Source organism: Camelina sativa, chromosome 11 (genome assembly GCF_030686135.1).
Source record: "Camelina sativa cultivar CO46 ecotype springtype chromosome 11, ASM3068613v1".
In the NCBI taxonomy this organism is placed as follows: Eukaryota; Viridiplantae; Streptophyta; class Magnoliopsida; order Brassicales; family Brassicaceae; genus Camelina; species Camelina sativa.
Window position 1 is genome coordinate 39,725,323 of NC_141890.1, and position 116,837 is coordinate 39,842,159.

At 35.0% G+C, this 116,837-nt stretch overlaps 9 protein-coding genes, 4 long non-coding RNA genes, 1 other non-coding gene and 5 pseudogenes across 17 annotated transcripts; 8 read left to right on the forward strand and 11 right to left on the reverse strand.

Moving 5' to 3' along the window:
- The first annotated feature begins 2,831 nt into the window (after window positions 1-2,831).
- LOC104725449 (uncharacterized) lies at window positions 2,832-6,790 on the forward strand. 2 transcript variants are annotated; one of them, XM_010444118.3, is made up of 14 exons: window positions 2,832-3,013; window positions 3,221-3,651; window positions 3,746-3,814; window positions 3,901-4,002; window positions 4,090-4,158; window positions 4,247-4,369; window positions 4,581-4,628; window positions 4,725-4,831; window positions 4,937-5,008; window positions 5,164-5,215; window positions 5,357-5,982; window positions 6,070-6,279; window positions 6,361-6,481; window positions 6,564-6,790. In XM_010444118.3, exons 2-14 carry the CDS (start codon window positions 3,241-3,243, stop codon window positions 6,621-6,623), a joined length of 2,070 nt encoding a protein of 689 aa, XP_010442420.2. In that variant the 5' UTR covers window positions 2,832-3,013; window positions 3,221-3,240; the 3' UTR covers window positions 6,624-6,790. The 2 variants fall into 2 exon arrangements, with proteins under 2 accessions (XP_010442420.2, XP_087328018.1); XM_087471892.1 differs by having other exon boundaries at window positions 3,008-3,098.
- A 300-nt stretch (window positions 6,791-7,090) lies between these two features.
- Window positions 7,091-8,776, reverse strand: LOC104725450 (uncharacterized). The gene is made up of 5 exons (XM_010444119.3): window positions 8,563-8,776; window positions 8,067-8,180; window positions 7,775-7,970; window positions 7,619-7,638; window positions 7,091-7,351 (listed from the first exon to the last, which is right to left on the reverse strand). The coding sequence occupies exons 2-5, from the start codon at window positions 8,162-8,164 to the stop codon at window positions 7,321-7,323; spliced, it is 345 nt and encodes a 114-aa protein (XP_010442421.1). The 5' UTR covers window positions 8,165-8,180; window positions 8,563-8,776; the 3' UTR covers window positions 7,091-7,320.
- A 907-nt stretch (window positions 8,777-9,683) lies between these two features.
- On the reverse strand, window positions 9,684-10,368 carry LOC104725451 (biogenesis of lysosome-related organelles complex 1 subunit 2-like). The gene is made up of 2 exons (XM_010444120.2): window positions 10,188-10,368; window positions 9,684-10,092 (listed from the first exon to the last, which is right to left on the reverse strand). Exons 1-2 carry the CDS (start codon window positions 10,353-10,355, stop codon window positions 9,796-9,798), a joined length of 465 nt encoding a protein of 154 aa, XP_010442422.2. The 5' UTR covers window positions 10,356-10,368; the 3' UTR covers window positions 9,684-9,795.
- Window positions 10,369-11,550: 1,182 nt separating this feature from the next.
- LOC147935180 (uncharacterized) lies at window positions 11,551-13,067 on the forward strand. Its single transcript, XM_087472895.1, has 3 exons — window positions 11,551-12,376; window positions 12,571-12,695; window positions 12,912-13,067. Exons 1-3 carry the CDS (start codon window positions 11,551-11,553, stop codon window positions 13,065-13,067), a joined length of 1,107 nt encoding a protein of 368 aa, XP_087329021.1.
- A 743-nt stretch (window positions 13,068-13,810) lies between these two features.
- LOC104725452 (uncharacterized) lies at window positions 13,811-15,054 on the reverse strand. Its single transcript, XR_757912.3, has 2 exons — window positions 14,845-15,054; window positions 13,811-14,175 (listed from the first exon to the last, which is right to left on the reverse strand). It is a non-coding gene; the product is annotated as an uncharacterized LOC104725452 (long non-coding RNA).
- On the forward strand, window positions 14,663-15,376 carry LOC147935181 (uncharacterized). Its single transcript, XR_015571109.1, has 2 exons — window positions 14,663-14,821; window positions 14,942-15,376. It is a non-coding gene; the product is annotated as an uncharacterized LOC147935181 (long non-coding RNA).
- A 4,755-nt stretch (window positions 15,377-20,131) lies between these two features.
- LOC147935182 (uncharacterized) lies at window positions 20,132-21,167 on the reverse strand (annotated as a pseudogene).
- A 20,142-nt stretch (window positions 21,168-41,309) lies between these two features.
- Window positions 41,310-45,159, reverse strand: LOC104725453 (uncharacterized). 2 transcript variants are annotated; one of them, XM_010444122.3, is made up of 10 exons: window positions 44,710-45,159; window positions 43,627-44,425; window positions 43,427-43,556; window positions 42,939-43,339; window positions 42,761-42,841; window positions 42,584-42,682; window positions 42,268-42,429; window positions 42,052-42,138; window positions 41,853-41,924; window positions 41,310-41,750 (listed from the first exon to the last, which is right to left on the reverse strand). In XM_010444122.3, the coding sequence occupies exons 2-10, from the start codon at window positions 44,359-44,361 to the stop codon at window positions 41,463-41,465; spliced, it is 2,055 nt and encodes a 684-aa protein (XP_010442424.2). In that variant the 5' UTR covers window positions 44,362-44,425; window positions 44,710-45,159; the 3' UTR covers window positions 41,310-41,462. The 2 variants fall into 2 exon arrangements, with proteins under 2 accessions (XP_010442424.2, XP_010442423.2); XM_010444121.3 differs by having other exon boundaries at window positions 43,627-44,428.
- Window positions 45,160-47,370: 2,211 nt separating this feature from the next.
- LOC104725454 (uncharacterized) lies at window positions 47,371-48,076 on the forward strand (annotated as a pseudogene).
- A 358-nt stretch (window positions 48,077-48,434) lies between these two features.
- Window positions 48,435-49,913, reverse strand: LOC104725457 (F-box protein At5g49610 pseudogene; annotated as a pseudogene). The gene has a single exon (XR_015571157.1). The product of XR_015571157.1 is annotated as an F-box protein At5g49610 pseudogene (transcript).
- Window positions 49,914-51,581: 1,668 nt separating this feature from the next.
- LOC104725458 (uncharacterized) lies at window positions 51,582-52,286 on the forward strand. The gene is made up of 2 exons (XR_757913.2): window positions 51,582-51,783; window positions 51,881-52,286. It is a non-coding gene; the product is annotated as an uncharacterized LOC104725458 (long non-coding RNA).
- Window positions 52,287-54,456: 2,170 nt separating this feature from the next.
- Window positions 54,457-55,211, reverse strand: LOC147935183 (uncharacterized). Its single transcript, XR_015570489.1, has 2 exons — window positions 55,010-55,211; window positions 54,457-54,702 (listed from the first exon to the last, which is right to left on the reverse strand). It is a non-coding gene; the product is annotated as an uncharacterized LOC147935183 (long non-coding RNA).
- Window positions 55,212-63,600: 8,389 nt separating this feature from the next.
- On the forward strand, window positions 63,601-63,972 carry LOC147935184 (uncharacterized). Its single transcript, XM_087472896.1, has one exon. The coding sequence runs from the start codon at window positions 63,601-63,603 to the stop codon at window positions 63,970-63,972; it is 372 nt and encodes a 123-aa protein (XP_087329022.1).
- Window positions 63,973-64,011: 39 nt separating this feature from the next.
- On the forward strand, window positions 64,012-65,103 carry LOC109127418 (uncharacterized; annotated as a pseudogene).
- Window positions 65,104-79,620: 14,517 nt separating this feature from the next.
- On the forward strand, window positions 79,621-79,727 carry LOC147935185 (small nucleolar RNA R71). Its single transcript, XR_015573387.1, has one exon. It is a non-coding gene; the product is annotated as a small nucleolar RNA R71 (small nucleolar RNA).
- Window positions 79,728-81,686: 1,959 nt separating this feature from the next.
- Window positions 81,687-82,350, reverse strand: LOC147935186 (uncharacterized). Its single transcript, XM_087472897.1, has 3 exons — window positions 82,150-82,350; window positions 81,888-82,094; window positions 81,687-81,806 (listed from the first exon to the last, which is right to left on the reverse strand). The coding sequence occupies exons 1-3, from the start codon at window positions 82,348-82,350 to the stop codon at window positions 81,687-81,689; spliced, it is 528 nt and encodes a 175-aa protein (XP_087329023.1).
- A 9,471-nt stretch (window positions 82,351-91,821) lies between these two features.
- Window positions 91,822-93,909, reverse strand: LOC104725459 (transcription factor MYB78-like). Its single transcript, XM_010444124.3, has 3 exons — window positions 93,626-93,909; window positions 92,790-92,919; window positions 91,822-92,581 (listed from the first exon to the last, which is right to left on the reverse strand). The coding sequence occupies exons 1-3, from the start codon at window positions 93,798-93,800 to the stop codon at window positions 92,032-92,034; spliced, it is 855 nt and encodes a 284-aa protein (XP_010442426.1). The 5' UTR covers window positions 93,801-93,909; the 3' UTR covers window positions 91,822-92,031.
- A 3,631-nt stretch (window positions 93,910-97,540) lies between these two features.
- LOC104725460 (amino acid permease 6) lies at window positions 97,541-102,374 on the reverse strand. The gene is made up of 6 exons (XM_010444126.3): window positions 101,924-102,374; window positions 101,263-101,496; window positions 100,348-100,441; window positions 99,861-100,075; window positions 99,618-99,763; window positions 97,541-98,359 (listed from the first exon to the last, which is right to left on the reverse strand). Exons 1-6 carry the CDS (start codon window positions 102,024-102,026, stop codon window positions 97,706-97,708), a joined length of 1,446 nt encoding a protein of 481 aa, XP_010442428.1. The 5' UTR covers window positions 102,027-102,374; the 3' UTR covers window positions 97,541-97,705.
- A 3,122-nt stretch (window positions 102,375-105,496) lies between these two features.
- LOC147935187 (WD repeat-containing protein 26 homolog pseudogene) overlaps window positions 105,497-116,837 on the reverse strand; it is a 15,080-nt pseudogene continuing 3,739 nt past the window's right edge.

A 116,837-nucleotide genomic window follows, 5' to 3' on the forward strand; every position in this document is an offset into this window, starting at 1 on the left:
TTCAAAACAATTAATTAAGATAATAACTGATATGCTCAAATTTAACCCTGAGATACTCTCTCAAATTAAGAGATCAATTGTAGTACTTAAGGATTGTATCCACAAGGACTCTAGATCACACAATAGATTTAATAATCTTTTAATTATGCTAAATCAAAATATTAATTTAAAAACAATGCAAAAACAGAATTAAAAAATATTGTAAATTCAAGAATTAAAAACGCCAGGCCTAGGGAAATTCTCAGGAATTTATGAAATATTAAATCAATCAATAAATTAGGATTCAAGTAATTAAGATCAGATCTAGAACTCTAAACTCTTTTGTAAAATAAATTAGTTCTCACTGCAAATATTATCTAAATTTAAAACCAGAAAATCCAAATCTCTTTGCAAAATTCTAGGTAATAAATCAGCTTCAAAAACAAGTTTAGATTGTTCACAAAATTATTAAATCAAATCTTTTGGTAGGAAATAATTTTGCTCATCAAAAGGTTTTATCAGGAAAATCAATTATATTCTCATAGGTGATCAATCAAGAATTAATATAAATAACAACCTAAGATGAAGATCTAGAAAGATTAAGAATCCTAAAATTAACAGATCTAATAAATCATAAAAACCCTATGAAAAACCCTGAACCTAACAAGAGATCTACTCATACATGATTAATGAAACAAAAACCATGGATAAAATAGATATCATTAAATTCAAAAGAGAAGAACAAAAGAGTTTAGAAAAGCTTCTCTCAACAGGGCTGAGTTCTTGTCTCTCAAAAGGTGGCAGAAAATAAAACTTGAAAAATAACTTAAGTCTAAACAATGACCCAAAAATACTATTTATATTCCTAAAAACATTCAGGGACTAATGATGCAAATATGGAAGACTTTGGGGCAACTTTGTAAAGCTTCAAAACTTGTGCGAAAAACTTCCGATTCTTCTGTTGGATGATGCATCGATTGACACCATCACTTGCATCGACCGATGCAAGTCTCTGAACTTGTCTCCCAACTTCACAGCTTAGCCTCAATGCTTGATTAAGCTCCAAATCTTCCTATTTAGCTCCATTAAGTTCCCATCCATGCTAAATCCTATAAAGACTCAAAAGACTCTGAAAATACCAAAAAGACTCTATAAATAAGACTTATATAATGGCTAAAAACATCTAAAAACCATGATATATCAATAACATTAGATTTACATAAAATTTACATCTTTATATCTAAAAAAAAATTCCTAAATCAAAAAGGAAAATTGACAAAACTAGTATATTTTCCATTGTAAGCTAATTATATTATATGTGTTTTCTCAATTAGATTTTGATATGTATAAACAAAAAAATAATTCATTAAGCATGTATATTATTACTCCATGAAATAGTGAATACCAAATCTAAAAAATATAACATATGTTATGTCAAAATAATTATTATTTTTGAAACGTAATAAGAACAACTAATTAAGAAAATAACATTATATCTACATAAAATTTACATGTTTATATCAAAAGCTTTAATCTTTGATTTTTTTTTCTGATATAATTTTGCCGATCTATTTTGGGTCTTTTATTTGTGCGAGTTCTTCAATGAAAGCTATCAGATGCAATGAAATGGAATCAAAATATATAAAGTCTGCTAAATTAATCGAGGATGGAGACATTGATGAAGGTCCAAAAGTAATTCTACAGTTAGTAGCGTTATAAGTTTCGAAGATTAGTCGGTGGTTGATGTATTTGGTCAAAATCTAGAGTTTTCTCTTCTGGATAATGTCAATGATTCTGGTACTGAAACAAGAGCTGCTTGACTGAGTAATTGAGAAGCGATTTTTTAATTTGGGAAGTTGGAACGGTAAACCGTTTTAAAATTGGTTTCAAACCTGATTTATGTGGGGTTCGAATTTGGTTCTTAAACCATTTAAATCCAGGTATATAAAGAAATATATGAGAACTTTTGATTTGGGTAGAAATAAGTTGAGAACTTACGATTCAAGAATATTTGAGATGAGTTCATAGTTCTAAGACTTTATATATACAATCATGATTATAATATTCAATTTTTTTTTAGTATGTTATAGTATTAACTTTCTTTCAATTTCTCAACTTTGATTGGGTTGGTCATAAAATCATTGTAATAGAGTAGATAATTTTCACCAGTTGTTTATCCAAAAAATCTTTGGAGTAAAAAAAATTCATGGTTAAAGAAATTATGTCACAAAACAATTTTAGTAATTATAAGAACTATAATTATGCCAAGCAACATAAAATTTATTTTTGATTTGTTTAAAAGACATTTTATAAGTGGTGATACAGAGCATACTTTAACAATAAAATAATTTAGAGTTTAAGAGCATATTTTTAATGGAGAAATATACAATAAAATTGTACGTGGTTACTATATAATATAATGCTTTGATGAATTCTTTGCATCTAAATATGTTGTAATAACTTGTGAAACGTTTTTGAAATTTGACAATAATAATATTTTTAATGATGAGTATTTGGCAAAAGTTTTGGTGGGATATAATTTAGCTTTAGATTATTATAATAATTTTTTATAATATATTAGAAATATAAAAATATAAATATGTGTATGAAGGTAAATAAAAATATGATTTTTTCTCTAACTAAAACTATTTATATATTTACTTCAAGAAATAAATTTTCTTTTTATATTTTTATAAAATTGTTTAGGGTTTAGGATTTATTCTCATCAACGAGTTTAATAGCCGCACATCGTGCGGGCCCTTATCTAGCTAAGTTATAATATTACAATTCAATCAATACCCCCGATTAGTCGAATAACCAATAAATATAATAGTTTACATAAAAACCCTGAAAGGTCTACTAGCTCTGTTGGAGGCTTCGCCTCATATTATATAGAGTTTTTGTTTTCACATCTCCGGTTCGAACCTTAAAGGTTTCAATTTTTTTTTTTTTCAGTCTTTCACTTTCTTCGCCGACGTTTCTCTTTTGCCCGGAGGAGTGTGACTATATCTTCTCTTCTGTTGTTGATTTACAGGTTTTGCCCTCTTTCTTTCTTCTGCACACTTCCCGATTCTATCAGTTCGTAACAGTTCAAGATTTATCGATTAAGATTTCTGAAAGTATTGGTTTTGGAAATAGTGTGTTTTAGACAAAGTTTGAATCTTTGTTATGATTACGTATTGGGTTTGATCGGTATTTATTTCGTTTGATGAATAAAAACCCTAAATTGCAATTGTCACAGGAAGCGAAAAGCTAAAAAATATGGACTTTGATGATGAACCCAAGCCAAAGGAGGTTGCTAAAACCCGTAGATTCGCACCTGGCCGTGCCGGGAAGACTAAACCGAAACCTAAACCGGAACCTTCTGCAGCTAAACCGGAGCAGCCGGCGTCGTCACAAACTGAGTCTGTGAGCAAGAGTGAGCATGACGTTGATGCCAAGTCCACTGGTGCTGCTAAGGTTGAACCACCCGAGGTCTATAATGGTGCTGTGAAAATGGAGATTGATCCAAAAGTTGATAAAGAGCCGGAGATCATGGAAACTGAGTTGATTGTGGAAGATCAGCTTCCATTACAGGAGGAGAAAATGGAAGAAGATGATGAAGAAGAAGAAGATGTTGTTGTTCGTGAAATCGATGTTTTCTTCAAACCGTCTATTGATGCTAATACTCAGGTCTGTATTGGATTAGATTCTTCAAACGACATTTTTGGTTTTGCTAATTGTTTATGGAGTTTTGATTAATGTGTGTGTTTCTTAAATGTGACAGCTTTATGTTCTACAATACCCTCTAAGACCGTCTTGGCGTCCATATGAAATGGATGAAAGATGCCAAGAAGTGAGTGTTCTACTTTGTGTATTGCTATTACTTGATCTGCGTTTTTGTTTTGGTTCTAATCTTTTCGTTTATTTATGTGTTTTAAGGTTAGAGTGAATCCTTCTACATCGCAAGTGGAAATTGATTTGTCTATGGATGTTCATTCGAAGAACTATGACTCCACGTTTGGAGTAAATATGACTACGCAGGTAGGGTTTTTTAATTTACAACCTTGATTTAAGTTTGATCTTTGTGATGCAACTTCATTTCTCTGGTTTATTTGTTCATTTTGGTAGACCTTGAAAACAACTTGGAAGCAGCCTCCTACGTTGGATTATGCTGTTGGGGTTCTTTCAGGTGATAAGGTATTGTTTTCCTCGTTTCGAAAACTTGATAACATTGTTGTGGAATGTGGACTGGATACCTTATTAAATTGGACTTGTTGACTTGCAGTTACACTTGAACCCTGTTCATGCTGTTGCTCAGCTTCGACCGTCTATGCAGTATCTTTCATCTGACGGCAAAAAGAAACAAGCAGAATCCACTGAAGAATCTGTCGGAACATCCAAAAAACAGGTATAGATCATGATCCAAAATTTGCAAAAGAGTTGAGGTGTATTGATTTTGGTTCAATTTTTAAAGCGCTGAAGATTTAGCATTATTGCTCAGTCTTATTTCTATTTCATTTCTTCTTTCTGTGTCAAAGATTTGCCTGAGTAGTTTGGCTACGCTTATGCCACCGTTTACGTGAGTCTAGTCTTGAGTCTATATATTCTATTTGTGGCAGAACAAAGGAGTGCAGGCTTCGACGGATCAGAAACCAAATAATGAAGATGTATGACTTTTATTTAGCTTTTATGTGATCTTTTCTTTGATTTGTTGGTGGATATGGCTTAGTAAACTTATGCTGCTATCTTTCTTCTTCCTTTAGAATTGGGTTGCACTCACGTATCATGGACTTCAGTCCGAAAGTTGCTCCAAATATCTTAACGGGATGATGTCGAATGGGAACTCTTCATTAGATTTCAACATGAGCCCGTATGATGTCTTCCTTTTCACTTAGTTCGCCTTAGAGATTTTGGGGTTTTCCTGCTTACCTTAAACTTTTTCTTTTTCTTAATATCCTCTTGTATTTCCTTGAAGGGGCGTTTATATCAATGAACTGTGCCGTGGAGGAAGCAACAAAAACTCTGAATCGAAAGAAACATCGAAAAGGTATAATATATCAGGGTCATCTAGTTAACATTTGTCATCTATATCATCAAAAAGAAAATTCACTGTCGCTTTACCAATGTCTGGTCTCATGTGTCATCTAGTCAACGTTTGCACCCTTTTATTATGTTCTTTAAGGTGTAGTCTTCTGCCTACAGGGTCTTGCTCTCCTTACAACTTAAAGAACGTGTGCAAAAGTTGCTCTGCGAGGTTGGTAGCTATTGTAGTCAGCATTATGTATCACAATTTCCTGTTCTTTTCTGTTTTTCAAGATGAAAAATTATATGGTTTGTGCTCTTTTAGTTTTAAGTAAAATATAAGCCATTTGTCTAACTCGTTCTATCATAACAGGGACCACCGCTGCTTCGATACAGAGTTCTTAAGCATTATGCCTCTGAGTTCTCAGACGAGGATTTCTTAGAGGCCCTCCAAGAATATGGCTGGTTAGTTCAAGGTTTATGGACTCCCAAAACTAGTCTACTAAAACTAGACGGGCCTGTAGGAGCTTCCAGGGATTATCTCCTGTGTCTGTTCAGCAAGAAGACAACTATAAAGTACTCCGAGGTTGAAGCGATGGGTGGCCTTAAGGATAAGGCGAAAACTATGTTGACTGCATTTGCCAAAGAAAGGCCTCTGCTAAACGATTGGAAGTTCAAAGAGCCCACTGATGTCTCATTCATAAAATCCTACCCAGCGATTGTTATGGAGCAAGATAATTTTCTTGCGGAAAAGAAAGAGAAGCTAGAGTCAGTAATGAGTACCCAAGGAGGAAAAAGTAGAGCTAATAGCAGGAGGAATGTTGTTGGAAAAAATGCATCAGTTACAGTTAAACCGGAGGTTCCAACAACCCTCTCTGACAAAGGAGGAAGTTCAAGAAATACGATACCTCGTGCTGACGGACAAAAAATGCCACCGGAACTTCAAAGGGCGTTACCAAAGGCCTTAAAGAAGGTGTTTCAAACTCACAAAGTTTGCAGGTGAGATTCGTTAGAATTATACTTTTCAATTATCTGAAATTTGAAATATTTCAGATTATTGGATATGAAACGGATTTTTTTGTGCAGCTACGAGACAATCTGCCAAGGACTTAGGGATCTTGCAGTTTCGACATCGAATAATCCAAAAGCTGATTCGGGCATGGCAGTGAATGTGGCGTTAGCTGTAGATGCTTACCAAGACAATCTCCGAGAAGTTATAAGTGATGTGGCTGTTGACATTTACGGCTCTTTTGTCTCTAAGTCGTCTCCAGACCACCCAGAATATGATGCTTTGAGGTTACTTGTTTGTTGGAGCATACTCACATTGGTTCTTTGTGTTTCTGTGGAAACTCTAATGACTGTGTTCGTTATCATCAGGGACGTGGTGATTGAGCTCTTACGTGATAATCCACCTGGAACAAGGCTTATGAAGGCTCAAGTATTTACAGTAGGCAGGACCAAGCTTGCACGTGAAATCACCAACAACGAATACATAAAGGTCTTCACTTGAGTTCTCTTCTACTTTCTGTGTTTTGACCAAAAGTGTTCTTGTTTTAGTCTCTGACTCTGTGTTGCCGCAGGTGATGCACGACATTTGTGAAACCAACTCTTCAGGATGGGTTTTACAGAAAGCTCGATGATGAGTTCTTTAGGATCATCACTCACAAATCATTATGACTAGAGATTGAAAATTAGAGAATAGGTTTTTTAAGGACCTAAAAATTTTGATATATCCTGAGAATTCATTATGTAAACGGTTCAGTAATTTTGAGAGTTTAATAGTATTTATTTTTCCTGTTTGACCTCATATTTTTATTACTCAACTAGAGTTGGTGAGACTAGCCACACTGTTTATAGGAAAAGAAGTGGTCAACTTTAGAGTTCCAAACCTGGTCGAATTAGTTTAACTACATGCAATCAATCCCAAAAGCTGATCAGACAATCAATCCCCATTGCATTGCCCATAGAAGAGCTTCAAACTCGACTGAGAGTGTCCTAATTTTTTTTATGGATTAACTTATCTCAGTAGGCATCTTCCGGTATACTTAAACATGCGGTGAACAAAAGAAAAAACAGAAAAACAAAAAAACAATGGAAACATTGAAAATTGGAGGAAAGCGTAAAAATACTTAAAACTGCTCAATCTAAATGTTTTCATAGGTGATGTGATCTCAGTTAACTTTGAAACAAAAAAAAGGTAATACAAACTCATAATCTGTTGTTCAACGAGAGAACCAGAGAAACATTGTCCAATCTATTCAGTTACTTGAAGAGGCTGCAAACCCGAACTCACTCTTGTGTCTTGTTTCACCATCTTCATTTGCTGCTGAAGTTCCCTCAGAATATGTGCACCAAGTCATATGCAAATCTACTCCATCATTAAGGAAACCTACTCGGACAAAGAGAGGCAAGAGAGAACTATTTTCGAGTGCACATAAACATTTTCTCTATACGAAGATTACTAAACCAAAAAGGCCATTTCTAGGTTAATCACATGTTTCTAGGAAGCTATATATTATTAGCTACATCATATCATACCATGGATGTTCTTTCATAAAGCTACTCAAACCTTCAATTTACTTTTTCACATTTTCATATTATAAGTGTGACTACCAGATGTTGAGATTAAGGATACGTCCAGAACAGCACAAACGACTGCAAAAAAAAAAAAAAAAACACCATCATTATTATGAGCATAACAGGTTGATAGTGCACATAAAAATAGTTGAATCTAAGGATGTGGTATTTGGAAAGCAACAAACAATGTAAGGAAGAGGAAACGATGGCATACCATAAGGCCACCAAGAAAGCCGTCAAAAAGGACCCGATTCAACGAATCAAAGTACAAGTCAGCTGAGAACCCTGCCTTAGCCATGAGCCCAACTGATGTGATCAACATCACAACAAAGTAAAATACAAAACCAGTCAAGCCATTGAATCCAATTATTCCTGCAAGGACACCAGCTATGATAGACAGAAACGTCCGGCTGTAAAAACAAGAAAATATTAGGGACGACGAGAACGATCATCTTTTCGAGGAAAACAAAAGAGAGAGATATACTGATATCGTATTGAAACAAAACCTGTTCTGTATGACTTTCAAATTGTTCTGCAAATTCTCAGCACTGAAGGTTGGGATGTCACTCATGACATCCTTTGATCTCTTCTCAACAGAACCCATTTAAGATAGCAAAAATCTGAAACAACATAAATTTCGAATCTTTACATTGGAATTTACATTACAGAAAAGAAAAAGGGACGAGCTTGGACACCATGGAGTACATGTTAGATTACAAACCCTAAAAAGTATTGATTTTGAAGTAAAATTCCACAGAAACACATCAGGATTTTTTACTTTGATTCAATGATTCCATAACTGGGTTCTGCTAAGTAAATACGAATCCTAAAGGCTAAGACTTTACGATGATATCATAAGTAGTCTAGGTAAAGGTTCCTACAAGAGAGTGGGAGGAGCAACTATGGTTAAACTGATCTGGTTTTGTCGATCTCTTAAAGTCAATTCCGATCTACTTTGAGATCTATAAACAAACATTGGAAAAGGAATTGAAGAAGGCTTACAATTTAGAAACAAGAGCAGCGAGAGAGAGAGAGAGAGAGAGAGACCGAAGCAGCTTGCGTGGTACTTGAGAGGAACTAATGGAGAGGACGAGCCAATTTGAGAGAGACAGATAACAATCAGACGAGAGAGTATTCGTAAATCTCTCTCTCAAGTTCACTAAACCCAATGGAATCAGAGCTTTTTTAACCAAAAAAAAAAGAGAAAAAGAAAAAGGAACATATAAACCGAAAAATTGAACCGGAACCAAACCATAAACTGGATTGTCCACTATTATTATCCAAAATTAACAAAATCTCCAACAACTATGCTGCTAGCATAATTGCATAAAGCTAGTAAAATTGCTTAATTCTGAAACAGATAACATAATTACATTGTCACAATTTTTTACAAGAAAAAGCTAGTTTCAACTAGGTTTTATAAAAGCTATAGCCATGATGACTATATATTTTTTTAAAGGTTTATGTATTTCACCGATGTATTATACTCTAAATAATTGATGTACTTTGGTTGACCCAAAAAAAAATGGTACTTTAGGTTTGATATAGTTTGTTTGGTTTTAGTATGTTTAACAGGGATAACAAACACAACTCATCTTCGTTAGATAGTTCTTTTATAGATAAACTAGTTAGAAAATGTATGGAATAACAAAAGAAATCGATGCAAAATATTTGGTATACTGCTTTAAATACGTATCGCTTTTACGGAGTAATCAATCACACTCATAAACTAAAATGAAAAAAAAAAAAAAGAATATCAGCTCAAATATATAGACGAAACAACTAGTGTACTACTATGTTTATTGTTCAAGGTTGTTTAGTAGACTAGACATCCTAAGAAAATTGTGGTTTGGTTTGAAACCAACCTAAACCAAACTGTTTGTGTTGAGAAAAAACTTAACCCAACGGTTTGGGGATGGATTGAAGTTTTGTTCCTACTCAGTCACTCCTACTCGCTACAAGCCTCCAACCAGTAGCCACCACCACCGATGGTTTGGTACTTTGGTTCAGATCGATACTGACTTACTGAGTAAAACAAGTTTAGTCAGATTGATTAAGAAAATCTCTCATATAATTAAGGTCTCTATAATTAATTACTACCTTCGTTAAATTTAAACATAATGGAGACAAAATCTATCTAGCTAGCTTCAATTTTAGCTAAATCCAAATACGTTCGAACCTCAGTAGCATACCACAAACGATGTATGGTTACAATGGTGCTAAATTGAATCAAAATTAATCAGTAACAACAGATTCATTAGAGCGACGATGATGAGGATGACGATACTCAGTTCGAATTTTGGATTCGAGAACAGAGACATAGCGATCTAGAACAGAGATCACAGCTTCAAACTCCGACACTTGTTTCTCGATCGCGTCAATTTGTCCGACAAACTCATCAAAGCCACCGCTTTTTGATTTCATCTGCTCCGCGAAAACCCTCAGCCCAGATGCCACGTCACCGAGATCATCGTACTCCGACGCAACTCTCAGATTCATCTTCTCCAATAAATCCAGATGGTTGTTCGTTCCCTATTTTTATCCATTTCCAACATTTTCAGATCTGTTTTTTTTTTTTTTTTTTTAAAAATTGATTAAAAAAGAAAGCTGTAAAAAGTTAAGTTGACCTGGAGCTCGGATTTGACCATGGTTGATACACTTGTGAAGAGGTTTTGTAGCGATTCAGCTAGATCATCACGCGATTCCGCCATTGATAGGGGGAGAGAGACAACAATCGGAAGACACAAAACTCTAAATGAGACTCTTCTGTAGTTCTGTTGTTTTTTTTTAGTCATATGACATTTCTTTGAATTAATTAATTAACTTGAGTTGATATTATAATTGTTTTACTTTTTTAATAATTGATTTTTTTTTTTCTTTTTTCTTGTGTGTGTGGTTTTGATTTGATTATTTCATTTGTAAATTCGAGTTTGTTAGAAATTAGAGGATATATAATTCAACATAATTCGAAATATTTTCTTGAATATCATTATTTTCCTTAAAAAGAAAAAAAGAAAAACATTTTGAGATTGCAAAAATCACAAAGCTTCCACAAATAGTTCGCAAATTTATGAAAAAAAATGATAATGCAAAATTTTCGATTCACAGTTTAGAATTCACTGAGAATAGTTAAAAAAAATTAGTACCAAATGAAAGCTTTTGGTTGAGGTAATTTGTTAACCTGACCAATAACGCTACTTAAAGAGACATCAAACACACAACAATTGGTCTCATGAAGTTACATGTTATATAACTTATAACCATAACATTAGCTTTCACATGCACATTCATTATACAACAAAGGCCAATTTGCAGAAAGTGAAGACAAACAAACTGTTGTTTTTGGAATTAATTATATATGATACACAAAAAAAGTACATTTGATGTTGCATCCTTGATTTTACGGGTGGCTTCTGTACAGATCGATGCTCCCTAGTTGTAGTCTCGAGGTCGAATTTACGTCTCTAACACTTAGAAACCGGAACCTGCAATATAAAGACATTAGGAAAAAAAAAAAAAAAAGCAAATGGGACTGTCTTATCAAAAACTTGAACATATACCTGAAAAGATTTGCTTGGAATCCAGGTGTTGTTATTTTGTAGGATTTGCGTTGGAACCTCTCCTCGAATACCTGACAAGTTTGCTTGTCCAAAACACACCATGTCGATCCACCATCGTTGCTTCCTTCAAGAATCCTGGGAGAGGCAACGAACAGTGTTGTTAAAGCATCAATTGTGTATGTTTAGACTTTGAATAATAGGAAAAAGACATTACCAATCTTTGGGGTCTCTCTCTGGGGCATCGTTAGCAGACATGAGCTCGTATGCTATGAGTTGGTGCATCTGGTTGTAGAGTGTTTTGTACACAAGTTCTGGTTATGGTATAACTTCCACGTTTGATATCCCAGAAGTTGATTTACACTTCAACTGGCAATCTCATCTGTGGAAGCTTCATACCTCTCCAAAAGTTAAAAACTTTTTGTGGAAAGCTATGTCTGATGCGTTATCGGTGGGAGAACAACTAGCTCGACGGGGATTAAATGCAGAGGTCACATGTCGGAGTTGTGGAGAAACAGAATCAGTCTCACACCTTCTTCTACATTGCAGGCGTGCTAAAGAGGTGTGGCTTAAGGCTCCCATTCTCCATCTGGAACTAAGCTCCACAACAACTATAGAAGATTTTCTCTCCTCAGCAAAGGAAAAGCGCAATCTACCTCCGTCGGGGGTATCAACGGGGGAGTTGTACCCATGGATTTGTTGGCAGCTATGGCTTGCCCGCGATAGCATAGTTTTTGAGGACAAAGAGATCCCTGTTTCAGACATTCTTCTAAGAGCGATAAAATCTGCGAGAGAATGGCAAGAAGCCCAAAATATGATGACGACCCCTCGGCTAATCACAGATCAACCGGAACAACCAGTACAAACGTCTAGTTGCAAAGTGTTTGTGGATGTTGCATGGAACTCCACGACCTGTAATGGAGGTTTTGGGTGGTTTGTAGTGAACGCAGATTCCGCATATGAAGAACGCTTCTCCGACCACAAAGAAAGTATAGGCTCAGCCTTAATTGCGGAAGCGTGGGCGGTATTTCTGGCCTTGAAACATTCTCTGCTTTTGAATAAAACAGAGCTGCAACTCTTCTCGGACTGTCAAAGCCTTATCAATCTGATAAATGGAGATGGCTTCCACATCGAGCTCTTTGGACTCTTACAAGATATCCGAGAACTTCGGAGTAGTTTCGATACCATATCTTTCAATTTTATTCCTCGTCTTGCCAATCATGTGGCAGATTCGTTAGCAAAAGAGGCTTTAGCCTCCTGTGACTTATTGTGTCTAAACTCTATTTCTATTTAATGAAAACTATTTGGTGACCAAAAAAAATGTTAATATCATAGTTTCTCACAAAAATATTGATTGAATTAAGCCTTGTCTAAAATTCAGGAAGCATTGTTGAAAATTTAGGAAGTGATCCGTAAATATTAGGAAGACCTTCCTAAACGACTTTTTTAACAGATTCTACTGAGGTGACTATTCCTCTTAGAACCATTCCTAAACGTAACAAAAAAGGAGAGACTTTTTTAACAGATTCTCTTGGAGCCCTGGATGTGCCTAGCTCTTGGGATGCTTTATGGAAACAGGTTCATTAATCTTTCAATTTAAATAACACGTTTATGAAGCTGGTAGCGTCTGAAATCTATCTTAAAACTTGGGTTTTCAGGTTTTGCCTTTTGGATTTGATTCAAATTAGGGAATTTATCTTTTATATTGGATATAATTGAGATGTGATCGCCTTCTTATACTTCAAACAAATCTGTCTTTGTGTATTTTTCATGTGAATCCCACATGATAAAAAGATTGAAGTTCAGCTCGACGAGCAAATGCATTCTTATCATAGACTTGTTTCCACAAAAGCTTTAAGAAAGTTAGATGGTACAGAGAGTGATCTTGAAGCTGGGATTAACTTACTTCTTAGGCAACTAAAACAAGTGAACGCCCAGATGCAAGCATAGGTGTCTTCAGCTGGATCAGAAATGGTCTCACATACTTTAACTTGACATCAAGAGCTCATTCATGATTTGACACAAGTACATCCTCCGTCATTGCATTTTAATACACAGGTACCGTGAAGGAGGATATTCTGGTTCTCATCATCACCATTTTTGAGACTTCTGAAATTTTAGTAAAACCTTCCTAAATTTCAAGGATGTTTTTCTAAACATTATGAAATTCTTCCTACATCTAAAGAAATGAATTTTTGGATTTTTTTTTTTTGTCTTAAGATATCACAGATTACTCCATTTATTGAGTAAATATTTGATTTTATTTTTGTGAACATGCTGAATAAGAGTAATATATATCTATATATATAAGAGTAATAAGTTTGTGTCTTCTAAATATTTTATGAAGGTCATCCTGAAATTTAAGGTGTCATTTCTAAATATTATCAAATCTTTCCTAAATTTATATGAATCTGTTTCTAAAACTCTTTTTGGTGTTTTGCCTCAATATGTGAAAGATTACTCTATTAGTGAGGGGTAATACGTTCATTTTTGTGTATATCTAGGTGTTTACCAATATCATGTTTTTTATGAAGGTCATCCTGGAATTTAAGAAATATTTCCTAAATTTCATAGAATCCTTCCTGAATTTTCAATGAATGATTGATGTTGGATGATGATTTTTAAAGTTACAAGAACATGAGAAGAGATTATGCGAGCTATCAACAAAACTTTGAATTGAGCAAGAGAGCATCTATGAATAATGATTTTATTAAAAAAAAAAATCATAAAACAAGGAAACGTTCAACATAAAAACTCAACATTACTACAAAAAATTGAAAAACATAAAGGAGAAATATACATACACTTGCTTTAATACTACTAAGGGTTATGATTTATCAAAACTATTTTTATAAAATCTTTGAATGAAAAGTTTGCTTTACTAGTACAATACTCAAAGTCTTGGTTTCAAATCTTTGTGGGGGGCGTGTATGGTATGTTTTTTTTTTTTTTTTTTCATGAAAGCCTTCCTGAAATTCGAGATATCCTTCCTGAATGTTTGGGTGTTGTTGCAACTCCAGTTTTTCTGACCAAATCCGCATCTCTACAAAGTTACCACCTGAATTACCAATGTTACCACAATAATAAGAGCCAAAAACATAATGTTTGCATTAGATGCATTGATCTTGAGCACAATAAAGTTGTAATCCACAACTAGTGCAATACTACTACTAGTCTACCTTGTAATCAGAAGCAAACTTATACAATATCAGAATTTCAAACTAGATCCAAATCAATTTGAGTTATTCCTATCAGTTAAGCCAATAAGAATGACAAAACTTTTCATCTCAAGTTTCTCTAAATTATCATGGAATGAACATAAAAACAGCTTCAATTATGACTATAGAAATACAAAAGTAAAGACACATTAAAAAAGTAATATGCAAAAGGTGCTAATAAGTGTTTTGCTACAGATCAAAGTGGAGACATACGACACAACAAACAAACTCAAAGCACCGATTCTTACCAATTGGAATCTTGTTTCAATTTTTCTAAAATATTCATGAAATGAGTAATAAAAATGTACAATAAACAATTAAAACCTTATTCCCAACATATTCAAAGCACCGATTCTTACCAACACTCAATTTTGGAGAGATGAATGTATCCCCAATTTTACAAAGGACACACAACGAGAATTTTTCACAAATTAATCACACCCTTCAATTCAATCACAAAAAGCATAATCCCCAACAACCACAATCGTGAGCATCAGAGACTAGCTTACCTCCATCTAGCTTTCAAATCTCTCTTTCTTCTTTGTCTTTTTTTTTCCTTTATTTTTAATTGAATCTTACAAATCACTATTTTCTCCGGCGAAACAGTGATATACCAGTGACGAGACAGCATTAACATGAATCCGATGAGGCGATGAGAGAAACGACGAGGCGACAAAAGTTCCTCCAGAACCAGATCGATTTTTGTTTTGAGAAAGGATGAAGAAGAAGTGCCAAACGGTTGTGTTTTGAGGAAGAAAGAATTATTTCTCTATTTTAATTAATTTAGATTTATATATATAAGTGCTATTAGTGGAATTTTATAAATGTGGTGCTAGACTTGAAAAAAAAACATATTTTAGTGCTACTTTTGTTAATTGTCCTTATATATTTGAATTTTAAAAAAAAATATATGTAAAATTATATTATTTGTACAAGTGTTAGAAATTAGAGATTATTTATCATTACTTGTAATATTTTAAGTTATACAACCATATCTTTTTCATATTAAATAAAGATTAAAAATAAACAAATTAAATACAAGATCTCTTCTATATATACTTTAATTAATGCTTAGAGATTAACACAACAAACGTATATAGTATAGAATATATCTATGCCAGTTATCTTCAACGCAAAAATGTTGTCTAATTGGTCAACTGAAATTGTTGGTGTCAACGACAAGAAGACACGAGCATTATTTTTTGATTTTGCATTGAATTCCATCTTTGGCTTCGCGAGAGCATGGGACTCTGTGATTGCATACAAAGAAGGAATGAGTTTTAGTTATGCTATATTTAGGTATTTGGGGTTCTTGTGCGCCTACTGTTACGTTTGCAAGTTGATTAGTTGCTTTGTCTCTTCAGATTTACCAAACCCGGCTTACAAAGCCCACAAAATCTTCATCAACATTTTACCATTCGTTGTTAGTGTAGCTATGTTCCTCATCAGTTACACGTGGCAGCGGTTGGATGTTTCTGCTCTTATATTTTGTTCCATCTTCGCTACAATCTCATTGCTTCAGTTAATTCTTCCCGTGGATGGCTTCGGAAATTGGTATATTTCTGGCTTAACAATATTTGGGATGGCATGGGGGATCGTCGGTCTATATTCTGATGCACCAGCCGGTTGGATTTTTCTTGGTGTGATCATCATCATAAATTATCAATACGGGTTTGTTTCAGTAATTTATGGCGATGAGATGAAGTATGTTGAAGAGCGTTTTACTGCCGACATAAAACGTTCTCATGAAAATAAATCTAAACTGTACAGTTATTTGAGGAGTTGTCTGATTTTTCTCCCAAGAAACCTCTTTCTTTTATTTTTCTTAATGTTGTAATTGTTATGAAACTAGAGAATTTGAAGATGTAAATCTCTTGTTCTTATTACTGATAAATCGAATGAGGTTACATATATATAGTAAAGGCAAAGCCTAAAACCGACTAGGAAAAGGAGATGGCCAACGGGCCTTATTGCCTTGGACGTACATGGATCCTATACGGACCGTGTATAGACCGGTTATGGAAGATCCACTCCAAGTGTTTTACAACACTCTCCCTTGGATGACATAACCGTACCGATGCTAAGGGATCGATGCAATACGCTTGGGGGTGTTGCCTCATTAAAACCTTACCAGGAAAATCCAATGGGACAAAACCATGGTGAAGGAAAAAGAGTACAACACACATTGCTCCCCCTGTTCTAAGCATCCCTAAAGTCCTTAAGCCTCCGCATTCCAATCTGGTGCATGAGCTTCTTGAATGTAGTTGTCAGTAATGCCTTAGTAAAGAGATCGGTTGAGTTGTCACATGATTGAACTTGCACCACTTGAACTTCTCCGGCCTTTTGTAGTTCATGTGTGAAGAAGAACTTGGGTAGGATGTGCTTCGTCCGATCTCCCTTGATGTATCCTTCCTTGAGCTGTGCAATGCAGGCCGTATTGTCTTTGTATATGACCGTTGCTTCCTTATCGTCGATCATGCCACAATCTGTCCTGATATGTTGAGTCATTGACCTCAACCAAACACACTCACGTCCGGCTTCATGCATTGCTAGGATCTCCGCATGATTAGATGAAGTGGCCACAATGCTTTGCTTCATAGAACACCATGATATCGCCGTACCACCGTGAGTAAAAACATAACCGGTCTGGGACCTTGAGTTGTGCGGATCCGATAAGTAACCTGCATCAGCAAAACCAACTAAACCTTCCTTGTTATAGTTAGTGTCGTCCTTTATAGGTAACGCAGAACATGTTTAACACCGTTTCAGTGCCTTTTAGTCGGACAAGAACTAAATCTTCTAGGAGGTTCACGGCAAAACATATGTCCGGTCTAGTGTGGATAGCCAAGAACATTAACGCTCCTATAGCACTGAGGTATGGCACTTCAGGACCGAGGACTTCCTCATCGGCCTTCTTTGGACCAAATGGATCTTTATCCAAATCAAGACTCCTCACAACCATTGGGCTGGTCAATGGGTGAGCTTGGTCCATATTAAACCTCTTGAGTACCTTTTCTGTATATGCCATTTGATGCACAAGGATCCCATTATCAATGTACTCAAGCTGCAATCCCAAACAGAACTTAGTCTTACCTAGGTCTTTCATTTCAAATTCTTCCTTGAGATATTCTACTGTTTGGGCAATTTCACCAGAGGTTCCAAGGATGTTTAAATCATTCAAATACACTGCTATTATTACAAACCCTTTGTTTGCAAACTTCTTTATAAAAATACATGGACTGATTGGGTCATTCTTATAGCCTTCTTTTGATAGGTACTCACTTAGTCTATTGTTCCACATTCGACCACTTTGTTTCAGTCCATAAAGGGATTTGTTCAACCTTATGCAGTACTGTTCTCGAGAACCACTCTTATCTTTAAGCTCAAAACCCTCTGGTAATCTCATATAAATTTCATTATCCAGTGGACCATATAAGTATGCAGTTACAACATCCATTAACCGCAAATCCAATTTTTCTCTTATAGCCAGACTTATTAGATATCTAAAAGTCATTGCATCCATCACAGAGGAGTATGTCTCCTCATAATCTATTCTTGTTCTTTGAGAGAATCCTTGTGCTACAAGTCGTGCCTTATATCTCACGATTTCATTACTCTCATTTCTCTTCCTTACAAAGACCCACTTATGTCCTACTGGTTTTATATTGAATGGTGTCCTTAAAATAGGACCAAACACATTCCTCTTCTTCAAAGAGTTTAACTCCACGTCAATGGCTTCTTTCCACTTTAGCCAATCTTTACTTTGAGTGCACTCTAATATAGACGTGGGTTCATGATCCTCATTTATTTCAAGTGCTACCTTATATGCAAATACTTCATCAATGTCGACATTCTTACGGTTCCATTGAATTCCAGACATGATATAATTGATTGAGATCTCATTATTATCAATACCTTCAGGACCTTGAGGTTCAGCGTCCCAAATCTCATTCGGTACCTTAGGATTTGCTGCGGCCATGTCTGTAATTTCCTTAACCTCGGTTTGATTTGCACCTTTCTTAGATTTCCGAGGGTTCTTATCTTTGGAACCTAATGGTCTACCTCGTTTTAAACGTGGCTTAGACTCTGTAGCAACTTGATTGTGTTCCTTCTGAACATCAATACGTATTGGTGCATTACAAGCTGGTATGTACGATTTTGTTACTCTCTTTGGGTCAGCAAAGGAATCTGGCAATTGATTAGCTAGCTTTTGTAAATGAATAATCTTTTGAACCTCTGCATCACATGCTAGAGTTCGAGGATCTTGCCAATTTAAAGATGTTTGATTCCATGTTAATTCTTTAACCAGCTTGCTTGTCTCTCCACCCAACATAGGAAATTCGGATTATGTAAATTGACATTCCGCGTATCTAGCCTTAAATAAATCTCCTGTAGTTGGCTCAAGATACTTAATAATGGTGGGAGACTCATATCCAACATATATTCCCATCCTCCTTTGAAGTCTCATCTTAGTTCTCTGTGGTGGAGCAATCGGTACATAAACGGCACACCCGAATGTTTTGAGATGGGATATGTCTGGCTCATGACCCGTTAATAGTTGGGATGGTGAATACTTATGTTCACTAGATGGCCTAATGCGTATAAGCTCTGCTGCATGTAATACTGTGTGTCCCCAAGCCGACAGAGGAAGCTTCGACCTCATTAACAATGGCCGAGCAATCAATTGAATACGTTTAATGAAGGATTCAGCTAATCCGTTCTGTGTATGGACATGTGCCACATGATGTTCCACACTCACCCCATGGACATATAGTATTCATTAAACGCTTGGGATGTAAATTCACCAGCATTGTCTAGACGTATAGTCTTAAATGGAAAATCTGGAAAGTGTGCTCTTAGTCTTATAACTTGAGCCAACAGCCTAGAAAATGCTAGGTTCCTTGTGGATAGCAAAAAAACATGCGACCATCTAGTCGATGCATCAATAAGGACCATAAAGTACCTAAACGTCCCACAAGGTGGGTGTTTAGGTCCACATATGTCCCTTTGTATCCTTTCCAGAAAATGCAAAGTTTCTTTATGTACTTTTGCTGGTGATGACCTTATAATAAGTTTCCCTTGTGCACATGCTAAACACGTGAGATTCTTAGGGATAACTTTTCTCTCTTTAAGAGTGTGCCCATTTGAATTCATAATAAGCTTACGCATCATGTTAGAACCCGGATAGCCAAGTCGGTCATGCCATAGTGTGAACTGTTCATTGAACATTTTATTATTTGCCAAGTTAGATTCTATCATGTTAATCTTAGCATGGTAAAGACCAGTGGCTAGTGCAGGTATAGTCTCTAGGACTTTCTTATGTCTTTGAATAATTTCTTTAATATATAGAAATTCTTTATCTCCTTCACCCTTTGTTTCAACATGGTAACCATTCAATCGAATGTCCTTAAAGCTCAATAAGCTTATCTTAGAGCTGGGTGAATACAAGGCATCACTTAGTTCAAGATGTGTGCCATTAAGTAATAATATATGAGCTTGGCCGTAGCCCTCTATAAGGCTTGCTATACCCGCAATTGTACTAACATTAGCATTTTTTATTATGAGACTAATAAAGTATCTCTTATCCTTCAAAATTGTGTGGCTGGATCCACTATCCACCACAAGTTCACTTTTGTCCTCAGCCATTTCTATAATGACAATAATTTTTGTTTTAAACAATATATTGAAGGAAATGAAATAACTTTCAATTTAAACCAAATAATCATTCAACAAAAATAATCCAATCAAATGCAAAAACATAAAGCATAAAAATTAAACCAAAACAACATTTTGAGTTCACATATCCTGTCCTAAAGAATCGGAGGTCTCATGATCAAATAGATCATCCTTCTCATGGTCAAAATCATCTTCACCATCGAGATGAACCAGGTTAGCCTCTGGATTTTTCATCAAGCTCTCTTGATAGAGATCAACAAAATGCTTAGGAGTTCTGCAATTCTTAAACCAATGGTTCTCTAAACCACATCTATGGCAAGTGGACTTGGTCTTTGGCTGTGGCTTGAATGCCCCACGGTCTCTACCCCGAGCACGGCCGAAACCGGATCGGTTACCACGGCCCTGACTACCGGACTTATGTCCTTGGTAAGTGCCACGAACAAAACCACCACGTCCTCCACGGCCACGGCCACTGTTGTCCCTATGGACATAGTTAGACTCCTTGGTCTCCTTTGGCTCTTTAGGCTCTTGAGGATTTTTCTTTGCTAAGTCAACCTTGTGAGCTTCTAGTAATGGGGCTGTACCAGGAGGTCTCAATGCACTATTCATCATCAATAGCTCATTGTTCTGCTCAGCTAGCAGCAAACACGAGATTAGGTCTACATAGGTTTTAAACCCCTTTTCACGGTACTGTTGCTGAAGCAGTATGTTGTTAGTGTGAAAAGTAGAGAATGTCTTTTCTGAGCTCCTTCTCGGTCACCTCAGTACCACACAACCTAAGGATTGAGACAATCTTAAAAAGCTCTGAGTTATACTCATCCACGGATTTGTAGTCCTGGATCCTTAGGTTTTTCCAATCAAATTGAGCCTTTGGTAGGAGCACCGTCTTTTGGTGTCCATATCTGCTTGTCAGCTCTGTCCAAAGGTCAAGTGGATACTCTATGGTGAGGTACTGATTCTTGAGACTCTCAGCAAGGTGATGGCGCATATGCATAATGGCCTTGTACTTTTGCTTATCAGATGGTTCATAACCTTCCTCAATGCACTCAAATAAATCCTTTGACTTCAGCATGATCTTTGTGTCCAATGCCCATTGCAGGTAATTGTCTCCAGAGGCATTCAAGGCAACATAGTCAAGATTGTTAAGCCTTGCCATCTGCATAATACATAAATAGACAACCGCTCATTAGCATGCGGTATTATGAGACTGATCCATGCAATCACTTAATAGGACATGCGGTAATGAGACTGAACCATGCCAAATACATAGGGTCATGCGGTAATGAGACAGATCCATGCCCAATACTTATATTCAAATTTCGTGGTTTAATCATGCATGCAAGACAACAAACCTAGATAGATACTAGCATGCAACAATTTCCTTTTTCTTAAATTGTTTTGATTTTTAGAAATTTTCCTTTTACTAGATTGGATTTCCTTTTTCTTAAGATTGAATATTTTGAAGGGAAATATTTTTAAGTTTTAGGATAATTACTACATTTTATTTGGAAATTATCCTAATAATTTTAACAACCTAGAAACAGATCTATGGATTCGATTTTATGGTTCATGCAACCGAAAATTTACAGAAACAATCTATGCTATAATCGATTCTCTAAACACCCTTAACATGATCCGATTTTAATACTCAAGATGCATGCAACACAACAAACAACCAAGCAATAACTATCAACCAAATTTTAATCATGATATAGTTGATTCAATTTACAAGAAATCTAACAATCCCTAGACAACATACAATCCGATTTTTAAAGTTTTTAGGATTTAGATATCTTAAGCTTTGTTAGTTGTGTACTTGCATGTTTAGGGTTCAATAGTTTTAAGATCAGGTTCGATTATATGTGTCCTAATAGGTCCGATATTACCTTAACACCAATAGGGGTTGACCGGTTTTGATATGGGAGCTAAAGACCTCAGATTTTCCCTTGATCACGAACCACGAACCTCGATCTGGTACTGGACAACGAACCGATCAAGAACAGGATCACGAACGGCGCCCTTCTCTCGAACAGAAACCAAACCGTTCACGTACAGGACCACGGACCTCGAACTGCTTTGGATAGAACTTTGATCACAAGCACAGGCTGCTTAAACTGATCTTGAACAAGGACTAGTCACGAACAGGGGTTGATCGTGAGCTAGTATGGGAAGTAGGGTTCAGGGAAGAACAAAAGAGGAGAGGCGGCGGTTTAGGGTTTATGGGGTTTTACTCAGCTGGATCTTTAGAATGATTGTGCTGATAACGTGTTATGAAACTAGAGAATTTGAAGGTGTAAATCTCTTGTTCTTATTACTGATAAATCGAATGAGGTTACATATATATAGTAAAGGCAAAGCCTAAAACCGACTAGGAAAAGGAGATGGCCAACGGGCCTTATTGCCTTGGACGTACATTGCTCCTATACGGGCCGTGTATGGGCCGGTTATGGAAGATCCACTCCAAGTATTGTACAACAGTAATTTTTTTGTTTCGTAAGAAATGTTTTTTTCTTTCTGGAACATATTGGATTAAATATGGGATTCGGCCTATGGGATACCCGAAAAAAAATCTTTAAAATTAATGAAATTTAAATAAGTTTAGCTTAATTTTGACTTATGTAACAAATTATTTTTGATATTTTGGTTATTATTTATATTTAGGTATAAAACTAATTAAAATATTCAAAATTATAATCATAATTTTAAGTAATTAAATTATATTAATACTAAATATTATAAATATGTTTATATGTTCGGGTTTGATGGATACCCAAACGGGTACCAAGTATTACCCAACCCTAACCCAAATCCACAAGTATTGGAAAATAGAATCTAATATTATAGGCAAATCTTTATCCAACTCGAATCCGGTTTTTTTGGTCGGATTCCGGGTTAGATATTCGGGTACGATTTTTTATGTCCAGACCTGGTGGAGCCCATAACCAATGAAAAATAGGAACCACCTCTTCATTTAAAATAGGAACCAATTGGTCAATTGAAATTGTTGGTGTCAACGACATGACATCATGACGACACAAGCATTATTTTTTGATTTCGCATTTGAATTCCATCTTTGGCTTCGCGAGGGCATGTGACTCTGTGATTAAATATGGGATTCGGCGTAAGTCTAAGATGTTAACTTGTTCGACAAGTCTATGTAGGGTTTTTGTAGATATTGTGTCATGTATTGATGTCTCTCTATTTTACACTTTCTTAGGCATATTGTTAGTCATGTTTCACATTGTTTAGAGTCTATCCTTTGCATTTAGGTTGTTTAGGGTGTTGCATTGCTGCATTTTTACATTTTGGATGGAAACAAGTGCTTTGGGGCTTAAAAAGAGCAGGAATGAGGATGAACAAGTTTCAGCTATTGCCAAGAAGGAGGAAAGGAGTAGAAGAGGAGTAACACAAGCCCTAACCCGAAGGTTTGATCGTGCAGGAGAAGAACTTGAGGCTTCAACCCGACTAGTGAAGGTGAGCTCAAGAAGAATCACCCGAAGTCCAACCCGAAGAGGAGCTCGACCTTAGCCTCTTATAGATGCCTTGAATGACAGCTAGTGCGGCTAGGTCAAGTGATTTGTATATATAAACCCTCTCTTAACCCATTTTCGAGAGGGCATCTGAAGAGTGAGCAAGAGCCACCATACACGATCAGAGAGCCGATTTTACATTACAAACGGGTACCAAGTATTATCCAACCCTAACCCAAACCAACGGGTATTGGAAAATAGAATCCAATATTATAGGCAAATCTTTCTCCAACCCGAACCCGGTTTTTTTGGTCGGATTCCGGGTTAGATATTCGGGTACAATTTTTTATGTCCAGACCTGGTGGAGCCCATAACCAATGAAAAATAGGAACCACCTCTTCATTTAAAATAGGAACCAATTGGTCAACAGAAATTGTTGGTGTCAACGACATGACGACACGAGCATTATGTTTTGATTTCGCATTGAATTCCATCTTTGGCTTCGCGAGGGCATGGGACTCTGTGATTAAATATGGGATTCGGCGTATGTCTAAGATGTTAACTTGTTCGACAAGTCTACGTAGGGTTTTTGTAGATATTGTGTCATGTATTGATGTCTCTCTATTTTACACTTTCTTAGGCATATTGTTAGTCGTGTTTTGCATTGTTTAGAGTCTGTCCTTTGCATTTAGGTTGTTTAGGGTGTTGCATTGCTGCATTGTTGCATTTTGGATGAAAACAAGTGCTTTGGAGCTTAAAAAGAGCAGGAATGAGGATGAACAAGTTTCAGCTATTTCCAAGAAGGAGGAAAGGAGTAGAAGAGGTGTAACGCAAGCCCTAACCCGATGGTTTGATCGTGCAGGAGAAGAACTTGAGGCTTTAACCCGACTAGTGAAGGTGAGCTCAAGAAGAATCACCCAAAGTCCAACCCAAAGAGGAGCTCGACCTTAGCCTCGTGTAGATGCCTTGAATGACAGCTAGTGCGGCTAGGTCAAGTGGTTTGTATATATAAACCCTCTCTTAACCCATTTTCGAGAGGGCATCTGGAGAGTGAGCAAGAGCCACCATACACGATCAGAGAGCCGATTTTACATTACAAACGGGTACCAAGTATTATCCAACCCTAACCCAAACCAACGGGTATTGGATAATAGAATCCAATATTATAGGCAAATCTTTCTCCAACCCGAACCCGATTTTTTTGGTCGGATTCAGGGTTAGATATTCGGGTACGATTTTTTTATGTCCAGACCTGGTGGAGCCCATAACCAATGAAAAATAGGAACCACCTCTTCATTTAAAATAGGAACCAATTGGTCAATTAAAATTGTTGGTGTCAAAGACATGACATCATGACGACACGAGCATTATTTTTTGATTTCGCATTGAATTCCATCTTTGGCTTCGCGAGGGCATGTGACTCTGTGATTAAATATGGGATTCGGCGTAAGTCTAAGATGTTAACTTGTTCGACAAGTCTATGTAGGGTTTTTGTAGATATTGTGTCATGTATTGATGTCTCTCTATTTTACACTTTCTTAGGCATATTGTTAGTCATGTTTCACATTGTTTAGAGTTTATCCTTTGCATTTAGGTTGTTTAGGGTGTTGCATTGCTGCATTTTTACATTTTGGATGGAAACAAGTGCTTTGGGGCTTAAAAAGAGCAGGAATGAGGATGAACAAGTTTCAGCTATTGCCAAGAAGGAGGAAAGGAGTAGAAGAGGAGTAACACAAGCCCTTACCCGAAGGTTTGATCGTGCAGGAGAAGAACTTGAGGCTTCAACCCGACTAGTGAAGGTGAGCTCAAGAAGAATCACCCGAAGTCCAACCCGAAGAGGAGCTCGACCTTAGCCTCTTATAGATGCCTTGAATGACAGCTCGTGCGGCTAGGTCAAGTGATTTGTATATATAAACCCTCTCTTAACCCATTTTCGAGAGGGCATCTGAAGAGTGAGCAAGAGCCACCATACACGATCAGAGAGCCGATTTTACATTACAAACGGGTACCAAGTATTATCCAACCCTAACCCAAACCAATGGGTATTGGAAAATAGAATCCAATATTATAGGCAAATCTTTCTCCAACCCGAACCCGGTTTTTTTGGTCGGATTCCGGGTTAGATATTCGGGTACAATTTTTTATGTCCAGACCTGGTGGAGCCCATAACCAATGAAAAATAGGAACCACCTCTTCATTTAAAATAGGAACCAATTGGTCAACTGAAATTGTTGGTGTCAACGACATGACGACACGAGCATTATTTTATTATTTCGCATTGAATTCCATCTTTGGCTTCACGAGGGCATGGAACTCTGTGATTAAATATGGGATTCGGCGTATGTCTAAGATGTTAACTTGTTCAACAAGTCTATGTAGGGTTTTTGTAGATATTGTGTCATGTATTGATGTTTCTCTATTTTACACTTTCTTAGGCATATTGTTAGTCATGTTTCGCATTGTTTAGAGTCTGTCCTTTGCATTTAGGTTGTTTAGGTGTTGCATTGCTGCATTGTTGCATTGCTGCATTGTTGCATTTTGGATGAAAACAAGTGCTTTGGAGCTAAAAAGAGCAGGAATGAGGATAAACAAGTTTCAGCTATTGCCAAGAAGGAGGAAAGGAGTAGAAGATGAGTAACGCAAGCCCTAACCCGAAGGTTTGATCATGCAGGAGAAGAACCCGAGGCTTCAACCCGACTAGTGAAGGTGAATTCAAGAAGAATCACCCGAACAGGAGCTCGACCTTAGCCTCGTGTAGATGCCTTTAATGACAGCTAGTGCGGCTAGGTCAAGTGGTTTGTATATATAAACCTTCTCTTAACCCATTTTCGAGAGGGCATATGGAGAGTGAGCGAGAGCCACCATACACGATCAGAGAGCCTATTTTACATTAGAAAAAGCTTTGTTAAGATTTCTTAATTTCTGTTTTGCATTTCTTTCACTTTTGATATTGTATTACATTTACTTCTTTTCAATACATTGATTGCTTTCATTTTCCAACATTTTGTTATGCAAATCCTATTTGTTTCTGTGTTTAAGTTGATTGCAATGAGATCTGAGTAGTGGACTAAAGTTTCTAAAGATGGGATAGTCTAGGTGTTCTTAATCGATTAGTGATCTTAAAGCTAGTTTCAAACCGAGAGGTTGGGATTAGATCTTAAACATTTTCACACCGAGAGGTGCTCGATGAAATGCCTGAATTAGCTATGCCGGAGATTTACTCACTTAGCCTAAGAGATTAGATGTGTAAGGAGTTTATTGACAATAATGAATTGGATTTTAATGCTTATTTGATTATGTTTCTCCAGCAAGAGTTGGGTAAGAGAGTGATTAAGACTGATTGTTTCTACCACGAGAGTGGATTAGCAAGGTTTTTATATTCATTGTCTATATTATAGCTTGCTTGAGGCTTGTAAAACATTCTAAGTTGATTAGGGATACTTATCAACCAATTACCCCATCCTTCGGAGCTTTCACATCTTGATTGATTAATGTTTTTTATCAACCCGACCAGCAACCCGATCATGTACTCGATTGCTTAGATCGTGTGGTACTTTGAGTTGTTCTTGATTTTGTTCTTATTCGCTTATCACCCGAACACCTACTCGATTCGGTACACAATTGTTTGCATCAAGCACCTAGATCGTGTAGTTCTTTATTTCTGTTTTTTTTTTTCTGTTCATCTTAGGTTGTTAGACAAAACTCCTATTATTGCATGGCTTGACTTGCTTCTTTCTGATTGCATCTTATCTGCTAGCAAAACAACAATTTGGATTGATAACTCTTTGTAGTACTACTACTACATAAGGAATTGATACCCTGGGCTATACATTTCTTAAGTGGGTGTAAAAACCTACTATCATGTATATAACTGATTGTAACGCTATTGATCAATACAGACACATATTCTCTTTGTTCTACATGGTATGAGAGTAAAATCCTGAAACCTAAATCTCTCGATCAATTTTTTCTGTTTTGTTTTAAATCGGTTGATCTTTGTTCTTTGTTCTTTTCGTTTTTGTTTTAGATCGGTTGATCTTTGTTCTTTCTTCTTTTCAAGTCTCGAGAAGAGATCTCTTTGTTTAGTTACATCGTTATTTTGGTGTTTCTGTTTTATTCAAAGTTATGGCTACATAAGGGACAAAATCCATCACGACATCCGGAGCTCTCGCCACCCTGCGCTATGATTTCTGCGATTAGATTAACCAGAAACAACTACAATGAATGGGCTTCGGAGATGCTCAATGCTCTTCATGCAAAGAAGAAGATTGGTTTTATTGATGGTTCTTTGAAAAGACTAGGAGCTGATAGCTCTGACTTGGATTCATGGAGTTCCGGGAACTCCATGGTCATCGGGTGGTTACGTACATCGAACACACATCGTGTACGCTCCACAGTTTCGTATTACACCAGTGCTCGTAATCTTTGGAAGAATTTGAGTTAGTCATCTTTGTTGTTAAATTTCTCTTTGTCGACAAGAGGGACAGTTTGTGGTTGATTATTACGGAAAGCTTGCAGCATTGTGGGATGAGTTATACACATACAAACCTCTTATGGTGTGTTCTTGTGATGGTTGTACTTGTGGAGTTTCCTTTTTTTTTTGCTAACAACTTTGTTACAATACTACCGTTGGAGATGGTCTGACATGGAGTTTTTCCATGGACAAATATGTAAATGTTTACCAAAAAAAGAATATAATTGTAATTTATAAACGGATAATTACCAAAGTGATGATCCTATCTTTTCATATATTTTATTAATTACTCAGCATAGGAGTAACTTGATGATCAAGTTTTAAATAGACTATACATATGTGTTGTACGAGAAGAGAAGTGATAAGAAGTAGAGAGAACAATCTTCTTTCACTTATCTCTCCTCCCTCTCCCATAAATATTATAGTGCATATAGTTATACATACATATATACACATATACATATATAATATTATATTATAATATTATATATTTGCGTTATGTTTTATAATACGTTATCATTACAATGTCTTTATCGCTGAAGCTTTTATGAGGTAAGTAAGTTTATATTGTTTTAATTATGTTTATAAAATATAAATATTATAGACATCGTGAAATTATGTCTTTTCCAGATTTATCGTCATAAGTTGTAGGCGTTGCCTCCTTTACGATCAAATATATAGCTAAATCATATCCAGATAGATCGTTAGATGGTAGGCTCTGCCTCTTTTACGATCAAATAAAATCTATGTCTTTCTCGAATAAATAGATCGTTATCTATGGTAGGCTTTGCCTCTTTCCAGATCTAACAAAAGACTATGTCTTTTTCAGAAAGATCATTAAAAATGGCAGGCTATACCTCCTATATGATCAAATATGAAGACTATGTCATTTTCTGGATTGATCGTTATAAGTAGTAGGTTTTACCTCCTTTGCGATCAAATATATAGTTATGTTATATCCGAATTGATCGTTTGATATATGATAGGCTCTGCCTCCTTCACGATCAAATATAAGCTATGTCTTTTCCGGATAGATAGATCGTTATATATGGTAGGCTTTGCCTCCTTTACGATCATATATAAAGCTATATAATATTTAGATTGATCATTTGATATGGTAGGCTTCGCCCCTCCTTCACGATCTAACAAAAGGCTATGTCCTTTCCGAAAAGATCGACTTTGCCTTCTATACAATCAAATATAAAGCTATGTCATTTTTGGACTGATCGTTATACATATAGAAGTTTTGCCTCATTAATGATCAAATAAAAAGCTTTGTCTTTTCTGGCAATCGTTATATATGATAGGCTCTGCCTATTCTACGATCAAAGAATAGTTATGTCTTTTTTTTTTGAATTTAATGTTAAATTATATTCAAAAGAAAATAAACGTTTTACAAAGCTGTTGTTAAAACCATTTCAAACAAAATAAACCTATGGAATCATAAGTTCAAGGCTAGTAAAATCTTGCTGCAAACCAGGTTTGGATGTTTATATCCTCTCCAGTTCTAAGAGTGCTTAGCCGATTGCGGACCTCGCCTCCGTAACAGGTTGTTCCCCATGACGCCGAGCATTTCTCTCTAACCATATTGAGTGAAGTGTGTTCTAAAAGGCATAGCCGATGAGAAGTGGTGTGGTCTTGTCAAGCTCCTCGCCTCCGAGTAAAGCCACAATCTCTTTCCAGTCTGTGGTATACTTGTTTAGCAGGAGCTTCTTCGCCAGCGCCTCCCAGATGCATTGTGAGAATGTACACTCAAAAAAAAAGATGTGTAGTAGTTTCCATTAAATTGCTGCAAAAAACACAGTTGGTGTTAGCCCCTGAATTCCATCTCTGCATTTTGTCTCATGTTGTGAGCCTGTTTTTTACTACAAGCCAAGTGAGAAAAGCAAACTTTGGTGTAGCATAAGGTGACCAGATCACTTTGTAGCCCTCCCTTTCCAGAGAGCCTTGTCGTGAACTTCCCCATTCCTTGTAAGTTTGTGCTTCAGGATCTCCGCCTCAATTTGGTTTAGCAGAGCTTTCATATGCCCCCTCTGTCGAGTCATAGCCATAACTTCTGCCATTGTACTCGATAAAGGAATTCCGAGAGCAATAATCCCTCTGTCCCCTAGTTGCTCATGAAGGTATCCCAAGACACTCCAGTTATCAAACCAAAAAGATGTGGACTCCCCGTTTTGAACTTCCACTCGAAAGAACTGCTTAGCTATGCTCCTGTATTTTAGGAGTTTCCTCCAAATCCAAGAACCATTTGCAGAAGTTTCTTGTTCTGTCCACAAGGAGCCACTTCGAATGAGATGTCGTTTCACCCAGTTCACCCATAATGAGGTTTTTGCAGAGAGAATTCGCCAAATCAACTTGAGAACACACACTTTGTTTGCTTCTTCTATTGACCACAAGCCTAAGCCTCCTTCCTTCTTAGGCAAACAAACATCTGACCAAGCAACTTTTGTCTTCTTAGGGTTTAGAGAAGGACCAGCCCATAAAAAAGCAGAACACAAGCCTTTGGAAGTCTAAAAGCTGTGATCCAAAAGTTAGTAAGACTGAAAATCACCGACTGTATAAGCTAAAGCCTCCACGCAAATGACAGCGACCGAGCAGTCCAAGAGCTGATTTGCGATCTAATCTTTTCCAATAAAGGAAGATAGTCTACAGCAGACATTCTTTTGGTTAGCAAAAGTTATGTCTATTAAATTCTTATATATAAGGCTATAACTCTTATTTTATTTTCTGAATTTATATGTTTGTTGATTTAATTTTGTTTATTCGTAAAGAATAATTATATGTGTTATATAAGATTTAAAGAAAATTAAATGTCTTTATAGTCAAAAAATATATTTCTCTTATGAGAATATATAAAGCAAGTGTACACATATTTTATACAGTGCAAAAGTAATTGGAAGGTCTAGAAGAGCTATTCTCTTGAATTCCAAAGACATCAAATTTATAATTATCGATGTCTAGTGTTCTCCAAAGTCTCAAAGAAACTCATGGAGTTTTAATGACATTTTGTCTTAATAAAATTATTATGTTGAGACTGTAAATAAATATGGTATTGCAAGTTCGACCATATTAGACACATGCATGTATATGATTATATCATGCAAAAAAAAATATGACAAAATGATAGTAAATATGAAATTCCCTAATGCTTCAAGCATAGCATTACCGGTCAAGTCATCCCGATCATTTATCGATATTAAAAATTATTGAGAATTTGTTTGGAGAAACAAATAGTTCTTTTAAAAGTATTGCATGCCTCCATGAAGTTGTAAGCACTACACTTCAATTCAGATAACATCTAATTTCTGTTAAATTTATATTAGTTTATTTAAATTTGTTTCAATTTTTATTTATTTTTTATGGAGTCGATGATTATATACCTCCTCCTTAATTCTGTAGGAGGTATATGCCTCCAGGATCATATAATATTGGCCCATTCACCATCCTTTTAAATTAACAATCCCATTGTTTATATATGATGATTTGATTTCTTGGATAGATCTCCAAATCAAACCCCAAATATAACCGATCTAAAAATAAGATTCGGTCAAAGGTGAATGAACATAAAATTCATCATCTTGAGAGGGGGTGATACTAATCTCATCTCTTATAAGGATCTAAGATGATAGACATAACCGAATTCGTTATGTTGTTGATCCTAAAGTTGGATTCAGTACGAGATGAATGAACTCCAGGAGTTATCATCTCAAGGGGGAGAAGTAAAAGAACCACACATCAACAATAAGTCGACAAACTTTGGTGAATTTGACATCCCACATCCACAATAAGTCGATAAACTTTGGTGAATTTGACACTCCATAGTGATATAATTATGGTGAAGTCATATCCTATAGTTTATTACATATATATGTCACATGTGGTAAAGTGAAACATCCATGATGTTCACTCTTGAAATGAGCTATGATGAATCGTTCATAGTGCAACTCCAAGAGATTGCAAAATGGTTCTTGGTGATTTAATCTCCATGTCAAAACATGGAACATGCAGTTTTGCATGTAGTCAATACTATATATGAGACCAAAAATTTATAAAAAAATATTTCTCCCATGTTTTATATTCATGGTTGGAGATCAAATATTTCTCATTTTGAATCTTATGGGTGTGTGATATATATTTTAAAATGCTCCTCCACACCGCATAACGATATCATCCACAGAGGATGAAATATAGAGAGGCAGGAGATGAGTCTCCGCTCTAATAATGTTAAAGTCATCTTATGAGAGATGTGCCTATTGCAAAATTTGCATATCATCATGTTAGATGATAAAGTTCCCAATCATTATCGGAGAATCATCAAATAGTTTTGTATCTTTGGACAAATGAATCTAATGAATATGAACTTGAAAGTTCAAAAGTTCAACAGATCACTATTCAAAATAGATATTGCAAATCAAATGCAAAAAACTGATGGATGAGACTTCATATAATTATTGATCCTCACATAAATGAATATGAACTTGTAGTTCTGAGAAATCTCACATCCTATCAAGAAATTATCCAATAAAAATATGTCTCTAAAGGATGACATACAAGTCTATGACACATAAGAAACGTGATAGACTACTTTGGTTCCTAAGATAAATAAAATCCTCGAAAAAAGGAGCAAATTAAAAAGAGGATTATATTCTTGAAAGAGGAGAAAATGAACTCCTAAAGAGGAGTAAATAGACTCTTTAATAAGAGCTAATAGACTCCTAGAGAGGAGCACATAAACTCCTAAAGAGAGCAAGATACTTCTCAAGAGGAGTAGAGAAACCGATTGATATGGTTAATAACGAAATCAGGTACCTGAATAAAATTATTTATATAATGATTAAAGAGATCTTGATTAACCATGTCACTACGGGAAATATGGAACCAAAGACATACATGTCGACAATAAAATGATATAGCGCAAATGTGATTAATGAGGATCATAAATCTCTGCTCTGTGAGCATATATATATATATATATATATATATATATATATATATATATATATATATATATATATATATTGGCCAATAAAAGAGGTAGTCAAATAAACTCGTATGAAAACGGGTAATTTTTGGACTAGTGGTCCAAGTATCAAAAGGGTATAATAATATATAACAAAATATTGTGTCGTGCCATGTTTTGTTAAAATACCCTATCAAATAAAATGGATACTATATTAATGACTTGAAATATGCCTCATGGGATCTTGAAGAGCTTATTCCGAAAGATATATGAATATATGATATCATAATTATGTTTTCGAGAACTCATAACAGTGATGATTTTGAACATCATCAAAACTCTTGAAGAGTTATTTAGAATAAAAGATCTTGGAAAGACAAATATGTCTCCAGATATTCCAAACGAAACATCTATCAAAATAGATGTTATACTAATCACTTCTAAAGGAAGTCATATATATATATAGATATAGTCATATAAGATCATATATAAATGCTGACAAGCATTTATATATTTTATGAATTGTGCATAGCATTTTCTACTAATCTCTTTGCATCATATAACTCATTCTCTATGAGTAGTTTTTGAGATGAGTTAAAACGTATCTTCTATTGCAAAGGTATGATTAACTTGGGCTTAGTATATTTTGGAACCCCCGAGTTTAGTTTAGTTGGTTTTGCAGATGGAGAATTTGTATCGTTTCATTTAAAATATATCGCAAAACAACGACTTCGTGGAGTTTCAGTGACAGACTTTGGTCGTTGCTTGTTCAAGTCATGCCAAAATAGTTGTGCTTCATATGCCATATCAAGAATCCATAATGGTTCAGATGATGCCCAAACGTCAACCAATAGTTACCCGCCTAAGACTGGAGCCTCGTAACATATTGGCAAAGAACTTCAACTGAGGGTTCGATCAACATCAACTAGTTAATGCTTGTTGAGAAGCATTAACAAGAAGCAACTAAATTAGTCACCAAAGGCAACAACACTGTTTGAAGACTGTTGCATATGTCGCCCAAATCAAAGGAAGATACACCAAAAGCGACAAACAAGACATATTCCTCTCTTACGCTCAAGAATTCGAGAAGAATAAGAAATTTGTTAGCAAGTACGTCGAATCAAGTAGCAATGTAGCAGAGTTACTTACGAAGGTGTTTTCTGCTACTTCATTCAGAATGCATCTTCAGAGATCAAATGCATCTTTTGAAGATAATACTTCCAGGGGGAGTAATTTGATGATTCGCGTGCCTGCACTCTTTTTCCCTTCTCATGGTTTTTATCCCATGGGTTTTTCCATGACAAGGTTTTTAATGAAGCAGCAAATAACATGCAAAATATCGATCTCAAAAAAGAATGTCAATGGTGAAGGTCTATCTCTTTAGAAGAATGAAGAGAATGATCGATGTGGATCATCTACGAAAGATATGAAGAAAAGTCTGCTAGTTTCTTCGAAGCAAAGAATGAACAATATAAGTCATCTACGAAATATATGAAGAAAATAAGACTCGTCTGCTCTTACGGGAGATTGTGTCGATGTACTCTTTTTCCCCTATTATGGATTTTATCCTAAATGGTTTGTATAAAGATTTTAACGAGACAGTATGCAATTCATAAACATCGATAAATAATCAAGGGGTAGTGTTATAAACGGATAATTACCGAAGTGATTATCCATCACTTTGATCCTATCTTTTCATATATTTTGTTAATTACTTAGCATAGGAGTAACTTGATGATCAATTTTTTGATAGACTATATATATGTGTTGTACGAGAAGAGAAGTAATAAGAATGAGAAAAAAATTCTTTCACTTACCTCTCGTCCCTTTCCCATAAATATTATAGTATATATAACTATACATACACATATATACACATATATATAATATAATAATATTATATATTTGCGTTATGTTTTATAACATAATTGACAAATATGTGATTGTTTGTTGAATGGAATAATATAAAACCTATACAGTATTTCAATAGACAAATATGTGATTGTTTTCCCTAACAAATGTATTCTAGGGAAAGAAAGTATGTCTAGATTGAAATGACTGATTGAGTTTAAAAAATATTATTACTATAGTTTTCATTATATTGAGTTTAAAATATAACAGACAATATTTTTTAAAAAATTTGGATAAGTTTGGTCAATTTTAGGCAAGACTTGTGCATATGTTTAGGAAAATGTTTGTAAATATGATATAATGTATAGTTTTGTTTTGTTTAGTTTTAATTCAAAGCTAAATTTAGCTGGTCAGTCACACCGTGCATGGGCATTATAAATTTTATAAATAACACATGTTAGTTACTAGAAAATATCTATATTATTATATTTTTCTAAAAGTTTTGTGTGAAATAATTGTACTAATATAAATATCTCCATTATTATTTGATGCATATATTTAACAAATGAAATAGTTAATTTTTTTTGGGTAAATATTAAAGATATATAGCAATATTGTGTATAATGTATAAGAACAATAATCCTATTTATTAATAGTGAAGAAAAGGATGTTGACGTGTCGTCGCAAAAAAACTCGAAGCACACTTTAGCAAATAAACTTTATTAGTTATATTACTAATTAGTTCATGCTATTATAGATTTCAATCAAAATTTATTAAATAAAATAAAAGAATTTGTAGCCATTTTATTTGAATCTATATTATATTTCTTCAGAAAACAAACAAATAAAATTCTTTAAAAGAAATTAATCATTACTCTTGTTTTACTCCTGTTTAAGTCATAACAGCGAGCTTCAACAGCCCTTCTTACCAGTGATTATTTACGGTTCGTAGTTAACAAGCAAATGAGTCACAATGTACACATTTATAATAGTGAGATAATAGAGATAAGAGACAAAGCGTGACGATGATGAAGAGAATAGCGCAGACATTTTGCAAGGAAAGAAAGGCTAGTTTTTGTGTTGGAAAAGAAATGAGGATATATCCTCTTTAAATAAAGTGTTTACAAATCTTAAGGATCGTTGTCAAAACAAAAAAAATAAAAATCTTAAGGATCCTTTCACGACATCCAAATTCTTACGTAAAATTGACTAAGGTAATAATGACGCACAACTCACAACTTTATAAACCCCGAATCAACTTTGGAAAATATGTGGGTTGTTATACAATTATATATTTTTATTTTGTCTACTAAAATGACTTATTGATTAATTACGATGCATAGTTAACAAGCAAATGAGTCACAACACACACATTTATCATAACCTATATGTAAAATTCACGACATCCAAATCCATACGTATCTAAGTCTCTCTTTGCTAAGGTAATAATGTCTTACAACTCACAAAGCATCATTACACTTCATAAACCCCGAATCAACTTTGGAAAATATGTGGGTTGTTACGTATACAATTCAAGTATATATTTTTGGTTTTCTACTAAACTGACTTTTTGATTATCTACGGTTCATAGTTAACAAGCAAATGAGTCACAAACATACATATTTATCATAAACTTTAACAATGTGAAAATGAGGTGGTTATAAAAGAATTTTGATTATTTTTCACAACATACAAATTCTCTCCTAAGTCTCTTTTTACTGAGGTGAGAATGACTCATTAATCTACAAAAGAATAGCACTTGATTAACTTTCCGAATTCTAAAACTACTAGGATCTGACTCGCACTATAGAGCGGACGAATATTTACGGATACATCAATCTGTTTTATTAGAGTATAGCTAATTAAGGTGAATCATATATTTGGGTTGGATAAAATAGTAAAACGTAAAAGGGAATAAATTGGTAATAAAATGAGTTTTGATTAAAAAAAATAACATGAAAACAATAAAAAAAAACATTATCAGTATAAATTATTTAATTAAATATCAGTCATTAGTGTATTAGTTGTGATGAGATAACCTGAAAACAATAAAATAAAAAAAGATTTCAGTATAAATTATAATTCATTTTGATACTCATAATTTTCATCATAATTAGGTAAAATATTTAATGAAATTGTATACATACCCATATCACATAAAAACATGAGTTTGATATAATTACAAAAATTTTATGTTCCTGTAAAATAAAATAACAACATTAATATACATGATAATAATATTGAATTAAAAAAACCTTACAAACACATATATCTAGTTGATAAAAGCTACATGAATTAAACAAATAGCTATCAAAAGTGATTGGAAAAATAGCATGCAAATCCTATTTAATAGATAAGAAAAGCATATTACCTTAAGAGAAGCGGTTTGTTCTGTACACACCTGAAAAAATTATAAGATGGAAGAGATTAGCTACACTATATGTACTAAACAATGAGAATAGTAAATCACTCAATGCAAATTCAAAATAACAAACATAGAAATCATGAATTCTATTATAATATATATACTAGAATTGGACCTGTGCTAGAGCACGGGTTAACATTTATTTTATTTATTTTGTAATTTTTATTTAAGTTATTTGATAAAAATATTAATTTCTGTTTGTTAATTTTATTTGATTTGTTTAGTTTTTAAAATTATATATTATATTTTGATTGTTAATTATATGACTTAATCTACACTATACCACATATTAATTATTTTGTTACAGTATTAATTAATCGATTTAATTAGATACGTCTATTAATCTAATATTCATATTGTTAATAAAATAATGAGATGATATTTTATCCATGTAGCACCGAATTAATGACATTTTAAGTTTCTATTAATATCTACTCAAACATGTCTAGTCATATAACCCGTCGTATGATATTTTAATTCGTTGTACACTGCAGAAAAAACTTTATAAAAATCTAACGATATTTTTAAAATTTAAAATGTTTTAATAAAGTTTTTTTTAGAAATTGAACTACTTATAATATTTGAACTTCTTATAAAGTTTAAATATTATTAATATATTAAACAGTTATAAACATTAAATGTTTTAATAATTGAAATATTTATAATCTTTAAAGTTTTTTAAAAGTTCACAAAATAATGAGATGATATTTTACCCGTGTAGTACCGAATTAATGATATTTTAATTTTCTATTAATATCAACTCAAATATGTACTGCCATATAACCCGTCATGTGATATTTTAATTCGTATATATTATTAAAAATTAAAATGTTTGAATAAATTTTATTATTTTAGAAATTGAAATACTTATAATATTTGAACTTCTTATAAAGTTTAAATATTATTCATATCTTAAACATTTTATAAAAAGATAAATGTTTTAATAATTGAAATATAAATAATTTTTAAAATTTTAATAAAGTTACACATTTGAATTTTTAAAGTTATTAAAAGTTGAAATTCTTTAAAATAAAGAACCATAATAAAATGCATAATTTTTTTAATTTAAATGCCTGATAAATCAAGGTTTCTGCTTATTCGTATTCAGAATCATTTTGGTCTCTTTTTTATTAATATGACTTTGAATATTTGCCTAGTTTTCTTAAGTGATGTAGGGCATTGTATATTTTTTTATTCATCAGTTGAGCAATATATGTCTGTTTTAAAAAATTTATATTACATAATACGCAGAAAAATCATAAATTTTAGTAACTAAATATATTAGATAAAAATTTAAAATAATTTAAATATAAAATAAAATAAATGTGAAAGAAGAATCACATATTTTTGTTTTAATTAGGTTGAGAGATTTATTTATCTTTTAAATGTTACCTATAATTGATTCTATAATTAACTAAATCCATACTATCCGTACTTACCAAAAATAGACTAACCCGTATATTATGATACACCTATGTCACAAGTTTATAACAAAAAAATCATAAATATATCTATTATATAGTCTACAAAAAAATGTCGTGTACTTCCGTTTTATTATATAGGGATGAACAACCATAAGAACAAAAAATGAGAAAAATTTAATCTGAAAATGCAAATGATTTATTCCCTGCTATCTATTTATAGGCTAGGAAGAGTTGGCTAATCATTATCACAAATTAGGTGTAATAAGATCATATATATAAAGATTTTTTTGATAAGATCACAACATTATTATATAAAAAAAAGAAACTAATTCAAAACTAAAGATAATTTGATTTGTATGGTAACAACATTAAACTATTTTTATACATTTTGGATAGTAATTCTTTTTTAATTAATTTTCGTTTATTAATTACTGTTTAAAATTTTGGCTATATATCCATACCTAACCCAACTAATGAATCCCCTAACGACATTAGCTAAGGAAATAGTTACATTGATTGCCAAGTTTAAATATTCAGTATTTACATTGATTACCAAGTTTAAATATTTATTATATGAAACTCGAATATTCATGGTAAAGTTTGTTTTCTAATATTACGTTTCACATAATTAATCGCGTGTAAATAGGGATATTACGAAAACTGAAATTAATAACATAGTTACCTAAAAATATGGAAATAAGTTATAGAAATCCACAGTTTTAGAAACATGATAATATTTTCAAGATTAATATTTAATGCTTTATATATATATCCGATAGATATCCAATAAATTCGGATAATCCATATGCTAAATATCTGATTTCTGATTTTGGGTTTGTTAGCAAAATTGATCCAATCCGATTACAAAAGCTACTTCTCTTTTACTAATATAGAGATAGTGTTTCCCAATCTCATCATTCTGGAATGACCTTTGTCTGTTTTTAGGCCCAATTACATTTTATATATTTGCTTTGCTACCTCTATGAAACACTTGCCAATAAAGCCGAAAAAAGTGGTCAAAATATAATAACATACTAGATTAAGACCCGTTCTAGAGCACGGGTTGAAATTTATTTTATTTATATTGTAATTTTTATATAAAATATAATTTATGTGATTGTTTTTAAAAGATTTTTTTTGATAAAATATTATGCAATAAAATCATACGCTAAATATGATGGCTTGAAAAAAACACATATTTTGTAAGTTTTATATTGTTAATGATTCTAGATAAGTACCCGTGCTATAACACTGATTAAATTTTATTTTATACAAAATTTTGTGTATTTTATATTTTAAAATATAATTTTAATATGTTGTATTAGGTTATATATGTGAAGTTATTTCAACAATGTATATTCTACATCATCATGACTTGAATGTCATTATAAGACATGATTTTGTAAAACTGAATTTAAATATTCAAATTTTGACCAGTTACTCAGTTAATTTTTTTAATTCAATAGATATTATTTCTAAAGAATAATATTACTAAAGCTTGAATATTTTATAGATTGAACAATTTATCTTTGTTTTTAAAAATTCAACTTATGGTATATCCGAAAATAAAACTATTATCATATTATAATAAATAATATGATAATTTATTTGTTTCACAAAATAGACTTATACTAGATTTGGACCCAGACTAGAGCACGGGTTGAAATTCCTTTTAATTATATTATAATTTTAGAATAAAATATAATTTTTTAAAGTTTTTTTGGATAAAACATTATGCAAGAAAATCTAATAAGTTTTATTATGATGGCGTGAAAAAGACACTTATTTTGTAAATTTTCTATTGTTAATTTTGTAATTTTATGAATGAGAAATGGTTATGTTTGTTGTTTGTTTTTATTTTAATTTTCAAACATGTTTGGTGAAAGTTTTTTTAATATGATCCGTGCTTAGGTAAGATTTTATTTTCAACTGCAAAATAAGATCTTGAAAATCACGATTAAGTATGATAAATTGCAAAGATTTTGTTCCTTTTTACGCCTAACAATATATTTTTATGCAATTTGGTAACAATATATGGAATACTAAATATTTTATTTTGTAAATTGTATAAATCATTGGAATATTCTCTTTAAGATGATTCTTTGTGATATTCTTAAGTGTATTTATATAGCCCATAGATTACCAATTAATCTATAACCTTTTTTGTAATCAACATATATTTAATATATATAACCTATTTTGTAACCAACTTATAAAAATTATATAGTCTACAAAACTGTAGGTGATTCATCTCTGATGATATACAGTTGTTAGATATAAAAATTTGTTATCTCATCTATGTACCTCACATACACTTATTTGTCAAGCAAAGATTGCTATTGTCAGTATTTATCCAGTTTAAATTAACCTCAAAATTGTAATTGGAAATTTAAAGAGAATATAAGGGTTTTAGAACCTGAGATCCTTTACTGTTTTTACATATGTCATAACTCATAACCAATTGATTCATAACCATACTTGAATGTTATGAGAGGAATATTTCAGTTTTGTTTCTCCTTGATATTCAATTCGGTAGTTTATAGCAATACAATTACAAAGTGGCATGAAAGCCAAGGGAAAACTTGTTCAAGTTTTTTATCATCTGGTTACAATTCTATACTTTTACCCGCCTCTTGAATAAGAACATATTTTTGTTTGGGGATTTCAGTTTGACATCTTCGTTGAACAAAAACATAATTGAAATCTACCAAACAGGCTTCCTTTTCGAGAGCTTTTTGCTCTGTATGAATAAAAGTTATCATAAAAAAGTCAAGTTTAATATCTTGAAACGAAGAGGTACAAAACTTTTCACCATGTTAATATAGTCGAACATTGGCTCTGCCTTTCTCACCATTGCTTCTTTCCCTTTTTCTTTTTCTTGCTGCTACTACTACTAGTGCTACTGGCAGGTGCTGAAGACGGGCTTTCGCTTGCATTATCAAACATACCAGCTTGCACGGCGTTCTGCAACCACTCGTAGAACTCATCCTCTGTCATTGTTTCATCCGGGTTTGTGTTTGGCATTCTCTGGTTTCCTCTTTGTCCTGAAGAACCACTTGTTCCTCGTTTTGACGCTGTTGCGTTCATGTTCACATGGAAGCTCGGCTTGTGGGTGTTTGCTGGACATCTCATTCCCTTCCAACAATTCAAACAAAAAAAACATTCAATCCTTCCAACAAACAAAAACCAAGAAATCTCTTATGGAAATGCCAAAACCAAGCAACTGGTTCTCAGTACCTGACATATATACCACTGAGAAGCTTCATATATTTTGCTGTCTGCACAAACGTAAGCACGCGGCATATCAACCTGCGTTACAACAACAACCCTTTCACATGACTATGGGAAGCATATCAATCAAGTCATCTCATTGTGTACAATTGTCTTCTTGATGATCAACCAGTGCAGATGAAAATGTTTTAGGACAAAATAATACCTTTTGAAACAGCCCGAACAAGACATGCTGAGAAGATTGTTCAACCCAACCATCTCCATCTTTTGCTTGATGGAATTCCTTGCAATCCTTGAGATAAAAAAGCAGAGCTCGCGTAAGTCAGGTAAGTACTATGGATTATACTTCCTCTCAAGAAGTTTCATCATTGGTGTAACATATACGATCTTAAAGATGCATATGGAAAGAGTTGGAAAAAACCTGGCACCATCTTGCTGTAGATTTTGATTTTTTTGTAAGATACCAGGCATGGAGATTGCCACATTTTTTACACGCTATTTGTCTACACTCTCTAAATGCTTCCTCTCCTTCACCTTCTGATCTTCCAAAACCCGAGCCAGAGAAACCGTGTCCTCGAGTCTCCTGGTTTTTGATGAATTACATTAGCAACTTAAAATAAAGACAAAGAGAGAAACATGCCTACTTGTGTACAAGTATGAAGGACGGAAAAAACTGATTTAGCAACAAATATGTATTTCAGAAGATTAATATAACAGCCAGAAAACTACAAACATACCTTTTGAGAAGAATTCTGAAACCTTCGAAGGTAGTTCATTAGTTCTTCCTTCTTCAGTTCATCATCATACGATTTTTGCTTTACAGAATCAAGTAATACCTACAGGCCAGCTAGGGAGATCAGAGATGCAGTGACTACAAACTGATGAAATGCAAAGAAAAAAAAAAAGAACGTTACCTCATATGCATTCTGAAGTTTCTTAAAAGCTTCAGCTGCTCTCTCATTCCCCATATTTTTATCAGGATGGACCAGCATCGCCTAATCATTCACAATGCTTACAAACTCAACACGCGTTTTTGTTGCTAAGAAGTATCCAACAAAAAATTATTTCAAAGAGAGAAATAAACAGCATTACCTTTTTCCTATATTCTCGTTTGACATACGCCATGTCTACATTACCATATCGAGCTAAGCCCAAAGCTGAATAGTGGTCCGCGCAATTCAGCAACCGAGAAACTTCATCTTCAGATGGTAACTCAGAGTCTGTTCCGCTAGTTGACGCGACTCCTGGGCCACGGTCTCCCGGAAAGCCAGGGACGTTTTCAAAAGATGAATCATTTACGGTTGGTCCACCAGCAGTGCTCTGCTGATTTACTTTATTCTTGAAGAAATATATGAGAGCATCGGTTGAGATGAAAGCAAGATTAAAAGCCAAAAGAAGACCTAGCCACCCAACATAACTCTTTGCACTATAGACTGAATACACTGTGATGATAAACAGTGCAATGCGCTCGTGCTTCATCTTGAATGCCAGACCTTTACATCAACGAACACTGCAGTGTTAGCAAAAGAATGCAAGAGAGAATGGTCGTTGCTACAAGATTGAGGTAGGAAGGACTTTACCTCCGAAGAAAAGGAAGAGCAGTGTTGTCCAAAAGCTACCATAGAGCCATAGCAAAACCAAACCAGAAATGGCAAGGGTAACAGACCCAACAACGAAGCCAATGAACAACGACACGAGAGCAGTTGCAACCTGTATTTCTCGAATATTTTAGATATGGTTAAAGAGTAAACATATAAGAAATCAAAGTTGAGATTCTTACTGAGATCAGTATAAATTTGGTCATGCCGATCATTGAAAACGCTGAAAAGAGACCACACCACAAGATAGAGAAAAAGGATGCTGTTCCCATCCGAATGAAAGAATCAAAACCCCGGATTGCACAGTCCAACCAAACCAGAGACAGAAGAAGAACTATGCTGCCAAAATGCATAAGCCATCTGAAAACAACCGGGAATACTTGCCGAGTTTTCGTCATAACAAGATCACGGGCTTTATATACTCTTGATTTGACAGAATCAATCAAAGGCCTGTGTCTTTCCATACACTTAGTCATTTCCCTTGATATAGTAGCAGCGGATATCCTCAGTTTCCTAAGTACTGCATTGTACGCTAGCTCAATATTCTCTGACGGGCTGTTCGTGCTCAATATATCTAGCAAGCTTCTCACAACATTCTCGATGTTTTCACGACCAAACGGAATATATCTAGTTTCATCGGTGGTAAACCCTGACTCACTACGAGGTCTCTCACCAGCTAAATCGTTCTCCGAAGCAACAGGCTGATCTATATCCTTAGCGGCCACATTTCTTTCCACAGTTTCAGAAACTGGACTACTTCTTGACTGCTTATCATCCTGGCAATTCTCTTTCAGAACACTCTCAGCCTCACTAGTTTTCCCTTGTCCCTTTGTAGAAAGCAAAGGTTCAGAAGCTTTCTTTCTTTGCTTCGTTTGGTTATCCATTCCATTCTTCTGATGACTTCCTTTCCGAGCCATTACCAACGTATGTAATCACAATCAACTTCTACCACTCAAAAGCTTAAACTTACTCTAACATCCCCTGCTATTGGAGAAGAAGAACTAACCCATATAAGTAAACTAGTTAAATCAAAGTAACCCAAACAAAAGCAAGAAGTGATGAAGTCGACGATGCAGAAACAGAACAAAGCTCAAACCTTTGAATAAAAATACGAAATTGAACAAGATTTTGAAGTAATTGAGATCAAACCCATTAGTAAAAGCTTTTGAATTTCGTAGTTTATTCAAGAAATTAAGCAAAAGTCACGTGCCCAGAAATCGAATTGAGAGATTGTAAAACAGGGGAATTGCACAGAAGAGGAGTACCTGAAACTGAGATTCCAAACGAATGGCGTAGCGAAGGGCATAGAAGATTCCATGAAGAGAGAGAGAGAGAGAAGTCAATGGTCGAAGAAGAAGGCCCACAACAACAAGTGTGCCCTAAAAGGATCAATTTTTTTTTTTTGGGGGGGGGGGGAGCTCGTAATCGATGAAACCAAAATTGGGATTTTAAGTGTGGGTTTGGTCTTGAATTAAGAAAGGGTAAAGGAAGAAAGAAACACGGCTTTCAATTTCTTGCCGAATGAATTGGAAAAGAACCGATCAGGAAAACGGAGGCTTAGACCGGCGGTGTGTCACTGTTTTTGGCTTTTTAAGGTGAGCTGGTCAAATTCAGTTTTTTTTTTTTTTTTTTTTTTTTTTTTTTTTTTTTTTTAAATCACAAAGTATGCTTTTTAGTTTTTAGTATATAAATTGGGAAAAACAAAATTTATGGTCAAATTTAATTTAATGAAATTTGGTGACAAGATATAATACCATTTATTGTACTATATTGGATTAGCATGCAGTAACGGAGCGCCTAGTGTCTAAAATATTTAGTTGAGATATAAACAATTTTGTGTCTAAAATATTTAGTTGAGATATAAGCAATCTTAGATAATATAGGCATTGCCAATATAAAACATTATAAATATAATATTATAGATAATAATTATACAAATTTATCAATTAAAAAATTTAGAATATTAAATCATAAACAAAAATTAGACAAAAGTATCTCTTTAATTTGTATCAATCAAACAACATACTGTATTATTGTTCCCCCTCCAGAATATTTGGTCCGAACTTGTTCCCTTTCTCAAAATTAAATGCCCACTCAAAATTCCACATTTTTTTGTGGTAGACAATTATTGGTTTTGTAGCAGTCACTGCTAACTTTCGAAAGCCAGGTTTGAGTTGTGATGTTGAATGTTCTATATGTGGCTGTTTTGAGGAGACGATTAATCAGGCTTTGTTTGATTGCTCACTTACAAGGCAGGTATGGGCTTTATCTTAGGTTCATGGATTCTTCATTTTGGCGTCTCCCGCGGTTACTGCACATGAAATACTATCCTTGGATATTGTGGTATATTTAGAAGGCGCACAATGATAAAATCTTTTCTAATGTGATTCTAACCCATTTGTAGTTCTGCAAGTTGTGGACGCTGAGTCTAAGGCTTGGTTTGCAGCTCAAACTGAGGATTTGGTTGAGGTTCCCAATGAGGTTTCCGGGACAACTCAAGGTTGTGGGGATTTGCCCGTCAGGAGTATGACAACCTATTTATGTTTTGTAGATGGTTCCTGGAAAGTGACTGATAAATATGCAGGAAGAGGATCACCACCCTCTAGGGAGGCACCAACTATGGGGGAAGCGAATATCAGATGTAGTCTCACGCCAAGATTGAAGCCCTAATATGGGACATGAGGTGTATGATTGGGGCGGATAATCATAATGTTGTCTTCCTCACCGACTGCTATGATCTGGTAAAGATGGTCTTTTCGCCTTCTAAGTGGCCCGCGTTTACACTTTACTTGGAGGACATACAGATTGACAAGGCGGAGTTCACGTCCTCTCATACAAAATGGTAAAGCGGATAATTTAGCACGTTGTGTTCGTTCAGAACCGTATTGCATTACCTATGTAAACAATGTTCCCTCGCACAGACTCATTTCGGTCAATCTTCTTTAGTTGTTGACAAAAAAAAAACATATTAACGTTTATAATAGTGTGTATGGAAATAAAACTAATATACTTAAATTTATGTAGTTGTAAATTGACAAAGAAATACATTAAACCAAGCCTCATGTGAGTTAGGCAATAGAGGATGTTGTCTAGGCGTCATTTGAGAGCTTAGCACCTAAACTACTGTTTAGACCTGTTCTTAGAATACTGATTTTTACGCGTTTATTAAAATATGTATTTTTGTTATTAAAAATAGACAGTTAGACGATTTTATTCAGATTTGGATGGATTTTAAATACTTTTGGGTGTTTTAAACAATTGACCAATCATTAACTTAAAAAAAGATGTTTTGTTTGTCTCGGTGTTATTCTTAACTTCTAATTACATAAAATTATATTGATAAGTATTTTTTATTAAGAAAAAACAGTTTTAGACATGTTAAAATAGTTTTTGGTGTCTTTTATACAATCAACTAATCATTAACTATTTTTTATTTGAAATCAATGCTTTGTTTGTCTCATCAGTGTTGTTCTTCAATTTCTAATTACATAAAATATTAGGACGAGATACACGGTTTTAAATGTATTTATTTTAGACAGGTTTCCACACAAACTTTGTTGTGCAATCCGAACTTTGTTCGCTAGCTACTTAGCCAAATGCCATAATTCTTGTTTTTGGGTAAACCTGTTTTCTATTTTTTTAAAATATTGTTGATGCTTAATCATATGTCGCATCTTTAATTGTACGTCAATTATATTCTAACCCAATTTATTCTAAACTTACTTGGGGAAAAAAAAATATTATATTGAATATCAATATAGTAATTGCATTGTTTATATCTCACTTACGTGCAATTAAGAAAAAGAAATTAGTCTTGAACAAGAAAAGGATATCCTTTGGGTATATATATATTATATATAAAAGAATATAACAAAAATATTGATTTCAATTTGCAAAGAAAAAGACACGAGAGAGATCCACTCGAGAACGCATATTCTCAAACTTGCACAACATGTAAAAAAAACACATTAAAAGGTTAAAAAGACAACTTTGAAAACCTATATTTCCACAAAAGCTCTTATCCAAATTCAAAAGATAGATTTGATCATATAATCTTTATGGTGACAGAAGCCATGAAAGCCAAGGCAGAGGTGTACCATGGAGATAAGACATGCAGAGAGAAATTCGGTTCGCTTTTATCCGAAATCGGTTTACCTAACCGGCTTCTTAGTAACAAGGAGATCGAAGAATGTGGTTACGTGAAGGACACAGGTTTCGTGTGGCTAAAGCACAAGAAGAAGAAAGAAGAAGATCAGAAAAGGATGTATCAAGACTTGTTTAGATTCGATAACGTTGTCGTATGTTTTGAAGAGGAAGTCACTGCGTACTTCGAACCTAACAAGATCAAGAAACTCACTGGGGTTAAGGCTAAGGAGTTCGCGGTCTGGATCTCGCTCGGTGAGATTCACGTGAACCGGTCCACTAGTTTGATTACATTTAAGACACAGGTCGGTTTATTGTCTAAGTCATTGCCCTTGTCCGTGTTTGAAGACGTTCATGATGATGTTAAGGAGAAGCCAAAAAAGGTTTCAACAAAAATTCAACAACACCAAAATGTATTTGTACTAGCTAAAACAAAAACATAAGAAATCAACTGTTTATTCATTCTCTATATATTAAATTGATTTCGTCTATTAATTCGCAAATTAGCTAGTTTAAGAAAAGTTCATATATGAAATTGCTTGCGAGTCTCATTTGCTAAAATTTGTGTTCAAGCAGTGTATGTCACTTACTTGAGCCCTTCTATTTCATATTCTAGTTTCTCTGATGAACTTGGGGCAAGTATTCATCCTATATATGTGGTCAAGGAGAACTTCCACAAGCATTTGGACAATTTTGTACTATGTTGTCCTGATCTTTTGTTACATATTTCGGAGTGAAGAATTGTTTAAGGAAGGTGTCTTGCTAAAGAACACCAATGAGGACAATCATGATACTGAAATGAAAAATGAGGTTCTGATGTAAATAGACAATACATACAAGAGAGGAATTGGAGAAAAAGTTGGGATCTACATGTTAATTTAAGAAGAGTTTGTTGCAAACAAATTTGCATAAGCTCTAAAGGATCCAAGAGCTGAAAATAAACAAAAACAATATGTAGAGAGAAGGCAACATAAACAACTTAATTACAGGGTAGTATGGTGCTGCGAAAGGCGTAAGCTGAGAACCACAAAGGCAGAGAATAGCTTCCTTTTAAAGAAAACATCTCTTTCCATAACTTACTTCGTCTGTTATACACCAAAACCTGTTTATAAGTAGCTAAGAAAACATACTCACCGGTCTGACAGATCGGGAAGATTCCAGGTACCAATCCTTTAATACACCTCAAACTTATGCTATCAACAACACTCCAAGTTTCAGTCTCGTACTCTATCATCTTCCAGATCTTTATCCACCCATCTGATAACTGAACCACCGACAAAAACCCATCGGATTCCAAGAGATAAACCCGATTACCACCATTCCCACATCTTATCTCATCAGGCAAAGAAATCTTTCTCCACACATCATGTTCAACATCAAATGTAAGTATATAACACAAACCACTCATCAACCAATGAAGTATCCCATTAACAAACACAGCTTGGTTCTTGCCCATGTGTGTGAAGCTATACTCTTCTACCGCCGAAACAAACTTCCTCCACTTGTTTGTCTCAGAATCAAACACCAAGCAAATGAAACTCCCATCAGGTCTCTGACCAAAAGACCTATGGTAACCAGCCAAGACCACATTAAACTTATTCCTATTCAAATCACAAGCCAAGCCAACAAGAGTCGCCTCACCATCAGGAATAAACCGAGTAACGGGTCTTTCTCGACTCCTAGGCAATTTTCTAAACTCTCTAGTCGAAGGATTACAAACATAGTAAACACCCTTTTGAGGAACGCTAGAGCAACACAACAAACCATTACAAGAAACCCTAATTCTCACCCTATCTCTAAGAAAACCCAATGATAACTCAGTAACACCTCTCAGACTATCCACACAGATCAAACTCGACGAGTCTGATACTTCAGCCACAAGAAATTGCTCTTTGACAGAGACTTGATTGAACAAATTAGTAAAGTACTTGTCAGAGGGTAACCTGTACCAAGATTTGCAAACGGATTTGAACCTGAAGAGAGATTTCACAGGTAATCTCGCCAGAATCTGAAGAATCACCTCATCGGGAAAGAGAGCAACTTTTTGATTATCCATTAACAGATCAGATCAAAATACACAAGAGACAGAGGAATCTACCTACAATGGGGTCAAAGACTAAAACTTTCTCATCTTTACCGCAACAAAGCTTCTGTCTTTCGATTACCCATTGATGGAAGCAAGGAAATTGACCCAAAAGAAAGAAGAAATGACCATTTCAGAGATCACTGAGGAAAAAATGGCGAAAGAGATGAGTTTTAGAATCGGCTTGAGCGTTGAACAAGTTTTAGTGATTGGGGAAGAAGCGCGTGTTTCTGACTTAGCCAAATAAACAAACACCAGATGCATCATCCTTTTACCCCCTTGTGTTTAATCTAGGCCCAAGGCCCATATAAATTTGCTAACAATGAGAAATGAAAAGCCTTTTTGAATATAATTAGATGGTTTTTTTTTCGATCTCTTGATTTTCTTCTAAACAAAAAAGCCATAAAATGCCACATATGTATTTGTTTCCTATGAAGTTACTATAAAATGGATAGACCAACTAGGAGATGTTCTTGTTCTTACACCATCCCCAAGACTATATAATATTAGATGCCAAAGCTAATAGTATATATTAACAAAATATTATAGGATATATCATAGATTTAAACCATTTTTACAAAGGTTTGTTTAAGTTTGTTTATGACAATGTTTTAACAAATAATTTGACCGCTTAGACCAATGGTTGTTTAATGTGTTATTCGATATATCTAGGGGTTATTGAATGTAGGATTTTTATTGAATTTTTAAGAATTTAATATTTTTATATATAGAAATTTAGTGTTCTTTAATTGTGTATTTTTTGATTTTTTTTTTATTTACTTATACCGTGATTCGGTTTAATGGTTTTAGAATTCTAGTTTGAATGACAGTTTGATTTCTAGCTAGTAGAGACGCCAGCCAAGTTATAAGTTATAACCTAGGATTCCTTCATTTACTCATCAATTCAAGAAGCACATTTTGCGGTCTTGCTTGTTCTTGGGGCCAACCTTAAATTAAACTCTTTTATATGTACCCCTTATGTATGCATAAAATATTGATATAACCATGCAAAATTGATGATATGTATGTGTGCATAGATGAATTATTAAAGGTTGTAAAAAGTGTTATTGAGGAGAAGTATTTGTCGGAACTCGGTGACTTTGTCTCAATGATTTGTGTCTTTGGTCACATCAGTTTCCCCATCTTCCTCAGGCAACTTAAGTTGCTTCATTTGCTTCTTCAATTTTTTTCTCCCTTTGCCTTTTTTTCCCATTTATTTTCTCCTTCTTTCCCTGTTCCATCATATTGATTGGATCATAATTGTCACGTCGACCCCTTTGTCTTTCCCGAGGATATGGAATGGAGTACTTTTGTAGTTTTGTTCGCTAGCTAATACCTTAATTAATTGACATCTGCAAAACTTACGATAATCCTATATTAATCAAAGAGTATCCTAATTAAATTCGTAATGATCTTGTAGAAGATGACACGTCTGCATACGTGTTAGAATTTTCATGATCTTGTAGTGTTAGAATTTACAAGTAAATTGATTTCTGTCATTTGATAACCAAGAATCTTGGAGTGGAAGCCACTATATTCGTAACGTTTTTTTTTTCTATGGTTCAACTTTGAATCTAGCTTTTGTATCCAATAACATTAAGCGTATTAAAAACTTTATCAAGTTAAGTCTACATCGTTTAACTTTTGTTTTAAATGACTATATGGTGCACGTGTTAGTTTCCTTTGTCGGTAAGGCTCTACAAGAAGATTCATGGTAGCGGATGATGCTTTTGCATAGATCCAATATAATGGAGGTACGACTATAGGTGTAAGTTTTGTCGATATATAGATTCCATGTCAAACGTATGAACCAAAAATATAACAAAAGTATATGTCAAAAGAAAATATACATAACCTTCTTGTTTTTGTTTTTACTTTATATAGACAAAACAGATATTGTGTATATGTTGTACTAGGCTAGGTACATATGCATGATGTATCTATAGACTATAGCAACGGGGTGCACAAAAAAAAAACAATAGCTACGTTCGTGCGTGTATCTTTATAAATACATATATAGTTCACGCAAGGCTCTCTCTATCATTCTCTCAAGCTATGGATAAATGGGAAAGCGTTTCATGCATTGAAAAACCACCAAAGTGCCATATTCAAGGTATACACGCAGACTACACAAAATAATTATATGTTTTTCTTTTTTTTTTTTTTCATAAGTAATATAGGCCTTATGAAGTTGCATTAATTTGTGATAGGCTTAGGACATAAAGGCTGTTCCAAGACGAAGAAGAAGATGATCAAGACTTCTGCTTCGTGATCAAAACAATGACGCTATCTTAATCTGAGCTTTAATAATTGGTATTGTAGTATTCCTATTTTTTTTTTCTTGACCTTGTAAGACCTTTTCTCCACTCTTTTCTGCTTTCTTACTATTTCCATCTTCTAGATTTCTCGATTCTGTCGACTTTATAGATCAGTTGTTTAGTTTTACTAAATAGATCAAGAGTTTGTTGTATACTCTTAGAATTCATATTCCCCCTCTTTTATATATCCCTCCCGAGCTATCTAAGTTCTTCCCTGACCTCTTATACTATGTACTGGATGTTAACCATACTCTATATATAGGGCGGCCCTGTTCTTTTTCCAGACGCTGCTATTAGATCCAGCGACCAAAAAAACAGTTGTTTAACACATGAATATGTGAAGAATCTGTTAAAAGTTGTGCGGAGAAGAGTCGCTCGATGTTATAACGGCAACGTCTAAGGCATGTACACATGTCACTAAAAATAACAGCGATTCTTTATCTTCATTAATAATGTCACCGGCGACCATAATCAGCGACTGTTTTTTTAATTCCGTTATATTTTTTGCCTTCGCCGGAGTCGCTATCGCTATTGCAGCGATTAACAGACGAACAGGGCCGACAAAGTCATGTTCTAAAATACAAATCTTATATATAGAACATTTAAAAACCAATTTTCATACATTTATTATATATTATCGTGTGAAATTAAATGAGCAGAAATAATGAAATGCCGTTTAAACCAAACAATACATGGAACATTCTGATTATGTTGACAGAATTAGACATACAAGAAATTCTGATTACGTTGAGAATTAAATATACAAGAAAATAGTAATATATCACCATAGAAAATTATTGCAACAAACCAATATATCATTATATATATAAATATATATATATATATATATATCGATCGCATGTTGTTTGTTTTAGTTTTCACCATATATACAACTCTCAAATGTAACGTTGATGTACACGATATATATCAAATAACTTTATAATTGGTTAATACATAATTTTTTTTTTTGATAAAATATGATATAAAATTAGCATTTGCAGAAACATAAAAAAAATATTTTGACGAGGAAACGACACTTTATAACGCAGGTCGTACTATGTTGATCCATCATAGGCGGCAAAACTTCATGATGCAAAACAAGCTGAGTAGTTTTTTCAGGCAATAAATTTTGTGTGGCTTCAACACCCCGTAATGTTACTATAGTCATCACTACAAAGCAAACACTACAAAGCAAACCATATAATTTTATGAATTATAAATAGTACTAGTACTTTTCATACATATATGAAATATGAAACGACTGGATGTAACAATCACGAAACTAACGAAAGCAAACTTTTGTTTTTTTCTCCATGTAAAAAACCTATTACAAAATATGTTGAGGATATGGTTGGTAGCTAAGGCTGTTTGAGCTATTATGGAACTGCTTTTATAGAATGGAGATATGGTATGTTTTGGTCAAACACATGTCAAATTATACATAATATCTTAATCATTAAAGATATATAAAAGATAAATGTAAAAGAAAATAATACTTAATTCTTAATCTTTATAGTAACATCAATGATTAAGAAATCAAATTATACATAAGTAATACACTGAAAAGGTTTTGATAAAATTGATTGGACCCGAGAAGGTGAAACCGGATGAAAAGATAATAGCGGGTGAGGATTTTTCCTTCTATCAACAAGAAATACCTGGTTACTATCTAGGAATCGGCATCAGAAACGAAGAAATCGGTTCTGTACGTAGCGTTCATTCCCCTTATTTCTTCCTCGACGAGAATGTTCTTCCTTTTGGATCAGCAGTGTTTGCTGCCTTAGCTGAGATGTATCTACTAGAGCATCATCAGAATCAAACTAAGTCTGGATATTGAAAAAGGTACTAAAGAAACTTAGATTCTTTCTAAGTCTCTTAGTTAGTTTGCCTTCATAAGTAAAGCTATTGTAACTTTTGAGAATTCAGTTGTGATAATAAAATTGTAAGTAATGAGTCTCACTCTCACATGGGTAAGGTGCATGTGATGGAGTCATTGGAAACGTAGCCGTTTTTTTGTGATCGGTAATACTATTACCTGACCAAAAGAAAAAAGAAAAAAGATTTGTGTAGTTTTTTTTTCTTCTTCATAATTATAATATGTATATTCAGAGAACCTATGTCTATCAATCTATTAAGTAACAGAAAAAATGTTTTGTTTTGTATTTTTATAAATTTTAAATTTGCCTTTTCCTTAAAATTTCGATAAAGACAAAAGATGAATGTGTCACATGACACTCGCTCGCATAAGATCCAAAGCTGATCATCAAAAAGAAAGACAATTTAGCAGAGACAGAGAACACGAAGAAAAGAGGGTTTAGACTGCTGGAGAATTCGATCGGAGAGAACAGAACATAAAAGACGATGACAAGGGGGAGGAACAAACAATTTAATCAGAGAATTGTAAAGAGAAAGTAGGGTTCTGGAACTAAATTGAAGACGATGAATACGAGAGACGAGAGAGACGTGAGAACAGAGAACACGAAGTCTTTATTATTTCCTCCGTCAATATAATTTATTTTATAGTTAATATTTCAAAGACATAACCAAACTCTTCTTCTTATTCTTATATTCTTATTCCGACATCATCATCATCATCATCCTCCTCCTCCTCCTCTTCCTCGACATTTTGTCCTTCCGTCTTTTTAATCTCTTCCTTTTTTTCCTCGTTTTTTTTTCTTTCTTCATTTTTTCATTCTTTGTGCCAGACATCATTCCTTAAAAAAAAAAATTATTACCAAACGCAAAACGGTAATTCAAACGGTCATCTTCTCCCCACAATCCAGCTACTGTAAAACCCTAAATCTATGGCTGCCAACTTTTTTTTAGTTCAGTTTCTACCCATTTTTTCTTCTTTTCAGTTGAATATGACATAGAAATAGTAGATCTCTAATTTTAACATCATATTTAAGTAGAAAATCAAATCAAAATAGATTTTTCTTATTTTTTTGTTTCGATTTTTTAAATCAGGGTTTCAAGTAAAATAAAATGAAGTCAAAAACTATAAAGGATTAGACGATTCACCTGCAACCACTGCTCCTATCACTACAGACAAAATCACGCTTTTTCCCACGTCTTTTGCGAACCTTAGCACTTCGCCTTTGTGAGGCATACAATGCATGTTTTTTTTTTTTTTTTTGTGTATATATTGAATTGTGACTCACCATGATATTTTTTTTATAAGCAAAGTTTTTTAGGATTTACTTCTCCTCTTGACCAAAAAAACATTTCTCAAATCTTCTCCTTATAATTTTTATTTTCTTTTTTGTTTTCTTTTAATCAGAAAATTCATTTTATAACCAAACAGTATTAATATATTTCTGTTTTATTCACTTTCTAACCAAACAGAATTAAAATATTTTAAATATCTATATATATATATATAATGTTCTATAATTAATATAGATATTTAAAAGATTTATTCTATATTAAAAAATATATTTTCTTATCATCTCTTTTTGATTTAAAATTTAAATGTAGTGAATCATATAATACATAAACTTAATAAAAATGTATATTTTTCCTTCATATATTGTGATTTAAATTTTTTTAAACAAACATATATTACTCAATTAATATAAAAAAGTGTATGTTCGCCTTATCATCTGATTCATGTTTCTAATCTTGCCGCTTCATCTGATTCATCTGATTCATGTTTCTTCTTCTTCTCTGGATCTTGTTCGTCTTCCTCCGAGAGAAGAGAAACCGGTGTCAATACTCTGTTTTGCATGAGTTTGTTACAGTATGCATGAGTGTTCTCTTGTCATGAAAGAAGATTCTTGGTAATGTATCATATAAATAAATGCATAAAGGTGTTTTTTTTGGTAAAATAAAAGCATAAAGTTACAAGAGAATTTTAAGAAAGAGTGTTAGATGCTATCACTTGGTTGTTCTCTAAGTCTAAGTCTGAAAAACGAAAGTCTTATTAGTTACATGAGAGGTCGTCTTAATCAACTTATGTAAAATAAAAAGAAAAGCTCTAGCTAGATCATGATCAGGAAGGTATAAGCTTACTTTGGGTTACTTTTTTAAAGGAACCCCCACTTTTACTTTGGTACAAAATTAAAGGAATCTAAATAAAAACCAAACAACAAAATATAATATGCGAACAGACTCATTAGCTTATAACAAACAAATAAGGTTACAATATTTTGCAGCTAGTTAAGACTGATTAATATATATTATAGTTACTAGCAAATAGTCACCAGGAAAAATAATTGCCAGCTATTTGAAGTATACGCCAACACATGGCCACACATACAAACAATATAAATGTCCTATTAACTAAGTTAACTATTGTCATCACGTAATGACATCCATAAAAAAACATAGGTTCAACACCATAAACATTCAATTCCGCTGTTTGGTTGGCCGGAATTCAGCGTTGACCAGTGTTGACCGATATTGACAGTGTTAACCGGCGTTGACCAGAAAAATATTCAATTTTTTTCCTAATAATAATATTTTTTTTGTTTTTATGTATTGTTGATAAATAAATAAAAATATTAAATGATTTTTATAATTTACAAAAACAAAATATAACCACAAAAAGTTATAGGAGAAAAAAAATACAAGATATTTATATACAAAAAAATTAAAAATTATATGACAAACAAATTTGTGGTATGTCTAGTAACTAATTTTGTTAATACAAAAAATATACCAAAAATAATATAATAAAACTATACCATCAAAATTTTATATGTAGTAGATTTTTTCATAAAATTATAACAAATATATACCTTTTCCTTTTTAAAATAATCAGAAATTACTGGTGTCGACCGTCACCACCCTTGGTGTCGATCGACACCATCCCCAAAACGCAGAGTTTGGTTCGCGGATGTTACACTCTCAAATAGTTACCTTTCATACATCTATTTCTATATTATCTATTAAAAGAAAGACACATATCTCACTATAACCCTCATGGACTTTTATTTCAAATTTCACATAATTTTATAAATTCTACAATATCATTATTTTTTCCTTGATTAATCCAATGACATTTTAAGTTAATAAAAGTTTCAGTTTATTTGAATAAGATATACATGTAATATATGATATATATTTTAATTATTTTTTTCTATATGAAACATTATCATTTTATATAAATCAAAGTCCATACACAATTAAAGACTTTAAAATAATAACCTAATAAAGTAGTTGCTGTTTTTTTTTTAATTTTTTTTTTGGAAAATGTATTAGTCTAATAATTTATTGTTAGACTCACTTATTTAAAATGTATGAAACAATTTTATTAATTTACTGTTCATTATTTTGATTTTTTCTTAATTGAAACATTTTAATTATCTTTAAGCTATCACATTTTAATTATCTTTAAACATTTTAATAAATAAAAAATATGCATAACTAACACCACAAAATAAATTTTATGAAAATATATATCATAATGATTTTGAAATATGACTACAACTACAAAAATATATGGCATATGACATGTAAGATACAATATGACCTTATTGCACTAAATATATTATTATAAAAAAAATATTGATTTCTTTACTTTATTTAAATTCATATTACATTGTCTTTAAATTTTGATATACACCGAAAAAACAAAAAAAAATAATAACATGTTAATTTATATATGATTTTTTCAAAATAAAATAGTGATTATGTAAAAACTCACACGTAGAATGGACTAACATCTAGTATAAGTATATAGTAATAAGGGAATTTAGCCAAAAATACCACTTTGTCCCAAAATCTTTGCTTGAATGTCACATTTGCTAAACGTTCGATGTATGAAGCGTGAGAATGAACCCATTTTAGAAGGTCTGTCGTGGGATTTGATGTTTACGGCTTGAAGTGAGAACGGGGCATTAATGTTCTCTATTTTGAAATGAGAGATACATAGGTCTTCGGTTAAGTTGGTGCGTAAATCTAAACAAATTAATAGGTAAGAAAAACTCAGGAAAAAAGAAAGAAAGAAAAGAAAGTCGAAGAAAGAAGCGTTATAGTCTACAAAGTAAGCGTTTCCGTAGACAAGTTGAAAGCGATTGTGTCTTCGGACAGAGAATAGTGAATCAGTTTGATCCATAATGAACATAATTGGAACATGTTTAAAGCAGATAGATCCAAATACATCCCAATCAGAAAACAATATTCGCCGTCCCGGTTACATTTAGGGAAACGACGAGTACAGAGTTTTTAAACAACGCATTGTCCAGCACAAACATGAAAGAATAAACTAGATTTTGTGGACAGGAAATAACATGGTCCATTGGAGGATTAGTATCAAGTTTACGTCACCATAAGGTGAGTATTAAGCTAGGCTGTTTTTGATCTTAGCTTATGATACTCTTTTTAACTTTAGTTGGCTAACTCGATAATCTTGAAAATGGATAGGCGTGATTCTGCCTTCTTATCGGGTGTCACATTGATGCTCCTTACTTGCATTGTGTGGCTAAAGTTGGTTTCTTATGCTCATACTTACTACGACATAAGAACTCTAGCCAATTCAGTTGATAAGGTAAAAAAAGAAAAATAAATATATATATAATTATATATATAAATTAGTCATTTGCATTGAGTTACTATTATAAGCAGTTGCTTCCACACATTGTCTTATCACCCAAAAAAAGAAAGAGCTTCGCTCGGTGGAGCATCAGACATTCTTACACTTTCAAGAGTTTGTCTAAACCTCGCGTCTTTGCTTTTTCCCAGCCAAGCAATCCACGTTCTCCATGTATAAATAAGGGTTGGGTGGCTCCTTAATTTGCAAAAATGGTCATATGCACCAGATTCATGGGATTTATAATACAACAAGTGGGTTTTCAACATCTTGCTTTATTATTTTTTCTTAATGATAATCATCATCATTGCGTTGTCACCACTTGACTTCACCTCCCTTTGTACTTCTCTTGCAGTATATAAAACCTATATATTGTCAGAAACTCAAATCATCCTTTAAAAGGAGATCTTCTATATGCTATTGAAAGAGTGTTGAAGCTTTCAGTTCCAACTTTATACGTGTGGCTTTGCATGTTCTAGTACTGCTTCTTCCACCTTTGCTTTGGTATGTTGGGTTCCCTTCTCTTTCGGGATATTTTCCAAAGAAGAACAACAGAAAAAGCTACATCTCATCAAGAAATTGACATTTGTAGTCTCTCCTAGTCTTTGATGTGATTTATTGTAACATTTTTTATTCTCTTTATTTTCACTCTGCAAAGATTTCACAATCTTTTTTCAATTTGTTCTTTTAAAAAGTTAAAACTAAACTTTATTTTGGACGGCTATATGTAGCAATCCCTCTATGCTATATGTATTCAACCATGTACTTTTATCATCTGCCCAATTCACCATGTATTAGCTATATATAAACTTTATAGTTCCATAGAATCTATAAAATTCTTCTTAATTAACTAATTCAATTGATTTTTTTAACTACGACTTAAAATTGTATTTATGGTTTCACGATTATAGTAATTTACCCCCAAATCTATTATGGTTTGAGGAAATCAAAACCTCTATGTCAAAGAAAGGGTTGAAGTTAAGTTTTTAAGATTTGGCTTCGAGTCAATAATTTACATTCGGGTGTTAGTAACACCCCGACCCTAAAATACCTTACATGACCGTAACTACTTAGTCAAAATTTTAAGGCCGAATTTTTTTTAACTTGTCCATTTAACATATTGCGACAGCGATGAAGTAAAACAGGCGAATTAACTTAAAAATATGCATCCAATATAAATCATGAGGTTCGACAACCCAAACTAAGCCATAGGCTAGTACAACTTAAGCAAAATACTAAAGCATAATAAACTACCCAAAACCACCATCCTGTCCCTTCCTTGACTTCATCACTCGTGCTGCTCAACCACATAAATCCTGGTCATCAGACCTATCTTTTCCTGCATCCATTTAAAGGAGGCGTAAGCAAACAAGTTTGCTTAGTTGAGCGGTCATCCCGTCTCACTAGGCTGAGTTCATTAGTCTATATCCGACATAGGATCTATTCCAATCAAGTTACGCAAGTCAAATAACTAATAAGACAGTCGCCTAAATCGTTTAGACCAACCATCATTCATATTGCAATAGAACCCATTAACCATTAACCATGACAAGCAATCAAACAAGATTAAATAAACCGCGAGTCGAGAGATCGACTATAGAACTCGGCTACAGTCACGCATTGACCTTTGGTATCGACCTAAGTTGCTAATCTCTCGGTTCCTATACCCAAATCTGATCCCCGCTTCTACACGGACAGATCAACACCGTTAATAACCGATGTGTAAACCCATATACCATCAACGGTTCAAGGTGGAAGGACACTTACCGTTCCTTTCTCGACTTAGACTTAGGATCTCTTGGTTTAAGCTCCGATGGAAACTCCTTTTCTCTCTCGCGGCAGCTCTCGGATGTGTATGCGAAACTCTCGAGAATTCCTAAGGGTTTTATCCCTTATATAGGATCGATCAAACCGCCTCGAGTTTCCTAAAAGCGATAGGCCCTATCATTCCCCAAATTCTCATATTTTTTGCTACTATCCTTATCCGATCAACTTTGCATTTTCCGCGAGTTTCCATTTCTCTCGGGTTTCCATTCCCGTGAGTCGGATTAATTCTCCGCAAGATTTTTGAGTTCCCAGGCCATCCATCGGCCCATAGTCAAGTCGATCCAGCCTTGTCCATCGGCTCGATCCATCGTTCACCGATGCGACCTTATTTGACAGTGTCCACTTCACTATCACTCTCACTATCACTCTCACTATCACTATCACTATCACTATCACTATCACTATCACTATCACTATCACTATCACTATCACTTGGACTGTCACTTAGACAAAACTCTGAAACTTCCCTTTCATCCAGAAACTTACATGCCTGCATCATCTACAAGAACTAAGGATTCCGTTTCTTCAATTCAAACATCTGATCACTACTTCGGTAGTCTCGAACTCCTCATTTCCATTCGGATCCCCTTTAGTCTATCAAACTCATGGCCAATGTCCCCCTGTACAATATTCCGTTCGGCTTATCCTCCGGATACCGACCCGATGTCGTCCGAATACCGTCCTTCGATCAAACCGCAATCGGTCCTTCGATCATCTCTGGTGCCACAACATTATCGGCACTGGTTGTCGTACCGCTATCGACATTGGATACCGTATCCTTATCGATACTATCGGCACTGATTTCCGTACCACTATCGGCACTGGTACCATATCCTTATCGGCACTATCGACACTGGTTGTCGTACCGCTATCGGCACTGGATATTGTATCCTTATCGGCACTGGTTGTCGTACCGCTATCGGCATTGGATACCGTATCCTTATCAGCAATATTGGAACTGTATGCCGTACCGCTATCAGCACTGGATACCGTATCCTAATCGGCACAATCGGTACTGGTTGTCGTACCGCTATCGTCCATGATAACGTATCGCTACCGTCTCTGGTACCGTACCGCGCTCGCGGGAGCGGGTCATTACAGTTAGCCTAATCGTAAAATTGTTAACGTGATTTTAAGATTTTAAATCACAATTAAAAGAATTAATTAAATTTGATTAATAGGAGAGAATTTTATAGATTGGGAGGAATTTGAAGTTTACAACTGTGACACCCTGGTTTCAGAGACTTGCAGAGAGGTTTTAAATAATTGATTTGACCACCTATGTCACCAAAGTGCACTTCTCTTTTCGGTCAAGGGTACTGCGAGAACTCCATAGTTAAGTGTGCTTGAGCTGAAGTAGTCTCAGGATGGGTGACCTTCCGGGAAGTGACTGTCGGAACTGTGCGAGTGAGGACAAAACACAAGAAAAGATCATGTGATGATTTATAGGGACTTGCGCATAGGTTTAAAAGAATTGATTTTGCCACCTATGTCACCAAAGTGCACTTATCTATTCGGTCAAGAGTCGAGAGAAAACTCCAGAGTTAAGCGTGCTTGAGCTCGAGTTGTCTCAGGATGAAAGACCTTCCGGAAAGTGACTGTTGGAACTGTGCGAGTGAGGACAAAACACATGGAAAGATCATGTGGTGATTTGTAGGGATGGTAACTCGTCTTTAAAATCTTACAGACGTAGCAAACCGACCGTCAGATATAGATGGGCTCACGGACCTAGTGAGAGGACGTGAGGCCCATTAAAAAAAGTGGGTCTATGGACTGGGATTGGACATGCGGCCCACTGAAAAGTGATGGTTGGAGCGTTACAACAACTAATAGATAGAGGCTGAAAGTATAATGTGAACCGAGTTGAACATCTATAGTACATGAGGATTGCTAGAGGCGGCTCTATTTTAGGAAGTGTCACTGCTATAAGTTTAAAATACTTTGGCTTATTTTTCTGGTACATGTTTCAAGTACCGAACCAAATTAATATATATCTCCCAACTTTTAAAACTAATATCTAAACGTTAATGTATCTCTTTGAAATATATTTAGCATGGGACATATACCCTAAATATATCTCCCAACTTTTAGAACCAAACGCAAAATTATACATTTAGCATGGGACACATATCCTAAATATGTAGTAATAATACAATACATTTATTTTGTAGAAGTAATATATAACATAGTATTTATTAGTGTATATATATATATAGTTGAATAGTAAATCAGTATATATTAATTATTAAAATTTAAACTGATAGAAACTAAATTCTAGAAACCTTAAAATTTTAATTAATCATTGATATTTATAACTAAAGAAAATATATTTCAAAAAGATACATGTGGCATAGCGCGTCTATTGACCTAGTAACTTCAAAAAGAACACGCGCTATGGCGCGTGTGTTGACCTAGTAACTTCAAAAAGAACATGCGCCATGGCGCGTGTATTGACCTAGTAATTACTTCAAAAGAGAACAAAATCCAAAGCAATACCTCGTTACCATTAAAAAAAAAAATAGTCTTTGTTCAAACTTCAAAGTATTGTATTCTTGTAAGAAAGATGAGTGAAATAGATAGCATACGTTAATATACAGATTTATTTACACAATCAATTAAGGTGGAAATGATTTGATATTAAAACTTTGACTGAAAACAGTAGTGAATTTAGGTAATTAGTACATTACTGGCAATGCAAAACATGGTGAAACCATAAAAAGTCACATGCACCAAACCATTTCTCTATATATATGTTCATCGTTCTATGGTTTTGAGGTTCTTTTACTTTCACCTTGATTACAAAAAGAAGTAATCTGACCAAACCAAATCACTTACAAGTCTGAAACTGTTCATCCTCATCCGCAACGCAAAGGTATCATTATCTTCATCATTACCTAAGTTACGTTGCATTAGTCTTCTTTTTCTTTTGTTCTCATTTGGTTTTGTCCTTAGTAGCAACTTGTGTACTTTGATTTTGATTTCGATTTGTCTTGTTTTACACTCTTCTCCTTCGTGTTTGTAAATGGGTTTGCGTGATTCCATTTTAGTTATTTCTTTGAACAAGTTTGATATTTAGTGAACTTTGAAGTTGGCGCAAAAACCATTTATTCAAATATCTTTTTCCACATGTGTGCTTAGGGCAAAAGCTATCCCACTTTACTCTGTTTCAAATTTTAGGGTTGTTTCATTTGCAGATCATATCTGTCTCTCTATCTTGTAGGATCTTGTGACACTACTTTTTGACGAAGAGAAAATGTTGCAAATGAACAGAAGAATAGGTGAAAACATTCGAGAAGAAGCTAGAAGAGCGAAAGCGATTGCTGTGGAGATGTATAGAGCCGGTGATTTCTGTGGAGCCAAAGAGTTTGCTGTCAGGGCACAAAGGCTTAACCCTTCACTATGTGGTCTTCTCCGTCTAAATGCGGTTCTTGACGTGCTCATGGGTTTCGCCAAGCAAATCAACGGTGACACTGATTGGTATGCTGTGTTATCGGTTGACCCGACCGTGGATCTTGAAACAATCCAGCAACGTTACAGGAAGCTATCTCTGGAAATCATCCTTGATGAATGTGACAACACGGTTTGTAGCGTTGATGAAGCCAACATGTTACTGACTGGTTCCTGAAATCATCTGTGCAATGAAGGGAGCAAGCAAGTTTATGACATGAGACGTCAAGAACAACTACAACTACAGAATCTGAGAAGAGCTTCAGAGGCGTTTTCTAGCACCTTCTGGACATTATGCCGTTCTTGTAGCATGAAGTATGAGTATCCAGGTAGGTGCAAAGATCGCAGGGTGATGTGTGTTAATTGTTGCAAACCATTTGATGCTTTTGAGTGTCCTGGACCAGCGATGGTTCCAAGACCTTCATTGCAGCGGAAGGAGTAAAGTGTGAAAGCAAGAACACTAATTTTGTGGTTAAAAAGGAGGAACCTGATGCAGTGTTTTTGATTGTTCCAGATACTGATTTCCACAACTTTGACAAGGACCGAACCAAAGCTTCGTTTCGTGAAGGAAACCAGGTATGGGCTGTTTATGATGATAAGGGAATGCCTCGGTTTTATGCAATGGTCCATGGTGTTGTCACTCAAGAACCGTTCAAGATGTGTTATTCTTGGCTGTATAGCAAGAACAATGAGGAACTAGGTCCAATGAAGTGGATTAAATCAGGTTTTATAAGACCACCGGAAGCTTCTCAATCGGTAAGCAAGAATACTGCGATTCTTTCGACTCATTGTCACATAGAGTCAAGTGGGAAAAAGGTGCCAACGGGTTTGTGCACATCTATCCGAAGAAAGGTGATGTTTGGGCTCTCTATACAAACTGGTCACCATCTTGGAACAGTTCAACTCCTGAAGAAGTTGTGAACAAGTATCAATTAGTTAAAGCGCTTCATGATTTCGAAGAAGGAAGAGGTGTACCGGTTGTGCCGCTAGTCAAAGTCCCTGGATACAAAGCTGTGTTTCATCGCCATCCATATCAGTGGACAATCAAAAAGTTTGAACTGTTTAGGTTATCCCATCAAGTGGATTCTCATTTTCTTACAAGTGAAGATGGTGAGAATGTTCCTGTAGGTTTCTTGGAACTTGATCCTGCACATTTGACACCAGAGCTTCCAATGTTGTCACTAAAGAGGAGATGAGAGGATTGGAGAATGTGGCTTTCAAGAAACCAAAGGAGGAGGCTGATAAGGACGAAGCAAAAAAGAAGATTGGAATGATGAGAAAACTGGAGGCTGTGGTCAAGAAGCCATAGGAGGAAGCTTTAGATGCAAGAGATTAATATTTCTCAAGAAAACCCTGTTTTTTTTTTTTTTTTTAGATATGTTTTATTAAAACTACAATAAATCTGAGTTAGTATCAGTATGATGCTGATTCAGTGACTTTTATTTTTACTTTTTGTTTTTATATTTGAAAGTTGTATCTTGAAACAGGGTTATCTGATTGGAACAAGACTTTGATCTTTAATTATAATATCATTTTAAGACTCTTATCTCCCTCCATATATGTCAAACTTTTCATGTGATTTGTAATGAGTCTTTGGACATTAAGGATTCCTCCCAGATTTGTTCTTAGATGTGAAGATTGTAAAAACAGAGAGCAGTCTTGTTCTATCTCCCATTATTAAACTGAGACCGGTCTACAGAAAAAGAGCAGAGAACGTGTACTTGTTCGAGGAATCATGGATGGCATCAGATACGCTCAGGACCAGGTTATGTTGATCCTGGATTGATGATGGGTTCTACTGAAACCATAAACGAAACGGTCAAAAGAGATTAGTGCAGAAATGTACAAGGAGGTTTCAGAAGTATGAAAGCCCTCAGATACTTCATGTGATGAGATTTAACCATCTAATGTGATGTTTTGGTTCATTCAAATGGTGTTGTGGCCTTTATGTTCTATCAAACTTAAGAGGACAAACCAATACATCGATTCTAGTTCCACAACAAAAAGTTTCCATTCTGTTCTTTAAATGATAACTTGAAAGATTTCATTGCCAAGTCCATAAAGAGAAACTGAAAAATAACAACAATGCAGCAGTCATCTGGGAGAAGAAAAACCTCAGAAACATGCCCAAAATCGCATTAACTGCTTGCCGATTCCGTCAAGTGTTCACGAACACTCTTGTGCAGGTTTTTCTTTTCAGTCCAATGCTATTCCCTGAATTGGTGGAAGCAGCCCATCTTTGAATTGTCAATTGGAGAACCATGGTAATCCAGACTCTAGGCATTTTTGTCCCTCTGGTAAGGGAACTATAGGTCCCAAGACGAGACGCCATAGATCAAGAATAATTGTTACCAACATAGCAGCACCCAAAGCATCAACAGCCACTCGGGATAAATCCCATTCGTTACTTGATTTCTCATCCATCATGCAAACCCGAACCAATTAATAAAATGCATAAGAAAACATAAAGGCATTTTAAGTAAGATATATGAAAACATTAAAGATAATGAAAGGCCAAGAAGTCGAGAGATGAAATCATATCACAGAGACGGCACAATAATTCAAAGAACTTCTCAAGGCGCTATAAAAAGACCAAGAACTTTATTCATTTTTCCATGATGGAAACGTATAAGACGCTCCAAGAACTTTAAAGAAATAGTGTGTCCAAAAGTAATTTCCCACATAGCTGAAAATAATAATCGAGAGATTTGCCTGTAGTAGTAGAATTAAGTTCCAATCAATACAACTATAAGATGAAGAATCATGAGAATGAAAACTCTTACTAGTAACCTTGATCAAATTAAAATCAAAAGTTATCATCTCAAACTTAAATTTAAATCCACAAAGAGTATGAAACTACATTGCACATAGAAGAAAGAAAAAGAAGCTTGCCTTAGTGTAGAAACTAGGTTTCCACAATGATTTTGTTTGATGGGAAAACAAATTCAAGGAAGCAATCTCTCAAAAAACTCGATCTGAGCTTGAAATCGGAAAAAGGTTTAGATCTCTTAGAACTCAAATTAGGGTTTTGCTAAAAATAATGAAAAAGCTAAGTTATTGTATTCAATGCCGGATGATTTACAATGAGGGAGTCTCTTCTATATTTATACTTTCCTCTAGATTACAGAATATATTAGCTTTCCTTATAACTTGAACAAAAATAAGGAAAGTTGCTTCTTCTCTTCAAGTCGGCCACCGGGCGAATTGGGAAGTCGGCTCTCCATCTTCGGGGCTGGACTTCCTTCTTCCGAACAGGCCTCAAGTAAACATTCAATTAGGTTCTAAACCGGATTCCTGATTTAGTAACCGAAATATCTTTCTGGTTTAGATCGGTATGTTGGGGTGCTAAATCCCGCATAGTTAACCCAATAGCGGTCCTTCCAGCATAAACTTCAGTCAGCCTGAACAAAATTAAAATACATATATGAGTGAAGAAGAATAGAGGTATGCTTTCAGAGGTGAAATGGATTGGTGACAGAGGTGTTTAAGTAGAGAAACCTTTCCAATGAGTAACATGGGAATGAGGAAAGTGGGAACAGCTGAAACCAAGGCCAGAAGCAGATACTCCAACTCCGTGAATGTTTATTCACAAAGCAATCAAATCGTCAGATCTCTTTAAAGAAACATTGAAAGATTAGGGACTGCTGAATGAATACAAAGTAAAGAAGAGAGACCTCGTAAAGCTTGTAAGGAACAACGATCCCTAAACAGAGAGTGAGCCAGAAGGGAGTGTAGAAGAGGAAGAAGAGCTCCCCCCCCCCCCCCCCCCCCCATCTCTTACTCGGATTCGCTGCCAGCCACAAGCTCGGCGGCGGTGATGAACTGAGAAGAAGAGAGAGACATCGTCGGCGTTAGATTTTTCTGTTTTTTACCTGATGACATAATCGCTCGCTCGCTGGGGTACTACGACTACGAGCGACCCACCAAAAGATCTGAATCAAGGTCACGTGGCAGCTGCACGCTTTTGTGATCCCTTTATATATTTTTACCGTTAATTTATGACATCATCGGCTTTATCTCATACTCCCTAAGCCAAATCCAAATTTTTCTACACTTGTTAATATGAGAAAAGTTTTTGTTAAATCGTAAAATAAGTATTTATTTATAACCGATAATGTGGAATCATGTAAAATAATGTTGTAATGGGGTAAAATAATACTATATTGTATTTGCTTCAAACACATATAAATTAAATTGGAAAAATGAAGTTTTAAACCTTCAAAGTATTACTGGCACTATAAACATTTATTTTACTAATTAAATTGGAAAAATCAAGTTTTAAACCTTCAAAGTATTACTGGCACTATAAACATTTATTTTACTAACACTTTGAATCTTTAAAATGATTTTACTAATAAAAAAATTAACTATTTCATGTTGATGGATATTACTGTTTCGTCATCTTTCATGGCGGTACAAACAGGAAAGTTAGTTTTAAGGTTTAAAGTGTTAGCTTTATATTGTTAGTGCAAATATCTCAATGTTTAATGTGCTAATCAATGACACTTTGAATTTTGAAGCTTTAAAATGTGATTTTCCCAAATTAAATTATATACTACTATGTACTAAATTAATATTATTCATTTATATACGATTTTAAAATTTTATTTATTTGCTGATAAAAAGGGAAAGTTGTGCACTATGACATACTTTATAACAAAACACAAATACCAAATAAAAAAAGACAATAAAGATAGGTAATCTAGATTGAAGAGGCCTTTGCAAGTTTGTTATTAGGGGTAGTTCCTCCAAAGGATCGAAAAAAGATATATGAGTTAATATATGCTCTAAAATTGAAAAAATCATAAAAAAAAAATAGAATTTAACTCATGGTATATCAGAGGATAATGTTTACTTTTACATATATATATATATATATATATATATATATATTAACAAGTTTTCAGTATTAAAATTATCTTAATTTATTTTTTAGTATTTTTATTTAACCCAAGTGACACAACTTATGATATTTTTTTGTTAATGTAGAAGAAAAAATCAGTTTCATTTTCTTAAATATATAATATTTTGAAGTCGAAATTTTAATTTAAATCAGAAATAATTTTTGTAGAACATTAAATTTTTTCAGAAAAAGTTGAGATATTTTAATTTTAAAGAAACACATAAATTTATTGTAAATATATTTTAGGAATGTTATGTTAAATGTAAAGATTATATAAATATAAACCAAAATTAAATTAGGTAAATATGAATCAATTAGTAGAGAAATTTTATGAGCTGATTTTGTTTGCAATTTTATAGCCATATTTTAGTTATATTTTGTAAAATGTTTTAGAGATTAATTTTGTTATTTATTAAGCTAAAAGTGTAGATTGTGAAATGTATTTCAAAATTTTCAAATATAGATATACTCCCAATGGAAAAAGGTTCGAAGTTGGAATATGTAAATGTAATTTTGAATTTTTGTGAGTAAAATGTAAATATATGAAAGTTGAAAATGATTTCAGGAAAAAAAAAAAAAAAGGTTGAATATGATATCCTACTATTGTACAAGTCTGAACAAAAACCCTAGTGGCAAAATGTCAACATCTCTCAGAAGGCCAGAACCCCACCCAACCCATCTTGACAACTATTTTTCTCTTGTAGACAATACAAGCATTCCTCACGATCTCAATATCATCATCACTCATCTACTATTGTTCTCTTGGAATGCTTCAAAGAGAGATATCAGATGCTAAAGTCACATAAAAAATTCAATTTAAAATTACTTATGAGTGTTGGTGTAGTAATATTAGGGAAGTTCTCTTGAAATTAAAATGATGTCAGTGACATCTTGACAATGATGCCAACATTCAAACTAGATACATAATAAAATACTATCAGCATCCACTCATTTAATCATAACTCATAAACCTATTATAACTCATAATGTATACTGGTTCCTTGTTTCCTATTGTTTGATATTGGAGTATTGTTATATTTGATTATTGGTTATTAGTTATTGGATTATTTTTTGGATATTGGTATCTGTTATTTCCACTGTTGGTTGTGCTTATGATTAGGTGGCTAGTGGGTATGGGACCACTAGTTGTAGTTTATTACTATTATTATTATTTATTATTTATTATTTAAAAAAAATGGGTTTATGAGTTATATTAGGGATATGGTTGGTATCTAATGCTGTTTGAGCTATTGTGGAACTGCTTTTATAGAATGGAGATATGGTATGTTTTGGTCAAACACATGTCAAATCATACATAATATATAGGTTGTATGGAAACAGAAACGGATACGCGGAAGCAAAACATTTTGGAAACGAATAACTATTTTTTCTAAAATTAAGAAATAGAAACGTCTTGGAAACATATGTATATATATCTGGATATATATGTATATACATGTAACATCCGCGAACTGGAATCCCGGTTTGGGATGTGCATCGATCGATGATGGAGGAGCATCGGTCGATGCTGACTCTTTTTCCTGCGTTTTGACTTAAGTTAAACGCTGTGTTTTGGGCAAAAGGGAAAGGAAAACCCTTAAGTCGTTCATTTTGTCTCATTAGACGACTTTGGTCGTTTTTGAGAGAAAAGAAGGGAGAAAAAGTGTTTGTGAGTGTTCTTGGTGATTCCTAGTATTTGGAAGCGTTTCCTGTAGAGATCTGTAGCTGGGATCGTTGTAGGAGCTTCCTAGGAGCGTGTTCTTGATTGTTTAAGGTTCATAAACTTCTTGGCAAAGGTAAGTGCATGACCATGGCTTATCTAAGCTGGAGATTACTCTGATCTGTTTGTTTCTGTGTTGTTAGGCTTGCTAGTATGTTATGTGAGGTGTTAGGAAGCTTTCTTGTGGCATGGGATCGATTCTTGTGGTTGCAGGAATGAAGATCCGGCGAGAAGCTTCAGGGAAAACAATGCTCGGCATGAGCATCGGTCGATGCATTATGTGCGTCAGTTGATGCTAGTGCGAGGACAGCGCATATTGACCTAGGAGCGTCGGTCGATGCCAGGTGGAGGCGTCGGTCGATGCGATTAGGGTTTCTGCGTGATGTCGAGCATGTGTCGATCGATGCAAGTGGAAGCATCAGTCGATGCAAGTGAACCTGGTGTCGACCGATGCATACCTAGTGTCGGTCGATGCTGGTCCCTGATGGTGTCGGTCGATGCAATCTTTGTGTCGGTCGATGCAGAGCCTGGTTTGTTTGTTGATTGTTGTTTGATGGTTAGAGTATCTTTATTGCTTGTGTGTATAGCCCAGTAGATGGGAGGATTGCCTTACTGAGTGTTTATAAAATACTCATGCATTGCAATTTGTGTTTGTGATGCAGGTAAAGGCAAAGTGTGATCGTGGAATCAAGGCAATGAAGAGGAGGATGTTCTAGGGACTCGATTGGATGTTGTCTGGCATTGCTAGGTTGCTAGAGTTGGGTCTTTAGAACTTCTAGGTTGCTGGTTCCTTGTTTCATGTTGTTTGATATTGGAGTATTGTTATATATGATTATTGGTTATTAGTTATTGGATTATTGTTTGGATATTGGTATCTGTTATTTCCGATGTTGGTTGTGCTTGTGGTTATGTGGCTAGTGGATATGGGACCACTAGTTGTAGTTTATTATTATTATTATTATTATTATTTATTATTTATTATTTAAAAAAAAACGGGTCATGTCGTTTCAGGTCAATTGGTGACAACTTGTCCTGTGGGAAGGTTGATAAAGGGTGAGGACTAGGGTTCGAGGAACGCCCGGCGCACCAATAACCTACTGGTGGATTGGGATATCCACAGTGATGGGTTAGGATCGATGCCTTGTAGGGCTAGCTTGGGATCCGTTGGGACGGCTAGCAGTGAGGCTAGTGTGGTCCGCGGACGGTCTGTTGGGGCAGCAGCAGTGAGGCTAGTGGAGTCCACGGGACGGGTTGTTACATAAAAATCAATTTTTATATGACAACTCGTCCCACGGACCCCACTAGCTGCCCCAACGGACCGTCCGTGGACCCTGCTAGCCTCCGCTAGCCGTCCCAACGGATCCCAAGCTGGCCCTGCAGGGCATCGATCCTAACCCATTATTGTGGATATCCCAATCCACCAGTAGGTTATTGGTGCGCCAAACGTTCCTCGAACCCTGGTCTCGACCCTTTAACAACCTTCCCACAGGAATTGGTGACAGCTTGCCCTATGGGAAGGTTGTTAAAGGGTGGGGACCAGGGTTCGAGGAACGCCTGGCGCACCAATAACCTACTGGTGGATTGGGATATCCACAGTGATGGGTTACGATCGATGATCTGCAGGACCAGCTTGGGGTCCGTTGGGACGGCTAGCAGGAGGCAAACTTGGTCCACGGACGGTCCGTTGGGGCAGTTAGCGGGGGCTAGTAGGGTCCGTTGGACGGGTTGTCATAATACATAATAAAATACCAAACATAAAATCTATATCTAAGGTTGTTTAAGCTATTGTGGAACTGCTTTTATAGAATGGAGATATGTTATGTTTTGGCCAAACACATGTCAAATTATACATAATATCTTATTCTTTAAAAATATTAAAGATATAGAAAAGATAAATGTAAAAATAATATTACTCTTAACCTTTAAATAAAATTAATGATTAAGAAATCAAATTATACATAATACATACCTTAATATTTTATTAGTTTCATATATAATTAAAGTAAAATTAAATACTTAATATCTTAATATTGTTTATTAATTAATAAAATCAATACATACATATATATATATATATATGATAGTTTAACATTAATAAGAATTCTCGCATTTTCATTCTATTTCTTTTTTTTTTCTTTTGGGTCTTTGAGTAAAAGTTAGTATCCACAAAAACCTTATAAACTTTATAAACTTTTATATTTAATAAGAATTTTTTGAAAAAGAATAGATAAAAGGGATATTTTGAAAAGGATATACCAAAAAATGTATTTCTCAAAAATATTCATTTGTATTTGGAAAATTAAATATTAAAGAATCTTATAATGGTTTGAACATTTTCGAGCATATGTGGAGTAATAATACAGATAAAAATCATTAAAATAAATTCTTTTCGATGAAAAAAAAATGTGGAGTAATAATATACCAAATTGATACTAGGGTTTTGTGTGTATATCCTAGCAGGTTCAATTAACCTTATGTAGTTATAGTACGAAAGGTGTTAATCCAAATGGGATGATGCTAGTCACACAAGATGCAATCAAGATTTCACAAGTCAAGCCAATTCAAAGAGAGTGTTTTTATCTAACAATCCTAGAATGATCAGAATGCAAAACAGAAATGTGTTCTAGAACTAGAAACGAGAATGTATGACAAGAAGTGAAAATGAATGAAAACAGAAACGAGTCTAAGCATGAACTAAACAACAAGAATCGAAACAGTCTTAGGAATGCAATAAAAATCAGAAAGAAAGAAGTCCTAAGGATGGGGGTAATTGATGTCGGTGGAGTAATCTCTTAGGCTAGGTACTCAAACTCAACCACTTCCAAACCTAGCTCTCGCTAGAAAAACATGATCAAGCATGGCATGAAAAACAAGTTCATTCACGTCAACAAACATCCTAGACAACTAATCTCTTAGGCTAGGAACGTAAGTCTCTGGCACTAGTTGGTTAGACATTTCATCAAACACCTTTTGGGTGTGGAAATATCTATGACCTAGTTCCAATTAATCAGAGAGAAACTAGTATTTCTAACTCTAGTCCAGAAGGGAATCATACGAATCTAAGCTTAAACACCCTACATCCTAAGATCCTCCACCTAATCTATCCCATCCCCAAGAACTACCACACTACTCAGATCAGAAAATCATCATCAAGGATGCAAACCCATAAAACATTGAAAGAAGCATTCTTAGATAGGTAAAAATGAGATGAACAACTTGTAAAAGAAATCAAATGCAAATACTCAATAAACTTCAAGATGTCGGATTACAAAGTCTGAAAACGTATATGGTGGCTAGGTAAAACCTAAATAAAAACAATACAAGATAAAAGATGATGTCCTCAGGCAAAACTTAACAAAATGTATTCATAGTAAAAACATGTAAATCTCTAAAACTTAAAACGACAAGGTGAAGATTCGGTTTGGGAATCTCCTAAAGCGTGTAAGACGGAACATCTTCCTAACATGTGTGAACGAGTTGGTGTGCGTCCACTGGCTCAATCCAGATGATTCGAGTGAGGTCGAGTGATGAGGAGTGAGGCTGGCTCGATCGAGGTTGACTGGGAGGAGTGGAGGGGTGTTGGCTCGAACCAGCTGGGTGTATATGCATCCACTAAAACGATGATAGCTCTTGAACCAGACTTCCGATTGGCTTGAAATAAACGGCGTTGGAAAGATGACTCAATTCCCTACAATTTTGATGAAGCGTCGAAAGCTAAATCCCACTCGAGTGGAACGGCTCGAAGGGGGTGGCTCGAGAGACGGTTCCAGGAGTGTTGTGAGATTGGCTCGAGAGACGGTTTCGGGAGTGTTGTGAGATTGGCTCGAGAGACGATTCCAAGAGTGTTATGAGATTGGCTCGAGAGAGGGTTCCGGGAGTGTTGTGAGATTGGCTCGAGAGACGGTTCCGGGAGTGTTGTGATTTTGGCTCAAGAGAGTGTTCCGGGAGCGTTGTGAGATTGGCTTGAGAGAGGGTTCCGGGAGTGTTGTGCAGCGGATGGGTTGAGTGATGCGTTCCTGACGTCTCCTAGATACCTGAAATACTACGAAATGCACAATGTATGCAAGGATGATGCAAGAACTACCTAGTCATGCAAAGTGTATAGAAAGGACTAGAAAATGATGCAACACAATGAGTTATCCTAGCTAAATGCATGATAAATATATGCTAGGGAGAGACAATATATAGACATATCAACTCCCCCAAACTTAGTCTTTGCTTGTCCTCAAGCAAACGATCAGGAACAAAGTATGGAAGATAGGTGTGAAGATGGGGTCTCAGAAGCTAAAACATGCTGAATAGAGTAGTTAAAATCAAGGTCCTTGTTTTTAGTTCTATGATGCATGGTGAAGGGACTTTATTTAAAAACTTTGTTGAAAAGATTCTGATCTTTAATCTACACATGCAATCCTATCAATCATTTTCTTTAACATTCATTAACAGAGAACCATGAATCAAGCTAAGCAACGTCATTGAACTCATTTGGCTAGGGTGAAAGGTCAAAGACGAAGATGGTCTCCTTCTCAAGTGGTTTTATCAATACAGAATAAGCTTCTCTCACGAAAAGGAGTTGAGCTTAAAAGAAGGCTAAAGGTTGAAACGAACTGATACATACAAGAGCAATGCCCTGTCTACCCAAAGGGAAATAAGGAAGTTCAGCCCTAACATGCTAACCCAAAAGTTGGTCCTATCTCTACCCTTCGTCAGAAACATCATCTCAAACCTTTTACACTTAGTCTTAGGAGGAGTTCACTTCTTTTCATTCTAGCGATTGGGAAATCTTTATTATATCTATAGTTCCTCTTCTTTTCTTCTAAGGACTCTAGACATCTTAAGCATTTTTTACTTTCTTTTCTTTGTCTAATCTTTTTATTTCATGCCCAGAACCAATTACTCTTTTTACTTTGCTCAACTCAAATCATTTACTAGACTTGTAAATTTTGAAAATACATCCCCCTTCTTAAGACTTTCTACCCTTTACTTTTCTGCACAAATCCATACACAATACCCAAAATCCAGTTCTCACCTAGTCCTACTAGTCCGGATAACGCGAACTAGAACTACAAAGGATCCTACTCTTGTCGGTTAGAACCTAACACTTTCTAACAAGCTCAACTCGAAAAAAGCCTGACACTCAAGAATACAATTGGCTTGAAAGAACGGTTGGTTAAGAGTGCGGGAAACTGTTCCAAAGATGGGAATCAGCTACTTGGATTGTCAAGGGTGATAAAAATGTGAAAGACAATCCAAGTATGTATATGGTATCCATGAGTTCAACTTCAATGCATAACACGATAATTGCAAGTCAAGATTAGGTTCAGATAGATAGGTAATAATGTCAATTCAAAACATGCTTCAATCAAGACTAGAATTCAAAACCTTGTTCAATCTTACATTTCAAGTTCAATCAACAAGCATCAAAGAACTAATTACAATGGCCTTGATCCTATCCTATTGAATTCAGCATGCTACCAAGGTTACAATCATCATCAACCCCTATGCTAAATGCAACAACCCTATATGAATAACACTAGACTCAATCATAATATGCAAGTGCAAACTACATGAACACTCTGTTTTTGTGGAATCGATTATTTTTTTTTATTATTTTTTTTTTGGAGATTTTCTATCCAAATAGATGGATGCAAACTCAAACATGATATGATGCAAAAAAAATTGAAATAAGAATCACAAAACACAACATCAGATACATCATCTCAAACCCTCCCCCTAACTTAAATTACACAGTCTCCTATGTGAGAAAAATTTGCAGGAAGATTTAAGAATCACAACAGAAACAATGCAGGAATGAAATGGCATATACAAGGGAAGGTAGGAGTACCTCAGTAATAGAGGAAGGAGTCGGTGCTCGCCCAAGGAGGAGCGTTATATTGACTTTGTCCTTCACCTTATCCCGGATCCGCAGGAGTGATCTCAGCTGGTTGCTCAACTTGCTGCTCAACCGCTTGCGTGTTCCGATAAACGTTCTATGGCTCGTCACACTGCATGTCATCGACTCTGGACTCACCATGGTACGATGCTAGCACAACCACCTCTGTAGGCTGATAATCACCTTGATGTTCGATCTGCTACTCAACCCCCGGTCATGCCCTGATAATCACCCTGAGCTTCATCTCGCTGCTCAACCTCAACCTCATGCTCATCTCGAGCTGTAGAACGACGCGCTGACCGATGACTTGAGGAGGCTTTGGAACCACGCGAACCTTGTCTCATTTTCTCCCTGGACTCATGTGACGAGTGGCGTGAAGGAGCGGGTGAAGGCTGACGCTCCCGTGACACATATGAAGATTGACGTGCTGGGGAGGGAACTGGAGAGAGTGTTCTCTGACGAGTTGGCTCGATGGAGACTTTGTGTGTGGCTCGAGAGAGGGGTTGTGGTAGTTGGAGCGTGGCTCGAGAGGATCTTCACGGAGGCGACAAGAGAGCTTCGATCGAGTCGTACAGGGGTTGGCTCGGTGGACAGGGTCGGGTGAGACGCGGCTCGAGGGAGGCTTCGCCAGATTAGGTGGGGAATCAGCAGTGGTCAAGCTGCGACGGATTGAGAACTCGAGAGAACAGCGTCGGTCGAGAGAGAATTACGGAGGCGGCTCGATTGGTGTTGAGCGAGTGCAGAGTGAGATTGGCTCGAGCGTGACAGCGGAGGCGTGGCTCAAACGAGTGCAGAGTGATGAGCCTCTCAAGATGGGTCGAGTCTGATTCCCTGTCGTCGGTTGAACCTTGCTCGAGTAGATGATGGTTGAGAACGCACGGTGGTGGTTAAACTCTCTAGGCCGCGTCGCAGCGCCTTCTTTTGACCTATACTTTCACCTTTTTTTTTTTTGCCCATACTCCCTTCTGCAGATTCCTGAACACCAAAAAACTAAAAACAAAAATCAAAAACACAAGGATCCTAAAAAATATTTACAGTGATACCTTTGGGACTTCCTCCCAAGTGAGCTTATTTAAAGTTTCTAAGCTTGACTTTGCATACTCCTTATGCTTTGGGAGGTTCATAGAGACGCTTTAGAGATCCCTCTAGAATGTCTTGTCTAGCCAGATACTCTTTAACATTTTGCCCAGGTTCAACAACAAATGAACTGCTCTTCTTCATTATCCCAAACCTCTTCCTTAATTTCCTTGGAGGAGAAATTCTCTTTGTACCTTGGAGCTTCTTTATTTGCCCACTCATCTCCTTCTCCTTCACCATAGCTGTTAACTCTTTCATTGAGTCCCTTAGAATCTCTGTATTTTGGAGTTCATATAAACTGTCAAGCGCAGGAGGACTTGACTCTTGCGGTTGGTGAGGTTTAGAAAGCAGGTCTTGACGCTTGGGGAGGGCAACAACTGCACTCGAGTTGGAACACGGTCGAGTGCCCCTTAGAGTTTCCTCTTTGGCTACCAAAACCCTTGTTTCTGCCACATTCACACCCTCAAAGACGTCAAACCCAGCTTTCTGATCTTTCTCTTCAATCACGAAGGTCTGTCCATCAATAGTTGGTTTCTTCTTAGAATCCTTGATATCAAACTTCATCTTGAAGTTTTTACCCAGATTGAGATCAATCATCCCCTTCTTGACATCAATAACTGCTCCAGCTGTAGCTAAGAAATGTCTTCCCAGGATTGGTGGATCTTTAGGCTCTTCATCCATTCTCAGCACCACAAAGTCAGTAGGAATCTCAGCTTGTCCAATTTTGATGGGCAGGTTCTCTAGTAGACCATGAGGCAATCTAGTAGTCCTATCAGCCAATATTAAGCGGAGGTTGCATGACTTGTATTTGTTGAATCCTAGCCTCTGAGCTACAGAGAGTGGCATGAGGCTTACTGAAGCACCAAGGTCACATAGTCACTTTTTGAAGGCCAATGGACCTAGAGAACAAGGCAAGTTGAAAGAACCAGGGTCCTCTTGCTTCTTTGGGATAATCATCTTCTGAATAACAGCCTTGCATTCATGAATAACCCCACCTATGACATGCACTCCCCTCTCATCTTCCAGAGCCTTAGCTTGAGCTCCTTTAGCTATCCGCTCCTTCTCTTTGGTCCTTTCTGTTACCAAATCAGTTAAAAACTTTTGATACTGAGGCACAAGTGCAAATGCATCAAGCAAAGGCATCCTAAGTTCAATCTCATTGACTTGTTTTTCGAACAGATTTTTATACTTCTCAGTAAGCTGCTTCTTAAACCTCACTGGAAATGGTAGAGGTGGCTTGTATGGTGGAGGAATGAATCTCACAGGTTTATCCTTGGGAGCAGTGGGTTCTTTAGTAGCTTCAGGATCAAATTGCTTGGCTGACTTAATTGGATCCTTTAGCACCTCGATAGGATCCTTTATCTAAACTTCATCTTGAAGAAAACCCTCCCCATCTAAACTCTCATTGTCCTCAGTGAGCCGTACATCTATAGCTTGGGTGGTGATGGCATGGATAGTAGTATAGTCCTTGGTGTTTTGAACTGCTTTTCCAGGTAGTTAGCCAGTTGTTGGGGTAGAAGTAGAACTGCTTCATCTTGGAGTTAAGAGCTTCAAACTTGACATTCAGATCATTGTAAGAACATTCCAGTTGACTAAGTTCAGTAAACTTCTTAGCAGTATCCAGAGAACCACTAGCTTGACCTTGAAGAAGTTGTTGCATCATGTGCTTCATTTCTTGATTTGGATCTTGAGTAGGTTGAACTTGTTGAGGTGAAAATCCTGGTGGTGGTCCGAAAGGAGAGTGATAACCTTGCTGGAACTGTTGTTTAGGCACGAATCCTTGAGTGTAATGCGCAAAACGTTTTTGTTGGCCTTGTTGTTGTTGCTGAGGAGGGTACACTTGATCATGTGGATTCGCAACATTGGTGCTCCGGTAAGACAAATTGGGGTTCGTCTTGTAGGGGTTGCAACCCTTGTTGTATCCACCTTGATTTTGGACGTAGCTGATTTCTTCAGACTGGCTCACCCTCCTCATCATGAACGTGAAAAGGGTCGTCCTCAGAGACGAAGTGGACGGTTTGCTGCTGACTGAGCAAGAGGCGGTCAAGCTTGTCATTTAACTGTGCGGTCATAATCCTCGTTATAATTGCCATCAGACTGGGCGAGGTTTTCAATGAGTTCCCATCCTTCATCGACGTCCTTGTTCAGGAAGTTGCCGTTTGAAGCAGTGTCAAGCAACATACGTATCTTTGGTAGCACACCACGGTAGAGAGTGCTCAGCAATGACTCGTTGCTGAATCCGTGATGTGGACACTGGCTCTGGTAACCCTTGAAATGCTCCCAGGCTTCACAGAATAATTATGAGTTCCTCTGAGCAAAGCCAGAGATGTCATTCCTGAGACGTGTTGTTCTGGCGTTGGAGAAGAATTTGGCCAACAAGGCTTTCTTGCAGTCGTCCCAAGTGGTGATTGATCCTTTGGGAATGTTTTTCTCCCATTGATGAGCTTTGTCTCCCAGGGAGAATGGGAAGAGTCGCAACTTGAAACCATCCTCACTCACTCCATTGATCTTGGTGAGACTGCACAGACGGTCGAACTCGTCCAGGTGATCGATTGGATCCTCCATAGGCAATCCATGAAACTTGTTCCCTTGGATCATGGATATCAGACCACTTTTGATTTCGAAGTTGTTATTCTGCACAGCAGGAGGGATGATTCCAGCACGCTGAGTATGAGTGTACGGTGCATCCCCAGCACCAATTTTTTGCGGTCTCGCATTTGGTCCATTCTGTTGTTCCATAGTAACTGGTGCGGGATGATCTGTGAGATGACGAGCTTGTCGTGGTCTTTGTAACCGATTTATGTCATCGATAGCAGGAAGGAGATTCTGATGTCCTCTTGATCTGGTGTGCATGCAAGGTTGAAATCAACAGGTTCCTGAGTTGCAAAACAAACAAACAGACAACCAAAACAAGTCAGTACTCAGACTAACAAGCGTAACAGAACTTAATCTTGCAAAACTTGAAATCTTAAATGTAGCAAAACAAATCCCAAATGGCAACGGCGCCAAATTGATACTAGGGTTTTGTATGTCTATCCTAGCAGGTTCAATTAACCTTATGTAGTTGTAGTACTTAAGGTGTCAATCCAAATGGGATGATACTAGTCACTCAAGATGCAATCAAGATTTCACAAGTCAAGCCAATTCAAAGAGAGTATTTTTATCTAACAATCCTAGAATGATTAGAATGCAAAACGAAAATGTGTTCTAGAATTAGAAACGAGAATGTATGACAAGAAGCGAAAATGAATGAAAACAGAAAAGACTCTAAGCATGAACTAAACAACAAGAATCAGAGCATTCTCAGGAATGCAATAAAAGTCTGAAAGAAAAAAGTCCTAAAGATGGGGGTAATTCATGTCGGTGGAGTATCCTAGTCTATAGAGTGTTTAACATGCCACAAGCAAACTATCCCTAAACAATGAACATCAATCACTACAAGAAAACAGGTGATTTACGACTGCACTAATAGTCACTAAATACTCGCTAAATCACACATAACGACTAAGTTACGACTAATAACTATTGTCGTAAATCGATAGTCGGTAAGGAAATTCAGTCGTAACATAGTCGGTAAATAGCGACAATATTACGACTATGGCACGTAGTCGTAAACGTAGTCATAATTTAGTCATTACTATTTACAACTATTTGACGACTATGTTACGACTAATAAAATATTGGCAGAAGTAGTTTACGACTAGTTTGAGAATAGTTGTGAATTCGTCGTTAAATTATGCGACTTCGTGGCTACTATCGGACGACTATTTGATGACTTTAAGCCAGATTTAATGACTGGTTTGACGACTATAGTGATTAAAACCATAATTATTTTGTTTTGTTTTTTAAATCGAATTACTAATGAAACAGAAACCTAAAATTCACAGTTTTAATAACCAAAAGTTCACCACAATAGTAATATGTTCACCACATTAGCAATTACAAAAAGAGAACCAAAATGATCAATCAAAAAATATGATTGACACATCATCCCAAAGTGACAAGTTCATAATAATTAACCAAAATAGAACCTAAACCATAATAAGTAGCCTAAGAAGTAACCTAAGTAGGAGCTGTTCTCTGTGTTGGAGAGGCGGTGAATGCATCACTTGCTTCAGACTATTGGAATTCGACAAAGGTCGGACACATCGTACGCATGAACTTTTCCAAGTGCTCTATCTTCTTATGTTGCTCAGCCACAACTTTGGAATGTTCTGCTTCACGAGCAGCAATCTCAGCATCATGTTTTGCATTATAGGCAACTTGTTCTTCAATTATACGATGACCTTCTTTCATTTGCTCTTAAAATGCTACAAATGATGACTGTCCTTGTGGATAGCTCTTGCCATTGGGAAAATCCTGAAGATGATCCTTGAGGCTTCCAAGTCCAAAAAGATTACCTAGTGAATCCTTCTCAGTGGACTTAGTAAAGAAAAACTGAAACTGTTAGCTCTGAAAATTTTGAAGACTGATTAAATATAGATTGTGAAAATGGTACTTTACCTGAAGAAAGATGGCTGTATAATCTTCTGTTGTGAGCTCCTGAGCTCGTGAAGGATCTGACTCGATCTCAGATATCTTAGCTTGTAAGTTTTTCTCATAAGTTGAGAAGATCTTCTCGGCTTTTCCATCTACATACGTATCATATGGCCTTGTATGTGTCTCTTTGAAAACCTCACCAAGACTCACCGGTCTCTCAAGTTTCTCTTCCTGGAATGTTACAAAAAAAAAAAAAAAGGTTAAGACATAAGTTAAAGTTACTCACCAAGCCTTGTTTGACTTGTTGATACGATGTTGGCCCAAATAAGTGCGAGTGTGGACCGAGACCATTACGGTCTGACATACGAGCATTGGAATAGATTCGACTCCTTTCCTGTGCTTCTTCAGTATCCCACTGCGCAACCATTGTTTTCCATAGTTCACCCACGATCCATTTAGGTTGCACTTGACTAGTGTCGCTTACCATGTTTTTCATCCGGCGTTGACATTGTTCCTGTTATCAATGGATCCCAAGTGTGTGTTTTCTAGGGAAAAAGAAAATCGAATTAAGTTATTGATAAACAACAATTAAAACCTATCTATGAATGATATATAACAGAAAACTATACCCCAAACTAAAGGAAATATCTTTCTCGTCTATCCAGAGGTACACATGACCAATTATAATATTCACCATCAAATTTGTTTGTAAAAACCTTTGTAATCTTCCGCACCAGTTGCGATTTGACATCACGAGTAAACCTCATAACATAAGAATCAAGTCAGACTTGGGAATGACAAAACAATAAAAAATAGTTCATGACAAACAGATATACTTTTCTAGTTACTACTAACTGATGAGAGACTTGGGAATGACAAAACAATAAACAATAGTTCATGACAAACACATATACTCGACAAAACAATAAACAATAGTTCATGACAAAACACATATACTCGACAAAACAATAAACAATAGTTCATGGCAAAACACAAAAGTTCATGACAAAATACATATACTCGACAAAACAATGACAGAACAATCACAAACCAATGACAAAACAATCACATAACACTCGACTATGTAACACATGTATGACAAAACAATATTAAAACATGTTTACATACCAAGTCGTGTTAGGCTTCGGTTCCGGAGAGAGTACGATGGTAAATTTGTCGCAGTCCGGAACCATAAGTATGGCGTTAAGATCCCTCAACGTGTCCTCCTGGATTTTTGGCAATACTGGATCTGGCTCCTTAAAGTTGTTACCTTGAGAAGACGGATGGCTTTAAGCGTGAGAGTTCTGAACTGGAGATCTCGCAGAATCATGCAAAGGATTCGATTGAACCGGCGGAATGTTCTGGACTTCTGGTAATGACCGAGCTGGTTGGTCTTCTCGGCTTCGATTCAAGGAATTCTCAAACAGGACCTGTGGCGGTGGATAGATTCTGACCTGCGGTGCACTTGACGTCGATAGTTGGGGGGGGGGGGGGGGAACGCGGACTTGTTCTTGAGGCGTCTGAGGCGTCGGATTTTGAGCCGCTGGCGTGAAGTTGTATTGTGGTGGTAGAGGATTGACTTTTCTCACCTTCGACGTAGGGTTCAAGCCACCGGGTCTGAGAGAAGCGTCGGGGACAACATTCCTCTTTCGTCCACCCTTCTTAACCGGCATCGTAGAAGATTGAGAGAATCGGCGATTGCGTCAATGAGAGATTGAGAGACGAGAGGTTGAGAGAAACGGCGAAGAACGGTGAGAGAAATCAGAAATGAGAGATTAGAGTTTGAGCATTAGGGTTAGGTCGTTTGTTTATGGGCTGGACGGCGTAAATGGATTCTCAGGCTTGTTTAGTCCCAAAATGTTTTAAAATTAGTCGCTTATTAGTCGCTGATGAGTTGGTATGTGATTTTAGTTTAACAAATTGGGCTTGTCTTGTAGTCCAAAACCTGGTCCAACACGTAATAAACATGTTTAAACCCAATATTTTGTAGTTAGCCACTTATTAGTCATGAATCTGTAGCCATATTTAATTTTAGAAAAACATATAATTTAGTTTAGTTTACATTTTATTTGAAATCTGCTACTTATATATATACATTACATAATATATTGATCACTTAAAAATTACAAAACATTAGTTACATATAAATTTAAAGAATGTGAATATCTAATAGTATATAAAGAATGCAAACATGGATATATATAAACTTAAAAACATTAGTTACATATAAACATTAAACATTAGTTACATATAAACCAATTCACATCTGCAGTAATATAAAACAATTAATAAGACATGCTGCACCTAAACATAAGTATAGATATGAGAATGCAAACACATGATTCTTGTATTTATAGTTAATATGTGAAGAATACCACAAAAGTAGTCGTTGTATAGTCGCCAACTTACCGACTCATAGTCTTAGTTGCTAACTCGTCGCCAAATTAGCTACTTGGATACAACTCAATTAAGTTCATCCCATTTAGTCGTATAATGGTCGTTAATCAACGACTACAGTACTGACTACTCTATTTGGTCGGCAAATGACTAAATTTACGCAGTTGTAACTTGGTCACTTAGTGGTCGGCAGATAGTTGGGAAATTTAGCGACTACGTATTTAGTCGCCAAGCGTAGTTGTAAATATCTTGTTTTCTTGTAGTGACTTCTTAGCTAATCCAATCTCTTGACAGAAGGTACTCAAACTCAACCACTTCCAAACCTAGCACTCGCTAGAGAAACATGATCAAGCATGGCATGAATAACAAGTTCATTCAAGTCAACAAACAACCTAGACAACTAATCTCTTAGGCTAGGAACGTAAGTCTCTGGCACTAGTTGGTCACACATTTCATCAAACACCTTTTGGGTGTGGAAATGTCTATGACCTAGTTTTAGATCAGAGAGAAACTAGTATTTCTAACTCTAGTCCAGAAGGTAATCATACGAATCTAAGCTTAAACACCCTATATCCTAAGATCCTCCACCTAATTTATCCCATCCCTAAGAACTACCACAATACTCAGATCCGAAAATCATCATCAAGGATGCAAACCCAGAAAACATTGAAACAAGCATTCTTAGATAGGTAAAAATAAGATGAAAAACTTGTAAAAGAAATCAAATGCAATTACTCAATAAACTCCAAGATGTCGGATTACAAAGTCTGAGAGCTTATATGGTGGCTAGGTAAAACCTTAAGAAAAAACAATATGAGATAAAAGATGATTTCCTCAGCCAAGGCTTAACAAAATGTATTTATCGTAAAAACATGTAAATCCCTAAAACTTAAAACGACAAGGTGAAGAGTCAGTTTGGGAATCTCCTGAAGCATGTAAGACGGAACGTCTTCCTGACATTTGTGAACGAGTTGGTGTGCGTCCAGTGGCTCGATCCAGATGGTTCGAGTGAGTTCGAGTGATGCAGGGTGAGGCTGGCTCGATCGAAGTCGACTGGGAGGAGTGGAGGGGTGTTGGCTCGAACCAGAGTGGTTTTGGCTCGAGCTGGGTGTATATGCATCCACTAAAAAACGATGATAACTCTTGAACCACACCTCCGATTGGCTTGAAATAAAAAGCGTTGGAAAGATCACTCAATTCCCTACAATTTTGATGAAGATGTAGAAAGCTAAATCCCACCCGAGTGGAACAGTTAGAAGGGGGTGGCTCGAGAGATGGTTCCAGGAGTGTTGTGAGATTGGCTCGAGAGACGGTTCCGGGAATGTTGTGAGATTGGCTCGAGAGAGGGTTCCGGGAGCGTTGTGAGATTAATATCCTAGATAAATGCATGATAAATATATGCTAGAGAGAGACAAAATATAGACATATCACAAAACTAGTAGATCAGCGACAAAACAAAGACAATAGGCGTTACGTTAGGAGTATCTTTTTTTTTTTTTTTTTTTGAATGAATGTTAAATTACGTTAACCAAAAAACCTTATTTACAATATATGCATAATCTTTTTGAAATTCTTTAAAGAGCTATTGGAAAGATCTTGGAACTAAAACAGAGTTGGAGCTTGATGGAATATGAGTGTTCTCTCTTACCTTGAGTCAAACCAAATTTGCAGACCATATAGAGATCTAGAAGATCATAAGATTAATAACAATATATTCTATATTTATTATTTAGATTTATATGTATTTGCAATCATTATAGTTTAGGAAACTATTGTATTATATAATTCTATGCAAGTGTCTCCCCCTTGCAAAAACATAGGAGTACTCGCCGAGGTCACCAAACATGTTGCAACTTCCTTTCTCAGAATTGCATGGGAGAGAATTGTCTCTCCATCACACCATCACACCAGGGATCGAGTAACAAAATTGGTACCCTGGAAGAAATTTAATAGACCATCCTTGAGTTTGGTGCTTCCTTGTTACGTGAAAGAGAGAGACTAGTCTATTACGAACCTGCCGATTAATGAACTTGGTAAGCGTCTCTGGTGGCGGTTGGCTATCACCATGCCGTCTACAGTTACGTTCATGCCAAACATAGTCGACTGAGGCTTGCAAAGCATAAAGAGTCTATATATTTGAACTATAGAATTTTACTATTAAGTACATTATATATTTGAACTATAGAATTTTACTATTAAGTACATTATTGAATGGTTCAAAATAGGTAATGACGGGTCTATGGTCCGATGCTTCAAACAGATGCGACTCGATTCTAGCACGACGCGCCAGCTTGTCCGCATTATCATTTTGTGTTCAGGGGTTGAAGACTAAAGAAAATGATAGGAATTCTTCCTTATCCGCTTCAATCTCATCCAAGTATGTCTTGAATGCAGACCACTCGGAAGGTGAAGACACCATCTTCACCAAATCAGAACAGTCCGTGAGAAAAACAACATTCTCATTATCCGCGCCAATCATACACCACATTGCCCAAATTAGAGCTTCCACTTCTGCATGGAGGGGTGACAAGCTACGGTGAAGATTAGAAGCACCCATAGTGGGAGATTCCCCCACAGGGGAAATGCAATGTTATCCTCTGCCTGCATACTAGTCAGTCGCTTTCCAAGATCCATCCACAAAACATCGGTAATTGGTTCCATGTCTATTAACTGCAACAGTATCATTAACTGTAGTACCAGATGTCGGCCGAGAGCCGCCCTGAGGAGGAAGTCCTAAAGTATCCTCCTGTGCCGAAAACCAAAGATTAGCTTCCTCCTCTGCTAACTGTAAAATCGCTAGTGGGTTGGAATCCAAATTGCTAAAAAAAATTATTATTCCTAGCCTTCCAAATATACCAAAGAATCCACGGGAAAATATCCGTCGAAGGACTCTGCTGAGATCTCCAAAATAAATAATCCATGTTTGCATAGACAGATTCTGAAGGAAAACATTCCGAAGATGTCTGGAATGAGGACAAAGCCCAGATCTGCCAAGCCGGGGGACACAAAAATAGGGCAAGATTGATTTTCTCCTCCGACCCGCCACAAAGGGCACACTCAAAATCATAGTCACCGCAGATTAGCTTTTGTCGCCACACAACCCGTAATTGCTTGCCCCAAAAAATATCAAATTTTTGGTGGACACCGAATCTGCCAGACAAATGCCTGCAGCAGAATAATAGTGGGACCAGAACAGATAACGCCTGATTCGGCCGCAAAGCTTTATACCCAGATTTAACTGAATATAGGCTAGTTTTTGTCAAATGCCAACCCAACCTATCCGGTGAATTTAGATTACCAAGAGGTAAAGCAGAAATAAAGGCAACATCTTCCGGCTCGACAGAGGCCGAAAGCAAAGCCAAATTCCAGGAGTGCGAGCTCATGTCAATGAAAGTTTCAACTCTAAGCGTAGGATCGACGGGCAATCCCGAACGCAATGCTGGTCTCGGGAATTGAGCAGGAATCCAGGGATCAGACCATACTAAAATGTAATCACCGGATCCTACTCTTTTAATAATTCCTTTGTTTACGAGAGAGCGAGCAGACACCATACTTCGCCATCCATAAGACGGTGAATTAGATTTAATTGGATCCAACGAATCCAAAAATACTAAAAATTTAGTAATAACAAGTATAAAAATACAAAATATAAGAAAATATTAGCTGAATTATTGTAAGTTATACTTGTAACAGTGACTGCCTGATTCTAATATTTTCAATTCCCTATTCACGGTAACCCCCCCTACATTGATCAGGATGGAGTAGCTGAGAAGAAAGAAGTAAACAACAAGGAGAACAATGGTGGTCGGATAATCTAGTAGCTTCAATAAGCTAGTACAACAGCAGGTAAGGTTGATCAGTTAGCAACTCAAGTCATTGTACAGTATCAAGTAAACATCGATCACAATGGTTTCACCCGTGTTTCAATTCATCATCATGATAACAGATCCACCTGCATTGTTCAATAAACCCATTTGCTCTCTTTTATGTCTAACACACTTTTCAGGAAATGTAACAACGTACAGTAAATGTATGAAAGACCCATCAATTGTAAGTTGTAACTCATACATATTCCATTAAATACTTTCACACTATACAGTAAATATAATATATTCATTTCATACCACTATTAGCCAAACATAATGAGCAACAAAGCCGGCCTTGACCCATCACTTGTAATTCCATGCTTGCGACCGTAAATATCCGGCTGAGTATTTTGTAAAAGTGTCACTACTCACTAGTAGAGTTGGTCATTAGCTATATTTGGTAGTAGCGTTTAGGTGGGTGTTTCAAATCTCCTTTTTTTTCATTTTACCTTTTTTGTCTCAAAATTAATTAGTCGGTCCAAAAAAGATTGAGCAAACTTTTTTGTAAAGGAAATAAATATAACAATTAATCGACACCTAAACCATCTGTAAATGATGGGCTTTCGATACATCAAACATTATCCGTTGTGCAAAATCTGACACTAACAAAATTATGCATTGACTCTTATTAAACAAGCGCTTGTTAACTACTATCTCCAAGATTAGTAGTCTATTATTCATCCTTTAATTTGATCTATAGGGGAAAAAAATTTAAAACCTGATTATTAGATAACAAACCTTGAAATCATCGCCAAAGTAACCAAAATTTGCTGGATAATAAGATTAACGGAAAAAAAAAGTTGTTTGAGTCGGATGTAGATAGAATTGGTATACTGAGAAAACAGCCAAAACCAACCTCGATTATTTGTCAAACGTTTTTTCATACATACACTTTAATACTTTGCAAATAGCAAGCTGAACTGTGTTAAAATTTAAAATTGCTATCTGAACTATATGAAATATTGTCAATTTCAATATCTACTCGAACAGTATGAAGTCCACGTGGCACTGAGATTGACTAAAACAACGTCGTTTTGGTCATTCTTGGGTGTTGTGGTTGTTAAGAAATGATCAAAACGACATCGTTTTAGTTAGTCCTAGTACCACGTGGACGCCATAGATCGTCTGACTCAGCACCATTAAACTCTAATTTAATATCGTTCGAGCAGATGTTAAAATTAACAACATTTCATATCGTTCAGGTAGCAAATTTAAATTTTAACACGGTTTATGTTACTATTTGCAGAATATTAAAGTTTAGATATGAAAAAGTATTTAACAAATAGGTGAGGTTGATTTCTAGACGTTGGTACCGGTAACTATAATAAGATTCTACGTCATAATAATGTATCAAAATTGTATTTTAGAAGTGATGTATAATTGATTTTATAATTATAAATAATACACACGTATTACGTAGTGAATGCATTGAGAATACATTGTATAGATGCTGGTTTCATTTTCATATATGGTTTTGTAACCGTATGTATATGGATTAAATGGTGGTAGATTACCTGACGCGTGCGTTGACCTTGACCTGTCTCTAACATCAGGTGGATTGAGAAGAATGTGCTTCGCTTTTATCTACTAGTTAGTAGTTACGTTGTCTTTTTTTTTTTTTTCTCTCTTTTTATATATCATCTGTAAAAAATTTGGAACCTGAATAAGTTTGAATATATACAATTAAATCCTGATTAGTGGAAGAAACGTATGGGTTTTGGCTCAAAAATCTCTAAAACTCTAACTAAAAACCGCAAATGTAACTTATGTGAAATATATGTTGAAACTCACATTGCTTTTTTCTATGTGATGTCCTTACAATCGTAAAGATTCAAAAGCCCTTACGATATGCACATTTCTATAGATGTAAACAAAAAGTTTTAGGTATTTTTAAAATGAATATGTTGATTCTTAACCACTAAAAATAATGATTATTTAATCTGATACGAAATTAAAATTAAATATTTAACGACTAAGATATATAGTTGTTCCTAATAGTTGTAACTTGTAATGAAAACAAAATAGTTCGCGTTAACTGTTACTTATCTGTCGTATAATTTTCAATTTAGTGAACCATAACATCTAGATATATATTTCAATTTATGAAAAAAAAAACTTAATCTAGAAGTGCTTTGTTAAAGTCTTGTATTATTAGGAAATGAACTCTACCAGACTCTTTGACACACACAAAAAGAATTCTATTAGATTCTCATGAATAAATTAGGAAAAAAATTCTCTAAAGTTATAACACCAAGACTTAGATTCCACACTGACCACACACATGTATTATATTCTTCTAGATGGTATCAACATTTTCAATTCTTAAAAAACATAAGAAATTGGTTTTAAATCATCAATCAAATATCACTCTTCAATATATATGGGTAGGTTAATGATTCCAAATATCACTTTAAATTTATGACTTCTAGGTTTTTTCATTAGTATTCTTTGGCGATGCTTATTAATATTTTCATAATCATTGACGGTATATTTTGTAGCTCGAAATTGTTTGATATATCATATATAACAAAACAACTACAGAATTTGTTAGAATGTCACTTTTGACATATCTCTTTACAAAAATATCATTTTTTGATATTTTTATTTTATTCTCTTTTATACAATTAAAATATGTTAAATTAATTTTTAGATATATTTTTGTTTAGATTTTCTATTTTTATATTTAGGATATAGTTTTAAGAGGATAAAATTTAGTATTTAGGACGTAAGATTTAGAATTTAGTCATTTTATATTGAAAAGATATTTTTGAAAATGAACAACATAAAAACAAAAAAAAAGGAAATTTGTAAAGTAACATAGAGACAGTGATATTTTTGAAAATACCCCACAAAACTATCACAATTGATTTATTTTCTGCTACACTATTTAGTATTTACTAGAGGGTTATTACATTATTGAGAATTGAAATTAACATGTTCTTAGAGTAGATAAATATGGATTTTATATATATATATATATACACACATTGAGTACTATTTAAATAAATAAAAAATGAGGAGAGGAACTTGGATGACGTGTTACAGTGTTAAGAAAGGATCTAGATAATGGTGGAATCATCCGTACAATAATGGGGTTCAATTAAACATTAAGGATTTGCACGCGTTAATGGCGAAAAAATCATCACTAAGCATATATATATTTTAATAACTAAAATTCCATAATTATTAGTAGTACATTACTGCATTCTCTTCTAAGAACAATCTCCTTAATGGCCAATTGGCCATCTTTAAAGCTCATACATTAACCATTAGGACGCCTCTAAGTGGAGATACAATTATAAAAATCACAGTTTTTTTCTGGATTGTCTACTTTTAAACCCAAAGCCTTTCACACACTTTGGTCCCCTTTTTCCCATATGCAGGTCCCATAGACATGTTTCCTAAAAGCATCATGAATCGGATTATCCATTTTTTTCTCATTTTATCATGCCAAAGTCATTTACATATATATATTTATAATATGTGTAGTGTTTGTCGGCTTGTGTGACATATACATTGGGTTAATTAAGTAGTATGAAACATGGACGTGGAACCAATTATATATGGTTGCTTTGGCAAATCATATAATATAAAAAGTAGTGCGTTTATATAGCATGCGTCGGAGAAGAAAATTACATTTTAGTGTTAAATATCATATATATCATCCCCAAAACAACAAAATTAAAATAAAAGAATTGGTTATTAATTGAATTCTGAATTGTTTTAGAAATTATCAGCAATTCCAAAAATAAGTATCACAATTCCAAAATATCAATCAAACGTAACTACCAAAAAAAAATCTTCAAATAATTGATAACAAATTCCTTTCACACCCTAATTAGAAGCTTTGTTTTTGTCCTTTTACTTTTTTTTTAATGACTTTTTAAATAGCTTCTTGTGTCTTTTCAGAAGCTTCCACTGTCGAGTTGTTGCTGTTGCTGTAAGAGCCAGAGGTCTTCATCATATTCAATGTTCCAGAAAGTACTGTCCCAATAATTAGGTATCATCCCATTAAGGTAACTCTGATCTTGCACCTTCGTAAAATCTCCGAATAAACAATTGTTATTATCCAAATAATTCTGCGATGACGTTTGTGGATGACACTCCGTCAAATCTGATGAAGGGGATACTGCCACGTTGGAATGATCCGACGTGATGATGTGACCATTAGGGTTACTCGTTAAACTCAAATGCTCCATGTTGGTGGTGTTGTTGTTGATCACGAACTGATCTGAAGAGGTGGTGACGCAAGATGACGTGGAAACAGACCTCGTGGAGGTGGCTTGGATCCGTTCTACGAGCCGAGGCATCCAAAGATACTTCATGGTGTCTTTAAACTGTTGACTGTTCACGTCCCACCTAAGCTGTTTTGCATGCTTTTGAACACGTGTTCTCCAATAGTTTTTGATCTCGTTATCTGTTCTCCCTGGTAAATATTGCGCAATCTTAGACCATCTGTAAATCATAAGAAAACGAAATGTATTAATAACTAAAGTTGGTAACACAAAAATAAAATGTATAGATGTAAATACAATAATTGGCCATCTTGGTGAATTGTGATTGTAGAAAAATAAAGTGTATATTGATGACTTGTGTAAATATAAACGTTACTTATTGTCTGGTCTAAAACTTTATACTACAACCAAGAAAATGATTAAAATACCTATTGCCCCAACGGGAGTGAAGTTCAAGAATCAAGAGTTGTTCTTCAAGAGTTATGTTTCCACGGCGGACATCTGGTCGGAGATAGTTCAGCCACCGAAGTCTGCAGCTTTTGCCGGTCCTTTTGAGTCCTGTTCCATATTGGAAGTTATTATTATTTAGACATCATCGTGTACACGTATACTGTACAGCCACCGAAGTCTGTGTGATGATTTCATACGCAAGAAACTCATGATATTTGTTAAGTTATTAAAATTACTCCAGAAATAATAGGGACCGTTGCCATGAGGCAAATTCTCTAAAAGGGTCTTTGTCTCCAGCAAACTTTCTTCCATTGGGATAGTGGTCTCCCCATATAGATGTTTATCATTATATTATAATTACTTATCTTCATTTTATTTCAACACGAATATAGTACTTTCTATTCAAAACGTAGAGGGTTAAATTAAATAATGGAATCCATATCCATAGAGATGTAATAATTGAGTCCGAATAATGAGAGGAATAAACATAAAAGCTTTACATTTTTTTTGTTTTATCCTCCAGATAGAAGAGTTCTTTTCGTTTGTGGATAGAAGGAAAAATCCATTTATTGATATTTATAAATAAATAAAAAGAGTGTGACGAACACAAAAAACAGAGACACATATGGAGATAGAAAACATGACAAGAATTGAGCAAAAGATAAGTATAAGTTTAATTAAGTTATGCAACTTGTGTATATTTGGTTTGTTATTATAATTTTCTCACCCTAGGAGCACATTCATGCACAACCGCGCGTCATGCCTATCTTAATCTAAGTGTGCATATGTGTACGTAGATGTTAGTGTATCATACCGGCACAACGAGCTAGAGAGTTCCATCGACCTTCACCATGATTAGCGATGTAATTGATGAGCTCTAAATCTTCCTCAACGGTCCATGGACCTCTTTTTAGGTCCATTTCTTCTTCCACGTTCGCAAAATCCTCCATGTTCTTATTGATCTTTAAGCTTTTTGCTTTGTCATCCATTGATGAAGAGTGACGCACAAAAACAGATTCAGAGAAAGAAAAAAAAAAATCGAGACTTCGTACTTTTTGTTTGTGTGCTGAATGAAAAAAAGAGTCACTTATTGGAGTTATGTGTAAAAGACTAAAGAGATCATGGATGTTGTTTTTATAGATGAACAGATAGATGAAAAAAAATCTTCTTTAAGATATATTTGTAACATGTGGGACAAAGGCATAGACGGCCGCAATATAAGAACTGTTAAGTTTTCCCAATAACTTATACTTTTTATATATAATAGAGAGCATCTCCTAATATTTTACTACATATCAACTAACTTTATAAGAGGAGAACATCGTCATTATATAGTATTTATCGGTGTTTTAAGCTTGCATAAATACATTGTTGATAAAGTGAAATATATATTTCTTATATATATACATTAGGTGTCCGGAAATATCAAATATGTACAACGTACCCGAACAAAACAGCAGCTTGCATAAATACATTGTTGATAAAGTGAAATATATATTTCTTATATATACATTAGGTGTCCGGAAATATCAGATATGTACAACGTACAAAACAGCTTGCTCTGTTTATTTACTAGTAGAGCTAATTCTCGTGCTTGTGTAAATGTTACGAGGCAAAATTTGGAAAAAAAAACACAAAATATGCCAAAATATAATTAAAAACAAAATAAAAACTTTTTAATATTCTTGGATCAATAAGGTCCGATGTATAGTCAATTTTTATTACACGGGATAATGCAAATTTGAAAAGCCGAACTCCAATAAAGAAAATCGCAAAAGTAGACTGTTAAACACTTGACTAGATACACATTTCCAAAAGCAAAAATATGATTAATCTACTAAAAAAAAGTTTTTCATCGTTTTATAACTTTAAATTTTATGCAGTTCGATTCGTTTATTAACAATTATCCCATTAGGTTTTCACCTGTGGTACACTGCGAGACAAAATTATAAATTATTGTATTTTAAATAATAATTTTTATTTTATTTACTTTTCAAATTTCTAATTAATTAACTTTTATTTAATTAATTTATAATTTTGTTTAGAATGTTTTTTCTTCTTTTTACGTTTTATACAGTTTATAACCTAATTACATTAAATTTGTTATTAGATAGAATATAAAATTTTAAAACACTTATTTTTGTTTCTATAATTAAACAGAGGTATGCATATATGGTATATTAGTATATATTTTTATGTGTATACAATTTTTTTTTTAGAATATTAATAATGTGTTGTAGTATATGTAATATTTTGTAGTTCATATACTAAATAATTTATAATTTATTTTTTCAAACTATGACTACAAATCTATAGTATATGAAATAAACTAATAGTTTTAGTGTTGGTTTTATAGTCCAAATCCGCCATGCTAGGCGGGTCACGCAACATGTTCAAAGATTTTTAATCCGCAAAAGCTCATCATACGAAACCCATGAAAGTAAAATATAGTATGTGAGGCTAAAATTCACTTTTTATCAAATGAATTTTTCAAATTTTTAAAGAAAAATACATCTTCACTCACCTCCTTATACAATAAGGAAATAAAATCTGTATACATTTATAATTGTGTTTTTTACCTTTTAAAATACTTAGTTTTTACAAAAAGTCAAATATAAATAGAATTAATTTATTTATTAAATTAATTATTTAATGTCAATAGTATGCCTGTAAATAAGTGTTAATTTTAGAATTTATTTTATTAATGTCTCTAAAAATGTATATATAGATTTTTTTTCCACAAGGTATTTAATTATGAGAAATTATTCAGTTTTTTCACAATAATTCTAATAGCTTAATGTAAATGCTGCAATAATGAAATACCTTGCTTAACTCATTTTTTTTATTCCACGCGTTATCCTAATGAAAATTTTAGAAATGAGAAATTCGCAGCATTATGATTTAACTAACAAGGGTTTTGTACAACTTTACGGTGTGACATAACTTCTGCACCTTCCAAAGTTTATTCAACTTCCATAGATGATGCTTTGCGGAGTCATAGATGAGCAAACCAACACCATCGATGAGCCTATCAAAATCCCCAATCTTCTTTTTCCTCACCAAACTCTTGGTGTACAAAAAAAAACATTTCATCCCTTACCAAGAATCACCGACAATGTAAGGCATATGTAAACTGTTACCTCTCTTTTTCCACCTTTTCTTTGGTGCGTTATGAACTTGCCCTTATAGTGCAATTGAAAATTAGTTATAGGATCGTGATAAGATTTAATTAATTTTTAAGGGTTTACGAGTGTACTTACTTAACACTTAATTGAGAACTATAGCTTTGAAAGTTGACATTTGACTTTCTACGCGTGTAATTCTATTAACTAATCATATTTTTAACCGATGTTTCTTATTACATATTTATAAGTTGTTGTAGTAACTTAATTATTCTTTTTATACAATTTCAAACAAGTTGCCAAATACTATATTTTTCATATACGTTTTGTACTTCTTCATTTCCCCTTATCTGTTCATTGGTCTGACCATAATATTCAAATTCGTTTAGCCAACCTAGCTAGGTGCATTCAAATAATGAGGGACCAATTCAACGTTTATTTTATATATTATGATATGAATTTACAGTACAGATCATTAGAAAATAAAATATTTTGCTTCTACAAAATGTTAACCATATCTATATGTGTGTTCTTGCCAAAAATAGAAAACAAAAACAAAGGGGTCACATGGATCTTTTAATTACTTCGAAGACTAGTCTACACCGATAGCCAAATAAATACGTTGTAATCACAACGAAAGAGCAGGGTGGTCTTTGCTTTCATCATATATAGAGAAAAGACAATAGTATAAGTTGCAATCTGTACACCCCCTCGATCGACCAAAATGCTTCCTAGTTCCCATGTTAAACTGGAGGAGAAGAAGGTTTCTTCACCATCAACAGTCCAAGTAGGCAAGTATATATATATATTAGTAATGAATTGTTGTTAGGCAGATTTGTAGGTGAAGTAGCAGATTTGTTCTTGGCATATGGAGCTTCCATTCTTGAGGGCCACAAGCAGCAACAACTCGTAGGTGAATGGGAAGTCCCAATAGACGAGGCTAACTTGTCCCAATAGTGGTCCAAATGGGATCCAAGCGCTTAGATTTTGGCCATTCCCCACATTAATCTCTTCTACCGACCAAAAAATCAATTTGTAATACATATTTATGAACAAGTTTAACGTTTAGTGCTGATGTTTTTGAAGGTAGTCACATTACGAGACAGTAATATGAACGTTAAAATGGTTATTGCACTACATAATTTTATCACTTAACTTTTTGTCTAACTTATTGCCGAAGGATAAGAATCATAAGAAAATAAATTTATCTTTAGTTCTGTAAGATCTAACACACAGACTTTCACAAAGTTTTAACGAAATATCTTGCTGACAGAGTTGAGAGTTGCAATAGCTACAGCCTACAATTGATATTAATATTATCACAAATACGCCCAACGTGACTATAATTATCACATCACTGGTGACTGGTGTTTAACATTTTAACAAAATATAGAACCCACTACAAGCGTGTTTTATATTTTTCTAGTTCTTACTTAAAATTTGTTGTTTCGTATTGGTAGAGAAGATCCAATCCTTTAAGCATGTAAGCTATTATAGTGAAATTGGTTATTCCTCTAATTTGTGTTGTGTTTTTGCTTGTTATGCTTTCCTTTTTCATTTTGCTTCATGTTCATTGTAAGTGAGCATAAGGACCAAGAAAACGGAAATGGGGCTAATTGCTGATAGATTTTCAAACAAGCAAGTACAATACAACATTTTGCTGTGTGATAAAACACCAATAAATTACAAAGAAATAGACACTTTTATTGGAGAGAAGAGAGTGCATGTAACTTTGTGTTTTTTGAGACGTTTTGGTGAGAACACAAATTTCATTAGGGAGCTTGGAAAGGCTTGAAATCCTTGAGACTTGTTATGAGTCCTTGCACAGATCCGGCTGCAGCAACGAGGGAGACGATGAAACAAGCCCAGCTCAAGATTTTTAGCCAAGTCCAAGTGAAAGAGAACTTATTTATCTTCTTCTGAGCAATGTGCATCTCAATGGGAAAGTAAACTGTCAAAGGCCAGAAGGAAGCTGCTCCAATAAGACCCAAGAAATCGTTGAAGAAAGGGAAGATCATGGCTACAACCGCGGTGACAACAACATATGAAGTCCTCCAAACCAATCTGAACAAGTTGATACTAAATTCACCACAGCATGGGACATGGATTTTATATTCTCTTGTGATGAACTTGTTATCTGGCCAACGTTTTGCGCTCTGACTCTCTACGAACTGGAAAATGGGCTGACAAAAGACCTGGTAAGCACCAACAAGATGCACTGCTATGCAAACATTGGCAAAGTCAATTAGCCAGAATGGCTCATAGAAACCAAAGCCGGTTAGAAAATTCCCGGGCGCATCATTTCCAAAGGCAGCATAACCAACACATCCGCATAACATGTAGAAGAAGGTCGTTGTGGAAACACCCACGAGGCTTGCTCTTTTCATGGCTTTGTTCTCTGATGGTGGACCTACTTTCAGGGTGTCCTGCCGCGTTTAGAAAGTTACATAGTTTAATTAGTAGAGCTAAAAAATACATTTTAAAAAGAAGCTAATTAAATTTCACTGGAACTCTTTCCTTTCGTTTTTGAGTGTATCTTATCTGAATGTGATCGTATATAAAGGTCAAACAAAGGTGTAGCTCATTTCAAAACAAAACATAAAAAAACCAAAAAAAAAAAGCGTATCCCTCAAAATGGAAGTACATGAAATTTAGAAGATGCTTATTCAAGATAATATTTTGTTTAATTAGTGAATATCTTGATTACTAGTCATATATGTTTTAAAAATATATTCGAGAAACTAAGGTTATTAATCTATATATTTATAGCTTTCCGTTACAATGAGTTTTCATAGAAGTTAATCTGTATATGTAAGGCTCTTGTCAGTAAACTTAAACTTTATCATATTGTAAATCAAATGGTTCTTTGGATAAAATTTCTATAAAATATAATAAGATTTAAACAAGCTGACTGATATATACTAAATTATAACTTTATATAATAAATAGTAAAAACTATCCATCTTTTCCATTCATATCATTTCTCTAGTATATTGAATATTTAAAATTAATTAAGACGTATCCATGAGAATTCCAGAAATCCGTAGTTACATCAAAAATTACACAAGTCTCTTAAATATAATTCAACCAAATGTATATCGGAAAATAAATATGAATTGCTTTTAAAAATGTTGTCGTTTAAACTCAAATCAATTAAATCCGTAACGAATTGCTATTCAGAATTTTATAGGATATATGAGCATGTATAGTAGATAACACTCTCATAGTCTCATATATAACATTTTAATAATTATATATTAATTAAACTATTTATTTAATTTTAAACTAATCATATATTGACATGTATTTAATAAATCTTTCAAAAAGTTCACAAAAAGTTCTTATTTGTTAGAACTTCTGACTCCACATGCTCTAAGTAGAGTTAGAAAAACACATGATTCTTGAATGGTGGTGAAGCGCATTCACCCTAATCATTTAAACTGTTTTAAAAATTGAAATGGTTTTAAATTCTCTCAACTTTCACTACGAAGACTTATTTCTAATAACTTTCTTCTTATTTAATGGGTAGGTCCATGCAGTGATGTTTACTTTGCGACCAAACGGCACACAATTCAATTCATTTGGACTCTCTCTTATTGCTGTCTCCCTAACTCCTACTATCAATAAGTCAACCCTCAACATGCTTACAAAACCAGCAGTAGGACATTAATAGTGACTACTTGCCTGTATTTCAATGAGTACAGTTGAGTATGCATAGGCAAATGCGATGTCTCCAATCGCTTGGAACGTTCTCCATACTTTCTCGGAACCCGATACATCAACCCCGACCGTAACTCCTGTCAGTGCCGTTCTTGCGTGCTCACCGCCACCTTTATAATTTTTTTCTTGAAAACCATTAGGATTGAACACTCTTTTTCAAAAGTTTAAATTACTAAAAGTACATAAGAATGTATATATCTTGTTTACCAGCCGCTTTGGCGATGGAGAGACCAATGCCAATGGAGGCGTAGCAAAAGGACATTACAGCCGCTAGAATGGAGAGCCAAGAGAGGTTGTGGAAATTTGGGATTTGGCTAAGAATAATTTGGATGATTGCAAATACGATCATAAAGGGAGTGTTCGAAGTAGCACATTTCACTTTATGCCCATTTTTGTGGAAACAATTCGACCGCTTCACCGCCCTGTTTCAGTAAATCATTAAATTTATTACTATGTTGTTTTCTTTCTTTAATTCTAAAAACAATTCAAAAATGTACACATTTTACCCCATTTGCATCAAATATACAGCAACAAACAAAAAAAGAGAGTTTTGGAATTTTGTATAGCATTAACTCTACCTATCATAGCAAATTGTCTTTAAAGGTAGATCAATAAATAAAATCATGAAATACTTTGTCTTGTCAAGTTACAAATAAACATGCTTGATTGTAAGTAAGTCAAGAAAAAAACTTACACCATGCTTATCGAAGCTGTGATTGTGTAGCCAATTGTTATTCCAATCAGATTCCCGTATTGAGCCAATCCGCATAATTGCACTTTTCTTCCTCCTGTTTATTTTTAACATCAGTATTCTATCTACAAAATATCGTTGTTATATATATATATATATATATATATACACATATATCATCAATTCTTTAAAATATTAAAATTACTCTAATAAACAAAAACTGTCACAGGAAGTCAAGTTAACGACTCTTTTATACAAGAGAGTTGAAATCTGACCGACCACAACACGACACTTTCCAAGAGCTCTATATACAAAAGAATTGTTAAGCTCTTAGATCTTCCGTATCTGAACCACAGTATCATTTTTTTTCTTTGTACAATTTGTTAATTAAAAATGTTAAATGTTAAGTAAGAGAGACGAAGATAAAAAAAAAAAAAAAAAAAAAAAAAAAAAAAAAAAAAAAAAGATTGAGAATCGAATCGAATATAATAGATAGATGGGGAGAGTATCTTTTGATAGTTTTAGAAGAAGGAATAGAATAATAAGTGGGGTGATGACAAAGAGAAGACTCCAAGAAACTATGATGTTGAAATTATGAATGATCACTTCACATGGGATGGGATGGTAGAATCCAAACATGCCAAGTTTAAGACAAACTTTAAATGTGTTTATGTATAAAATATATGTCATGGAATTATATTAAAATGTTAACTTTTAGTATTTACAGATCAAGTTTGAACTAGAATTCATGAAACTTACTATTGATTATCATTAAAATTCTTAAGATATTGGAAAAAAAAATAGAAGTGACGAGATATTTCAGCATTTAAAAAAAAATCATAAGCGGTTGTTCAGTCGTTTGAACCGTATAGGAAGATACAAAGCACCAAAAAAAAAAAGAGAGATGGAGAAAATGACCTAAGTAGGATCGGACAACTTCCATATAGGTGTAGTTGCGTTTGCCGGTAACAGGGTCAGGAGAACGATAACAATCGGCAAGCATAGTTGATGTAAAATATGTTATGAACGAAAAAGCCATTAGCACGGCGGGTCCTGCCACCCATCCAAGCTGTGCGATTGCCCAAGCCAACGACAACACTCCCGACCCTATCACCGCGGTTATAATGTGTGCACTCCCCGTCATCCATGTTCCTATCCAATTGAATCAACCACGCAAAACTCTTAAGTTATTTAGGTATTTTGCGAAACACATATTTTTGCGTTTATATTTTGCACCAAGACGTAAGAGAAACATTTAATTCACAATCTCTAAATAATTTAAAATTAAATAATAAAATATTTCTACAAAGCAAAAACTCAAAAACACAAAAGAATTTTCGTTTTATTTCATTTTATTAATGTTTCATGTTTGCGTCTAAACTTGCTTTGACCTTTTAAAACTCAATATACGCTATGTATGTGTTCATGCTAAGACAAACAAAATTGAGACTTACTTACTTGCCCGTAACATATACATATACATGACGTGCTCATGTAGTATGTATCATATTCATACCGTATATATAAGGTGGTAAGAGATAATAACGGTGAGTCGGCAAAACTAAATAAAAGAGTTTACCAGTTCTTTTCTCGCGGCCATCATCGTCAAAGTTTTTGTTAGTATCACCAATCTCGTGATCCGTGAGACTCTGTTCAACGAACATGGTCTTCTTCTTCTCCATCTATGGGCTCCTTTGTTTTTTGTTTTATGATTTATTTATGATGAAATAGGAAGAAGAGGCCACCAAAGGTAGTATGTAATGTATGAAGTGTGAAGGACTCTTCTCCACTTAAATAGACACACCACATTCAACACCTAATCCTTTTGTCTCTCTTTTTTATTATTTTCCTATACTTTGTCCTTTATCATCGGGTTCATTTTTGCACACTCTTTTTCTCTCACTTTCATTATTGTCTGTGTCTTTAATTAATGTATTTATTACTTATTTTGGTATAGAAGTATAGAACCCGATAACGAAGGAAAAAAATGTTTTTGCTAAGAACACATAGATTAATAAATCATATACCATATCATTATATTTTTTATATGGTTCATATATGTCATATTTTTGGTATTTTAAGTATTTAAATATCATTATCTTTATATAAAAAATAATCATACAAAAAAAAGTTACATTAAAATTTGGAAAAATCAAATAGGATAAAAAATACTTTTGGAAAACATCTTTTAAAACCAAAAAGGAAGACATATTTTATGTTGTGCTCCTGTGAGATTCATTAATATCGAATTAATTGCTCAGATCGGGACTTTTAGTTTTTATAATTTGGATATGCTTTTAAGTTTAAATCCCCATTTGCTTAACGTTGACTACTGTAGGGGTAGGGGCTTATTTGATTATATTTTACTGAGAGTGTTAAAATTAAATTAACTTTTTTTCTCTGTGATGGGTGGGAGAATAATTATTGACACACTATCAGTGGCTCTCCTCAGTAGTTTCCTGGATCTTAGGTTACAAAGGTCCACTACCACTTGTACTTATCATTTTATTATTTTCCTTGCTTCAACATAATATGAATCCTTAAATTTCGACTCATTCTTTCTATTGAAATTAACTATTTGTTTAGGAAATAGTAATATACTGTTTCTTAGAAACATAAATAAAGTTTTGTATGACAAAAATATACAAATAATTCTATGCTATGATATATATGAGCCAAGTTTAATGATATTTTGTTCACCACATTGAAGTCTCTGTATATATATATATATATATATATCAAGAACTTTATAACTATAACGACAAGAATCAAGAAGCGTGTGCCAATAACAGAAGAGGCTTTTAGTGGGCAATTAATCTCGTTCATAGATTTTGCCTTTTGATTTTTCAACCAAGCTTGGAGCCAATCACGGTTTTTTCGTTTCATATTCCTTTTGAATTAGGTTGACGATAGTTGAAGTTTCAACGATTCTATTACTATCTAATGTTTTTTTCCGTTCCACTATATGAGACCATGTTCTTGATGTTTTTATTATCATGCCGACTTGACATCAAATTCTGATATGAGGGTCGACCAATTGGAAAGTCCGTTTATATATCACAGCAAATACAAAGACTTTACAATTATACCAAAGTAAGAGAATAAGCTAATTGAGTGTTTTCAAAGTCTTGTTACACAAGATGATAACATTTAAGCAATAGTGGTCTAGTGGTCAAAATTTTGGAGGGATCGATGGCGTCAACTCCTTCAAGTTTGATTTCCATCCATGATTCTTTCAATTCTATTTAGAAAATTTTAAAAAGTACTTGTCTAGCCGCAACTCCCAAGTCCCAATAATAACCATTTATTATCTGATTATAGAAGGAGAAGAAGAATTAGGAAAAAAAAAATACATATATACTCCCAACAATTTGTTTCGTCATGTGCTCAGTTTTTAATATGCCAAAATATCTCGCAATGTACCATTTAACGACTTTGGTAGTTAAAAACGTTATTGTATGCACAAAGGTTACACAAATCCAAGTTATAACAATCGAGCTATATTTAAACGATCGATGATTAGTTGTTTGGGTTTTCAAAGCATATATAAGCAATAAATTATTTAAATGTAGGAGAATGCAGCAGCAAGTAAATAAATAAATAATGAGAAAATTATACACTTAGCAAACTGATCAACAATGTAAAATCCGTTAGGAGATCATAAATAATGTATCCTACGTATGCATGTAAAATATAGTTTCATCAAGAGTTTACTATCTTTGATATTTACTTAAATGTTACGAAATTCACATTCTTAAACATGTTCGTAGAGCATAATTATAAGAATTTACATGTTTAGGTATCATTTAAATCTAAATTTCATTCATAATCTCCAAACAATTTGTCTATGTAAACTCTGATAATTTTATTTTTCACCACATGTCCTGAATTTCACCGGAATTAATTGATGCAAAGTTATCAAGACTCAAAACTAGAATATTATCAATACATATGATAAGAAAATGAGAAGTGAAGCATCAACATAAGAGAAAATGTCTCAAATGCATTACTCTTTTTTATTTTTTATGCTCAATTGGTTATTCATTCAGCTTTTGTTCTACTATGGTCATAAGTTTGGGTCTCGAGAAGATGGTATAAAGTAAATGCAAAATCAAAACAGACACATTAACGGAGAATGATATAAAAAAATGGCCACATTAATGGCTTGTATTTGTATAGATATAGAGCTTTACACACCAAATTCCTTTTTTTTTTACAATTAATACAATACAATTCTTTAATTTATTTTTTATATTTACTAGTTTTGTTCATTGACATTTTTAATATATTCAATAACTCTTTGTCTACTAAATTACTTGATGTGGGATCCGAACAATACATGCTCACAAGCACCTTTTTATCATTCGTCATGGCTACATCAGAAAGCTCTTTTGCTCGTTCACATAGCTTTCCATTCAAAGTACACAAGAAATTATTTTTGTTTGCCATCCCACCAAATGACACATAATCCATCATGAAACCATCCACAAGAAACGGAACCAAGACCATACAATCACACTTTCCTGAATCAACATTCCAAAGCTTGGTAACCTCGTTTTTCACATGTAATGACTTGTGTATCATCTGGTGTCCATAAAATCATTACCACGGGATTGCCATGTCCCAATAGTTTATGTTTCTCTGAAAACTTATCCTATTCATCGATCTGAAAAACACATTTAACGTGAATCGGCAAATATTGCTAAACATTTTGCTTCACTATGAGCAATCTACAATTAGTTTACATAACATACGTCCCATATAATTACTTATGTATCCTTGAAAGATGAAGCAAAATATTTGCCATTATGTGAGGATTTCAAAAAACTAGACTTCATTTGTATGTTTAATTCTCCAAAGTCTGAAAGCCCAACACAGTAATTAGTGAAGCAAAAAAATTATCCAAAGACAAGTGTTTAAGCAAAAGTTATGTGATTCTTATTATATTTTACAATACTCACTATCTCATCCATAAATGATACAACAACATCATGAAGCAACGAGAAGTGATATTTGAGAATTGATGCATAACATAGTCTTATTACCTCTAATATCTTTGAAAGAGTATTATGGATCCCACAATGATGATCGGAGAATGGGGACAATTAACTATCCGGAATATTATGAAACTCACAGCAAAACATGGGGACAATTAACTATCCGGAATATTATGAAACTCACAGCAAAACATCTCATAATCAAAGGCATACTCACTGAGATGCTCCAATATCTTTTATGGGATAATAAACGCATGAGGTAACAAGTTTTACGGGAAAATTCTCCAAAAAAAAACATGAATTAATTAATATTTGCCAAAAAAAAAAACATGATTTTTTTCGTTGCAAAAAAAACATATATTAATTTAGAGCGGATTGAAAATACGTGAACTAATCCGACTTGCCAATTTTCCACTGTTCGTTAATTCCTCTGTTATCGGCGTTAACAAAATCGTAAACGTTGTCAAACGAGGTTACTAAAATATGATTATACCCTGTTCTTCTTCCTTTTTAATTCCCAACTGAATAATTTTTCCCCAAATCCAAAAAAAAAAACCACTTCGACACAAAATTAAAGATTACTATGTCTGGTCAGAGTTCTGTATCTGATGCCAACAACAACAAAATGAGTTTAGATCATGTGATTTATGGGCAAGCGAGCTGGGGACGTTCTTGCAACTGTGGTAGATCTACAATCAAGTTGCAGTCATGGACCGATGAAAATCTGGGAAGAAGATTTTACAAATGTGATATTCATGGCTTTGTTTCATGGGTTGATGCTGAGAAACAATGCAGTTGACAGAAGTTGAGTTTATTGGAGGCACATGATGAGATTCATAATTACAAACAAGAACTTAAGGTGTTAAAGGATTCTGTCATAGTGATAGAGAATGAAAATATTGTAGAAGAGAAGAAAAAGGTAGAAGAGGAGAAGAATAAGCTCGAACAGGAGAAGAAAAAGCTTGAAGATGAAGTTAAGGTCTCCAAAGAGAGGGACAAGTTACTTAGCCAGTTCATTGCAATCTCTTGGGGAGGTTTCATTATTTCCATTGCCATAATCATAACAATTTTAAAGTAGTTGTGGTCTTTCTCTTTTGTTTATCTTCTTTGTTTTTGTGATGTTAGTAGTTATGGTCTTTGTTTGAAGGTGATGTTATAATTAATCATAAGTACTTAACCAAGATTCAAAACAGAACAAAACAACACCCAAGTGATAGAAGTACACCTAATAAGAACTTAACATAATGCCTCCTAAAGATCTTAATACAAAAGGGAATACAAAATAAGACATAGTTGATAGACTTGATGATCGCCTAAGGGTCTTGAGAGCGCCAAGCATCAAAAACGGTGTTAGTCCAAGGTGACATGAAGAAAACAGGAGGTTTTGGTGCATCTGACGCACGACCAAGCCCCTTGCCACGACCACAAACTTTGCCCCGACTGCTAGGAGGACGACCACGACGAGGTTTTGGTGCATTTGACCCACGACCTCTTCCAGTAGTAGAAGGTGGAGCTGTTGATGGACTTGGATCAGTTGGTGTGGATTGGCTTAAAGGAATGGTTGGTGTGGATTGGCTTTGAATTGTCCTCAAACGTTTAGGTGCATTCGGTATATACTCCATGGATCATGATCAAATCTACGTAAAAAAAAACTCATTACCAAATCATAACACAACTAATACAACAAAACTCAACACAAAGTGAGGATACTTACTGGCCTTTTCCTTGGCCTGCCCCTTTTTCTTGGAGGATATGAGGGAGCAGTTGGTTTATCACAAGTACTTTTATTATGTCCAGTTCCCTTACAATTGGAGCATATCATAGTTCTTCCATCTCTTGTTACCTTGTTTGGATTTTTTGATGACTCATGAGCCTCTTTTATCCTAGCATACTTCTTTGGCCTTCCTCTTTGCTTCTTTTTTTCACGCACCTCAATAGGTCCTTTGTCTTGCGCTTTCCACATCCTTTCACCTCTCACGGGTTTAATGTTGTCTGAGTAAGTCTCTTGCAACCAACTAGTCAAAAAATGCTATCCACATAACTGCAACATATAAGAGTGGAGTTAACTCATATTAATATCAATAACAACTCATATATTAAAGGAAATGAAAAACACTTACTCATATGGATCACGGTTATGTTCAGTGATGATAGTTATGACATGAGGACAAGGAATTCCTGTGATGTTCCACTGGTTACAGCCACAATGTCGCTGACTAATGTTCACTTTAAGACTTGCTTTGCCCTCTGTAACTTCATATAAAGACTCACTGCTCTTTAAAACTTGGCATAACTTGGCTGATTGGCGGTATGCCTCATACATCTTCATTATATGTGGTGTAAACTTGCTTTGACACTTCATTTTTTTCTCATACCTCTTAGATACATGCTTCATTGTTTGTCTTCTAACATCTTCAAGCATGTCAATAACTGGCATTTTTCGCGACTCCTTGATTGTTTTGTTGAAACTCTCTGACAAGTTGTTGTTTACATCCTCACAAACTGCATTGCTGCTGAAGTAAGCTCTGCATCAAGTCCTAGGTTCTGTTTTGAGCAAATCTTCATGTGCTCGTGTATTATAATTTTTCAGAGCTCTCATGTTGAAGTTGTAATCCCCCTCATTGCCACTGAATGCAACAGACCAGAACAAATTTTCATACTCATGTTCACCAGACACCTTACTCCAATTCGCAAATATATGTCTAGCACAATGCCTATGCTCGGCATTTGGAAGATGCCCTGCGACAACATTTATCAACTCTTTTTTCTTATCAAAAATGATGGTATAACCATTATCAAACCCTAAACCCACATCATGCTTCAGCTTATCCACAAACCAACCCCATGAATCATTATCCTCTACTCTCACTTTAGCCAAGCTATATGATATATCCTGTTATCCGCATCTCTTCCAACAGCTGCTAATATCTCACCCTTTAACTCCCACTTCAAAAACGCTCCATCAAGACCAATAATAGGCCTACAACATTTTTTCCAAGTCTTTCTCAATACCTCAAAACTGACATAAAACTTATGAAACAGTTGCTTACCATCAGCTTGAGGAATTGTGACAATCACTGTATTTATTCCCTCATTGGAGCGCTTCAGTTCAGCTTCATAATCCCAAAGCTTTGAAAATTGTTCTGCTTGAGTTTCTATGACCATGTTCAAGGCTATTCTTCTTGCTTTTTGACATATCCACTTAGATACTGACAGATTGTACTTCATCATTATCTCATCTTTTATATCAGTCCATCTAACTGCATGCCTTCTTCTTGCTTCCTCCCTGAATAATCTTGCAACAACTGTTTGCTTCAACATCTTTGCTTTTGAACTTATGTTATGATGATGCACATCATAATAACGTTTCACCATCCACTTATGTTTAGGCTTCTCAAGAGAACAAAAGATGCCCCACTTGCATTTCTTTTTTGTGTATATAGCTACCAGTTGTGTACTTCCCCATCGACTTAACTTCACATCGTAATTGTTTTCAACACATACCTCAACAGTTGATCCTATTTTTTTTTTAATCTAATGTTAAATTATATTCAAAAGAAAAATATAACGTTTTTACAACTTGTGCAACATTGTTTGAATAGTAAAATCTTAGAGAAAATTAGAGAAAAATCTTAGTCTAAACTCGAGATTGCAGTCACATCTGAAAACCTTCATCGTACCTCCGATCACCCATTAGACCTATAGCAAGAAGCTGGTCTCTGACCTGCCTATTAACCCACGCAATGATGGTATCTACAGGCTTCAGTGTCTCACCATGCCTATGGCCATTCCTTTCCCCCCCAAACCGTATAAATCACCACTTGGAATAAGTAGTGAATGAGAAAACCTTCCACCAGCTGAAAATTCGAGTTAGATATGTAATCGAGAAGGGAAGGCCAGTCTGTGGTGAACCGTGTCTTCATCAGCCCTTTGGGAAGAGCGGACCACACAATAGAGACAAAAGGACAAGCGAAGAAAAGATGATCCCGTCTTTCCAAGGTAAGCTGACAGAAAACACAAGTACCCGCTGCTTGCCCATTCCACGCAACCATACGAGCAGCTGTCGATAACCGATCCAAAGTCGCCAACCCTATGCAAAACGAGAGCTTAGGAGTTGCATGACCAAACCAAACTCCCTTATGCCATGCCATAGTACTTGACGTAGTACGAGTGTGGTTCCAAGTGTCACGAGTAGAAATTTTTTGACGAAACACATCATGATGCTGATCCTTCACGTAATCTTTATGGAAACTGAACTTTCCTCTCTGTTGAATGCTTCCCATTCATCGTCAGTGTCAAGTGCAGGATCAGGATGCTCATCATCAACACACTGTCTTTCAAACTCTTTCTCATATTCTGGATCATCAACTACAACTTCACCCTCAATAACATTTTCGCCACCGCCACCAACAGCACATTGTCCCTCAGTTTCATCCCCATGACCTGAGTGAACTTCATTAAATATAACTTCAGACCTAGGGTCATTATTACCTACTTTTTCAACTAGATCTTCACCCTTATCCTCAGCTTCTGCCTCAACTGGTTCCTCACCATCAGACTCATCATGTCCCCCCCACAACCCATTAGATGAATATATATGTCAATCTCACCAGATGTTGTCATTGCTTCCATACACATTTGCCGAATCTGGTTATCTTTGTCGTCATAGTTCAGCCTTGCTAAACCAATTTCTTTATGTCGAAGCTTATACCATAATTTCTCAACCACTCCAGACATTCCATTTCCTTCACAAAACTCGTCGAAGATGGACCATGTGACATAATCCGGGTCCATGATCATGTCTTCCTTCACTAACCCTCCTTTGTAATCGAACAAATCTTCTTGGACAGGTCCATATCCACTATGATGCATATTAACTTTCATAATGTCACTGCATAAAGAGGAAAATCATAGTTAGTCGATTCCCCAAAATGACAAAACAACCAAACCCCAAACGACTTCTCAATTTTGGATTCCCCAAATTGAAACAAATCAACCCATAAATCTACACAAATCAAACCTTAAATCAAGTTCTAATTCCATCTCGAAACCTACCCAACTCGATTTCGAAACCCAAATCCAATTCGTAAATTGATTTCACATAAAAAGACCCCTAATTGCGTAATTGAACACATACCTCATCTTCTCCAATGTTATTATGTCTCTTATCCAGCACAAACGAAGCGGTTCAAACTCTAAATATCACCAACATTGAAAACGGCCAAATCAGGTTAGAACCCTAATTTAGATTTGGGGAAAAATGAATCGAGTAAAAGCAAGTCTATTGGGAGGATTTAGCAAGACTCTGATAATTTTCTCCCAAAAAAATAAATCAAAACTGATAAAAAAACATAATAGTTGCCTCTTAATTAGTAAGTTTAGAGATCAACTCTTATTGTTAGGTGTAGACATATGATTGGTTTTATTTTTGATATAAAAAACAATTTTTTTTCTTTTTTTCCCTTCTTTCTCTTTCCTCTCCCCATCACTTTCGCGACACCGTTCTTTCACTTCCCCAAATTCTCATATTTGCGATTACCCAATATTTGCGACACCGTTCTTTCTATTTTTTTTTGCTCTTTTTGATTAAACAATCTTCAGTCGGAGGTGATGATTGAGCAATCAGAAGAACCCATTAGAGGTTCTGATCTATCGACGAGTTTGGATATGGAATCGTTCACTCGTTGCAATCAAAGCGTTTCCTTCACTGCTTTTCGAGAATTTGATGAACTAATCTCCATCTGATGGTAATTTCATGTTTCTAGTTGTTTGAATTCTTTCTTATAAAGATTTCGTAATTAGGTTTTTGGATTTTCGAAAATTAGTGTTCTTCAATATCTCTTTTGTTTTGTGTTGGTAGGCATGATTTTTATTAGGATTAACGAAATTAGCCATGAATGAAGATGAATTTAGGCATAAATTGTATGTTTCCATCGATCTTGTCCATTGGTTGATTCATACTTTGTGTTGAGTGTCGCTATTAGATAGGATGGTGTATTGTCTGAGTTTAACCTTGAATTGATGAACCTAGTCTTGAAAACATTTCAATTTTTTCTTCCATCAGATGATCCGTTTGGCAAAATATCAAGTGTGTAAAATTTGACTTATTTAACTTCTCGTTTGGTCTTCAATGTGGTTAGGATAATGATAATTATCACACTTTAGCCTTACTTGCTGCATCTGGTTCGTTTTTGCAAAGTTATGGTTCTATGAGTGTGATCTTTGCTCTGTTTTATTTTGAGGTTAATGGAGGAACGATAGCAGATGGAATGGGATCGAATCTGCTACCTTCCCACCATTGAAGAAAGGTAACTCATCGTCCTCTCTTGTATTGAATTTTTTTCATATTAGGTAAGCATTGAGTGTTGAGTTGATTGAGTTTGTGTTTGTTGGTTGTGATAGATGCTTGTTAGATGATGCTTAGGAGTGTCTACATCATACTTAATGTACAATGGTTAGTGGTTATGGTATTGTGTTCAATGCTTGCTTGGTTTAGTGTAGGTAAACTCTTTATTTTGGCATTGATTGCTAACAACAACACAACCAAAAGGTTTTAAAACTAACATACATCACACATTATAAATAAAAGCTTCTCTCTTCATTCGCAAACACACGCTTTTATAAATAAAAAGCTTCCTCTCCATTATCCTTTAGCAAACTCTTTCCTTCTCTTTTTAACAAACACACAGAAAAAAGGATATGGATTTATACGATCCCAGGAATCCATATAACTCTCATGGCTTCTTGGACCTCTTACATAGTCAGAAAGAAACCCACAATGTAGACGCCCATCCTTATGACAGTTCATCACAGGTCCCTGTTTTTAGCACCCAATGTCTCGATGATGGTCCTAGTGAAGATGGATCCACACAAGTCGACCGTAGAACAAGAAATACATGGTCTTCAGCAGATGATGTTTCTGCTCATCATTTCATGGCTAAATACGAGCAAGGATCCAGTCATTTCTAATCAGCAAAAAGGTGGAACATTTTGGTCTCGGATTGCCAAATATTATGCAGCAAGTCCGAAGGTTGCAGGTAGAGAGGCCATGCATTGTAAGCAGAAGTGGGGGAAGAACAATGATATTGTGTGCAAATTTGTTGGCTGTTATGAGACTGCAGAAAAGCAGAGATCAAGTGGCCAGAATGAGGATGATGTTATGAAGATAGCACTCCAAATATACTCCAATGATTACAAGGTGAAGTTCACCTTGGAGCATGCATGGCGAGAGCTTAGGCATGACCAGAAATGGTGTGCATCTTCATCTACTAGAGAGACTGCAACGACTAAAAGATGGCTCTGCTCAATCTTCAAGCTCCTAACCACATGAAGAGGATGAATCAACAACTCGGCCACCTGGTATTAAGGCTTCAAAGGGTAAAGGTAAAAGGAATATGAACAATACATTAACTACGGAGGAGCAAGCGACGACTCTGCTTGAGTTTCAGATGTTAGAGCTGAAGAGGATGTATAATTTAAAGCAATGTGACTTTGTTTTGAGAGAGAAGGAGTATGCATTGAAGGAGAAGCATAGCAAGCATATCATGCATGAGAGTCTACTAGCAAAAGCAGAGTCACTTAGTGAAACAGATATGGCTTTAAAGGAGAAGCTCATTTCTGAAATATTTTCAAAATAAAATGTTTATCAGTTTAGTGAATCGGTTGAATGTTTTTGTTTCTATTAGTGAAAGTAATCACTTATATGTAATTGGTTGAATGTTTTTTGTTTATATGAGGAAAGTAATCACTTCTTTGTAATCGGTTGAATGTTTAATGAAATGAGAAGTAATCACTTCTTTGTTTATATGAGTGAAAGTAATCACTTCTTTAATATTTCAGATACATGAAGAGAATTTCTATTGTGTTCTTCTGATCTTGACTGAGTTTGCGGACAGGCCAACATCTTCACATATTTTCAAAAAGGTTTGTCTCTATTCCAAATATCATCATCACTGAGATTTTTAAATGCATAAACCTCTGTTATTGCATCAGATTTTTAAATACATGATATAGGTTTTAGCTTTGATTGATTGAGTAGTTGCGTTGAAAGAATCTTAACTAGTTATATTGGTAAGATTGAAGATAATAAGCAAGAAGAAGATAGTATCACTGGGTCGAATGTGATGATGTGTATATATATATATGTTCATTGATTTCTTCTTGATGGCATTGACTCAGGGACTATGTCGGTACTCAATGCGGGTCAAGAGTGATGAAGACGGAAGATTCGGGGACTATGTCGGCATTTGCTCTGTTTGTTTATTTGTGAAATTTACCACACAATTTTAGCAAGGACAGCTCTCTATTTTTCTTTCTTTGTTTTTTTTACCTTTTACCACAAATTTTATCAACTAAAGCTCTCTATTTTTGTTTTCTTGTAACAATTACCACAAATTTTTATCAAGTACAGCTTTCTATTATTGTTTTTTTTGTAACTTTTACCACAAATTTAAAGCAAAGTACACTGCCCTTTATTTGTTTTTTTTGTAAACTCACCATACTTTTTTTTACCACTTTTGTATACCACACATTTGTAAATGCATGTACACCACAAAATGTTATATATAAGTCACACATTTTCATACAATATTTATCACAATCAATTTATAATATTCTCACAAATCAAACACTCTCCTTTTTTTTCTTTTTTCTTATCTCTCAAAAATGGCATCTTCTTCGAGAAATAATTTTGATGATATGCAAGATGATTGTTTTGATCAACTTAGCAATCAAATTGGCAATCAGATTAGCGATCAAATTACCAATCAAGTCTATCAAAATTTTACAATTCCTCCTGCTACTCGTCAAAAAGCGCCAATTTCAAAGAAAAAGAGAGCATTCATTGAAAGACGGCATGAAGAAGGACACACTCTCTTGTGGAACGATTATTTTAGTGAAGATGAAACATACCCTCCGCCACTTTTTCGCCGTTGATTTAGAATGAACAAGTCGTTGTTCATGCGTATTACTGATCGACTCTCCAATGAAATTCCATATTTTCAACAAAGAAGAGATGCTATCGGAAGATGCGGTCTCTCTGCACTACATAAGTGTACAACAACAATTCGTATGATGGCATATAGTTGTGTAGTTGATGAATACCTCCGGCTTTCTGAAACCATTGCAATTCAATGCTTGGAAATTTTTGTTGAAGGAGACCCACCCCAGAGGATCTTCAACGTTGAGAGCTACGAGGATTTCCCGGGATGATAGGAACCATTGGTTGTATGCATTGGTATTGGAAGAATTGCTCGACCGCATGGAAACACTACAAGAAAACGTGGAATTACCGACTACTAAAACAGTCACTAAACAGTCGCAAAGTACTTAATAACGATTGATTAGCGACTGACGTACGTAGTCGCTAAACAGAGCGTCGCTAAAATAATCAGTCGCTAAAGAGTAGTCAATGAGCTACTATTTGGCGACTGATAATATTGGTCGCTATTCCCTCTCAAATTAGTTGCCAAATCGTGCGACTGAATTGCAACGCCTGAGCGACTATTTGTGGTTACTCATTTGCGACTGTTTTGGTTACTGATTTGTTTATGTTTCGGTGACTATTTTTGTACTGTTTAATTATCAATTTATCATGTTTTTTTTTAAAATCCGGTTGAATTGAATTATTTTATTTTGTAATAACAAAACAAATTATCAAAACTATAACTAAAACATAACAAACATTAAATTTAACAAAGACATAAGTTTCACCATAAATAAGATTCAACATACATAAGTTCTAGAAAATATCATCAAGAGTACAAGTACAACCACTACAAAAGTTTTTAAGGTCATGAGGGAAGGAACCTAACTTTGAACATCAACAGGATCGGGGTCATTGGTTTGAGACTCGAGGAAAGCGACATAGTTTGGGTTTGTCTTGAGGAAGCTCACCAAGTGTTTGATCTCTTCTTGTTGCTGAGATGCAACCCGTAAAGCCTCAGCTGCAACCCGTGATGCCTCAGCTTCACGCTCTCCTTGTTGCTCTATTTTGCGGTTAGCTTCTTCAAGATGTTGTTGCAGGCTTGTGAAAGAAGAAGAGCTTCCAGGGAACTTCCACTTCCTGTTTACGTAACTCCCTAGGCTTCCAACTCCAAAGTATGTTCCTCTATCGCTTATGAAAGTAGACTGCATAAACAAAACAGAGAAAAAGTTAACATAATTACTGAACTGTGAAAAACTTAATAGCTTAATAGTCTAGAAGCAAATTACCTGAAGAAAGAGCTCATCATCCTCCTCATGAGAAAACTCTGATCGACGTGAAGTACCATAAGAAGACTCGTCATTATCCAGAGCAGCGAACTTTTCTTCCCTTTTTTTTCTTATATGCCTCATGAACTGCTTGCGCTTTCTTATCCACAAAAGTACCATCTTTTTTGGTATGAGTCCTGAAGAAAACTTCTGGAATAGTTGGCGGTCTCCCCAATTCCACTTCCTAAAAGGTTAAACAATGAAAACATTAGTAACCATCTGATGTAATTAATTAAACAATGAAATGGTAAACTAACCATCTCTTGTTCTATTTGTAAGTAAGACTTCGGCCCTGATACATGCTTGTGAGGGCCAAGACCATTACGGTCAGATATTCGAGGTGCTGAAGTGGTTGCACTCTTTGCCATGGCTTCTTCTGTGTTCCAATAGTCACACATTTCTTTCCAAATAGTTTTCTCAATTCAAATCGGTTTCACTTGATCTCGCTGAGTTGCTGCCTTGGAAACCATGTCTTTCATACGGTTTTGACAAATGGCATAGAACTTTTCTTGAACCACACCGGTTAGTGAGGGATCCTAGGTATGTGTTTTCTACAAAAGAAGAAGAGAGACAAGTGTTAGTGATCAAAAAACCAAAAAATATATAAACAAACACAAACGAGGTGAAGTTTACCGCGAATTCCAAGTGAATTCCCTGAGAATCAGTGTCCGGTAAGTCATACTGTCTGGGAAGAGTAGCGGGTCTTCGCTTCGCCGTTTCAGAGGTTCAATTTGAGGGGTTTCTTCTTCCTCCTCCTCTTTTCTTTACTCCAGCCATCAAAATCGAGAGATACAAGGGTTTGTCGATTGAGAGAAACTAAGATCTAGGGTTTTCAGGAATAAACAAAGAGAAATGAGAAGATTAGGGGTTACAGTTTCTCGATTAAGAAGAGAAAAGAGGGTTTGTCGATTGAGAAGAGATATGAGGAGATTAGGGTTTGTCGATTAAGGAGAGAAATGAGATATTAGGGGCAACAGTTTGCTCGGGGGAAGAAGATGAATGAGGGATTAGGGTTTGCTCGGGGAAGAAGATGGATGAGGGATTTGGGTTTTCGCCGTTTTGTTACGGCCCAAATTTGGTTTAAGGCCCAAATTAAATATATCAGTCGCTAATGAGTAGCTGCTTAGTCGCAATGTTTGGCGACAAACAAATTGGTCTCAAAATTAGTCGCAAATTGGCGACTAAACTGCAACATTATGCATCAGTCTCGAATTAGCGTCTACTAGGCGACTGTTTTATTTTAGT

Coding starts and splice junctions, on each gene's coding strand:
- LOC104725460 (XM_010444126.3), bottom strand. CDS start 102,026: ATGGAGAAGAAGAAGACCATGTTCGTTGAACAGAGTCTCACGGATCAC. Junction 100,442..101,262: donor AGTTGTCCGATCCTACTTAG/GTCATTTTCTCC, acceptor AAAAATAAACAG/GAGGAAGAAAAGTGCAATTA. Junction 100,076..100,347: donor ACAGCTTCGATAAGCATGGT/GTAAGTTTTTTT, acceptor TTACTGAAACAG/GGCGGTGAAGCGGTCGAATT.
- LOC104725453 (XM_010444122.3), bottom strand. CDS start 44,361: ATGGCTCGGAAAGGAAGTCATCAGAAGAATGGAATGGATAACCAAACG. Junction 43,557..43,626: donor CCAAATTTATACTGATCTCA/GTAAGAATCTCA, acceptor CGAGAAATACAG/GTTGCAACTGCTCTCGTGTC. Junction 41,925..42,051: donor TGTTCGGGCTGTTTCAAAAG/GTATTATTTTGT, acceptor GTTGTAACGCAG/GTTGATATGCCGCGTGCTTA.
- LOC104725451 (XM_010444120.2), bottom strand. CDS start 10,355: ATGACTAAAAAAAAACAACAGAACTACAGAAGAGTCTCATTTAGAGTT. Junction 10,093..10,187: donor TGGTCAAATCCGAGCTCCAG/GTCAACTTAACT, acceptor GGATAAAAATAG/GGAACGAACAACCATCTGGA.
- LOC147935184 (XM_087472896.1), top strand. CDS start 63,601: ATGTTGCAAATGAACAGAAGAATAGGTGAAAACATTCGAGAAGAAGCT.
- LOC104725449 (XM_010444118.3), top strand. CDS start 3,241: ATGGACTTTGATGATGAACCCAAGCCAAAGGAGGTTGCTAAAACCCGT. Junction 3,652..3,745: donor CTATTGATGCTAATACTCAG/GTCTGTATTGGA, acceptor TAAATGTGACAG/CTTTATGTTCTACAATACCC. Junction 4,003..4,089: donor GAGTAAATATGACTACGCAG/GTAGGGTTTTTT, acceptor TCATTTTGGTAG/ACCTTGAAAACAACTTGGAA.
- LOC147935180 (XM_087472895.1), top strand. CDS start 11,551: ATGTCTGATGCGTTATCGGTGGGAGAACAACTAGCTCGACGGGGATTA. Junction 12,377..12,570: donor AAAAGAGGCTTTAGCCTCCT/GTGACTTATTGT, acceptor CTTTTTTAACAG/ATTCTACTGAGGTGACTATT. Junction 12,696..12,911: donor GGGATGCTTTATGGAAACAG/GTTCATTAATCT, acceptor CATGATAAAAAG/ATTGAAGTTCAGCTCGACGA.
- LOC104725459 (XM_010444124.3), bottom strand. CDS start 93,800: ATGGATGACAAAGCAAAAAGCTTAAAGATCAATAAGAACATGGAGGAT. Junction 92,920..93,625: donor CTCTCTAGCTCGTTGTGCCG/GTATGATACACT, acceptor AATATGGAACAG/GACTCAAAAGGACCGGCAAA. Junction 92,582..92,789: donor CACTCCCGTTGGGGCAATAG/GTATTTTAATCA, acceptor TATGATTTACAG/ATGGTCTAAGATTGCGCAAT.
- LOC147935186 (XM_087472897.1), bottom strand. CDS start 82,350: ATGGTAAGCGACACTAGTCAAGTGCAACCTAAATGGATCGTGGGTGAA. Junction 82,095..82,149: donor AACAAGTCAAACAAGGCTTG/GTGAGTAACTTT, acceptor GTAACATTCCAG/GAAGAGAAACTTGAGAGACC. Junction 81,807..81,887: donor ATACAGCCATCTTTCTTCAG/GTAAAGTACCAT, acceptor TTCTTTACTAAG/TCCACTGAGAAGGATTCACT.
- LOC104725450 (XM_010444119.3), bottom strand. CDS start 8,164: ATGGGTTCTGTTGAGAAGAGATCAAAGGATGTCATGAGTGACATCCCA. Junction 7,639..7,774: donor GCTTTCTTGGTGGCCTTATG/GTATGCCATCGT, acceptor TTTTTTTTGCAG/TCGTTTGTGCTGTTCTGGAC. Junction 7,352..7,618: donor TCGTTTGTGCTGTTCTGGAC/GTATCCTTAATC, acceptor ATGATGGAGTAG/ATTTGCATATGACTTGGTGC.